Source organism: Pelobates fuscus, chromosome 12, assembly GCF_036172605.1.
Source record: "Pelobates fuscus isolate aPelFus1 chromosome 12, aPelFus1.pri, whole genome shotgun sequence".
NCBI classification, from domain to species: domain Eukaryota; kingdom Metazoa; phylum Chordata; class Amphibia; order Anura; family Pelobatidae; genus Pelobates; species Pelobates fuscus.
Genome location: NC_086328.1, coordinates 120,345,602 through 120,489,780, shown reverse-complemented (window position 1 = coordinate 120,489,780; position 144,179 = coordinate 120,345,602). Strand labels below are relative to the sequence as shown.

Below are 144,179 nucleotides of genomic sequence, written 5' to 3'. Positions count from 1 at the left end.
TACGGCCTCTGCCCCCACCATACTCCCCCTGCCCCCACCATACTCCCCCTGCCCCACCATACTCCCCTGCCACCTCTATAGCCCCTGCCCCCACCATACTACCCCTTCCCCCTCTATATCCCCTGCCCCCTCTACAGCCCCTGCCCCTCCAAACTGCCCCACCATACTACCCCTGCCCCCTTTATAGCCCCTCTATAGCCCCTGCCCCACCATAGTGCCTCTGCCCCCTCTACTGCCCCATGTGCCCCTTTACAGCACTTCTATTTCCCTCTATAGACCCTGCCCCCACCATACTGCCCCCTTTACAGCCCCTGCCCCCACTATACTCCCCCTGCCCCCACTATACTCCCCCTGCCCCCACCATACTCCCCCTGCCCCCACCATACTCCCCCTGCCCCCACCATACTGACCCTGTCCTCATCTACTGCCCCTGTGCCACTCTACAGCACCTCTATTTCCCTCCATAACCCCTGCCCCACCATACTGCCCCTCTACAGCTCCTCTATTTCCCTCTACAGCCCCTGCCCTGTCTACTGCACCTCTTTCCCTCTAAAGCCTCTGCCGCACCATACTGCCCATGTGCCCCCTATACAGCCCATGTGCCCCCTATACAGCCCATGTGCCCCCTGTCCCCACTATACTGCCCATGCCCCCCCTATTGCTTTTGTGCCCCCCTCTTTATCCCCTGTGCCTCCTCTATATACCTCTACAGCCCCTGCCTCTGCCCCCCTTTCACACGCCTCTACTGCCCCTGTCTCCCCCCTCTACTTCCTCTACCCGCCTCAACAGCCCCTGTCCCCCCCTCTACTTCCCATTTACCCCCTACCATACCCGTCCCTGTGACACCACTTTATTGCCTCAATGTCCCTCGTTACAGCCTGTGCCCACACCATATTGCCCCTGTGTCCCCCTGTACTGCCCCTGTTTCCCACCATACTGCCCGTTTCCAACCACATTGCCCCTTTGTTCCCACCACAGCCCCTATACGCCCTTCTACAGTCTCTAACTCCTTTACTTCACATCCCTTCCACTCCCTTTTACCCCATAACTCCAGTACAGCCCCTATTCCCTTACTACAGTCCTTACCCCCACTACAGCCCCTCTCCCCAATTGCTGCCCATATCCCCCACACTACAGCCCCTGTTCCCACTTGCAGCCATCAACCTACTTCAGTCCCTAACCCCCTACTACAGCCCCAATTCCCCACTACATTTCCTAAGACCCTAATTACAGTCCCTAACTCCCTACTACAGCCCTTAACTCCTTAATTAGAGCCCCTATTACCCCACTAAAACTCACTACCACCCCCCCCTGCCTGTGTAAGTATGTCTCTGCATGCCTGTATGCCTTGTTCTGTATGTCTCTGTATGCCTGCATCTTCATGTCTCTGTATGTCTGTGTTTGTATAACTGTGTCTTTATTTATCTATATGCCAGTGTCTGCATGTCTGTGTGTGTGTGTGTCTGTATGTCTGTGTACGGCGCGTCCATAAGGCGGCACAGGCGGCCGCCTTAGGGCGCCAGAGGAGGGGGGCGCAAAAATCCGAATCCCCTGCCTCTGGCTGGAGACTCGGATTTTTAATCTCACCTCTCTCCCTGCAGCCAGCACACAGGAGCCTGGCAGTGAAGTCAGCCGTCCTCCTCTGATGATGTCAGAAGGGGGCGGGACTTCTACTGCTCCCAGACTCCCCAGCGGTCCTGACTGCAGCTCCAGCCTCCAGTGCAGCCTGTCCCAGCCGACCACCATTGGTAAGGCTATCCCTCCTGGCCCAAGGAAAGTCTCTGGGAGGGGAAGGGGGTGGGGGAACAACTTGTAGCATTTTTTTTTTTAAATCAAAACGGTTTTTTTTCAGCCCCTTTCTACAGCCCCTGCCCTTCACCATACTCCCCCTAACCCCACTATACTCCACCTGCCCCACCATACTATCCCTGCCCCCACCATACTATCCCTGCACCCACCATACACCCCCTGCCCCCACTATACGGCCCCTGCCCCCACTATACGGCCCCTGCCCCCACTATACGGCCCCTGCCCCCACTATACGGCCCCTGCCCCCACTATACGGCCCCTGCCCCCACTACACGGCCCCTGCCCCCACCACACTCCCCCTGCCCCCACCACACTCCCCCTGCCCCCACCACACTCCCCCTGCCCCCACCATACTATCCCCGCCCCCACTATATGGCCCCTGCCCCCACTATACGGCCCCTGCCCCCACTATACGGCCCCTGCCCCCACTATACTCCCCCTTCCCCCACCATACTATCCCTGCCCCCACCATACTATCCCTGCCCCCACCATACTATCCCTGCCCCCACTATACTCCACCAGCCCCCACTATACTCCACCAGCCCCCACTATACTCCCCCTGCCCCCACTATACGGCCCCTGCCCCCACTATACGGCCCCTGCCCCCACTATACTCCCCCTTCCCCCACTATATGGCACCTGCCCCCACTATACTATCCCTGCCCCCACTATACTCCACCAGCCCCCACCATACTCCACCAGCCCCCACTATACTCCCCCTGCCCCCACTATACTCCCCCTGCCCCCACTATACGGCCCCTGCCCCCACTATACGGCCCCTGCCCCCACTATACGGCCCCTGCCCCCACTATACGGCCCCTGCCCCCACTATACGGCCCCTGCCCCCACCATATGGCCCCTGCCCCCACCATATGGCCCCTGCCCCCACCATACTCCACCTGCCCCCACCATACTCCCGATGCCCCCACCATACGGCCCCTGCCCCCACCATACGGCCCCTGCCACCACTATACGGCCTCTGCCCCCACCATACTCCCCCTGCCCCCACCATACTCCCCCTGCCCCACCATACTCCCCTGCCACCTCTATAGCCCCTGCCCCCACCATACTACCCCTTCCCCCTCTATATCCCCTGCCCCCTCTACAGCCCCTGCCCCTCCAAACTGCCCCACCATACTACCCCTGCCCCCTTTATAGCCCCTCTATAGCCCCTGCCCCACCATAGTGCCTCTGCCCCCTCTACTGCCCCATGTGCCCCTTTACAGCACTTCTATTTCCCTCTATAGACCCTGCCCCCACCATACTGCCCCCTTTACAGCCCCTGCCCCCACTATACTCCCCCTGCCCCCACTATACTCCCCCTGCCCCCACCATACTCCCCCTGCCCCCACCATACTCCCCCTGCCCCCACCATACTGACCCTGTCCTCATCTACTGCCCCTGTGCCACTCTACAGCACCTCTATTTCCCTCCATAACCCCTGCCCCACCATACTGCCCCTCTACAGCTCCTCTATTTCCCTCTACAGCCCCTGCCCTGTCTACTGCACCTCTTTCCCTCTAAAGCCTCTGCCGCACCATACTGCCCATGTGCCCCCTATACAGCCCATGTGCCCCCTATACAGCCCATGTGCCCCCTGTCCCCACTATACTGCCCATGCCCCCCCTATTGCTTTTGTGCCCCCCTCTTTATCCCCTGTGCCTCCTCTATATACCTCTACAGCCCCTGCCTCTGCCCCCCTTTCACACGCCTCTACTGCCCCTGTCTCCCCCCTCTACTTCCTCTACCCGCCTCAACAGCCCCTGTCCCCCCCTCTACTTCCCATTTACCCCCTACCATACCCGTCCCTGTGACACCACTTTATTGCCTCAATGTCCCTCGTTACAGCCTGTGCCCACACCATACTGCCCCTGTGTCCCCCTCTACTGCCCCTGTTTCCCACCATACTGCCCGTTTCCAACCACATTGCCCCTTTGTTCCCACCACAGCCCCTATACGCCCTTCTACAGTCTCTAACTCCTTTACTTCACATCCCTTCCACTCCCTTTTACCCCATAACTCCAGTACAGCCCCTATTCCCTTACTACAGTCCTTACCCCCACTACAGCCCCTCTCCCCAATTGCTGCCCATATCCCCCACACTACAGCCCCTGTTCCCACTTGCAGCCATCAACCTACTTCAGTCCCTAACCCCCTACTACAGCCCCAATTCCCCACTACATTTCCTAAGACCCTAATTACAGTCCCTAACTCCCTACTACAGCCCTTAACTCCTTAATTAGAGCCCCTATTACCCCACTAAAACTCACTACCACCCCCCCCTGCCTGTGTAAGTATGTCTCTGCATGCCTGTATGCCTTGTTCTGTATGTCTCTGTATGCCTGCATCTTCATGTCTCTGTATGTCTGTGTTTGTATAACTGTGTCTTTATTTATCTATATGCCAGTGTCTGCATGTCTGTGTGTGTGTGTGTCTGTATGTCTGTGTACCTGTATGTGTTGATTGTATGACTGTGTGCCTGTATGGCTGTGTTTGTTTGATTGTGTGCCTGCATATTTCTGTGACTATGTGCCTGTATGTGTGTGTAGCTATATATCTATGTCTATATGGCTTGGGAGGGAAAAGTTACACAAAGGAGCCTGAGGGGAAGAGGGACACACAAAAAACAGGCTGAGGGGAGAGACCCACAGAAAAGGGCTGTGGGAAAGAAAGACACACAAAGGGGCTGGGGGGGGAAAGGAGATACACATGGGGGTTGTAAGAGACACACAAGGGGGTGTAAGACACACTAAAGGGGGGTACAATACACTACATGGGGATTTCAAAAGGCTGGATATGAGACACCGCTAAAGATACATCTTATTCGTGTGGGGGGGGGGGGGGGGGGGGGGGGGGCGGCAAAATTCATCTTCGCCTGTGTAGCCAAAAATCCTTGCACCGGCCCTGCATACATACACACACACACACATGATATTGGTGAGTCCTGACATCCAATTTTACATTTTAACAAGGGAATAATATATCATGATATCTGCATCACATGAATCATTTTATTGTAGACTGCAGTAATGAATATGGTTAAGGCCCAAGATTATTATACGGCCAAGTTCCATAGCCTCACTTTGTATCATAAACAAACAACTCTCGACCTGATCCTCCAGGTTGGCAAACCATGATTGGAATACAGTAGCCGACAAAAGCCTCTCTGAAAGGTGGACCCTGGAAGTTCAAATGCCTTTGTTTATTTTCATCCATTAAATAATTATTATAATTACTTGCAGTTTGAATTTGGTTCAGATAAAAACCAAAACAAAACAAACAACAACTAAGGACTACAAGTCTCTCTACATTCATCCAGCTTTGCGAGTGTATTGGGGGAACTGTAATATATTAACACTGAGAGTCTGAAATATATATAGTGTGTCTAACAGGCTCCGTTTGTAGTGGGACTTCATCTCCCATGATTCTTTTTGAACAATAGATTAGAGCAGGCTTCCCCAAACTCCGGCCTTCCAGATGTTGCTGAACTACAACCCCCATGATTCTCAGCCTATCTATTTCATTCATAGAATCATGGGAGTTGTAGTTCAGCAACATCTGGAGGGCCGGAGTTTGAGGAAGCCTGGATTAGAGAGATAATTCCCCAAGACATGGTAGGCAGGAGGGACCTGGGTGTTAGGTGTGTGGAGGTGTAGAACTGCAGAGAAGTCAGTATAGATGCTCTTTACTACCACCAACTGGCCAAAAAAGGGAAGTACTGCAAGTCTTTTGAGTATTCAAACACCCCAGGGACGGATATAAATTAAAAGACCATTTTTATTTGACAATTTAATTGCCATTTTTTTAGGGTATCTAACATGCGATATTAAAAGGGTGCAGCTAATGAAACAATTCATCATCACACAACTTCCGCCAATAATCAGTATCTAAGAGTTTGAGTGGCACATTAAAGGGTTCACATAAATGAAATTGCATATACTGTATATTTTATATTTATGCTCTCATACATAAACATACATAGAAACATAGAATGTGACGGCAGATAAGAACCATTCGGCCCATCTAGTCTGCCCAATTTTCTAAATACTTTCATTAGTCCCTGGCCTTATCTTATAGTTAGGATAGCCTTATGTCTATCCCACGCATGCTTAAACTCCCTCACTGTGTTAACCTCTACCACTTCAGCTGGAAGGCTATTCCATGCATCCACTACCCTCACAGTAAAGTAATACTTCCTGATATTATTTTTAAACCTTTGTCCCTCTAATTTAAGACTATGTCCTCTTGTTGTGGTAGTTTTTCTTCTTTACATTGACAGTAAGCAGCTACTGACCCATTTGCATCAACTGGTGGTGATTGCAGATGGATACGTACAATGACTTGGAGGGACTAGATAACCAGGAAGTATTTATTTGGATAATTTATTTACATGTAATTATTGAAGTCATAAGCTTCCTTTCTCTCTGGTGCCAGATGCAATTAGCGTATGCAAATCTGTTCTCTGTATTTGACCTACAGCAGGAAGCTGTGAATAAGTATTTCCTGAATTTTGTCTGTCTTTCCACGTTCATGGAATACATTCTCAGTCATTATATATGTATCTGCAGTGGAAAGCTAGACGGTATAAGGTTCATTGTTTACTCAGGGTTGCAGTGGGCAAGACATTAAGTGCGGCGGTAGTGTTACTCAATTTACTGTATGTATAGCTCTGACGCATTCAGTTTCGGAAGTGCCAATTTTGGCATCACGTTGACACTTTGTAACTCCACCCATAACGATGCACAAGAGACAGCAAGTCAACATTGGGTCTGTTCCAAATAAACTGGGACTGTTGGCACCAATACTAAATGTACAGCTGCATCAGCCTTACATTTATGGTCACAACGATACAACCATACGGTTACTTAATGTTCCACGTTCTGTTATTTTAGTCAGTACATACTTTTTGTACCTTATAGTCAGGCTGGACTGTCCGCTCTTGAGTGCCATGTTATGTTGTATAGATATAGATATATATATATAGAGAGAGGTAGGTAGGTTCTGGAGGCTGTGATTGTGAATAAAACTATCCTCAATATATATTCCCCATTGGCAAGGATTTAACTCAGACCTGTATTTCTTATTTAAATTGGCTCCATTGCTGCGTCTCAGCACCCAGTGCAATATGTGCTAGAGAATTGGAAAAAAGGCATGGATAGATAACATGGCAGTGATGAAATAACCCTACGGCTGGGTGGCCAAGATAGCATTAAAAGTAGTGGGTAGAATATGGTAGTGAGTACTAGTGATAAAATATGGCACAATATTGCAGTGAGGATAAAATACAGCTGAATATGGCAGTGAGTATTGGGGATAAGATATGGCAGTGCGTAGTGGGGGCTCAGATATGGAAGGATATGGCAGTAAATAATGGAGATAAGATATGACTGGATATGGCAATGAGTAGTGGAGATAATAAACGTCTGCATATGGCAGTAAGTAATGGAGATAAGATATGACTGGATATGGCAGTGAGTAGTGGGGATAGGATATGGCTGCATATGGCAGTGAGTAGTGGAGATAAGAAACGGCTGCATACGACAGTGAATAATGGGGATAAGATATGGCTGGATATGGTAGTGAATAGTGGGTTTACGATATGGCTGAATATGACAGTGAGTAGTGGGGATAAGATATGGCTGAATATGGCAGTGAATAGGCTGGATATGGCAGTGAGTAGTAGGGATAATATATGGCTAGTAGGGATAAGATGAGGCTGAAGATGGCAGTAAGTAGTGGGGATACGATATGGCTGGATATGGCAGTGAGAAGTGGGAATGCAATGAGGCTGGATATGGCAGTGAGTAGTAGGGATAATATATGGCTGAATATGGCAGTGAGTAGTAAGGATAATATATGGCTGAATATGGCAGTGAGCAGTAGGGATAATATATGGCTGGATATGGCAGTAAGTAGTGAGGATAAGATATGGCTGGATATGGCAGTAAGTAGTGGGGATAAGATATGGTTGGATATGGCAGTGAGTAGTAGGGATAATATATGACAGTAAGTAGTGGGGATAAGATATGGCAGTAAGTAGTGGGGATAAGATATGGCTGGTTATGGCAGTAAGTAGTGGGGATAAGATATGGCTGGATATGGCAGTGAGTAGTAGGGATAATATATGACAGTAAGTAGTGGGGATAAGATATGGCAGTAAGTAGTGGGGATAAGATATGGCTGGATATGGCAGTGAGTAGTAGGGATAATATATGACAGTAAGTAGTGGGGATAAGATATGGCAGTAAGTAGTGGGGATAAGATATGGCTGGATATGGTAGTGAGTAGTAGGGATAAGATGAGGCTGAAGATGGCAGGCTGGAGGCCTTGAGAGGTGGTCTAAGGCTGAATGTGATGGTGAAAGATGAGACAGAAGCTGGCATAGAATGTGGGTAACATGAACATTATTAGGGTGGAGGGGAGAAGAGTCTTGAAAATAAGGTGCAGTTGAAGATTCTAAAAGAGCTGCAATAAGATAAGGCTAAAAGTGGAAGAGAGTGAGGGAGATAAGGTTGAAGGTGGTGGGATGTAGGAGAATAAGACATGGCTAAAAGTGATGGAGTATGGGGGTATAAGTGAACATCGACAGTGGCTGGCACGCGATGGGAGGTTGTTGGTGAATTTTAAGATATGGCTGAAGGCGTTTAGATGTTGGAGAAAAAGATAAAGATGAAGGTGTTGAGGCACGGGAGAATAATACGATGCTGAAGCTGTCATGGTGAGGACTAGTGATGTCCCGAACGGTTCACTGGCAAATAGTTCCTGGCGAACATCGCATGTTCGCGTTCGCCACAGATGGCGAACATATGCGATGTTCGGTCCACCCCCTATTCGTCATCATTGAGTAAACTTTGACCCTGTACCTCACAGTCAACAGACACATTCCAGCCAATCAGCAGCAGATCCTCCCTCCCAGACCCTCCCATCTCCTAGACAGCATACAATTTAGATTAATTCTGAAGCTGCATTCTTTTTTTTGTGTTTGTGTTTATTATACATTATCCTCCATAGCCACTAACCTGTGTTTATTATACATTATCCCCCCATTGCCAGTAACCTGTGTTTATTATACATTATCCTCCCATAGCCAGTAACCTGTGTTTATTATACATTATCCCCCCATAGCCAGTAACCTGTGTTTATTATACATTATCCTCCCATAGCCAGTAACCTGTGTTTATTATACATTATCCCCCCATAGCCAGTAACCTGTGTTTATTATACATTATCCCCCCATAGCCAGTAACCTGTGTTTATTATACATTATCCCCCCCATAGCCAGTAACCTGTGCTTATTATACATTATACTCCCATAGCCAGTAACCTGTGTTTATTATACATTATCCCTCCCATAGCAAGTAACCTGTGTTTATTATACATTATCCCCCCATAGCCAGTAACCTGTGTTTATTATACATTATCCTCCCATAGCCAGTAACCTGTGCTTATTATACATTATCCCCCCATAGCCAATAACCTGTGCTTATTATATATTATCCTCCCATAGCCAGTAACCTGTGTTTATTATACCTTATCCTCCCATAGCCAGTAACCTGTGTTTATTATACATTATCCCTCCACAACCAGTAACCTGTGTTTATGATACATTATCCCCCCATAGCCAGTAACCTGTGTTTATTATACATTATCCTCCTCATAGCCAGTAACCTGTGTTTATTATACATTATCCCCCCACAGCCAGTAACCTGTGTTTATTATACATTATCCTCCCCATAGCCAGTAACCTGTGTTTATTATACATTATCCCCCATAGTTATTTATTGTTGGACCTAGGCAGCATGATGTCTTTGGCCGGCCCAGAGAGTGAGTGAGTGAGTAATAGAATATATATGTTCAGAAACATATTAGTAATATATGTAAATCAGGTTCATGCAAAGAGGGTGAAAAGGTATTAAAGAAAAACACACTTATTGAATCAAATTTACAAAGCCAAACTTTTTAAAGCTTTCCTCATTTCTTTCTCGGGATGAGGAATATATCGGTTGTAGACTGAGGATTTCCATCTGCCCAATCTTTTAATAATATGCACTGGAGTGTCAGTGTTGAAGGAGACCGGAGCTGCCCCTATTCTAAATTAAAGACCTGAGACATGGATACAACCCAATCTTAGGAGTAGTGTTCTGATGTAGAAGATGAATTTAGCCGTAGTCAGAGGGATTCAGTGAGAGTAGTGGTGAAATGTGTGTGGCATGACTGAGTGTGAGTCAAGTATTTTAACTGGGCACTAGTTCTAGGTGGGATAAAGTGGTATAGCGGATGGATGAGTAGTTTGGTTCGTTTTAGAGGTTTGTAGAGAAAGTATATAGTGATCATGATTTTTAGCGATATCCAATATTTTTTAAGGTGGCCCTGGCCACCACTCATATCTGGTGTCACAATAGCTTGCATTTAAAAAAAAACAAAACTTTTTTGACTGTAAAATAATAGCAGTCAGTTTCCTTCACTCGTGTGCGTTTCAGGGCCTGCCAGGGCACAGTGTCACACCAGTGCAACTCATATCTTGTGTAACAGTAGTGTACATTTAAAAAAAATAAAAATACCTCACCTTTCGGAAGAGGCCTTTAATGACATCAGTGAGGACAAGGAACGGGACATGGCTAGCTTGGTATCCAACCTTGTGCAAATGGGGAGTTTGCGGTTGTGCAAATGGACTGTTTGCGGTTGTTTGCGGTGCGTTAAACGGGGAGTTTGGTCTGTCACTGTGAAGCAGGCGTAACCCTTACACTACCTGATCGATACAACATCATACCTGATGTTTTAAAGCACGTTATTCCAAACAATTTAGGAATGTTAGGTGATTTATGCCCTTTATGGATTAAAACCAGACTCTGCATCAACTATGTAATTTTCCATGGGAGTTTTGCCATGGATCCCCCTCCGGCATGCCACAATCCAGGTGTTAGTCCCCTTGAAACAACTTTTCCATCACTATTGTGGCCAGAAAAAGTCCCTGTGGGTTTTAAAATTCGCCTGCCTATTGAAGTCTATGGCGGTTCGCCGGGTTCGCCATTTGCGGAAGTTCGCGTTCGCTGTTCGCGAACGGAAACATTTTTGGTCGCGACATCACTAGTGAGGACGAATGAGATTGAATGCAGGAGAATAAGATAGGAAAGAAGGTGTCAGAGGGTGAGACTATCAGGCAAGGATGGAGTGTTGAGAATGCATTAAAGCTAAAGGGGGAACATAAATATAGATGATAAAAGAAATAAAGCAGGACTAAATCCTGGGCAACTCAAATGCTTATTTTATTGCTTCTGAATCCTTAACATCATTTAATAATTTTAACTGCTCACCCATATTGACACATTATATAAGACCACATTGCCCGAGAGGATAGAGGGGGACAGTGCTGCTTTAAAAACTATACAAATGTTGTTTAATAACTGCTGCAGTTTGTACTCCACTTATCCCATTTTGCAGCGCTGCAAAATATGTTGGCGGTTTATAAATGAAAGTAATAAATAAAATAAATAAAATAAACAGCTGGACAGGGGTTTACGTACTAAGATCACAAGCGATAGATCAGAACTAGAAGCTTGTGATTGGTGGAGTCTCTTTCTGGCAAGTCATTATTTCCCTTTACTTTACTGCAATTTTACACCCCACTTTTTCTACTACACCCCACTTGGTCCTTTTTTTTTTTTTTTGCCTTAATGCAAATTTGAATTTTTGTGTGGCCTTAGTGTACAAATAAGTGACTACATGACTGCTTTACTGGAGGACAAGTCGACGGCATAACCTGTGGTGGTTCTTTGCTACTTAAAACACTATTCACGTTATTTACGGACCTTGATATAAGAACGCCATCCACTGGATGATATTACTACAGGCATCTAGGTGGCTGCTCATCCAAGATCCATCAGAACCTCCTTGTGTACATATAACCAGCTTGACAACATGTTGACATTTTGAAATCCAGTACCTCATCACCTGCCTCTGAGTTTGTCTAGCGAGGTGGAGTTGACAGTAGGCAAATGATTTGCACGATCGCAGCCAGAGGCTGTGCCTGTGCCAATCCTTGTAAGTAGACAGGACATGAATCATTTGAAAACAGGACCTCAAAAACAGACCTGGGGGGATAATTTAGGACGCAGCAAACAGAATACAGTTTTTTTTTTTATTATTAATTAAAAGTCCAGTATAAGGGAATCACAGATCAGTATTGATGGAGTTTTTAAACAATAATGAAAATTATTATTGTTATTATTTTTTTATAATATATATATTTTTTTTTTTGTCTTTATTTTTGTCATGCATATCAAGAATAAGATAACATACACACGTGAGGTATCCCGACGGCAATCCTCAAACATATTTATAACATTTGTGACAATGTGGTAGTCTACAATACATGCACAGTTTCAAATTTTTGCTTTTTAACAATGTTATATTCCAGTAACTCTTTTCTTTATACGTGATTACATGCAATTGTTGAAACATGAATACTGTAAGGGGTGTACTATTGTATTAACATTCAAATACAATGTTCCCGGCACGGTATCGGTGTTAGGGGAGAGACATGGTGTCTCCAGGTATAAAATAATTAGATTTACCTTTGGGGATATATCATTTACGTTTTGCATTAACAAAAAGTTTGACATGGCTACCATTTAGCCATACGTAACAGTAATAATTGAAACATTTATAACATTTATAACCACTGCTTGTCGTAATCATAACATGTGTAGGTGTGGTATGTGTGTGTGTCTGGTGCGTTATAGTGAGGGTAGACCCTCTCTTTTATTTAGTTAGTTGTGCACTAGTACGTCTGTTGTGTGGCCGAGGTACAGCACTGTTCCCAGTGCCAGTTATATTTATCCCTATTACCCTTCTGTGGGAATTATTCAGGTATTGTGTCTGTGGGGGTGTACCCTGCATCCGGGTCATTGCAGGCCCGCCCTATCCCCTCCTGTTCTGTCTTAGCCTAGGTTGCGGCCAGAGCAGTTTGAGCTCTATAATGATGGGATCCCTGGATCCATGGGTGCCATATGTCTGGGTATCTGGTTGTGTGACTGGAGAGGGAGCAACCGATCTCCTCCATAGCTCTGATACGCTCTACTCTACCAAACCATTCCTCTGTCGGGGGTGGGGTCTGTTGTTTCCAGTACTTGGTAATAAGGGCTTTGGCTGTTGTCCACAGATAGAATTCTAGAGAGTTGCGGTAAGCCTTGATAGGTCTTGAGGACAGGTGTAGTAATATTTCCGAAAAGGAGTGTAGTTTCGGTATTGTGGCCAAGGTGGTTATCACTGTTATTATGGTGTCCCAGTATGGACGCAGTAGCGCACATTCCCACCATATATGCAAGTAGGTGCCTCTGTTCCCTCCACAACTCCAACAAACATCTGGAACCTGCTGATAGATACGGTGTAACCACGTGGGTGTCCCATACCATCTGCCATAGGCGTGCGCCCGGGGCACAGTATCTCCCCTGTCGGCTCATGCAGAGCCGGCACTATCCGAGCGCCGGCTCTGCTCTAAGCCTCCCTCCCCACCGGTCTACTGCAGCATGGAGGGAGGCAGGAGAGGACCCGGGGAGCTCTAACCAGCAGCTCCGCCGGGTTTCTCTCGTAAAAACTGAGCGTGGCAACGCTCAGATCTCGCGAGAGTGAACTCTAGCCCCGCAGGCTAGAGTTCACTCTCCACTGGACCACCATGGATGGCAGCAGGAACAAGGATCCCCCTCCCAATCCCTACATAAGGTAAGAAGGGAGGGGGGATATTAAGTAATCTGCCCCCCCCTCCACTGGAACACCAGGGATGGCAGCAGAAACAAGGATCCCCCCTCCCTACATAAGGTAAGAAGGGAGGGGAGATATTAAGTAATCTACCCCCACAATCACCCAAACATACAGCACCTACACACATACAGCACCCACACACATACATCACCCTCTCACACACAGTACACTAACAGCACCCTCACAATCAGCACACTACCAGCACCCTCACAAACACACACACAGCACACTCACACACAAACAGCACACTAACATCACCCTCACACACAAACAGCACACTAACATCACCCTCACAAACACACGACAGCCACACACATCACACAAACAGCACACACACAGCACACTAACAGGACCCTAACACACACACACACACAAACAGCACCCTCACACACACACAGCACTCTCACAAACACACACACTACCATCACCCTCACACACACATCACACTAACAGCACCCTCACACAGCACACTAGCAGCACACAAACACACAGCAGTGTATGTGTGTGTGTATATATATTCACATATGTACATACATACATATATATATATATACACGCGGCGTGTGTGTTTTAGGGTGCACACCCTCATGCAATAGGCTGTGCACGCCTATGCCATCTGCTAAGTAATTTGTAGTTGGCCTCAATTAGTGGAATGTTTAGTGTGTTCCTGTATGTGATGATAAATGTTTTGTGCCAGTCAGAGGTTGTAAATGTTATTTCCAGCTCATGGGACCAGTCCTCCGTGTATTTGGGCATGGTTTTGCAAGCAGCACCTTGAATGAGTGAGTGGAGCGTGGAGAGCGGTCTCTTTATGATTCGGGATTCCGAGCACAGGGCCTCGAATGTGGTAGGTGGCAACGATATAGGTTTGTTCTGTGTCGTGGAGATGAATTGTGTGAGTTGGTGGTACCAGAACATGTCCATGAATGTAGGCTGCTCTCGGGGGCATAGCTTCACGAGTGGTATAAGTTTCCCCCTATCGGTCACATCCACTATGGGTACATAGGGGAGTAGCGTGGGTTTGGGCCATATTGCCCCACGCATGCCAGACGGGAATGCTGTATTATGGGAAATGGGCAGTAGCAGAGAGTTTGAGCCTATTAGGTAATGCTTTTGGGAAAATTTCCTCCAAAGTTGTATCAGAGGGCTTATTGTGGGGTGTGGTCTATGGCAGATAGTAGATATCGCCCCCATCTGCCACGGTATGGAGGCCAGCGGGACCTCCACCCATTCTTGTTCCAGTGTTTTCCACTGCTTGCAGCTATCCCCATGGCACCACTCCCATATTCTAGTGAACTTAGGCCTGGTCATGATACTGAATGACAACCTGTGTCTGTGACCAAACCATATGAAGTCAGTGAATATCTTCAGCATGGAGGCGAAGAACGAGGGGGGCACCCCTATGAGCAGTGGTACAGGTAAAGTAGGCGGCAAGGGCGTTCATTTTTATAATGTTTATCCTGCCCACCCAGGAGAAATGTGGTTTGTTCATTCTTGCGGTCTGTTAGTGCTATCGGGAGTATCTCACTTTTATCGTAGTTCACCTTAAAGTTGGATATGTTTGAATAATTTGATAATTCGGGTAGAAGGTGGGGCATGGAGGTCATTGGGTCAGTTATGGTGAATAGGAGGTCATCGGCATAAGCTGAGATCTTGTAATGGTTGTGGGTGCCTCGAACGCCGTATATGTTGTCATTGGATCTAACTGCATTAAGGAACGGTTCTAGGGCCAGGACAAACAAAAGAGGGGAGAGGGGACATCCCTGCCTCGTGCCGTTAAGAATGGGCAGGGGGTCAGAGTAAGTGCCGTTGACCTGCACCCTAGCCTGTGGTTGAGAATATAATGTCCTGACCCACGTCACCCACTGGTCACTAAACCCTATTTCCTTCAGCACTTGAAAGAGTAGGGTCCAGTCCACCCGGTCGAATCCCTTTTCGGCGTCTATGCTGATTAGTAGTGTTGGGGTTTTTTGGGTCGTTGATTTATGTATGATAATTATTAATTTGATGGTGTTGTCCTTTGCTTCCCTACTGGGTGTGAAGCCTGCTTGCTCTGTGTGTTTTAACCTTGGTAGTAGGGGTTTTAGTCTGTTGGGTAGCATGCGGGAGAAGATTTTGACGTCGTTGATGAGGGAAATTGGTCTATAATTGCTGCATCTGGTGTGGTCCTTGTCTGGTTTCGGGATCAGGGTGATTGTGGCTTCAAAAGCCTAGGGGCGAAATGTGGTTCCTGACTTCAGTGAGTTAAATATTGTCAGCATGTGTGGGGTGAATATTTTATAATATTTGTTTGAGTATATAAATATTTGTTTGAGCATAAAACGAGTGCTGTGTGAGCGTCAGGGCTCTCTTGGCCTTGTGATGAAGGAGCATAGAGAGCTTTTCTCTCATACGTGTGAGCTCCTTTAGTGTGTCGGTATCCCCATCGACCTTGTGTGCACTCTCGAGTGCATGTATTTTTGCTACAAGGGCTTGGATTTTGGACTCTCTTTTTTAATTCTAGTCCCTATTTGAATGAAATGTCCTCTCATTACACTTTTGTGTGCCTCCCAGGTATTCTGTGGTGTGGTGTCTGTGGAGGGGTTCTCATGGAAGTAGCTTAGGATCAGTTCCTGTAATTGGATTTTAGTCTGTTGGTTGTCTAGTAGAGAGTCATTTAGTCTCCAGTTCCATGTGTGGGGGGCCAATTTAGGTAGTTTCATAACGACATGAACCGGAGTGTGATCAGTCCAATGTATTAATCATCGATCAAAGGTAGGAATCTATGGGGTATGTACCTCGAATCTATGCGTGCATATGTTCTGTTGGGATGGGAGTAGAAGGTAAAGTCATTAATGGAGGGGTTAGCGTATCTCCAACAGTCCATGAGTTGATTCGAATGGAAGGATTGTAGACATATTTTTCTGTGTACAGAATTGCGGTCGGGTCGCTGTAGGGGGGTGTCTAGTGGGATGTTAAAGTCCCCTCCGCATACAAGGATTCCAGTCTTAAAGCTTGTTAGCTTAGCTAGGGTACGTTTTAAGAATGTGCCCTGTTTGGTGTTAGTGCGAAGGTGTATGCCTGTGAGCCTATAGTCCCCTTAACAAATAGGTACCTTCCCTGTGGATCTGACATTTAGTCCCCTGGGACGAAGGGTACGTGAGCTGTGAACAGAATGGCTATCCCCCTTGCCCTGCCCCCTTCATAGTCCCCAAAAAAGCCCATCGGGTACCTGCGATCCCGGAGAGACGGCACCTTGCCTTTCAAGAAGTGAGTTTCCTTTAACACCATGACGTCTATCATGTCCGCCAGCAGGAGGCGCCGCCTCTACAGTATGTTCAGACCCCTCACATTCAATGACACTACATAGGAAGACATATCGTACACAGAGTGGTTTAAAGGGACTCTATAGTCACCATATAAAAGCAAGAAAGACAGGTCCCCCAGCCTTCCTTCTTGCTTTTATATGAACTTTCATTAATTAAAAAAAAAAAATTCGGTGGTTTTATATTAAAAACTTACCTCCGTTCCAGCGCCGAGCTGCCCGCTAGGCCGCGCCCCCTTTTTCGTCAAAATGACGAAATCGCGGGGCCCAATGGGACGGCTTCGCGCTGGACCAATCGCGTTCTTCATAGAGCGGCATTGAATGCCGCCCTATGAAGAACCTGAGCGCTTTACCGCGCATGTGCGCGGAATGCGCGTTCGCGAGCTGAGCTGTCTGACTGACAGCTCAGCTCGCTTTCTAAAATTATCAATAAGGGGGGGGGACCTACTGCCCCCCCCGGCCCCCACCCCTGAGCGGCGGGTGGGGGCCCTAAAATTATCAATAAGGGGGGGGGACCTACTGTCCCCCCCCCGGCCCCCACCCCTGAGCGGCGGGTGGGGGCCCTAAAATTATCAATAAGGGGGGGGGACCTACTGTCCCCCCCCCGGCCCCCACCCCTGTGCGGCGGGTGGGGGCCCTAAAATTATCAATGAGGGGGGGACCTACTGTCCCCCCCCGGCCCCCACCCCTGTGCGGCGGGTGGGAGCCCTAAAATTATCAATGAGGGGGGGGACCTACTGTCCCCCCCCCCCCCGGCCCCCACCCCTGAGCGGCGGGTGGGGGCCCTACAATTATCAATAAGGGGGGGACCTACTGTCCCCCCCCGGCCCCCACCCCTGTGCGGCGGGTGGGGGCCCTAAAATTATCAATGAGGGGGGGGACCTACTGTCCCCCCCCCGGCCCCCACCCCTGAGCGGTGGGTGGGGGCCCTAAAATGATCAATAAGGGGGGGACCTACTGTCCCCCCCGGCCCCCACCCCTGAGCGGTGGGTGGGGGCCCTAAATACAAAGGGGGGGGGGGGACCCTAGTTAACCCTCCCCCCCCCCCCAAAAAAAAAATTATCTCCCTACCTACCCCCCTCACCCTAAAAATAATGAGGGGGGGAACATTAACTAAAAACCTGTAAAAAAAAAAAGAGATAAAAAAAACTTACCATTCGATGTTTTCTTTCTTCTAAAATCTTCTTTCTTCAGCCCAAAAAAGGCCAAATAAAAATCCATAATAACCGACGCAATTAAAAAAAAAAAAAAAAAAAAAAAAAAAAAAAAAACCGAGCGCAAAAAAAATAATCCATCTTCACCCATGGAGGGCTCCGCGCAGACTGAGCTCCGCAGGGTGGGGAAGGCTTATAAAGCCTTGCCCCGCCCTGCAATTAGGCTAAGAACACTCTGATTGGTGGGTTTAAACCAATCAGAGTGCTCTTTGTCATTTTACAAGCGTGGGAAAGTTCTTTGGAATTTCCCCACGCTTGTAAAATGACACAGAGCACTGTGATTGGATGGGTTTCAAGCCATCCAATCACAGTGCTCTGTGTCATTTTACAAGCGTGGGAAAATTCCAAAGAACTTTCCCACGCTTGTAAAATGACACAGAGCACTGTGATTGGATGGCTTGAAATCCATCCAATCACAGTGCTCTGTGTCATTTTACAAGCGTGGGAAAATTCCAAAGAACTTTCCACGCTTGTAAAATGACAAAGAGCACTCTGATTGGTTTAAACCCACCAATCAGAGTGTTCTTAGCCTAATTGCAGGGCGGGGCAAGGCTTTATAAGCCTTCCCCACCCTGCGGAGCTCAGTCTGCGCGGAGCCCTCCATGGGTGAAGATGGATTATTTTTTTTGCGCTCGGTTTTTTTTTTTTTTTTTTTTTTTTTTTTTTTTAATTGCGTCGGTTATTATGGATTTTTATTTGGCCTTTTTTGGGCTGAAGAAAGAAGATTTTAGAAGAAAGAAAACATCGAATGGTAAGTTTTTTTTATCTCTTTTTTTTTTTTTTTACAGGTTTTTAGTTAATGTTCCCCCCCTCATTATTTTTAGGGTGAGGGGGGTAGGTAGGGAGATAATTTTTTTTTGGGGGGGGGGGGGAGGGTTAACTAGGGTCCCCCCCCCCCCCCCCTTTGTATTTAGGGCCCCCACCCACCGCTCAGGGGTGGGGGCCGGGGGGGACAGTAGGTCCCCCCCTTATTGATCATTTTAGGGCCCCCACCCACCGCTCAGGGGTGGGGGCCGGGGGGGACAGTAGGTCCCCCCCTTATTGATCATTTTAGGGCCCCCACCCGCCGCACAGGGGTGGGGGCCGGGGGGGGACAGTAGGTCCCCCCCTTATCGATAATTTTAGGGCCCCCACCCACCGCTCAGGGGTGGGGGCCGGGGATAATTTTAGGGCCCCCACCCGCCGCACAGGGGTGGGGGCCGGGGGGGGGGGACAGTAGGTCCCCCCCCTTATTGATAATTTTAGGGCCCCCACCCACCGCTCAGGGGTGGGGGCGGTTGATAATTTTAGGGCCCCCACCCGCCGCACAGGGGTGGGGGCCGGGGGGGGGGGGACAATAGGTCCCCCCCTTATTGATAATTTTAGGGCCCCCACCCGCCGCACAGGGGTGGGGGCCGGGGGGGGGGACAGTAGGTCCCCCCCCTTATTGATAATTTTAGGGCCCCCACCCGCCGCACAGCGGTGGGGGCCGGGGGGGGGGGAAGGAGAGTAGGTCTCCCCCCCCCCCCCCCCTTCAACCACTATTGTGGACAGTAATCGTCCCTGTGGGTTCGGGCTTCAGCTGTCAGCTGAAGCTGAAGCTGTCAGCTGAAGCCACGCCCACAGCAGTGCTGACAGGCTGTCAGCACACAAAGCGCTTTGTGTGCTGATAGCCCGTCTGATGCATTCACCCAGAATGCATCGGACGGGAGGCCTTTTTAGGGCCTCTGAACTCGGAAGTCCCTCTGGTGGCCGTCTGATTGACTGCAACAAGAGGTGTTCCAAGCTTCCAATGTAAACACTGCATTTTCTCAGAAAATACAGTGCTTACAAGAAAAAGGCTCCGGGTAGCTGTAGCACTCACCTGAACAACCTCATTAAGCTGAAGTTGTTCAGGTGACTATAGTGTCCCTTTAACAATCAGTGATATATGCCTCAATGAGATCAACGTGTGAGGTGAAGTATCTCAAGATTATTTACAGCACGGTTGGGCCCAAGTCGTGGGTCCCGCCATGTGGTAGGTTTCTTTTATAACCTGTACTTAGAGGTATACAATAAACAAAATTAAACAAACAATAGTTAGTATGGTATGCAAAATAACAGAATGTGATATTAGATATGCAATCACTGTGCACGTTCCGCTGCGCACCTGTTGGGTGGACAGGTAAAGTGTCAACGTGACACGGGTTGGAGATTCATGTCTACCTCTGGGGTATAGGATATGAATCCTGGTCCCTAGGTGTAATGAATTTGGCACGGCTCCTAGGAACGTAAAGTCCGGCGGCCACCGGTGTTAGGGTCAAGTAGTCGGGAGGATCGGTCATCACTAGAGCTCGTATGACCTGCAGAGCTTAGTATATTTTTAGTATCACAGCTTTGTGTACCATTAGTATATCAGTGGTGGTGGGGGGGGGGGGGGTTTAAAGTTGCAACTTAAAAGGTATATTACAATTAATTAATTTATTTTTTTGAGCATGTCGGTCCCTTAAAAACTGAAACCCAAGATATAAAGGATACTTCGTGAGTTCAGGCAAGCAGTTGGTAGTAAGTACTATTAAATACAACGTGCGCTGCGATGTTGCAGCAGTGTTATGGAGATCTGATTGTCCTTGCCGCTTGGCTTGTGAAGTGTGGGATGCAGTTTTCGTTGGAGTTACATGTCTACTGTGTCCGGTCAGTTCTCTTCTACGTTGTAGTTGGGGAGCTGTCATGGGGTCCTCCATCTCACTGTTGTATAGGGACATCTTGTAGATCCAGTGCATCTTCTGCGGTGGTGATGGTGGCTGTCACTCCATTGTGGTGTGCGGTGAGGGCAAAGGGAAAACCCCATCTATATCTGATCTGTCTTTCTCTCAGCTGGCTGGTAATCGGTTGCAGGGTCCTGCGGCCTTGTATAGTGATCCAGGAGAGATCTTGAAAGATTGTGTCCCTGAGAGCATAAGGCAGGTGAATTCCTTGCATGTTTTATGGAGACAACATATAATGTCACGGGGTGAGTCATCTGGTCCGCCCCATGGCCTGAGTGCTCTGTATGCTCTATCAAATTTGATGGGTGCTGCTGTAGGGCGCTCAAGGATGGAGTTAAACAGGTTGGTCAGTAGTTGTGGTACATTTTCCTGGTTTGTGTTAGATTCAGGGAGCCCCCTTACCCTAATGTTATTCCTCCGTCCCCTGTTGTCAATATCCTCCACGCTTAGGCGTCTGCTCTCATGGCCGTCCGGACACGCCCCCCGAAAATTATTATTTTAAATTGTGCATAAACATTTCTTCTATTAATTGTGACAGCAAAATTGCAAGCAAATGTATAGCCAAGTGTATTCCATATTTAAAAGTCAAGTTTATACCAACTGTATAAGGCAATGTGTACATATGTACGATGTGTTAATATAGGTAAATATTCTAAAAGCAAAATAAATAAACAAAAGAGAAAAATGTAGATGAATGCATTAAGCAGTAATGTAACTAACCCACTGCGTATACTTATTTATAAATTAGGTTAGGGTCCATTGCTATTGGGGTGCAGAGCAAAGTGTGAACACATAGCAAATTTGGTCATATGGTGGGACATACTCTTAGTTGTTTTATCAAAACTGGTGTTTCTAAGTAGCTTTGAAAGATTTGAAACCACATGTTTTACAAGACCAAGAATTTCTTTCTCTGTGCTTTGTATACATTGAGGTTATTTCAGGAGCATCGCTACAATGCATTCTCTGTGAAGTCCTCTTCCTTCAAACACTTCCCACTGCACAGTGGACTGACACCTTATCGGCTCAAACCAGGAAAATAAAAAAATTTTTTAAATACTTACCGTAATTTTTTTTTCCCAGGCTATCATCCATATCAGCATCACCTATAGAAGATTGTCTTCCTTATTGCCATAGCATTGGCCTGCAGGGCTTGAGAACTTCCTGCTTTTTCCTCTGAGGTGTAGCTCCACACTCTCATCTGATAAGAATGGGAATATTCAAATTGCAATTAAGAAAAGTGTAAAAGTAATCACCGCCCTCTTCAAAACAATAGGGGTGGGGATCCTATGATAATGGCATGGATGATGTTTTAAATCCTAGTTTCCTGGCTAAACTATGTCAGCAGAACCCATGGGGAAAAACAAAAACAATATATTGAAAAAGCCCCGACAAAGACCCTCATAATCTTGAGTCAGCCCTTGTGGACTGAGCTTTGATGCCTTCTGGAATAGACTTCCCGCAGCTTTGTAGGCATTTAACCCCTTAAGGACCAAACTTCTGGAATAAAAGGGAATCATGACGTGTCAGACATGTCATGTGTCCTTAAGGGGTTAAAAGAGTAGACATAATCCATCTTGTAATGGTGGAAACAGAGGCAGTTACCCCCTTATTATGACCAAAAGGGATGATGAATAGTCAGATTTTCCTAATTCCTTATCCCGATATATTTTAAAAGATCTCACCACATCCAGATTATACACATCTCGTCTTTTGATGTTGGATCAAGGTAAAAGGAAGACAGGACAATATCGTGGTCAATGTGAAATCTACAGACTATTTTTGAAGGAATTCTGGGCGAACTACGATGTGAATAGAGCTTCAGAGGATAAAGTATTAAAGGGAAACTATAAGCAGCCAGACCAATTCATCTCATTGGTCTGGGTGGAGTGTAAAACATTGCAGTTCTAAGACTGCCTCTAGTGGCTGCCTACCAAACAGCCACCAGACGTGATTCCTGGAGTTTCACAAAGTTTGACTCTGCATGAGGACATCCAACATCAAGGAAAATCCCGTAGGAGAGCATTGAGGTTCACATGTGTATTTATATACAGAGTGTCCTTGACTATTTTTATATATCCAATAAAAGCTACATTTTATTAGTGTCATTAAACATTTGTCCCATAAGTCCTTCGGTGCCTTTCAGTGGTCTGGCGTAGGTTGTTTTTTTTTTTTTTCGTTCTTAGGTGCACAGCCCAGCATTGAGGGATACTGGCGCTGGAATCGAGAAAGTGAAGAAAAGGTTACTTAACCCTTTACAAAGCTTAGGGGGGATGTGGGGGCAGAGGAACACAGTGTTAGGAATACATCTTTATATTCCCAACACTAAAGTGTTTCTTTAAGTCATGGAGTTCTGTGGCCTGAAATTATGAGGAAGATATCTGTCTATATGTTATGCGAAGATTGATTAGTTAGCAAATATTTGTTTCTGGTTGGACTGTGGCCCTTTCTCCCCCCCCAACAGTAGCAGCCATGGAAGGTTGAAAAGTGTTAGAATTTCAAAAGGAAACAATGAAATGTAAATTTACTATAGCTAGGCAACAGAAAAACATTAGATTCCAACAAAAATTGTAAAAGTGCATCTCTTGGTGTTTGGGAGCTTTTATTCAGTATAACTTCATGTTTTACTATTGAATGTACTATCTGCAAGTTTCTGATACACATTGTCTACCTTGCTATATTAAGCAAGAGACACACACACACACACACACACACACACACTTCCTACTTATTTCGAAACAAGTAGTGGTTTCTACGTATACAGAGGTTTTAATTATACTATTTGTGATATTGCTCAATCAAGTGTTTTACAAACACATCAAGGCTTTCTGGAAGTTGTATTTTAACGGTCAGCTTTTTTTACTGTAAAAAAACCAACAAGCACTACAAACTGCAGATTGAGAGTTAATAGTAAACAGGGTGCGTACATAAAGCTAAAAAAATATTTGTGTAATAATAATAAACCCACCCGCCTAACCTACACATTGCATTCAAAGTGGATCTGTCACTTTTAAGGTCTTTGCATATCTTGCAAAGACAACCCCCCCGATGGCGATATTTCTGCTAGGGGTGTGTTAGTTTGACGCGGTCCTTTGCAGTGGCTGCCATCTTTCTCCCAGAGATCTTTCTTCATCTTCTGGAGCTTCATCTGCCAGGAGCCTCGCTAGTTCTGTACTCTCGCACAATTACAATGATTCATATAGCGCCAACACAGCATTCAACAGTGCTGTACGATAGGGGAACAAGACAAACGTTTAATTCTAAGAAAACACGCGTGACACACGGGAACAGTTGGTGAAGTGAAACAAACTTACCATCTAAAGATTGCACAAGAGATGTTTGGAGCATGAGACAATGCCCAATTCCTTCAGCTGACAACAGTGACAATGACTGGAATCTGACAATCGTTGACAGCGCACCCATGCCTTTTGTCAACCTCAGACTTGCCCACAAGACAAATAATTTCACTGAAATTCCAATGTCGTGAATGTAAGTATTTTATAAAAATATAGCTTTATGAAATACTCAGAAGTGACAGACCTGCTTTCACATGTGCCTGGGGTGCCTCATTTAACCGTATCAAGATGCAAAAACACTAGAAGACAAGAGGTAGTGATTTGTGATGTTTTGTTTAATAACAATAGGAGACAACAGATAATTATATATTAAGAGAATTCAACCCATCATGCATTCAACAACATCACACTGCTAAAAAGTGTACAACACCAATGATTATTCCAAGACAACAGGGCAGTAAATCGATCACCAGCTTCGTCAATATATATCTTAAATGCTCAGCATTAGTCATATTGTGCTTAATTTTGCTGCTCGAAACCCTAGTGGTTGGCATGTTTTTGGCCAATAGGGCATTTGTATTTTTATGCAGAAAAGACAAATGTTCATATGAAAATCTAAAAGTGTCAAACACTACAGTTCTGTTTAACTGCGCGTTCTGATTTCGCCACGTCATGCCATATTCCAACTCATTAAGTTGCTAAAACTGTTGCAGACATACGAGTCTAGCATAATCCTCAAACAAGGGGTGCACTGTGCTATGTACTTCACTTAAATATGTGCTGAATTTAAAGAACACTGTAAGAATCCCCCAGCTTGAGGTAGATCATGTTATAGGAAGCTGAGCAACGGATAATGCGGCACGGGTATGTTTTCCCCATACTGCCTTAGATAGCTATTGTAAAAGTCTACCCAAGGAAACGTATCACAGCATTTATGACAATCTGATCTCTACTTACAAATAATAATTAAAAAAAATGTAAAAAAATTATAATTATAAGCATTTGAGGGACTCAACTATGTGCGCATAGTTTGTTAATAACCGACCACTAGTGCTACACCAACGGGTCTGTACGTGTTTAGATCATTAATACGGAGAGCATAAAACCAATGAGGATATCACCGATGGATGAATGAGGAGAGACGGCTAACAAATATGCAGAGAGTGAAATTTTTCTCACTCCACTGTACAAAAGTTCTGTTAGCTCAAGGACTACGTATCATGGTAAAATTGCTTTGATCAAGGTTGAAGGCATTAAACTATTCCTTTTTCTTCACCAGGGAGAGCTGAAGGGTCCAGGCCGTGTTGTTTCATTTCCACAGCGATATCAAACAGGTAGTCATAGCACTCACACCTTGAAGAGAGAAAGGGGAGATTGAGATTACAGGAAATGGCAGCATAACCATTTCTTTACAGGCTGATCGATGTGATGCGAGGAAGTTTATTCATATACATTGCACATGCCGTCACCAAAAGAGGATCGGACGACAGTGATGAGACTATGCCACCAACTTTACATGGTCAATTTACAGTAACATCGCACACAAACATACAGTTTTAAATAGTGCAGGGCTACATCACCTATCTCAGCAAACAAATGTGGATTCAATTCCACCATATAGCCATTTCGTGTTCAGCCCAACACTACGCCACAGTACCCCAATATTGGTGGATCCTACACGAATTTTAACATAGGAATCAAATTAAATAATGCTGGTGCTAAATGAACTAAACCTGTTGTAAGAGCTCTTGCCACTGGTGTTTGCTTACATTGCTAATTTTAAAGAGGGACACTGCACCCAGAGCACCTCTTTGAGATAGTTAACTGGATGTCTTTAGTGTCGCTTTAAGGTTCATCTTTGGATCCATTTTTCTTCATAAAAAAGTCCTTGTTTTTGGAATTACTTTGCAGTAAGCCTCTTTGTTATTTTTTTTTTTATACATAATCTTTAAAAAAAAAAAAAAAAGAAAAAAATATAAAAAAAAAAAAATCAATAAACTAGAATTCAAAACAAACACACAGGTTTTGATGGTAAATTACAATCTAATAACAGAAACTTTTTACAGTGAATCAAAGTGTATCATCCATGCACAAAAGGTGAGCTCATCATAAACACCAATTTTGCAGAGTAATTCAGCTTCCATAGGTACCTTTAATTTATATATCTTGGAGGTGATAATCATCTTATTTTACTCTATGTAAACATTAAGACCAAGTGTAGGACCCACTAGGAAAACGCTTACATTGTTTTTGCTTTTTCCCAGGTGTCTCCCCAGACATAGACCCCGTGGCGGCGTACAAGAACAGCACTGGAGTCGGGATATTCGATCATTGCTCGTGCCATACGATCTTTCAGGTCTTTCTCTTCTGGAGTGTTCTCCACAATGGGCACCACTAACAAATCATCATATCTGGCAGAAATCATTTAAAATCAGGATTATTAGAATGTTCTTCATATGTCCACAAAAATAGAAACAAGCATACATATACCCAAAATTATAAACATAAAACAAACAGATACAATTTCACTCAGAACTCAATGTGAATAAAGAGATCACAAGGAAGTCAGGACCATTATGTGGTATGAAGAGGTCAATTTTTGGGGAGATGTGAGAAAGCAGAGGATCAAGTATCTTCCACCTGCTGCATCTTGCCATTTCCCCTCAGTTGTCCCTCCAGACAACTAACGGGTACATGTGTCTAACTGATCAAAGAGCCATAGAATCGATCACCGTTTTTGCCTTCTCCCACATCTGAGAGAGTACAACAGTGATGTAGCTTCTAGCAAATAAAGCCACCCGGAGACAAATAGACAGCAGAACCAAAAGGTGGCGGAGCAGAGGATATAAAATTTCAATTATGAACATTTTGGAAACGTACACAGCTAGAAAGAGATTGGGTTGTACCTGTAATAGCCCCCAGAAGTGGATTTCTTAATCCCTTTAATCATTTCCTGGTGTGTAATCCGGAATTCCTTTCCTGGGAAAAGCAATGTAGCCATAACCGCTGCCTTCGAGTGAGTGTGTATCACAGCGCCAGCCCCTGGAAAGATGAGAACTATTATATTGTGCAGATTGTTTGCAGCTGCAAACACTCACATAACATGTCAAAAATAGGCAGCACTGACCCAAGAAGCACCTCTAGTGGCCATCTGCTGCCTAGGGACACCGCCTGTGGAAGTCTCTCAAACTAAACACTGCCTTTTCTCTGACTATGCAGTGTTTATATTAAAGGGAAACTCCAGTGCCAGAAAAACGATCAGTTTTTCTGGCACTGGAGGGTCCCTCTCCCTCCCACCCACCAATCCCCGGTTACTGAAGGGGATTACGTCTCCTATGGGGAGACGTAATGCGCATGCGCGGAATTTCCGCACATGCGCATTAGGTCTCCGCCTCCGCGACGCTCCTCCTAGTGATTACGTCGGCCGGTGGGCGACACTAATCTCGCTCACCGGCCGTGGAGACCTAATGCGCATGCGCGGAAATTCCGCGCATGCGCATTATGTCTCCCCATAGGAAAGCATTGAAAAATCATTTCAATGCTTTCCTATGGGGTTTTGAGCAACGCTGGAGGTCCTCACACAGCGTGAGGACGTCCAGCGACGCTCTAGCACAGGAAACCTGTGCTAGAACCCAGGAAGTGACCTCTAGTGGCTGTCTAATAGACAGCCACTAGAGGTGGAGTTAACCCTGCAATGTAAATATTGCAGTTTATGAAAAACTGCAATAATTACACTTGCAGGGTTAAGGGTAGTGGGAGTTGGCACCCAGACCACTCCAATGAGCAGAAGTGGTCTGGGTGCCTGGAGTGTCCCTTTAAAAATCATGCAGGGCCAGGCAGTAGGCACCAGAACAATTACATTTAGCTGCAGTTGTTCTGGTGACTAGTGTCCCTTTAAATAAAATGTGCAGACCAAAAAAAATGTCAAAATGCTAACGGCATGTATAATGTGATGTATAGCGCTCAAAATTTCCACTTGCCTCCAGCCACTGGTAAGTACAAATTTAGCCCTGGTGGGTATTATGTGCATGCTTGCAGTACACTGCATAAGCAGTAAAGTAGTACAAAAATATAGATATGTATTTATTTAAATACAAATAAACATTTTTACCATATATACAAAGCTTGTACGTATAAGGATCAATCAGTATCACAACGCTTGGTAGATGGATAGTTCCAAAAAACTGTTAAATGTTCATTAATTACAAATGTGCATATTATTTCTACATTGGTTGCATGTTCAGTAATGCAGTCTCAGTGATTAGAAAGGACATGTACCTCTCATGGTATAAGCATTCATGAAAAGCGGTGTGCACTGGCTTTTCTTCAGATTTTTATATGGCGGAGGACAGCTGATGTCTCTTTCATCAATGTCACAAATAAACAAATCATCAGGCTGTGGGAAAAACAAAATATTTAGCATAAAAAATATTTATAGTTTCTAACAAGATATGATCACTGGCAAAAGTAGGACATAATATGTATTTAATTATTCAATCATGGAGAGGAATTGGATGAGCAGAGCATGGCAATAGCTGAGAGAGATAGCTTAGAGAGATGAGGGTAAACAGAGTGGTGGTGGTGGTGGGGGCAGTTGTGGGAGTCCGGTCAGGGTCTCCCACAAATATTGGTTTTAATACTTAAATAACAGTCTTTAATCTTGACTCCCACAAAACCTTAAAGGGACACTCACTATAGTCACCAAAACAACTTTAGCTGAATTAGGCAGTTTTGGTTTATAGATCATGCCACTGCAGTCCTACTGCTCAATTATCTGCCATTTAGGAGTTAAATCAGTTTGTTTATACAGCCCTGGTCACACCTCTTTGCATGCGACTTGCACAGCCTTCCTAAACACTTCCTGTAAAGAAAGATCTAATGTTTACACTTCCTTTATTGCAAATTCTGTTTAACTGAAATTTGAATCTCCTGCGCTGTTAATAGCTTGCTAGAACCTGCAGAGCAGGATATAAACACTTTTTTAAAAAAATTTTGCTGTGCATATGAATGGTACAAATGCACTTTAGTTACCCCGACGGCAATCCTCCAGCGTAACAACATATAAGACAAGTGGGGTAGTGGATTAGACAGGCACAATTTTATAATAGGAAGAAGGTGACTGGTCGGGACCACCCAGCCACTGTTCAGGATACAGGCTAGCTGCAAACAAATAATGGTGAGTGAGTGGCTAGGAGACAGGCAGTTTGGATAGGTTAACAGGCTAAGCTGCAAACATGCAAGAAACAAAAAATTGCTAGCTACGGAAACAGGATAATATCAAGCATGTCTATATAGGCAGGGGTCTCAGCTATAGCTTATGAGCCCGGGGATCGGCTGCTTCCCCGTGACTCAGCCTTGTGAAGGCCGCAAGCCTTCGGTTTAGCAAACCAGCGTTTTAGACTCCCAAGAAAGGTACAGTTCGGTGCAGCACCCTCTCACGGTTTTTAGCAGTGGGAACAGCAGTCTGTGTGTGTGGATTGATAGGTAAGGCACCCTGATTTTTTTATATAAAAACTTTTAAAGTAAGTGACATCTGATTGAAATCACTTTTTTTTCATTCAGGCTGAGTCACAGTAAGGGGAGGTTAGGGAAGTGTCGCTATGCTGGACGGACAGAAACAAAAGTGATTTACCTCCTAAATGGCAGAGAATGGAGTATGATGTATACACCAAAAGCAGCTTCATTACGTAAAACTTGTTTTGGTGACTATCGTGTCCCTTTAAGAAGTAATATCTTGAAACCATTAATTCCGTACCTGAATTCTTTCTTTTTGGACCCCAGAAGGTGCAATATAAATCTCGTCCCTGGAAAACATGGGTGGGGAAAAAGAAAAGATAACCAAACAAATTAGAATAATCAGAAATATAAATTCACTAAACTATGAATAGAGGAGAACGGACAAGGAAACCGCTAACTGCAGACCAGAAGAGAGAGCTCAAAAACAGTTTTGGTGGAGATTCCATTTAATCCAACTTGGTGGCAAGTTTGACTTTCCATCTGTAATTCTCCTGTGAAATCTCCACATTTCCCATTTTAGTGACTAAACGGTCTAGATCTATGGTAATGAACATCCAAATGAAAACCCTTTGAGTAAGAAACATAGTATACACTTATCCCATAGAATGCAACCATTATTATCTTTAGAACTCCTATTCAAAAAGTTACTATTAGACTGTAAACTATTGTGATTGTAGTAACATTCCACATTCTGTTCCTGAATGGCTCTACTTTGGATCAGGGGTACAAATTCAGATTAATGACATTATAGATCAGAAGTAGTCAACATGTTAGCATTTACTTGTTGCAAAACTACAAAAATCACAAGATGCCCAGTCAACCCATATATTTAGCTCATAAAACACTGTCACATATTAAATAAAATACTTATATGAATGCCAATGAATAACTGCTCAGTTCAAAGAATGTTTTAAACTTAATGTGTAGTGACCTCTAGTGAAACAGTTACAGAATGCACATACAAACTGCTCCAGAGCTGGACCTCAATAGCTTCCTGCCTAAAGGGTCCACAAATCTGTGCAGAATGCAAGTCAAACATAAATAGGCGCTAACCTAATTTGACGTGAATAAGGCCTTGATTTAATATTGTTGGTATATGCTATTTAAATTATATTCATATATATTTCAAAATAAAAAAAATGTAAACCTGAAATAAAAATTTTATATATATATATATATATATATATATATATATATATATATATATATATAAATAAATATCAAAATATGACATTAAAATATTTTGCTGAATATTAAATCATTTCAAAAGCTTATCCAATATATAATGAACCAGAAATGCTTTTCAAACAATATTAAATTGAGACCTAAGTTGGCAGAGATGATACACTTTAATATGGAGTTTATAACATTATCAATTTTACTTTGAGCAAACATGGTGCAATGCCAAAACTCCGGGTAAATAATGGGAGCTGTAGAGCGGATTATATACAGGGAGTGCAGAATTATTAGGCAAGTTGTATTTTTGAGGATTAATTTTATTATTGAACAACAACCATGTTCTCAATGAACCCAAACAACTCATTAATATCAAAGCTGAATATTTTTGGAAGTAGTTTTTAGTTTGTTTTTAGTTATAGCTATTTTAGGGGGATATCTGTGTGTGCAGGTGACTATTACTGTGCATAATTATTAGGCAACCTAACAAAAAACAAATATATACCCATTTCAATTATTTATTTTTACCAGTGAAACCAATATAACATCTCAACATTCACAAATATACATTTCTGACATTCAAAAACATAACAAAAACAAATCAGTGACCAATATAGCCACCTTTCTTTGCAAGGACACTCAAAAGCCTGCCATCCATGGATTCTGTCAGTGTTTTGATCTGTTCACCATCAACATTGCGTGCAGCAGCAACCACAGCCTCCCAGACACTGCTCAGAGAGGTGTACTGTTTTCGCTCCTTGTAAATCTCACATTTGATGATGGACCACAGGTTCTCAATGGGGTTCAGATCAGGTGAACAAGGAGGCCATGTCATTAGATTTTCTTCTTTTATACCCTTTCTTGCCAGCCACGCTGTGGAGTACTTGGACGCGTGTGATGGAGCATTGTCCTGCATGAAAATTATGTTTTTCTTGAAGGATGCAGACTTCTTCCTGTACCACTGCTTGAAGAAGGTGTCTTCCAGAAACTGGGAGTTGAGCTTGACTCCATCCTCAACCCGAAAAGGCCCCACAAGCTCATCTTTGATGATACCAGCCCAAACCAGTACTCCACCTCCACCTTGCTGGCGTCTGAGTCGGACTGGAGCTCTCTGCCCTTTACCAATCCATCCATCTGGCCCATCAAGACTCACTCTCATTTCATCAGTCCATAAAACCTTAGAAAAATCAGTCTTGAGATATTTCTTGGCCCAGTCTTGACGTTTCAGCTTGTGTGTCTTGTTCAGTAGTGGTCGTCTTTCAGCCTTTCTTACCTTGGCCATGTCTCTGAGTATTGCACACCTTGTGCTTTCGGGCACTCCAGTGATGTTGCAGCTCTGAAATATGGCCAAACTGGTGGCAAGTGGCATCTTGGCAGCTGCACGCTTGACTTTTCTCAGTTCATGGGCAGTTATTTCGCGCCTTGGTTTCTCCACACGCTTCTTGCGACCCTGTTGACTATTTTGAATGAAACGCTTGATTGTTCGATGATCACGCTTCAGAAGCTTTGCAATTTTAAGAGTGCTGCATCCCTCTGCAAGATATCTCACTATTTTTAACTTTTCTGAGCCTGTCAAGTCCTTCTTTTGACCCATTTTGCCAAAGGAAAGGAGGTTGCCTAATAATTATGCACACCTGATATAGGGTGTTGATGTCATTAGACCACACCCCTTCTCATTACAGAGATGCACATCACCTAATATGCTTAATTGGTAGTAGGCTTTCGAGCCTATACAGCTTGGAGTAAGACAACATGCATAAAGAGGATGATGTGGTCAAAATACTCATTTGCCTAATAATTCTGCACGCAGTGTATAAGAAATGTACAATAAAGATCAGGAAGCAAATAGTGGTCCCTGTATATATTTGTTTTATATGCCAGTCACGAATAGAAACCAGAATAGTTTCCCTATTATGAGGCCAGAGGAATACTGATAGTCGTTTGCCTGGTTTCACTGAGAAATTCGAGGTTCCACAGAAAGTGTGCCAGAGGTTGCCTGTAGCCTGTAAGGCTGTCCCGATCTGTTTTGTCACATTCTCCTTACACATCTGGGACTGCTACTTTGAACATTACCGAAATGACAAAGTATGTCCAGCCCACTCTCTGAACTGACTGGGGAGCAAAACAAGCAATTCTAGTTTGACACCTTCAGGCTCCAACACATCCACCTCTCGACACATTGAAAAAGCCCTTAATAGTTTAAATGGATCTTTCATTCTCCTTTGTACATTATAATTTTTTGTTGCTTGCATATTTACCTTTGTAATACTTCTTTGATGGAAAATTAAAAATGTGGTTAGCCCCAAAACTTTAATGTCATGTAATATGTATTTATGAAGATGCCATGATACACAGAGGGGGGTTATAATTTAAATTATGCAATTCTTTTGGTGTTTTCGGGTCAAGATATATGACTGTCACATTGCATTTACCCAAGTTATAATTTATTACAGTAAAAAAAACAAAAAAATAGTATTTAAGAAAACATCTATCCAATAGCAAATTATTTTACACAGCTTGAACCACATGTATTGTTTAATCTGTGTACCTACAAGAAGTTTTGTCAAGACAAACAGATCATTTGGAAAACTACCCGAAGAAACACTTGAGAAACACAAAACCAAATAAAAACTCCCTAAAATGATAAATAATACAAATACAAAAAAACTATATGCAGAAAATAGAACATTATATGCAGAAAAAGAAACAGTAACACTGTGCAACATGTTTTGTACACCAGCATGTCTCTAACATACTTGAAAACGAGAGAAATCTCAATGTATCTTTCCTGGTAAAATATTTTATAAATAAATAAATAAATAAATAATAACTATTTACAGACAGAGCAACCTGTAAATGAGGTTAGATTTCCTCAACTAAAATGGCATGAATAGGCAAACTTGGAGCCTCAACGGTACTATAAGGACAGAGAGGAAAGTAGATAGATATCGCCATCTAAACAGAGCCTAGTTGTGACCAAGTGATCAGCTGACCTCAAACACTTAAATCTGTAATCACTGCTTGTGCAGTCCCAAATAAACGGAGATAATGGACAGTTACGATCACAGTTAATCTGTAACAGAAGAGTACTTGACAAACACATGTCAGGACTTCTCTTACCTTAATAAATAAAATAAAAAAGTCAGTAATCCAATTTCGACACTCTGCTTATTTATTGAAAGATTTATATAGATACAATAGATAACTCACCCATACTTCAGACTGATACCTCCTCCAGTTCCTGTCACCCAACCCAAATTGTAGAACTGTCTGCATAACTCTGGGATCAAGTTCCTTGGATGCCCTTTATCCTATAATCAAAATGTCAAATTACTGTCACTTTTCAAGCACAATTTTAAGACTACAATAAAGAGTTGTGGGATACTGCACAAATTTGGTTTAGGGAAAAAAGGCTGAATGTGGAGACAAGACCTCTGTTCGTTGTAACTTTTTGCCCTCACCAATCGGTTACTTGTAAGTTACAAAGTCACAAGGACGTTTTCCCGAACACATGGTTCATCATGGTACTATCAATAATGTGAGCAGGGATCTGAAGATTTTTTTCATCATACTGTCATGTTAACCATTCACTTGAGAATACCACATAAAACAGCCTTGAAGCTAGTGGGAATATCACTAATAAGCATCACCAGTGGAGCGATTATCTAAGCCAGGAGTGCCCAAAAGGTAGATCCCCAATGTTTTAAAACTACGGCTTCCGTTATGCTTTGTCATTCTAAAGGCATGCAAAGCATCATAGGAGTTCTAGTTCTTCAACATCTGAGGATCGACATCTTTTGGGCACCCCTGCTCTAAGCTTTCAATCGTGGATAATGGAAAAAGAATCTGCACGTTTTATACCAGAGCTCCATAATTGTAGAGAAAACTTGCAATTCACTTTTAAAATCAGCAATTCCTTATGAATTGAGCAAGATAGTATAGATAGAATTCTCATTTTATGAGTGTGGATGAAAGAATGGTTTCTATATTCTGAACTTTGCATCTGAACCCTGATTTGGTAAACTTGAATTACAAGTAACAGAAGATTAGCTTTGGATAGATATATATATATATATATATATATATATATATATATATGCAGTGTAAGCTTCTACTTTGATCAAAGTGCAGAATTCTGCGAATGCTGACGATTTTAAATTTTATAGCTTTTATTTCTTTAAAATAAAAAGTAAAATAATCTGTTCAAAATAAAACAATTTAACCCCAAAGTTGTGTATCCAACACAATGACCCTGACCTCCTTCTTCTCTCTGATTCTTTAAACAGGAAGACTTGTATAGGGATGCACTGCAAATTGTCTGAGAACACCAAGCCAATCAGTAGCTCGTTATTCACAAAACGGCTTGAGTATTGTACAATATTTTCTCAAGTCGTTTTTATAAATGAGGAGACGACACTTCCTATTAAAATAAGTAGAACGAGAGGAGCAGAGCTAAAAGCTGGTGTGTTAAAGACTTTGGGGTTAACCGCTAAAGGAAAGCACATACCAGTGACCTCCTGGCACCATAACAACTTCATACAGATTAAGTTGCTACGGTGCCCGAATGTTCCCTTTAAACATCGTGAAACAGATTATCAGACTTATTCACTAAAGTGCAAATTGCTTGGAATTTAAAATGAATTTTGCATTTTAGCCCATGCAGCGATTTATTAAAAACACTGAACTGTCGTGAACGCAAAACTGAGGCCACAAAAGCAGACCAGGAAAAATTCCCAGCTTGCTTGTTTTAGCCTTAACCGCGCAATTCATTATATAACTACGGTAACTACAATCCGCTCTTTAGTGAATTAGCCCCTGAATATGTTTCACCCCTAATTTTGGCATTAGAATTAGAAAATTCTAAAAGTCCTGACAGTTCACACTGTATAATAACCCAGTATATGTGCTTGGTACATTATTATACATTATATTGGTGCTGTCTAAGGCTGCTATAGAATATAATAAATCACAGTGTATTGCAGGAAGTATTATAAATAGACTGTGAATACCTTGGCATTGTCAGTCTGGTTGCAGTTATCTCCATTGCAGTAATACATGCTGGCAGATTGCTGGGGCTGCTGCCTGGGTCCCTCTGAGCCTGGTTCTGTGTGTGGTTGTGGTTGTGGTTGTGCTGCTGCCTGGGTCCCTCTGAGCCTGGTTCTGTGTGTGGTTGTGGTTGTGGTTGTGCTGCTGCCTGGGTCCCTCTGAGCCTGGTTCTGTTTGTGGTTCTGTGTGTGTTTGTGGTTCTGTGTGTGTTTCTGGTTCTGTTTGGGGTTGTGCTGCTGCCTGGTTCTGAGCCTGGTTCTGTATGTGTGGTTCTGGTTTCAGGTGTAGTGTCTGGTTACAGTGTATATGTTACATGTTAATGCTCTGGCAGCTGGGTTGGGTCTGGTAATGTTGCTCCCAGGTCTCTGCTTCTCCTGAAGCTGCAGTCAGAGCTGTGCTGATGCTGAAGGGGCGGGGCCAGTCAGTGACGCGCAAATATGGCGACACCACTCCTGGCTAGACACTGGCGCGTTATGATGACGTACTGAGCATGTCAGCTGTCAAGCACAGCTAGGGCAGCCTCCCCCCGGGGTCCTATTCACAGCCCAGCTGTCAGGCATAGCTAGGGCAGCCTCCCCCCGGGGTCCTAGTCACAGCCCATCTGTCAGGCACAGCTAGGGCAGCCTCTTCCTGGGGTCCTAGTCACAGCCCAGCTGTCAGGCATAGCTAGGGCAGCCTCCCCCTGGGGTCCTAGTCACAGCCCAACTGTCAGGCACAGTTAGGGCACCCACTTCCTGGGGTCCTAGTCACAGCCAAACTGTCAGGCACAGTTAGGGCACCCTCTTCCTGGGGTCCTAGTCACAGCCCAGCTGTCAGGCACAGTTAGGGCAGCCTCTCTCTGGGGTCCTAGTCACAGCCCAGCTGTCAGGCACAGTTAGGGCAGCCTCTCCGGGGTCCTGTGAAGGCTGCGGGAAGATGGCGGCCTCCTTGAGACTGGGCTGTCAGGGGATCGTCAGGACATTGGTTGCCGGTCTCCGGGTCCGGGGTCCTGACTGCGGCCTGAGAGCTCTACACCGGAGCGGGATATGGAGGGGTGAGCCTGGGGCCGAATTATATCCATCCCCCATAATACACCCAGAGAGCCAGAGCCCCCCCCCCAGCAAATACAGCCAGAGCTCCCCCCCCAGCAAATACAGCCAGAGCTCCCCCCCCAGCAAATACAGCCAGAGCTCCCCCCCCAGCAAATACAGCCAGAGCTCCCCCCCAGCAAATACAGCCAGAGCTCCCCCCCCAGCAAATACAGCCAGAGCTCCCCCCCCGCAAATACAGCCAGAGCCCCCCCCAGCAAATACAGCCAGACCCCCCCCCCCAGCAAATACAGCCAGACCCCCCCCCCAGCAAATACAGCCAGACCCCCCCCCAGCAAATACAGCCAGACCCCCCCCCAGCAAATACAGCCAGAGCCCCCCCCCAGTAAATGCAGCCAGAGCCCCCCCCCAGTAAATACAGCCAGAGCCCCCCCCCAGTAAATACAGCCAGAGCCCCCCCCCAGTAAATACAGCCAGAGCCCCCCCCAGTAAATACAGCCAGAGCCCCCCCCCAGTAAATACAGCCAGAGCCCCCCCCAGTAAATACAGCCAGAGCCCCCCCCAGTAAATACAGCCAGAGCCCCCCCCAGTAAATACAGCCAGAGCCCCCCCCAGTAAATACAGCCAGAGCCCCCCCCAGTAAATACAGCCAGAGCCCCCCCCAGTAAATACAGCCAGAGCCCCCCCCAGTAAATACAGCCAGAGCCCCCCCCAGTAAATACAGCCAGAGCCCCCCCCAGTAAATACAGCCAGAGCCCCCCCCAGTAAATACAGCCAGAGCCCCCCCCAGTAAATACAGCCAGAGCCCCCCCCAGTAAATACAGCCAGAGCCCCCCCCAGTAAATACAGCCAGAGCCCCCCCCAGTAAATACAGCCAGAGCCCCCCCCAGTAAATACAGCCAGAGCCCCCCCCAGTAAATACAGCCAGAGCCCCCCCCAGTAAATACAGCCAGAGCCCCCCCCAGTAAATACAGCCAGAGCCCCCCCCAGTAAATACAGCCAGAGCCCCCCCCAGTAAATACAGCCAGAGCCCCCCCCAGTAAATACAGCCAGAGCCCCCCCCAGTAAATACAGCCAGAGCCCCCCCCAGTAAATACAGCCAGAGCCCCCCCAGTAAATACAGCCAGAGCCCCCCCCCCAGTAAATACAGCCAGAGCCCCCCCCAGCAAATACAGCCAGAGCCCCCCCCAGCAAATACAGCCAGAGCCCCCCCCAGCAGATACACCCAGAGAGCCCCCCCCCAGCAGATACACCCAGAGAGCCCCCCCCAGCAGATACACCCAGAGAGCCCCCCCCCAGCAGATACACCCAGAGAGCCCCCCCCCAGCAGATACACCCAGAGAGCCCCCCCCCAGCAGATACACCCAGAGAGCCCCCCCCCAGCAGATATACCCAGAGAGCCCCCCCCAGCAGATACACCCAGAGAGAGCCCCCCAGCAGATACACCCAGAGAGAGCCCCCCCCAGCAGATACACCCAGAGAGAGCCCCCCCCAGCAGATACACCCAGAGAGCCCCCCCCAGCAGATACACCCAGAGAGAGCCCCCCCCAGCAGATACACCCAGAGAGAGCCCCCCCCAGCAGATACACCCAGAGAGCCCCCCCCAGCAGATACACCCAGAGAGCCCCCCCCAGCAGATACACCCAGAGAGCCCCCCCCCAGCAGATACACCCAGAGAGCCCCCCCCCAGCAGATACACCCAGAGAGCCCCCCCCCAGCAGATACACCCAGAGAGCCCCCCCCCAGCAGATACACCCAGAGAGCCCCCCCCCAGCAGATACACCCAGAGAGCCCCCCCCAGCAGATACACCCAGAGAGCCCCCCCCCAGCAGATACACCCAGAGAGCCCCCCCCAGCAGATACACCCAGAGAGCCCCCCCCAGCAGATACACCCAGAGAGCCCCCCCCCCAGCAGATACACCCAGAGAGCCCCCCCCCCAGCAGATACACCCAGAGAGCCCCCCCCCAGCAGATACACCCAGAGAGCCCCCCCCCTAGCAGATACACCCAGAGAGCCCCCCCCCTAGCAGATACACCCAGAGAGCCCCCCCCCAGCAGATACACCCAGAGAGCCCCCCCCCAGCAGATACACCCAGAGAGCCCCCCCCCAGCAGATACACCCAGAGAGCCCCCCCCAGCAGATACACCCAGAGAGCCCCCCCCAGCAGATACACCCAGAGAGCCCCCCCCAGCAGATACACCCAGAGAGCCCCCCCCAGCAGATACACCCAGAGAGCCCCCCCCCAGCAGATACACCCAGAGAGCCCCCCCCCAGCAGATACACCCAGAGAGCCCCCCCCCAGCAGATACACCCAGAGAGCCCCCCCCCAGCAGATACACCCAGAGAGCCCCCCCCCAGCAGATACACCCAGAGAGCCCCCCCCCAGCAGATACACCCAGAGAGCCCCCCCCCAGCAGATACACCCAGAGAGCCCCCCCCCAGCAGATACACCCAGAGAGCCCCCCCCAGCAGATACACCCAGAGAGCCCCCCCCAGCAGATACACCCAGAGAGCCCCCCCCCAGCAGATACACCCAGAGAGCCCCCCCCCAGCAGATACACCCAGAGAGCCCCCCCCCAGCAGATACACCCAGAGAGCCCCCCCCCAGCAGATACACCCAGAGAGCCCCCCCCAGCAGATACACCCAGAGAGCCCCCCCCCAGCAGATACACCCAGAGAGCCCCCCCCCAGCAGATACACCCAGAGAGCCCCCCCCCAGCAGATACACCCAGAGAGCCCCCCCCCAGCAGATACACCCAGAGAGCCCCCCCCCAGCAGATACACCCAGAGAGCCCCCCCCCAGCAGATACACCCAGAGAGCCCCCCCCCAGCAGATACACCCAGAGAGCCCCCCCCCAGCAGATACACCCAGAGAGCCCCCCCCCAGCAGATACACCCAGAGAGCCCCCCCCCAGCAGATACACCCAGAGAGCCCCCCCCCCAGCAGATACACCCAGAGAGCCCCCCCCCAGCAGATACACCCAGAGAGCCCCCCCCCAGCAGATACACCCAGAGAGCCCCCCCCCAGCAGATACACCCAGAGAGCCCCCCCCCAGCAGATACACCCAGAGAGCCCCCCCCCAGCAGATACACCCAGAGAGCCCCCCCCCAGCAGATACACCCAGAGAGCCCCCCCCCAGCAGATACACCCAGAGAGCCCCCCCCCAGCAGATACACCCAGAGAGCCCCCCCCCAGCAGATACACCCAGAGAGCCCCCCCCCAGCAGATACACCCAGAGAGCCCCCCCCCAGCAGATACACCCAGAGAGCCCCCCCCCAGCAGATACACCCAGAGAGCCCCCCCCAGCAGATACACCCAGAGAGCCCCCCCCCAGCAGATACACCCAGAGAGCCCCCCCCAGCAGATACACCCAGAGAGCCCCCCCCCAGCAGATACACCCAGAGAGCCCCCCCCCAGCAGATACACCCAGAGAGCCCCCCCCCAGCAGATACACCCAGAGAGCCCCCCCCCAGCAGATACACCCAGAGAGCCCCCCCCCAGCAGATACACCCAGAGAGCCCCCCCCCAGCAGATACACCCAGAGAGCCCCCCCCCAGCAGATACACCCAGAGAGCCCCCCCCCAGCAGATACACCCAGAGAGCCCCCCCCCAGCAGATACACCCAGAGAGCCCCCCCCCAGCAGATACACCCAGAGAGCCCCCCCCCAGCAGATACACCCAGAGAGCCCCCCCCCAGCAGATACACCCAGAGAGCCCCCCCCCAGCAGATACACCCAGAGAGCCCCCCCCCAGCAGATACACCCAGAGAGCCCCCCCCCAGCAGATACACCCAGAGAGCCCCCCCCCAGCAGATACACCCAGAGAGCCCCCCCCCAGCAGATACACCCAGAGAGCCCCCCCCCAGCAGATACACCCAGAGAGCCCCCCCCCAGCAGATACACCCAGAGAGCCCCCCCCCAGCAGATACACCCAGAGAGCCCCCCCCAGCAGATACACCCAGAGAGCCCCCCCCCAGCAGATACACCCAGAGAGCCCCCCCCCAGCAGATACACCCAGAGAGCCCCCCCCCCAGCAGATACACCCAGAGAGCCCCCCCCCAGCAGATACACCCAGAGAGCCCCCCCCCAGCAGATACACCCAGAGAGCCCCCCCCCAGCAGATACACCCAGAGAGCCCCCCCCAAGCAGATACACCCAGAGAGCCCCCCCCCAGCAGATACACCCAGAGAGCCCCCCCCCAGCAGATACACCCAGAGAGCCCCCCCCCAGCAGATACACCCAGAGAGCCCCCCCCCAGCAGATACACCCAGAGAGCCCCCCCCCAGCAGATACACCCAGAGAGCCCCCCCCCAGCAGATACACCCAGAGAGCCCCCCCCAGCAGATACACCCAGAGAGCCCCCCCCAGCAGATACACCCAGAGAGCCCCCCCCAGCAGATACACCCAGAGAGCCGAGCCCCCCCCAGCAGATACACCCAGAGAGCCGCCCCCCCCCCCCAGCAGATACACCCAGAGAGCCGCCCCCCCCCCCCAGCAGATACACCCAGAGAGCCGCCCCCCCCCCCCAGCAGATACACCCAGAGAGCCGCCCCCCCCCCCCCAGCAGATACACCCAGAGAGCCGCCCCCCCCCCCCAGCAGATACACCCAGAGAGCCGCCCCCCCCCCCAGCAGATACACCCAGAGAGCCGCCCCCCCCCCCAGCAGATACACCCAGAGAGCCGCCCCCCCCCCAGCAGATACACCCAGAGAGCCGCCCCCCCCCCAGCAGATACACCCAGAGAGCCGCCGCCCCCCCCAGCAGATACACCCAGAGAGCCGCCGCCCCCCCCCCAGCAGATACACCCAGAGAGCCGCCGCCCCCCCCCAGCAGATACACCCAGAGAGCCGCCCCCCCCCCCCCAGCAGATACACCCAGAGAGGAGCCGCCCCCCCCCCCCCAGCAGATACACCCAGAGAGCCGCCGCCCCCCCCCCAGCAGATACACCCAGAGAGCCGCCCCCCCCCCCAGCAGATACACCCAGAGAGCCGCCCCCCCCCCCCCCAGCAGATACACCCAGAGAGCCTTGGGAGTGGGCATGTTCCAACATAACTTATTAGATCACGCTATTACACACATTACAGGATTTCTCACTAATTTGTCAAACTGGTTACAATAACATGTTTGTTAGTCCACCCATTGTAAAGCACCATGGAATTGTTGGCGCTATATAATAAAAATTATTTGTGAATTGTCAGGATTTCAAAGTGCATTCCAAGTTTTTTGTCAAAATACCTAAATTGGATAAAAACACAAACAACAAAGCCAACTATATTTCCATGTTCAGAGTATTCTGCCTAAAATATGAAATTCACTTTGATTTCCATACTATTTACATTTTAGTACATAAGCCAGTAAGTGGCTCCTCTGTCTGAATTAAATAAAGGCTGTATACAACTTCTCTCCTTTTGGTATACTATGGTTAAAATGGCCCTGTCACTGTCTGGACTCTTTGCATATCTTACTGCTGGGGTCTGGTGGCAACAGGGAAAGGAGATTTACTTGCCTGTCCTTGTTAGGCGCCGACACTTTGATTCTCCTGCATCTTTTTCTGCTCTTGGCACTTCACAACTACAATAGAGCTGTGGTCAGAGCTGTACTCTCGCTCACATGTGTGAATACAGCACTGGGATCTATTCTATCTTTATTAATTACTTATAAGCTGAGGGGGTGGGGGGGGGGGGGGCAAAGCAGCTTTAAAGGAATCGTTCCAGCAGCAGTGCTCTGGCACCTCCCAGTGTGAGTGAATAGATTATGCCAGGCAGTCTCCTTACTACATTTTCTGTTATTTAGAAGTAAAACACTTTTTTCCCCAGCAATAGCCACACATCCACTGGCTGAGATGCACACAACCACTCTACACACTTCCTTGAAAAGAAGTCTATGTTTAAAAAAAAAAAAAAAAAATCCTTTTTGCACAGTGTGTTTTTAATGTAGAACTCATCTCATGTAGTGTTACTTACCTGCTAGAGCCTGCAGCAGTTTCATGTGTGTGATTAAAGAGCAGGAGAAATTGTGCCGTAAAAATAAACTTTTTTTTTTTCTGGAGGATGTATGAGTCAAAGCCAGGAGATGTGTGGTTAGAGGTATATAAACGTTGCTAGTAAATGGCGGCCACTTGAGCATTGACACTGCAGAGCCTTTGATTAGGATATCTAACTAAGTCAATGTAGTATTTTGCTTTCTGCACCCTTCTTTTGTGAATGTTATTTAACATCAGTGTGTATTCTGTAGTGTTTATCATTTTAAAGCACAAACAAGCTTGTTTAAAGTGACAATCTAACCCGCTTTAGTGGTGATCGTGTCCACTGGCATGGAGTCTAAACTACACCCAGAAGTATTGAGCTCAGCGTTTTGGTGGTGCATTGAGACGCTCATTGGCTGAGAACTCTCACCTGACGCTCTCAGCCCATTAGATGACCCTGCAAAACAGGGCTTAGCTCAGTGGAGTTGATGGAAGCTCCTTGCAGAAGGTGATGGGCACTTGGTGGACCCAAGATAAGTTGTCAAACAATTCTTAAATCGTTTGATTACTGACTTGGGGAGAGTGCATTCCTGGCATTAAAACCACTACAGCTTAATGTGGTTTTGGTTCGAAGAGGCTGTTTCTGACGTTTATTTGTAAATGCTACCTTTCCTATGAAAAGGCAATGCTTACATTTGTCCCTAAGAAATCTACTAGTGGCTGCCATTTAAACAGCTAATCGATACTTTCTAGTGCATGACTGAATTTGTCATTTTCATGCTCTGCATGAGGACACTAAATGATCCCTGTATTCTAATTTGTAGTGGTAGACTCCCAGTGCTACTTTATGAAGAAACCTTGTGTTGACTAAGCTTATCAGAGATGAGGAGCTTAGCCAAGGCAGAAACGGTAGCCCCAGTGAGACTGGCACAGCATGGGTTTGAAGGTTGAAATGAAAGTATCTACTTATTCTTTATATTATGATTACCAGGGGGACCCTGAATCTAAGAATGCAGAAGTAAACTCTGCAGTTAGAAATAAGTTTCTAACATTTCTAACATTACCATACTCAAAGTTCTTCAGTGAATATTCAAGGAATTCAACCAAAGAGTAAAGTGCATTAAAGGGACACTTCACTGCCCAATTATAAAATACTTAAAGGAACAATCAAAACATTTAAAGAACGTTCGCTTACTGAAGTGCCTTATGTGGATAGAGTTAGTCCTCTTTGTTTCATTGTTTAAAAGTGTTGCTTTCAATAGAAATTGGCAATTTTATAAATGTGTTCTAAAACACCTTCCTGGTAATTCAACGCAGAGCACCTGCCTTTCAAAGACTTTTTTAATGAGCTGTAATAAATGCGCGGCATGGTGATACCCCAATGATTCTCTTGTTATAAAGAATCATTACATGCAATAAATAAAATAAATATATGTATTAGACCGTAACCAGGTGTAAGGGGAAGGGGAGAGGAGGGGGAAGGTTGGGTAAGGGTATCTGTACACAGGAAGGTGGGTGTAGTCAGGAATTACATGGAAATACCAATACCCAATTAAGGCTGTATATCGCCCCCACACACTTGTATCTCGAAAAAGTACAGAGAAAAGCTCCTACCCACAAAAATAAATCCTCCCCAGGATGAGAAGGTTCAAAAATATAGGATGCCAATAGGTACTCGAGCCTAGGCTAAAATAGCATCACTTAAAAGTAAGGATAACTAGCCCTAATGGTACTCTGCTGTGGTTGCATGCTACGAGTGCCATGGTGCCTCCATTGTAAGTATGAAACCGTTTTAGAACGTTTTGAGTTGTTTTGCGTTCTTACCTGGTGTCCACAGAGTGCGCTGTCGCATGTTCACTACAAACACCCAAAAGTTTGAAGCTGGGAAGCAGGAACTAAAGTGACTGAGTGTGGCTATGGTGCTTGTTGTGGTAGTTATGATGGTTGGAGTGTCTCTATAATAATGTTTTCAAATGTGGTCAAAACTATTAATGGGTGCATTGGTAAGTTTCAGTTAATATGTGTGTGTGTGTGTCTCTAGTAAGTGTTTATGAATCTGATATGAAGTAGATTGTTTTCTAGTTTTGAAATTCAATGAAGTGATCGTGGTACTTAAAAGAAAATAGTGTTATCTACGCAATGCAGTAGTAAATGTATAGTTACAATTTAGCTGAAGATGTACATTAATGTTCGTGTTGGAATATATCCATTATCTACCTCTTTCTCTGTGCAGTGATTGATTCACATGCATGCAACTCCCACAATACACTCAGACTAAGAATCCTGTGTGTGCCATCATTCACATAACTGCATAAACTAGGAAGCATTTTACCTTGTGTTTTTGGCATTTTTGCTAGTTCATTGCACAAGCTATTTGATTTGCTATATGATAACAGTTTAACAGTGCAGTGGAATTTGTTACACTTTACAAATAATAATATTATTATTAAAGGAACACCATAGGGTCAGAAATAAAAACGTGTATTCCTGACTCTATAGTATAATTCTAGTGCCGCACAGCCCCTCTTCCGATCCACTTCCCTGGCTGAGATAATCGCAATTGATGATCTCAGCTAATCCAATTGGGAGAATCTTGCCCATGGCAAAATGCTGCGCTTGCCAATCAGCATCTACTCATAGAGATGCATTGACTCAATGAATCTCTGTGCGGAAAGTTCATAGAATGTGATGGCAGATAAGAACCATTCGGCCCATCTAGTCTGCTTAATTTTCTAAATACTTTCATTAGTCCCTGGCCTTATCTTATAGCTGGGATAGCCTTATGCCTAGCCCACGCATTCTTAAACTCCTTCACTGCGTTAACCACTTGAGCAGGAAAACCGCTTTGCTTTCCTGATCCTTTAACCTTTCCTAGTATGTTTTATCCTGCAATCCATGAACCAGTTTAGTAGCCCTTCTCTGAACTCTCTCTAAGGTATCAATATCCTTCTGAAGATACGGTCTCCAGTACTGTGTACAGTACTCGAAGTGAGGTCTCACCAGTGTTCTGTACAATGGCATAAGCACTTATCTCTTTCTACTGCTAATACCTCTCGCTATAAAACCAAGCATTCTGCTAGCATTTCCTGCTGCTCAGTTCCGGGCCTTCTTGCAGAGCGTGGAGATGCAGAAAAAGTCTGTGCTGCACTGAACCAGAATGCACCTCTAGTGGCCGTCTGAGTGATTGTTACTCTTAGTGTTCCTATTGAGCAATGTAAACACTGCCTTTTTTTGTGAACATTAAGCTGTAAATCAAGCATGTCAAACTCCAAGTCTAGCATTGGCCACATAAACAAGGTTTATGTAGGCATCAAAAAAAAACAAACCTTAAATTTTCATAGAAACATAGTAAAAATAAAAAAAAACAGCATTGCCCTTTACTAAATCCCAGTACCCCCCTCTAGCCAACAAGCAGACTCCACTCACATTGCCGCTGCCAGTATGCGACTCCGAAGTCTGTCTTGTATACCCCAAATGGCGCCGTCCGCACTCTGATCCTCTCACTAACTCTTGATACCCTGTGAAGGTGGAACACGTCAATGCCATGTTGGAATGTGACGTGGCGTTGCGTGCCTCCAGGTACTCCAGGTACTCCACTGTCCAGTCGCAGCCAATGCAACACTGACCAACACACACTCACTCACTGACAGGCACACACACACAGCCATTTACACATTTTTGCACTCACATCCTTTTATTTATTACTCCCTACCTTTGGGAGCTGGTGTGGGCCCTCTTCTATCCGGAGCTCAGCCTTCCTGCTCTTCACTGCTCCCTGGCGTGCAAGTTTAGTGATGCCGGTTGCCAGAAAATGACGTCATATTCCGGCGCCCGGCTTTACTACAGACAGCGCACGCGAGGAGCATGAAGGCTGAGCTCCCTCGCTGCTGCCAGGAACCTCTCCTCCCCAACATGGTAACTTTTAGCAGAGTAGGCACCTGCAATGTGGAGAAAGCAGGTGCCTACTCTGCTTTAACACTAAGCATGCACTCGCGGCTCGCTGGGTCGCAAAGATGTCCATTGTGGGCCGCATGCGGTCCCGTGGGTCGCGAGTTTGACATGCTTGCTGTAGATGTTCAGGTGACAATAGTGAAACTTTAACGTCTGCTTTGATGTGCAGTGCAAGAGTCGTGTCCTTGACAGAGACAGGTCAGGCATTCTTTTTATTTCGTCCATTTTTAAGTTCTGCACTGTCAGTCTGGTATTGAAAGTGGACAAGGGGTTGGGGGGAGAATAGTGTGTAGATTCTCAAGGGCTGAAAGAGCAGGGCATGAACCCAGATAAGTAATAGAAAAGGAGAGAGGACAAGCTCTTGACACTGGGATATGAATGGTAGTTTAAAACGTAACTTTTAATAAGAATTATATAAGGAATATATATATAATGGCCACTAGATGGAGACAAAGTATGGCCACACTGAGAGATGTAGATGGTCAGACAAAGAGATACTTATAGTCAATTAACAATGTATAAACGATAACAATAAAGAAACCGTCAAACTATATACAATAGATAGATACAAATACTGAGGTTTACTCTAGGCCTGTGTGTGTATAGGAGGATAGTAGCAAAATAGAGGACTGGTTGAAAATCAGAGCGATTTGTAGCAAACGTCACCAGAATGCAACATAGTATTATAACGTAATGGTTGCTATACTATGCCAGGGGGGACTCTCGGCAAGTAGAAGCTCAGAACACAGTACAGCGGCTACTAGAGCTTGTGAGGAGTGAAGTCCTAAAGAGGACTGTTAGTAGAGTGTAAACAGGTAGTGGTTATGGTATTGGTGATATCGGTATGCTGCTTGTCACAATGCTAGTGTGTGCCTTCATGGGCACCTATGCTTGAATCTGGAAACTACTGTCAGTAGTAAGCAATGCCGATAAAAAAAACACCATACCAAAGTACATAAAAAGAATTAAAAAGACAGACAAGTAATTCTTCTAGAGTGAAATGCTAGTCTGTGCCTTCAAGGGCAGACTTCAATAAGCAGGCGAATTTTAAAACCCACAGGGACTCTTTCTGGCCACAATAGTGATGGAAAAGTTGTTTCAAGGGGACTAACACCTGGACTGCGGCATGCCGGAGGGGGATCCATGGCAAAACTCCCATGGAAAATTACATAGCTGATGCAGAGTCTGGTTTTAATCCATAAAGGGCATAAATCACCTATCATTCCTAAATTGTTTGGAATAACTTGCTTTAAAGCACGTAAAATAAGGGGGGGGGGACCTACTCTCCTCCCCCCTGGCCCCCACCACTGAGCGGTGGGGGCCCTAGATAAGAATGGTGGGGGGGGGGGACCTACTGTCCTCCCCCCCGGCCACTCCTGAGCGCTGGGTGGGGGCCCTACATAATAAGGGTGGGCGGGGACCTACCGTCCTCCCCCTCCCGGCCCCCACCCCTGAGCCGTGGGTGGGGGCCCTAAAAAAACAATAAGGGGGGGACCTACTGTCCCCCTCGGCCCCCACCCCTGAGCGGTGGGTGGGGGCCCTAAATGAAAATCCATCCAATTTCAAGCCATCCAATCACAGTGCTCTGTGTCATTTTACACAGCGTGGGAAAATTCCAAAGAACTTTCCCACGCTGTGTAAAATGACAAAGAGCACTCTGATTGGCTTAAACCCACCAATCAGAGTGTTCTTAGCCTAATTGCAGGGCGGGGCAAGGCTTTATAAGCCTTCCCCCGCTCTGCGCGGAGCCCTCCATGGGTGAAGATGGATTATTTTTTTGCGCTCGGGTTTTTTCTTTTTCGTCAGGTTTTTTTTGCGCTCGAGTTTTTTATTCTATTTTAAGTTCGTCGGGTATGATGGCTTTTTATTTGGCCTTTTTTGGGGCTGAAAATTAAGATTTTAGAAAAAAGAAGACGTCAAATGGTGAGTTTAATTTTTTTTTTACAGGTTAGTTATTTTATTCCCCCCTCACTATTGTTAGGGTGAGGGGGGTAGGTAGGGGATAGCTTGATTTGGGGGGGGGGGGGGGTGACTAGGGGCTTGGGACCGGGGGGGAGGATGGTAGGTCCCCCCCACCATTATTATCTAGGGCCCCCACCCACTGCTCAGGGGTGGGGGCCGGGGGGAGGACAGTAGGTCCCCCCCTCTCTTTATTTAGGGCCCCCACCCACCGCTTAGGGGTGGGGTCCGGGGGGAGGACGATAGGTCCCCCCACCACCATTATTATCTAGGGCCCCCACCCACTGCTCAGGGGTGGGGGCTGGGGGGAGGACAGTAGGTGCCCCCCCCCCCCCCGCCAAACACAGGTTACTGGTTATGGGGGGATAATGTATAATAAACACAGGTTACTGGCTATGGGGGGATAATGTATAATAAACACAGGTTACTGGCTATGGGGGATAATGTATAATAAACACAAAAAAAAAGAATGCAGCTTCAGAATTAATCTAAATTGTATGCTGTCTAGGAGGTGGGAGGGTCTGGGAGGGAGGGTCTGCTGCTGATTGGCTGGAATGTGTCTGCTGACTGTAGGTACAGGGTCAAAGTTTACTCAATGATGACGAATAGGGGGCGGACCGAACATTGCATATGTTCGCCGTCCGTGGCAAAGGCGAACAAGCTATGTTCGCCGGGAACTATTTGCCGGCGAACCGTTCGGGACATCACTTGTGTTAAATGGTTAAGAAAAAAAAATATTCACTTATATTCTTCCAAAGTGCCTCAACGCTTGCGCTGTCTTCGAAGTCAGCAATGGCGGGGGTGAATTACAGTACATAAAATTAATTATCTTTTAATACATGTTCTTCGTGTTACGTTGAATTCTCCATTTACTTCTGTTTATATTCTTACACGAGCTGTTAGAAGGGGTGTCTGGGTTACCGGTGGATGCCAGAACCCAGAGTCTGCATCCTGGAAGCACAACTCTGAACAAGCGCAGTGTTTAAGGGTGCAACTGCTATGTGACCGTATAGTAGTACAGCATATCTTTATATAACCGGATGAATAATAAATATTAGCTGGATATTTTATGTTATTTCTACCATTTTCATTTTCCATGGATGAAAAGCGTTATATGAGGGGCTCTAGCTGATTTAATTTGTATTTCATATCTCATGCAATTATGTCCCTTTACCTGTGGGTATGTTTTACTGTGGCTTCATATTGAGAATAAAATGACTTTATGGTTTTGCTCCATGAGCCTTCTTGGTCAATTTTTACACGTTGTTAAGGAATTAGGAAAGCTGAGCTATGTTTCGGCTGTACCTCTTTTTGGCCAGCACTCTAAAATTGCAATTTGATATATATTGTATTTAGCGATCTTTATATAAACTTTAAATTGTTAACAGTTAAAACATATTGTTTAGATGCAACACATGGTGATTTTGTTTCCCCCCACATGTATCTATAATGTATACTATATTCTAATTCAAGCTTTTCAACCTAATTCCCCCTTCCACCACAATTCATATACCCATCTTGCCACTGTGGATTCCTGCTTGCTCTACTGCATTCTCTTATTGCTGCCTTCTGTGCAAGTCAGGAATACCTGACCCAAATCCTTCTTGTGTTATCCCTTTTACCACTTTATTCTCTGTGCTAATGCATGTTGAATGACTCTCTATACGTTTGTCACGGCCTTCTTCAGTCAACCATAATGCATGCCCACTTATTCTTGTTCTCGAGTACCCTGGCTTGTTCACACTTTCAATTCCTCTATGTCCCTTGGATCGATGCAGATTTATTTCCTTTGCACAACACACAGAGATACAGCTCTTGGAAGATCCATTTTTCCATGTTGTTGTTTTTTTTTCTCTGTTATGCACATTTCTTGCTTAATTTATGCATAACAGTTACAAACCATGCAGGCTTTACTATAATGTTGGCTAAACTATACACATAGGTTAAAAAAGAAACGGATATGATTTAAGTGTTGTGCAAGTGCGACAATGTCAGGCTTATTTAATAAACTATGCCTTGTTGGGAATTCAAAGTGAATTCCAGATTTTAGGCAGTAGAAGTTGACTTCATAACGCAGCTGACTTGAACAATAGTCACCCGGACCACTTCATCGCAATAAAATAATCTAGGTGTAGTGTTTCAGCTCAACACTAGTAGCGGTCAGTGTGACCACTGCTAGAGTTGCTTCTGGTCCCTTTATTTTCCTCATCCACATTTGGCTATATTGTTGGGGGACCTCAACAGATAACGTTTCCTTTATTCTCCAATTATGCAGAACATATTATTCCAATTCAATGATGTCACACATTCTGATTGGTCCAGTTTTCTAATGTGCAAATTTGAATTTAACCTATCAGATGGAAGATCTCTAATACTGGCTACTTATTGAAATCTGTTGCCCTCTGATTAACCTGTTGGCAAAACGCGCACATCTGGAGTATTAGCATTATAACTAATTTGGTTCTTGAGAGTAATTGACTATTTAGGGGACAGACCCCCTTTCCCTTACTCTTGATTTTAGTATTTAGTTATTAGTTTTTAGTTTCATTATTTTCTATTCTCAATGTTTCTAGGAGTGTTTCTGTATAATATTGGGATGTTGTACTCACATTTTATAAACTCGGAATTACGTTTTTGAATTTAGAAAAGCATTCTTTCTTATCTTAACTCAAATAAGTGAATGTCTGTCTGTCTGTCTGTCTGTCTGTCTGTCTGTCTGTCTGTCTGTCTGTCTGTCTGTCTGTCTGTCTGTAAACAAGTCTTACACTTGACATCCTGCTTGCTAAATATATCATATTATATTATTAGGTAAAAGCCCTCAGATTAATGTGGACGTAATGGGTTTTAATCCTGGCTTTTACAATGCACTCGTGTCCACTAGGTGTCAGAAGTAGATCACACTTTGTGCCTTCTGCCTGTGGGAATGTGTTGAAATTATTCACTCATTGTAGACTGCCAGAATAGGGTAGCAGTACACAAATGAAGAGATAATCACAGCAGATTGACAGTTTACCAGACCTTCTCATGTGAATGTATCAAGGGTGCAGTCTCAGGGCGGTCCTTTTTAAACTGTATGAACATCTTCCTTAACCTGCCTTCAGGATCCTTTTATGTCAGCAATAATAACATTAATAATAATAATAGCTGCTTCTTTTAATTGATTAATTGTTAAGTTCTCTTATATAAACGTAGATGCATATGTAATTAACTTTTTTTTTTTGTAGTTGAATTTTATTTACAATTATGTTTTTCCAGTTCAGATGATTAAAAATGAATGTGAGCTTTTTACACATTAAACCTTTGGGTAATCTGCAAAAGGTGTCTGCCAGGACAGAGTGTGGAAGGGTGATAGGCAAGAATGGGTGCAGAGGATTTAGTTTTATATACATACATGGTCTTTCATTCAATGCACACAGGGCTGGTTTTAGATAAAGAATTATTATTATTTTTTATTTTTTTTATGGACATTTACAGTTCTTCATAAAAGAACAAGCCGTGTCTCTCTTTCTCCTAAGGATGCTGTCCAGTGGTATTCATAATCCATAAAGCATCTGTATTTGGGTTCTTTACTAGGCTTATATTTATTTATTTTGAATTTTTTTTTTTATTGTGAATGTAAAATACAACACACAGTCTCTGCCACAGGAAATTTGTCATGGAATAGATACAGCATCAAGATTGTTTTAAATATGTTTATTAGAGTCGCCATAGAGCGTGGGCAGGTATTGTTTGAATCAGTAAAAGTAACATAAGGGTGCCTGCGCAGAGGCATATTTGTCAAAGCAAACGAGTAATACAAAAAACTGAATATACATTGATTATCAAGATGCGGTACATCAAAGGCATTCAGTCGGCTTGTTAACTCATTTTGCAGGCTGTTTAACAGTGCCTGGAGATGTACTTGCTAACTGGCACAATAAAAAAGAATCCTTCTTATGCAGGATTTTCAGGAGGATAAGCACAGGTAAGCAAACAAACTATAGATATATTGCATAAGGGCTCCCACATTTACGAGAAGTGGCAAGGTTGGCCCCATGTGGAACGTATCGGAATAGCCCGGCTCAATATATAATAAAGGTATATGGTTGTCAGGTAAGTAATGAGAGGCTACTTCATATCTTGACATGTAGCTGGCAGCAATTATATACGCAACTATAAACAGCATCTATATTTTGACCCCTTTGGGTATAATAGCATATACTATGAATTCCTGTCGCATTTTGAGCTAACTTGATAACAACCAACTAGTGCCAAATAATCAAAGCAAGTAAAAACTAAAAACTAAAATTGCAGAAAGAACGGTTTCACAAACGGAGTATCTTGGAACAGTCCCCTTAGCCTTGTCTGTCCTTCGTTGTTTTGTTTATCCTTTGCTTAGGACAGTGCTCAGGCCAAGTGGAGCTGTATAGCGGCATTAGGTGAGCCTCTCCGCTGGAGGTGGCTGAGCAGTGCCTGGCAAGATAGGTTGTAGCTGTGCAGGCTGCTCTCTACTGTGGCCTCTGGTATGCTGATGCCAAGTGTGCCCCCATTTGTCTGGTTGGTCGGTCGGTGCAAGGTCTCCCTAGCACCCCCGGTGCACCTGTCCCCTTCTTTTCTCCTCCAGGCCTGCTCCGGCCGTGCAACTGGGAACACTGCAGTGCTGTGGGCACTCAGGGATGTCGGTAGTCCGGCAGACTCCCACCCCTGAAAAGTCCTCGGCCCCTTATCCCCTGCACCTCCCCAACTCCCACAGTTCCCCGTCGGAGCTCCAGCCCCTTGGTGCCTCACCCTTCTCCGGTCTCACACTTGTCGCCAGTGCTCGCCTCCCCGGTCACCGGTCCGCCGGGGATCCAGCTCGCCCCGGCAACACAGGGCTCGCAAAGTTGGGGGCATCCTTCCCTGGACCACCACCAAATCCTGGGATAAGGGCCGGCTCCGCGCCGTCCCATCTGCCGCCTGGGGGGGTCCATCCGTGGGATCCGTCGCACCGAGGGCCCAGGCGACCCCGCATGCCTCCCTGCGGCTTGCGCTTTCGGCGGCCATCTTGGCGTGGGGATGGGCTCCCCAATATGTGGCCCTTCTGCCTCCAGTCTCCGGAGATTTGGCTCGTGGGCCGGGATCACCCCCGCCGGCCCAAGGGGGGGGAGCGGGGCGGGTCCGGTTCCCCTCTCTCCCTCAGCCTTCTTGTCTCGTGGCTCCAGCCGTTGCCGTGTGTGTGTAGGCCTCATGGGCTCAATTTGCTCCGGTTAAGCGGGTTGCGCGGCGATGGCTTAGCAGGTGTCCCTGTGTTTTGCTCCCGTGCCTCTCCCCTGCTCCAGGTGGGCTTTTGGTGCCTTATATTAGTGTGTGTTGGCTTGTTTTAGCCACCCAGAGCCGGAGCCGGCATGGATGGCTGCCGCTCAGCTCGGCGGCCCGGCCCCGCCCCCCAGCATCAAGATTGTACATAAATCATTCACATTAACTTTTTTGCAAACCCCTTCAGCCACTTACCTTAATCCAGTGCCGGGCTCTTTCGGCCCTGGTGACCTCTCCTCCCCCTCCGACATCAGCTCCATAGTGGAGCCGAATGCGCATGTGTGGCCAGAGCATAAAAAACGGCCACAGGAAAGCATTTCTCAATGCTTTCCGATGGACGTTCTGCGTGCTTAATGCAATTTTCGGTATTGAGCGTGGGGGAAGCGGCTGTCAGGAAGACAGCCACTAGAGGCTGGGATAACCCTGCAATTTAAACATAGCAGTTTCTCTATGGAACCTGGCACCCAGACCACTTCATTGAGATGAAGTGGTCTGAGTGACTATAGTGGTCATTTAATTAGAAAATCAATGATAAGGAGAGGGGTATGTCCACAGCTGTAGAACAGTGCATTTAATGTGCCAGCCATTATGATAAGAGGAAATAGCTTGGAAATCTTGTGACCAGATACAGTGACATCCAAAGTGTGAGTTACAATTCCCTGTGCTGGGAAATTGTTTGGGCACTTAGTATTGAGATGCAGCCCATTGACTTTGGACAGACCCGGCTTAGTTCTAGTACAAAATCAATGTAGGTTTAACCTGAAATTTTTTCAATGTCAATAACTATATACAAGCACCGGTCCATTGACCCCCACCGCTCCAAAATAACAACAAACACATTTATGGTTGAGTAGCATTGGATAGAGTACCCAAAGGATCCCACCCCGCAACCATCTCGGCTGAGAGCCAAGCTGTGTACTCCAGCGTTGCTCTTATTTTAGATTGAAGGGAGGAATCCAGGGTGGGAACATACCACTACCATGTGAGAAATTTTTTCGCCAAAATGTCCTTGTTGGTTAAGATATGAAGCCAATCCATTTTAAAAAGGAATTTGAGTTTAAGGATCAATTGAGTGGTGGAGTACCCAGTTGGTTCCAGACCTGAAGAATGGTCTTTTGGTCCACTGTTGCTATAATCATGGAGAAACGTTTGAGGTACAGGGTTGCCAGGAATGGGTCCCAACAAAAGGAAACTGGCATTTAGTGGCAAGGGTGTCATTTTGTTGTTATACAGGTTTGCGTTGGTCTGGGTGCATTTGAAACAGGCGGAGATGTCTTTCCTTGCCATCAGATGAAGTCTATGCTGTATATTTTTAATATAAAACTAATGCCACTTCAGTTACAGTAAAGTACAACTCTCGTCATGCGCAGGCAGCCGAAGGGCTGTCTAAACCGCTGATCTTGTAGCAAGTTTGCTATACCTGATACGTTGTCATGTGTTTACAAGAAGACTAGGAATCTTCTTATACATGATACAAAGATACTGCTTGTTGCTATAAATACTTTATAATGAATTGCTATAAAACCATTGTTATGGTTAATGGGTCCGTTTACTATATTTCATACTTTATCCTCTTGGTTATTGCATCCTCTATGGTCTACGTGCATACATCATATTCCTGAAAAGATTGATATACAGTATAGTAAAGATTGACAACATAATGCAGAATTAATCTGTCAGGCTGTACAGCTCTATATCCATAGAGTTCTGTTTAAAGGCCCAAAATAGGTGCCTGACCTAAACGTCCTGTGCTAATGGAATAATTATTCTTTGCTGGGGTGGGTGGGGAGACTGTGTTTTAAAGGGACACTATAGTCACAAAAACAACTTTAGCCTGATCAGTTTTTGTGTATGGATCATGCCTCTGAAGTTTCACTGCTCAGTTCTGTCATTTGGGAATGAAACCACCATGGTTTATGTTTATGCAGCCCTAGCCTGCATGAAAAAAACAATGGTTTTACATTCAATCTAACTTACTTTAAACGTTTTCATCTCCTGCTCTGTAATTTAAACTTTAATCACACACAGTAGGTTCCTGCAGGATCAGGCAAGCTATTAACAGTACAGGGGATAATAAATTCTAAATTAAACAAAATATGCAATAAAAGAAGTTTAAATATTATATGACTCCTTGCAGGAAGTGTTTAGGAAGGCCGTGTAAGTCCCATGCAGGGAGGTGTGACTAGGCTGCATAAACAAACTGATTTAACTCCTAAATAACAGAGAATTGAGTAGTGAGACTGCAGGAGCATGAACTCTACACCAAAACTGCCCCACTAAGCTAAAGTTGTTTTGGTGTACTAAAAAGAATTGCAAGAAAGGGTCAGCGCTGAATAAAGTTACAAAATTAAAAATTGGTTAAGGGCAGCACACCTTGAGATAGAAAGGGGTTCCCTCCTAATACCCCAACGTAAACAGCAAGAAAGGAGAATAAGGTTGCGCCCAAAATATAAGAATATATGAAAATTGTATAATAATGTGCTAGAAATAAAATGTCCAGTGAATATGTAAAATACAAATAAAAATGATGGGTAGGGCGCTGGTGGTATATTCCCCACCTAGGATTCTTTTTGTCCTTGCTTGAAAAAGTCGAGTCAGGATGCCAGGATTTAAAAGATATTAAAGTAGTTATATATAACAAAGCCGTTTTCCTGACACTATAGTGCCCTGAGGGTGCCCCCACCCTCCGAGTTCCCCTCCCGTGACGCTGAAGGGGTTAAAACCATGTCAGAATCTTACCTTTTTCCGGCGCTGGTGACCTCTTCTCCCCCGCCGACGTCAGCTCCCTCTGCCGACGTCAGCGGAGCCGAATGCGCAATGCGGCTGTGCCGTGCGCGCATTCAAAGTGTCCATTGGTAAGCATTTCTCAGTGCTTTCCTATGGACGCTCTGCGTGATAAAGGCATAATATGCCTCCAGCGTCGCAGCTGCGCCTCTAGTGGCTGTCCGGAAGACAGCCACTAGAGGCTGTCTTAACCCCAAATATAAACATAGCAGTTTCTCTGAAACTGCTATGTTTGTATCTGAAGGATTAAAACCTGAGGGACATTGCACCCAGACCACTTCATTGAGCTGAAGTGGTCTGGGTGACTATAGTGTCCCTTTAAAACAAAAATCCTTTATTGATTACAAGTTAAAAAAAAAATAATATATATATATATATAATATATATATATATATATATATATATCTACCATATTCAGAATTCCAAGTGATGGTCCGCACTCACAGTCTCCGTTTAACCCCTTAAGGGGACAGACACATGACATTTGTGACATGTCATGATTCCCTTTTATTCCAGAAGTTTGGTCCTTAAGGGGTTAAAACATAACCTTTATTATTCACATCGAGGATAAAAAATAGATGCCATATATAGTCGACGTTTTAGTCCCAAATTGGGACTTTCCTCAGGACAGCATCATAGATATACCACCTATATCCTAGAAGTGAGGATTATTTCACTTCGCACGATACACACCAGAGCTGGATTAAGCTCTGGTAAATGTGAGTAGTACTATCTGCCATCTACTTTCATATTTATTTTTTGTATTACTTACTACACCATTGGAGTTCCCCTGTTTTTTCCATTGTGTCTTCCATATACCTCTGGAACGAGAAGAAATCTCTCAAGAACGCTCCTATTATATCAAGATTGGCTGTTCCCTGCAAAGACTTTTCTAAGACTTTTTTATCATTTTTATTTGTATTTTACATATTCACTGGACATTTTATTTCTAACACATTATCTATTATACAATTTTCATATATTCTTATATTTTGGGCGCAACCTTATTCTCCTTCCCATTTCTTAAAGTTGTTTTGGTGACTATAGTGTCTCTTTAAATGTATGTGAAACTAATCCATTTGCTGCTCGGGTTTTCTACGATTATGTTTATTTAATCCCCTGCTTTAACAAAGTGAAATTTGCAGAGCAGCAGGGGGCACTAGAGAAAAAGGTAGAAGTTGCTGTGGTTTCTGTGGCAAATTAAGATACGTTTACTGGTTCTTTTTGTCAGTTAAATGTAATACTGCATTTGTTTGGTTTTCTACAAGAAAATGTTTGTTTTTTTTTCTAGCCATTACTGTTGCTTCCTGATTAATCATGTACTCGAAGTAAACTATCTTACTAGCCTGATAGAGCATGAAGCATGCTCTCTCTTATCACGCGAAGTGACGCGATACTCTGTAAAATGAATGGGAGATGACCGTGGGTACTGGTTTACTTCAATGGTTATATTACAGAGCTTGAGCGATTGAATGAGCAAGCTGACGTTATCTTGTTGGGTGATTTTCATTAGAAAAATTCCTTTTTTTTTTTACAATTTATTTATGTAAAATTCATGTTTTCAATGCATCCTGTATCGAATGCCTCACAATACTTGCAGAGTTACAGGTGTAACTATAGAAGAATTGTTAAAAAAAAAAATATATATATATATCTCTGCAAATATTTCTTGGGGGAAAAATATTTGCAGAATATTTTTTTGAAAATAATCATATATCCTATCACCATTAATGAAAGTGGCATATGTATAAAAGGTTTTGTCTTGTAGCGTATGTTGTATATACAGTGACAGCCATTGTGTAAGGATGTACAGGTGGCGATTATAAAGGCTTGAAGTGGCATGTTGTATAAACAAGTCTTACACTTGACATCCTGCTTGGCGATTAGATCATGCACACACAACCCATAGTGTGTAATGCCTGTGTAGTTCTTTGGAGGTCCTGTGCTTTGACCTACTAAGACTGGTTCCATGTAAATCCTCCTTATCCAATTACATAGTTTTGTCTAAGCAGGTGTAACACTTGGCACAGTTCTCCCAGGACTGCAGAGTCCACTTGGCTTCTGTCGAGGATGGGGAGGGCCAGTGTGCCAGGGACAGTCTGAGAAAGTACACACTCTGTATTAAAGGAAACAAATCTCTAGGCTTCACGTGCAGGCAGCTGCTAATACTGATCACTTAGTGATGGACGAAAATAGACCCACCAGGTCTAGCTATGATTAAAGTCAAACACACAGCAATGTGTGGAGCTTCGCCCTCACAGCTATTTCAAATAAGCATTTAAAGTGAGCCCGTCATTCAAAATTGTGCGGAACCACGGCATCACTTCTAGGAAGTTTTAACTTCTAATCGATACGCTGAGTTAGCAAACCATTGGCCTCGGTTTAGTGAACTTTACAAATCATTCAATTCTGTTAGAAAAGCCTTCCAAAGGATTTATATGCTGAAGCCCTCGTTACAATCTATGGGAATTTCTGTAGATAATCATTTGGAAACTTGTGCTAACCGTATTGAATCATAAAATTGAGGCTGTTATTCCTAACTCAGTTTATATCCGGTTATGTGCGCATGGGTGTAATATGTAAAACTAACATCCGCTCTGCATAGGTGAAATTTGATAGAAAATATATCTATAAATATACACAAATCACACGTGTTATGTTCTATAATTAGCACTGCGTCTTGTTTACATGACAGGTGCATATAGAACATTATCTCTGTCTATATATAGCTAGCTAATAGACATCGTAATGAAGCTACAAAAATAGCCTGGAAATGTCATATTTTAAACCCATAAGGCAGCGTTTCCCAATTGGTGTCCCGCGGAATCCTAGGGGGAACAAAACTGGGGTTCTGCGTCATTTTGCCACACCCAAGATGACCGCCGCTATCTGCTGTTCCTGGAAGGTCGGAAACAGCAGAGGTTGCACGATCTCAGAGCCTGCCCAGCCGTCAGCCATTTTCTATTACTCGTGGTAGAGGAGTGATTGAGAGTGGAGCTGATGGTTAAAGCTCTGTTATTGCCATAGAAATCTCTGCTAGGTAGGGAAATGGAAAGCTCTGTTAGGCAGGGACATTGAAAGGCTCTGTGAGGGGCAAAAAACTGTTAACTCCATTTTTCAAAGTGTTCGAAACTTTTTCCTCCAAGTCTAACTCAAAAATCCTGCTTAAAGGACCACCTCACGCCCCCCCCTCCCGCTGGGCTGAACGGGTTAAAACCCCTTCAGCCACTTACCTTAATCCAGCCCTGGCTCCCTCGGTGACCTCTCCTCCCCCTCCAGCATCAGCTCCCGAGTGGAGCCGAATGCGCATGCGCAGCCAGAGCCACGCGCACATTCAAACCGCCCATAGGAAAACATTACTCAATGCTTTTCTATGGACGTTCTGAGGGCTCAATTCGATTTTCGCATTGAGTGTCGCTGAAGCACCTCTAGCGGCTGTCAGGAAGACAGTCACTAGAGGCCAGATTAACCCTGCAATGTAAACATAGCAGTTTCTCTGAAACTGCTATTTGTACAGCTGCAGGGTTAAAACCTGAGGGACCTGGCACCTAGACCACTTCATTGAGCTGAAGTGGTCTGGGTGACTATAGTGGTCCTTTAAGTTCAGTTCTTTCTATGAGTGTTATCAAAATCAGCATCCTTTTCAGTCAGGTTGTGAGATCTGTATTTTTCAAAGTGTTTGAAAAAAATCTAGAAAACATGCCCTGAAATAGTTGTATTCGCTGTTCCTCAAATAGCAGAGATAAGTGACAAGTAAAAAAAAGAAAAGCACACAATGCTGGCCAATCTTATTCTCAAACAAAGAAAAGAAAATGTGAATCCAAATGACAAGTAGCTATCATCATAAGTGTCAGAAATGAAGATTGTCCTGAAGCACAATGCGTACTTTGCAATAAAATATTGCCAAACCGTTCATTAGCACCGGCTAAATTATGTTGTCATGTTGAGCAAAACCACGCAGAGTACAAAGATAAAGACATTGACTTTTTTAAGCGAAAGCTAAAGGAGTATCAGAAGAGTAAACCATTTATGAGCAAAAAATTTCAACATGCTAATGAAAAAGCCACAGAGGCTTCTTACAGAGCGAGTTACCGCATAGCACTTGTAGGAGAAGCACACACAACTGGGGAATCACTAATAAAACCATGTGCAAAAAAAATATTGTCATGTATTTTAAGTGAGATGGTGAGTAAAAAAATTTAAGCTGTGCCACTTTCCAACAACAGTTTTGCGCCGTATTCATGATCTTGCTGATGACATCCATACTGAACTAATTTCTCGACTGCATCAATGTGATGGATACTCACTGCAATTAGACGAGTCCACAGATGTTGCAGGACTTTACATTTTGTTGGTTTTTGTTAGATATAATTTTGACAAATAGATTAAAGAAGACTTGCTTCTGTGTGAAACTTTGAAAACTCATACCACTGGTGAGAACATCTTTAACTGTATCCAGAAGTTCATGAACACACACAGTATAAATTGGGACAAATGTGTAGATGTGTGCAGTGATGGTGCCAAAGCAAGGGTTGGGAAAGTGGCAGGCGCTGTGACACGAATAAGAAATGTAGCAAAAAACAGCACCTGTTCTCACTGTGCTCTTCACAGACGAGAACTGGTAGCTAAAAATATTTCAATCTCCATTAAAACTGTGCTAGACGAATCGGTCCAGATGATTCATTTTATAAAAAGTCGACCATTACAGTCACGATTATTTAAAATTATATGGGTAGTCACCACTCTGCTTTTGCATTCAGAAGTCCATTGGCTATCACGAGGTAAAGTCCTTGTTAAAATGTTTGAATTGCGTCAAGAGTTGTTTGCATATTTCCAGGATCATAAATTTGGATTATCTGATCAATTAACAAACACTCTAAGGTTATCCAAAGTCGCATATCCTACAGATATATTCACAAAATTAAATGACGTATGTTTATCACTCCAAGGAAAAAACACTAATATTTTTAATGCAAGAGATGAAATATTTTCACTGTCTCGTAAGCTGCAATTTTGGACCTCATCTGTTGAGCAAAATAATTTGAACTCTTTGCCAACACTTAAGGATTTTCTTGAAGAATCAGAAATTGAACTTGAAGATGAAATTTGCAATGACATTGTACATCATCTTCACCATTAAATCACATCTATTAATCAGTATTTTCCATTCTTGAATGAAAACAATGAGTGGATTCGAAATCCATTCATAAAAGACAAGGCAGCCAATTTTTCTGATGTAGATTTTGAGAATCTGATCGCTATAACTTCTAACCGTCAACAAAGCCAAAAATGTAAATAAGTTTCTCTTATTGCTTTGTGGGGTGATTTACGCGAAGAATACCCAGAATTGTCCAAGCGGATTCTCGCTTTACTCTGCAACAAAAACAAAGTGTCGAAATCGACTTGACGCAAATGCAGACATGCGAATACAATTGTCAACAATTAAACCAGATATAAAAAGAATTTGCCAGCAAAAGAGAACATTGCACTCTGCTCATTGAAAGGTTTGCTCTGCGCTACCCTACGGCACACTTTTTTTTTGGGGGGGGGGGGGTTCTAAAGTTTTGCTATACCATGTCAAAAGGTTCCAAGGGAAAAAATAATTGGGAAACCCTGCCTTAAGGGATACTTTCTTTTTTATCATCCATTTTTATATGCATTGTATATGTGTATATATATATATATATATATATATATATATATATATATATATATATATATATATATATATATATATTGTGCTTTTTTTTTTTTTTTAAAGGCAATCTTTTATTATCACACTTTTGCTGGTGTTCCCAGTGTGCATGATATCACACTAACACACAGATCTCTGAAGAAGGTAATTAAAATCCTCAGAGTAAAGAATGCATTTTAATAAATATAATATTGGAACAAAGGGGGTTAAAGAATGCTTGGGATGTGAATAAGGCTATGATGCCGAATACATGTATGAATTTATTTTCAGTAGAGTTGATGGACCAATAAATCCTTTATTTCTCTTGCAGACTGTTTTCCTCCTTCCATGTAATGTAGTTGTAGGTAATCATTGCGTTTGAAACCTGTTTTGTGCTCACAGGAGCATCCTTGTTAACTTTAGTTGTGTAGTGTGAGAACATTCTTGTGTATCAGTATGTCTTGGTCTATGGGATGTTCTCTTTAGGTTTTGTAGTGTTTTTGTACCAGAATGAGTTCAAATTTGCTTATGGAGTCCATTTGTCTTTCAGGAGCTCCGTCTGTCCAGGTGTTCATGCCGGCACTGTCGCCCACCATGGAAGAGGGAAATATTGTGAAATGGCTGAAGAAAGAAGGTGAGCTTTCAGTTGACTGTGTTCTTGTAATATTGTCACCAGGACCTAGTCCTGGGATGGAATTGCCAACTTTCTAGCCTACCGGCTCTTAAATTGGCTCTGTAACCTCAAAATTACCTTCCTTCCATTGTCTCCTCTTCTCTTCCTCTCTCGAAATCTGTTCATCCTTTCTTCATTTCTGATCTATTTCTCTTTAAAACACAAGACAACGTAGGGACTGATTTGTCTTTTGTTTTAAAGAGAACTAGCTCAGAAATGAAAAAGAAAAGAATAGGTTGTGAAAGAGCAAGAGAAGAGGAAACCATAAAAGGAAGGTAAGTTAATTAATTTAAATGGCTTTTGAAAACCAGATCACATTCAGCCAGGCTTTAGCATTTACATATGGAAAGATTTACGTGCACATTTTTAATGCAGCCTCTTTACTTGTGGTCATGGGGTTGTGGTCCGTTTCTAGTGGCCATATATAAAGTATAAATTTATTGAGAATTGTGTTTTCCATGCATGTAGACTTTCCCATTCAGTAATGTCTGGCGCGGACCTGTTTGTTTTCTGGCAGAGTAAAAATTCTAATACTCTTTACGAAGTAGATCTGATATGTACATTTTAAGCTATTATTTAACTGCATGGGATGTTTTTATCTCATGTAAATCTCATCTTGGTGTCAGTCTTAGAATATTCTCCCTGTGACGAATGCTCCTTACCCTGGAGGAGTGTGGAAGCTAGCCTCCTGCCCACGGACTATGGGCCATATACTTCGTGCCGAAATTAATACTTTGCCTTTTATTCACAAGACATTTCCCTGGTTTATTTGTAGGGTTCCTATAGGGGTGGCATGTATATTTAATAGTTTGTCTTATGATCTGTAACTCACGTGCCTGGGGGATAATTAGGTTAAGCAAATGTCTCTTTTGGGATATGATATTGAAACACAAGGGTTTCTTTTTCTTCTTGAAAGCTAATGATCATTACCATATCAAAGAACTTCCTATCTGAGAGGCAACCAAAACATATGGCAGATGTGAGAGTTGGTTTGTACAGAGCCCAGACTTCCAGGCCACTTCTCACACCTTACAGAATAGCTCTGTTGGAGTCCCAGCTTCAAAGTGGAACTTGGGTTGTAAGATCGGACCTTCCATGCAATCAAATTAACCCTTTTTGAAATTGGAAATGTACTTTTGAGGTGTTTTAAAGGGACACTATAGTTACCTGAACAACTTCAGCTTAATGAGGTTGTTCAGGTGAGAACTATAGCTCCTTGCAGCCTTTCTCATGTAAACACTGTATTTTCTGAGAAAATACAGTGTTTACATTGAAAGCTAGGAACACCTCCAGTTTTACTCACTCAGAGTGAACCAGAGGGACTTCTGAGTGGATGGAGGCATAATATGCCTCCATCCACTCAGATCTGCTATGCACGAGCATCCTGTGATTCAGTATCTCCTCCCACTGCATGCAGACACTGAACTTTCCTCATAGAGATTCATTGATTCAATTCATCTCTGTGATGAGATACTGATTGGCCAGGGCTCTGTTTAAATCATGCTGGCTCTGCCCCTGATCTGCCTCTTTGTCGGTCTCAGCCAATCCTGTGGGGAAGCTTTGTGATTGGATCAGGCTACAACTTCTGATGATGTCTGTAGACTGTTTTATTTAAGGTGTGAGAAGTCACACATAAGTGACCTGGAAGTCTTGATAGGTTGAAATCTATTACAAAACCAAATAGACAGAAGTAGGTAAAGAAATGTGTACACAAAAATGTACCTAAGCTATTAGAAATTAATTTAATCCAATGTAGTAGACAGAGCACGGATAGTAGCAGGAATCATTTCAAAATTGTTTGTGCTTTCATTCGAAATGTTACATAAAAGTTTACGAGAATTCTTTTCCAGAACGTCTTGACATTCCCAAGGGGAGCAATAGTCGGCAGATGTTTTTCCATATAAAATGTTTATTTTTACTTGTTTTGCATTTAATCTCTCACAACCCAACTTAATATTCTTATTGTCCATGTGCCCCTTTATCGTAATATCTTCACCAAAAGATATTGCCAATAAATCACTTCTTATTCTTACTTTAGCATTGTAGTCTAGTTTACTGACCCAGATTTCTGAGATCCTGCACAGTAGGCGTCTGCTCCCATTTACCCGAATGATAGTGTGACTCACTTTATAAATGTATTCTGTTAACTCCTAAAATCTGATAGGCTGGGCCTAAATGTGATAGATTTTGGAGAGTGGAAATGTTTAGTCCATAGCAGTTACTTTCAGCAAGGTAAGTGCCCGGGTCTCACACATTCATTCATTCATTCATTCATTCATTAAAGAGAAAAGTAATCGCGATTTGCTGGATTCAAACTCACTCTTACATTTGGCAGATCCTCTTTAGATGTCTGGTTTTTGAGTGCAGGGGTCAAGTAAATTGACTGAAGAATTGAACTTTTACTTTTATTTGTACTTTAGCTTTACAATAATTTAAAAGGCTGCAGGCTCGAACTAACTTGGAAGTATATATTTATAAGTATTTTCACCAGCAGAGGTCACTGTTAGATTATGTTATCACTTTGCTAGTGTTACAATTTTCTTTTAAAGGGATATTCGTAAGCACCAAAGCAATCTTTGCTTAATGAGGCAGTTTTGGTGTAGAAATCTCTCCCCTGCAGTGGCACGGCTAAATTCTCTGCCATTTAGAAACTAAAGGAATACTCCAGCATGAAAAAAAAATAAAAAAAAAATTTTTCAAACATATTTCTTTAACTATATGCACGGCAGGTTCTCCCTGATTGTTGCGCGCCCTGGAGACTGTGAGTGACACTAGTCTACCATTCCTCACTGTACGAAATTGGCGCATGAGCAGTAATTGCTGCAAATGCTTCAAACAAATGCAGTGTTTGCCAAGCAGAATGCATCTCATAGGGAAGCATTGGGCTAATGCTTCCCCTATGAAAGCTCTCACCAGCCCCTCATGACTGACAGGGTTGTGTTCTTAAATAAATTCATATAAAAGCGGTTTTCTCTTGATGTCACACTTTTATGATTTGGGACCAGAGGGTCATGGAGTTAATTGGAGTGTCCCTTTAAATCTCTCTCTTTACACATACATGGCTCGCACAGCTATCATGAAACAAAGGTTTACATTTTAAACTGATCTTCCAGCACAGTGTACACACAGCACAGGCATTCCTCTGCACGGTTTATTTTACTTAAATCACATTCACAACAGGGTTCTTCGGGCTCTAGCAGGCAATTAACAGTGCAGTAGATAACCTCTTAATTTTACAGGGTGTAATAAGAACTTTCAGAAAGTGTGTAAGAGTAGTCACAACCTGAGGTATTGGGCTATGTATGCATAAAAAAAGTGATTTAACACAGAACTGGCACGTCTCTGGAATTTATAGCATTGAATATGACACAAAATATAATAATTATAATTTATAAAGCGCCAACAAATTCCATAGTCCTGTACAATAGGTGGACTAACAGACCTGTATTTTAAACAACACGTGCTTGACGCACAGGATTAGAGGGGGCTTACATTCTGGAGGGAGTAAAATCATCTGTAATTTTGTGTTTATATTTTTTTTTTATTTTTTATTAACCCCTTAAGGACCAAACTTCTGGAATAAAAGGGAATCATGACATGTCACACACGTCATGTGTCCTTAAGGGGTTAAAGGACCACCTAAGTCACCCAGTGATCTAGGTGCAGTGGCCCTGTCCTTTTACACATTACAGGGTTAAATCCACCTCTAGTGGCTGTCTTCCTGAATAAAGGGGTGTTTTCCTGGCACTGCAGGTCCCCTCCCCCCATCCCAAGTTGCCCCTCGGCGCTGGTTCAGGGTCCGCCCACGCTCCTCCCGCACCGACGTCATCCGGCGGGGGAGACCTATTGCGCATGCACGGCCGGCGGCGGGGAGAGACCTAATTAGACCTCCCCATAGGAAAGCATTGAAACATGCTTTCAAAGCTTTCCTATGGGAATTTCAGCGACGCTGGAGGTCCTCACATAGCGTTAGGACGTCCAGCGACGCTATAGCACACGAAATGTGTGCTATAAACCCGGAAGTGCCCTCTTGTGGCTGTCTAGTAGACAGCCACTAGAGGAGGAGTTAACCCTGCAAGGTAAATATTGCAGTTTATGAAAACTGCAATATTTAGAGTTGCAGGGTTAAGGTTAGTGGGAGTTGGCACCCAGACCACTCCAATGGGCAGAAGTGGTCTGGGTACCTGGAGTGTCCCTTTAGGTTCTTTCCTATGAGGAAACTTGCATGCACTCATAGCGCTTGCTGGACAGCAGGTCCCCAATGCTCCTCATTGAAAAGCATTTGATTGGACGTACTCCGGAGGAGGCCATGCCTCCTCGATGATGCAGTTGGAGAAGGACAGGTGAGCAGCGCTGAGGGAGAACAAAAGCTTAAAAATAAAACATTTAATTTCATAATAAAACATTTAGTTTCTTCTCCTCTCTGTATGCTTTCTTTATTTGACTGTGTAGTGCATGGTTCGTCAACCTTCCTATTGGGCATTGCTATAAGGAAGGTTAAAAAATAGAAAAAAGGGGAAAAAAAGGTGGGGAGGGGAATTGAGGAGGGAGAGGAGATGAGCTGACGCACAAATGAGAAATCATATTATGCGCAAACAGAGAAGTCGTCTGAATATCACTGAAAGAGACCTTCGTTTGTTCCTTACGAAAATCGAACCAGATATTTAGTCTCGCAGCATCAACCTCAAGGATCTCATTAATCACTAGTAAAGGTAATTTCAATTTACTTTATTGTTTTCTCATTAAACTTTATAAAGTTAAAAACCTTATAAACCTGCATTAAGTAGAAATAAAAAGATAAATGTACGTACATTTATTTTTATTTTTTTTTAAAAACCCTCCTTTCTTAAAAATATTCCGCATTTGCGCGAAAACTGGTGGGCGGTAAGGAAATTTTTTTCAACCAAAAAGATGCATTAGTGGGCGGTAGGTAGAAAAAGGTTGACTACCACTGGTGTAGTGCAAAGAACAGAGCGTATAACAATTATTGACAGTAAGCTGGGATGGAAGTGCCCAGCTGGAAGATATAGAGGTGTAGATTTCCAAATGTAATTTTATTTTTCACACCTCCCAAGAACGCATTTATTAAATAAAGCAAACAAATTGTAAGTGCCAGTTGCCCTTTAAGTCTAAAATGGAGAATTGAGCATTGAGATTGCAGGGGCAGAATCTAGGCACCAAAACCACTTAATTATTTATATTATTATTGACATTTATGTAGCGCCAACTGATTCCGCAGCGCTTAACAATATTATAAAGAGTGAAATTAAATAACCCTGCCCACTTAAAGCACGGAACACATGAGCGCATAATACACCCCCACCAGGCGGACCCGCAAGCAAAACAGCCGAGTTAATTATCCAATAAGGGTCATACAGGAGACAGGCATATTATGCCTAGACACAACGAGAAACGCAGAAACTAAAGCAAAAAAGGGAGGTATACAGAAACTCCACTAGGATTAGAAAGAGGGGAAATGTGTATTGCTAGAGGGGATAAACCCCAACAAAATCAGATTGCCACAACATGCCCCCAAATCAAGAATGTGCTTGTCTGACGATGTAAACTGCTGTGATAACAAAACACAATGTGAGATCTGCGTATCTCAAGTCAATGAGCTCTGAATGCCAAAATTTGAAACCTGCGTGTTTCTCTGGACTAACCACCTGTCTTTCTTCTTTCTGTAATAACACAAAATCTTGAATAAAAAGTAATTCCACCCCCCCAAAAAGAGTGACATTAAACATAAATAAGACAATTAGAAAATATAACAAACAATAGGTTGAGGACCAGTTCATTAAATTAATAAAAAATTAAATTAAAGTTAACGCTATCAAAGTTATTCACTAAAGTGTGAATTCAAATTGAATTTTAAAAGTAAGGGCAAAGTAGCCAAACTGGAAAACTGGAAGTGTAGCGGCTTAGAGAATTTCAGTATGCATATAATGGTCTTAAATTCGAAATTCACTTTGAATTCTCGCGTTTGTGCATAGCACTGGGAGTTCACACGTTTTGTGTTTAGTAAAGCCAATCAATGATTGTCTGTTTCCTTTTCTTTAATGTGATGAAACAGAGGGACATCCTCTCCTAGGAGTAGATTGTTACTTGTGCTTGAAGTACAATTTAGTACAATGTGTAACAATTTATATTAAATTGTATTTCATGATAATAGCAGAATTAACTGTTGCCATGATCTTTTATGTGGATTTTCTTTTTCAACTCAGGTTTTGTATTGAATATTATATTATCAGAAGAAACCTATAGCTTTATTTCACATATGGTTTAAGAACGAATTAGGGGTTTAAATACTAAATGCTGATTTGAATGAAATCGAAGCAGACTGTAAAACTAAGGTTAACTTAGCTGATTTGCAAAAAAATCATAGACTGGCTTTTTAAGCTTTTTTTTTTTAACCTGAATTTTGAATCCTATTTTCAATTCACCACAATTAAGTGTTTATTGTATAAATCTTAAACGTTTGCCTATTGGCCTTTATTTTCAGGTCCGCTGGTAATTTACCAAAGTTTTCTGTTCTGTAATTATTTTCCTAGGCACAATTACTTATTTTTTTTATACTACAAACCAACTTTTAAATACAATAGAATGATACCCTTTTTGTGTTCTTACCCTCACTGTATTGTACCATCCCTCGTGTTGTAATGTGACCTGTACACCTAAGTTCACCTGTTAGTTCTGTAAAGCAGTAAGTATACCTGTCAGCACCATATAAATACAAATATACAAACGCTGTATATCTTCCTTACCTCCCTCTATTGAAATTTAACCTGTAAAGTGCTAAGTACACCGTATATCACTATATATAAATAAAATATACATACACTGTATACCTACTGCACTTACTGTATTTCCCTCCACTGTAATGTACACCTGTTAGTGCTATTTAAATAAAATATACACTGTATACCTACCGCACTTACTGTACTTTCCTCTGCTGTAATGTAACCTGTAAAGTGCTGAGTACGAGATTAGCTTACTCGAGAATGGAATATTGCATATCTATGTTCGGGGAAACTTCCCCGAACATAGGCTTACTCGCGAATGGAATGTTGCATATCTATGTTCAGTGAAACTTCCCCGAACATAGGCTTACTCGCCGTGGAATTCCACGAATCCATGTATGGGGATGTCTTATTTTCAGGAAAACATGGTACTGCACTTACTGTACCCAGGGCCGGCCTTAGGGGTGTGCGAGCTGTGCGGCCGCACAGGGCGCCATGGACCAGGGGGCGCCCTGTGGCTGACACAGCTCGCACTTTCTCCTAGTGACAGCCTGTGAAGGAGAGCTCAGAGCTCTCCCCTAATACAGGCTGCGCTGTGTAGCGTGGCCGCGCTCCGCCCCCCTGCCTCTTAATGCTGCCCTCACTGAGAGTCCCCAGACTCCCCACTCGGATCTCAGTGAGAGAAAGGGGGCGGGGTTAAACGCTGATTGGAGGCGGAGCTACATGGGAAGCAGGGCGGAGCTACAGGCAGGCGAACCCTCTGGTAAGTTAGGGGAAGCAGGAAGGAGTTCCTGTTCCCCCATCTACCACCACACTGCCCCCTGCTCCCCCCTACCCTAACTGTGCCCCCTGCTCCCTACCTACTCTAACTGTGCCCCCTGCTCCTCCCTACCCTAACTTTGCCCCCTGATCCCCACCTACTCTAACTGTGCCCCCTGCTCCCCACCTACTCTAACTGTGCCCCCTGCTCCCCCCTACCCTAACTGTGCCCCCTGCTCCCCACCTACTCTAACTGTGCCCCCTGCTCCCCACCTACTCTAACTGTGCTCCCTGCTCCCCCTACCCTAACTGTGCCCCATGCTCCCCACCTACTCTAACTGTGCCCCCTGCTCCCCCTACCCTAACTGTGCTCCCTGCTCCCCCCTACCCTAACTGTGCCCCCTGCTCCCCACCTACTCTAACTGTGCCCCCTGCTTCCCCACCTACCCTAACTGTGCCCCCTGCCCACCACCTACCCTAACTGTGCTCCCTGCTCCCCCCTACCCTAACTGTGCCCCCTGCTCCCCACCTACTCTAACTGTGCCCCCTGCTTCCCCACCTACCCTAACTGTGCCCCCTTCCCACCACCTACCCTAACTGTGCCTCCTGCTCCCCACCTACCCTAACTGTGCCTCCTGCTCCCCACCTACCCTAACTGCGCCCCCTGCCCACCACCTACCCTAACTGTGCCTCCTGCTCCCCACCTACCCTAACTGTGCCCCCTGCTTCCCCACCTACCCTAACTGTGCCCATTGCTCCCCCACCTATCCACTGTGCCCTAGCTACCATAACTGTGCCCCTTGCTCTTCCACCTACCCACTGTGCCCCTTGCTTCCCCACCTACCCGCTGTGCCCCCTGCTCCGCCAGCTACCCACTGTGCCCCCTGCTTCCCCACCTAGCCTAACTGTGCCCCTGCTCCCCCCCGCTGCACACAGTGCCCCTCCTCCCCACCTATCCTAACTGTGCCCCCTGCCCCCCACCTAGCCTATCAGTGCCCCTGCTCCCCCAGCTACCTACAGTTCCCCTTGCTCCCCCAGCTACCACCACTGTGCCCCCTCTCCCCCAGCTACTACCACTGTGCCCTTTCTCCCCCAGCTACTACCACTGTGCCCCCTCTCCCCCAGCTACCCTCTGTGCCCCTGCTCCTCCACCTTCCTACTGTGCCTCTGCTCCCCCAGTTACCCACTGTGACCCTGCTCTCCAACCTACAACTACACTACCCCTGCTCCCCCAGTTACCCACTGTGCCCCTGCTCTCCTACCTATCACTACACTACCCCTTCTCCCCCACTGTGCCCCATGTTCCCCCACCCACCACTACTTTACCTCTGCTCCCCCACCTACCAATACACTACCCTTGCTCCCACAGCTACCACCACTGTGCCACCTGGTCCCCCACCTACCACCACTGTGCCCCCTGATCCCCCACCTACCACCACTGTGCCCCCTGATCCCCTACCTACCACTACACTGCCCCTGCTCCCCTAGCTACCACTACACTACACACCTATTGACACACACCGTACATGGATAAAGGGGTATGATGGGGGGGGGGGGGGCGCTGTGAAGATTTTTTGCACAGGGCGCCTTAGGGCCTAAGGCCGGCCCTGACTGTACCTTCCCTCTACTGTAAAGTGCTGTTAGTGCTATATAAATAAAATATACACTGAATACCTACTGTATTTGTAAAGTGCTAAGGATGCCTGTTTCTGAAAAATAAATGAAGGTATGTTTGTGATCTATTAAAACAAATATATATTCGTGTGTGTCTTTAGTAGACATTTGTTAAACCACTACAGTATTTTGTCACAGAATAAATACACCATGCAGTGCTTATGCCTGCAATCGATGTGTCTTATTACTCCTGCTCAGTGCCGCCATTTTGATTTGAACCCCATCTCTTCCAGGTGAAGTTGTGAATGCCGGTGATGCTTTGTGCGAAATCGAAACAGACAAAGCTGTGGTTACCATGGATTCCAGCGACGACGGCATCCTGGCAAAAATAATGGTAATGTTTTCTATCACACACTTTAAGCCATCAGCTCTGATAACATTGCTGAGCATCACACTGTCAGTCACGACTTCCAGGAGCGTGCTGGCCTCTGACCTCTTCCTCTGTGTTCCCTCCGAGCCTTTTGCACGTACATACATTGAGGCATTGCAATACCCCTTAGCGCTTTTCAGGAGCCTCCTTGTTAGGAATGCCTTTTTCAGCCACTGCCAAGCTCTGTTCTTCTATGTACACAGCCCAGTGAATCTGACACAGCTTGAAGCACCTTTTATATAGGACATGGCTGGCTAAACATTCTGAATTAACATCGCTCTAGTACGTGTGTTAGGTCTATGTGTTAGTACGCAAAGAGGCTTCATTGATGCTTTGTTCAGAATCAAATGAGTAACATATAGAAGAACTGGCATGCAGGGATCTGGATTACATAGCCGGTAATATCTGCTTGCATTATCTGTTCTTTCATTGGATTTAAGGAGCTCTTTAACATAGCTTTTATCCCTATTTAGTGTTTACATGCTATATCCAGATAATGCTTACACTGTCTAAGCCAACCCCTGTCCCTCCCTCCCCCCATGCCTGGATTATTAACTTCATATTTGGTGACACGGGAAGGAAAATTGAAAACTAGTACTATTGACAAGTCTCATTGACCTCCGATCTTGAAAGGCTATTCTGCATTTTAGTATTCCCTCTCCCCCTCCCCCCCCCCCCCCCCCCCCTGGCAGTAATGATTGACATTTTACCTGCTGTTTGCAATATTGCATCTGACTAAAAGTCTTGGGAAACTGGCTTTAACTCCTTAAGGACCAAACTTCTGGAATAAAAGGGAATCATGACATGTCACACATGTCATGTGTCCTTAACCCCTTAAGGACCAAACTTTTGGAATAAAAGGGATTCATAACATGTCACACATGTCATGTGTCCTTAAGGGGTTAAGGGGTTAAGAAGATTGACCATCACTATTGTTTTTTTTTTTGTTTTTTTTACAGTGTGAGCTAATTGTAATAAAATAATATACGACATGTTATGATGAACATTCAGATATTTGTAGTACTGTACTGGCTTGTAAAGCAGTTATTGCTATTTAGGTGACCGGTTTAAAGCAAAACTGGTATTGAAAAATAAAAGAATAGATGTAATATAACCTTTTATATAACTCTATAGTTGTCTGATTTTTAGTTGACTCTGATGGGCAAGAGATGGGACACATTATTGGTAACCACTGAAGAATTCTACTCTGAATGAATTCCAAGACTTATTGTTCACTGTATTATTCCAAGAGTTGGTCAAAAGATGGCACTGTGGTTTACCTGTATAAGCTTAATACAGCAAAAAGACAAAAAAAAAGAGGGACACAAACAAATATCATGATTATGCTGAGTTTTTTGGCTCCATTCTGAATCTGTCTCACTTAGAGCATCACTAGGATATACATTTCAAGCCTGCCCAGGAGTAATGGGAGTTACAGTCCTGGGCAGCAGCTATTATTTGCAGATGCATTTATTATGCCACACTCCTTTGAACTCGCTGGAAACAGCCTGGGTAGATAGGCTCTGTGTGTGTCTCTCCCCATCATCTCTATCTGATCACGTACGTGAATGGAACAGAATTAATAGCCGCAGCCATGACAATCCGCTGCTTAATGAGAGTGTGACTCCCATATATATATATATATATATATATATATATATATATATATATATATATCAGGCAGACCGAATCTTGTATGTCCTGGAGCTGCACTAAGAAAGACCCAAGTATGCCTGACTGTGTGTGTTGTTCTAGTCCACGGCAGCTGCAATGATAGGAAACAATCTTTGGCAGTCGTGTAACAAAAGTCAATATAAATATCTATTTTAGTATTCTGTAATGGAGAGCCAGATAATATAGTAAAAGGTGAAAGCTATCAAGTGGTCATAAATATTTTTATATTTTCACGTTTGTAAATAAAGTAAAAAAAATAAGCCATACAGAAGCACAGAGCACAACTTTAATATAATTAATGCATAATTGAACATTTTTGCTTCTGAGCATTAAGAGTTAAGGTATCTATATTTCATAGGTTGTCTTTGATCTCTCAAGAATAGTTGTACAGGTCTGGGAACAAGAAAGTAAATGGCAATTGATTTCCTCTAATGAATTGCAAAATTTAGGACAAAACCGCAAAACCAAAAAAATTGCAAATCGGCTTCGACTCTGGCCTAAATATTACAAATCTCTCACAGATTCGCTGCTGTTCTATGTATATTGAACACCGCCTTCCCAAGACATGGTGTTTTATTATTCCTGTAGTGTAGTAGTTCAAGAACCTTTCACAGATGATCACAGATGATCAGCACATTTTACAGATGCTTGTCATAGCCGCAGCGTGGTCAAAGTGCCAGAATGCCTGAAATTGAATAAACCTGTTCATATTGATTGTGTCCTGCCTACTTATTGAGCACTTTGTGTGATTGTCACACATGTCAGTCATCCATGTCAACTTGTATAGGTTTAACTAATGAGCCTACTTTATATATAGCCTTTAACTTCATAACCCTTTGGCGTGCCAAGTAATTCCCAAGCATCGCTGCGATCAGCATTTAATGACGGTCACATAACCAGCGCAGAAACACTAGAGGTGCAATTAAAATATTTCCATATCTATAAAACAGCAATGTTTTACATTGCAGGACTAACATTACAGGTCAATTACACACAGACACTTCATTGAGAACCTGGGTTGTTCTTTTGTGTGTGTTTTATTTTTTATTTTTTTTTATATATTATCATTAATCATTGTGATACCAAGCATCATTATAAAGGACTACCTATTTCTGCTAAACAACCTGGGTAATTCCCTGTGATTTCTTGTGGAATGGGACACACGAGGTTAACTTGGTTTTTCTTTTTGCTTTTTTTTTTTACCCCCAGCAAATTGCAAAATCATGAGAATTCATGAGCAAATAGTATGGAATTTATCCTATTAATTTGCAGAAAATTAAACCAATCATAATTTTTCCAACTATAAAGCAATTGCTTATAAAGAGTCATTGGTATCTTTAATATAAATCACCGATACATATTTGAATTTTATGTATAACAATTTTTTCTTAGCTGTAGATTTAGGTTTACTGACAAGTTAAAGATTAAGATTTTTTTGAATACGTGTTATCTGGGATACCGCTGACATGAATTATTGTATATTCTATCAGAGGGCGCAGAAGGAGTAAAAAAAAGTTCTCGATCAGGTTTTCTCACTGTTAATAAATAATGAAGCAGTTGTTATAAGCATTGTATGTAATGTTTCTGGCATCCACTTCGAAGGAAATCCAATCTCACACTGTGCGTTGTTTGCAGGATTCATTTTAGGCATGTGACCTCGATATCCTTGCCGTAGGAATGCCATTGACATCTTAGGCCCTCTGGGACGGGGAATTCTCTCTGTGGCCTCTTACTTTTTGACACGTCATAAAATATTTAGCACACAGACTGACCCTAAGTAAAATGAACTGAGAGTAGAATGCTTAAGTATGCATAGAAGGGATTTTTTTTTTTTTTTTTTTTTAGCCACAAAGGAGATAACTTTAAAAAAAAAAACAAAAAAAAAACTTTTTTGCTAAAACTGGTGGAAAATTGTGGCTATGAGACACGTCATTTTAGTATTCTTTATTTCAGAGTTTTGGTAATCACCTCTCCTTTTTTTTTTATTACTGGTATTTATAAAGCGCCAACATATTCCGCAGCGCTGTACAATTGGGAAAAACAATAAGAAAAGACCGGTACAACACGTAGAGGGCCCTGCCCGTGAGCTTACAATCTAAAGGTTCAACTGAGGAGATGAGACAAGAGGTAGCAGAGGGATTTGTATGTGCTGGCAGAGAGAGTTAATAGTATAACTGCAGCAGCTGATAACATGTGAAGGTAATAAGGAGGTGATTGGCTGTGGTTCCAAACAGCTGGAAGAGCATGCTATACGGTTAGAAGGAACCAGGGTGGGTGGGTCGAGCCGAGTAAAATGAATACTATGAAATTGGTTGATACTCTAGTTTAAACTCCATGGTTGGTGATTAGTATTTAGATCAAGTTCTCCCTTAGAGCAGTTATACCCCTTGGGTCCATACCAACAATTGGTTATCCATGCTATTTCTCTGGGTTTCTATTGGTTGGGGCAAACTCATGATATTGGTTAACAGCATTCAGAGTCGTCATGCTGTGCGTGATGACCCTGAGCGTAAAGACCTTTGATTTTTGAAGGTCTTCATAGAGAAGTGCCTCTAGTGTCTAGCAACCTCTAAAGGCATGGTCTCTGGCAACTGAAAACATTGCAATTTCTCTGAATTTAGATGAATTGTTTATTTTTTTACCATAGTGTGTTCCTTTAAGCCAATGCCGTCTCAATAATTTGGTTCACTGTTGAAAAATGCCTTAGAACAATAACTAACCTTGACACTATAGAGGTTTGTGGACTAAATTCCCCATGATGCTTAGCTGGTATAAAGAATTGCCATTCCTGCACAGTTGTATATAGTTTCCTGCACGTAGCCCTTGTTTTGTATGATGTCTGGTGATTTAAACCCATTACATTTGTTTTTCAGACTTTGGATGTTGATAAACACTTTTGGCATGAAAATATTTTTTTTATTTTAATTTTTTTTTAAAGGGACGCCCCAGGAATTTGTGGTTATGGTAGAGAAGTGATATCACAAATGTGGTCTGAGTTTGATTAGTTTATTTATGTAACACAAAAAAATAACATAGCAATAAATACTTCTCCCGTTCCAGGGTAAGGATCTATGGGATTTCAACACGTAAGGATTATTTAAACAATTATAATACGCTCAATGAGGATTACATAAATACATAAACTAAATGCTGCTTAATGCTATTGTCTGTGTCAATCAGTGTGCCACAAATATTTTTCTTAGGCACATAGTTTATTTATTTAAATTAAATCCATCTCTTTAAATTTGAGTAGTGTGCTTTCATTTGCTGCTTCTTAGATAAACAATTTTAAGTTTTGTATTTATTATACAGTTTTTTTGGCATTTTTTTTTGTTGTTGCAATTTTAGAAAACAAATCCTCTGTTTCATGGTTTAGATGCCCCAGCTCTCTGAATTAAATCAGTATTGGGGATATTTATTAAAATTGCATAGAATAGACAAGTGAAACATGCTTTTTAATGCGAAACGGTCAGTGGAAATATTCTTCAACCTTTTTTTTTTGGTTGGTTAAAATATATAATTCCTTTTGCTAATTTTATTCCATTCAAAGGCTGGTGCATACATGATCTTCCTAAGTTGCTAAATCTTCCTGAATTGCTTGATGGATCTCGATAGATTGTTCTGGCAATGCATTGTGGGAGTTTTCGGTCCAAACAGCTGGGGGACCACTACTACTTTTTTGCCTCCAGTGGTATATAGTGCCCTTTTGGCCTCCACTGGTATATAGTGCTTTCTTTTAGTCTTTAATGTTAAAGATCACTCTAAAAACTCAGTATGCCTCCAAATCAAGACTGGATTTGTGTTTTCCACTATAGCCGTTTGAACTGCAAGGAGTTAAAGTGAATATATATTTTTCTAGCTCTCTGATCTTCTCCTGTTCATCACTGTGCACTCCGAGATAATGCTGACGTCAAACATAGTGTGTGAGATTGAAATGTGTTGCACATTTTGCATTCATTTAAATTTATAATGAGCCTGTCGTCGCCTCTTGTTTGCCACATACCTGCTCTTTGCTTTATTTATTTTTTTCTCTCTGCTTCTTTGCTAGCTCCGTATATCTCTGTCTCACGTTTAATGGAGTGCGTTCTTTTGGAAAAGCAATTCAATAGTCTGCGTTCACTCTTACTGCAATACTCCAGTTGGAGCTCGAATATCTCAAATTAAGATTTTTTGATTCTGCAGTAAAAATAGAACATTTTGCCATTTTGAAGTCCGTGTTTATTCCTCAGTATTTGCATCCTGTGCAGTGAGTTCACTTCGTACCAGAAAGTAGCTTTATATCTTCAGGCCAGTCCTTCGTGGAAATTTATGAATGAGACTGCATCTGCTGTCTGTGTACGTGTTGCTCTATTCATGGTATTCCATGGATGAAGCCATAGACACTGTCACATGTGCATGGCTACAGCGTGGTCTCCTTCATAGAACTAAGGAACCTTGCATGGGCCTTTACAGTCGTGTAATATTTAACTGAGGTTGGGTGGGCTTATCTATTTTAAAATACCTACAATTTGACATCCTTTGCTCCTTAAAATGAAACTGCTGACACTTGACTATTTCAGATTATTTTACATATGACTTCAAGGATATAATCCTTCCTGACTACAAAATCTGGTTTACTCCTGAACCCGTGTGTCTGGCTCAGTAACTCTGTACGCATTTGTCAGTCTTGTGTCTAGGAATCCCTTCCAGTTGGCGATTCAGTGGAGTGTATTAAAGATAGCATATGGACAATGTAGAATTGGATAGTTCACGTCACAAGAATTCTGTTTAAATGCCTTTCCAAATGCAGAGCATCTAGCTGGGGTGTCTCGTTTGGGCTGTTACCGCTGTCTCCCTCTTGGTGTTTTCCAAACTCCTTGGGTCAGCTGCTGGTGCGAAGCTGAGTTGACGGAGTGTCTTGGCTGTGCTGGATAATGTATCATGAATCTTACTTGGGGTCAGTAAGTCAATAGCAGCTATTCATCAGAATTCTGATACAAGGCAGGCCTCAAAGCAATCAATATTCTCATTTTAGTAGCCAAGGGGAAAAAAAAAACAAAAAACCTTGTCTTCTCTCTTTGTGTAGCTGGATCTCTCCAGTTTTCACAGAGACAAATGGAGTCCTGAATATTACCTTGAATGTCACAAGTGTCTATAATGTCATTAACTCCTTGAGGGATGTGTGAAATGCTGGTGTCCTGACGTTAATGGGACATGATTGGAACCACCAGATTAGTGCAGAGCAGATAATTGTTAATAATAATTAATATTATAATTGTGGGTATTTATATAGCATAAGCATATTCCACAGCATTTTTCCATTTTATTCAAGGGTATAATGGAAAATAGTAAATTCTTAATTCATAAGAAATAGGACACATGCTATTGTAAGTGTTGAGAAACAAGAGGCTACAATATAGCGCCAAATTACGCAGCAAAGTTTACTAACTGACAGTGGGGAGATATCACAGCAAGTACTTGACAGACAAAATAATGTTGACAAAAAAGGCGACGACAGCTCTACTCAAACCAACTTTTTGTAAGGATTGCCTTGGAGATTGTAGGGTTTGTGCATCGCAACAGCAAGTTTTAGAATTTCATCTTGCCGGTCAAATGGACCATAGCAGTTGGGAGTGCTAAGATGTGAAGGCAAATATATTCAGGAAAAGAAATGGTTACAGTGTTAACATGTCAAATGCGCAGTTACAGATGAACAGAAGTGTCGTTACCCCATGGGGTTTGTGTCAAATTAGAGATTTTCCAACAACCTATAATTTCATTTAGACAAGCTTTGCATTTAAGGCGTTTAGGGACCAAAATAGTTCTCTCTTTTAGCATTCCCACACAATTCAGTTTTTTCCCACATCGTTTTTGTTGCTTAATATTTCCAGTTCATCACTTTCGTTTAAATTCATATTCTTGTAAAATAAATATATTTATATATTTTGTCTATGTACCACATTTATAGGATGCATGCGCCTCCATGTTTATTATAAATCATTTGATGTATATTTATTTAAAACACTTTTGTGTGTGTAGCATATATGTTGTCAACATTTGAAAGCTTACACAAAATACTGCTAACCAACCAACCTGGCAAGAATGTCCGAGTTGGACTGGGAGTAGATGTGCACAAGTTTCTCATAACGTGGTTAAAAAAAATAAAATTGTGCTTTCTGATTAGGGATCTTATGTGTACGTTCCTTGTATCTAAAATGGAAGCCAAGGATAATGGCCAAGATGTTTTTTCAGAGCCTGTAAATCTTAAGCAGTATTCTCTGTCTTCAGGTGGAGGAAGGAAGCAAGAACATACGACTGGGATCCCTGATTGCACTTATGGTAGATGAAGGTGAGGACTGGAAACAGGTGGAGATTCCCAAGCCTACAGTTACTCCTCTTCCAACTACCCCACCTTCTGCTGCACCTGTCGAGGTGCCCAGGCCAACAATTCAACCTCCTCCAGCAAAACTTGGGTATGTCTGCCTTTCAAGGTTTTATCAGATTTAAACTCCTGAGAATGTATTTTGTTTTAAGTTAGTCAGTTCAACACATAAATTTGTAAAGAACTGAAAACCAAATAGCAGGTTGGTTATTTTAGTATGGATTTAGCTACTTGGTTTTCTGTTCAATGCAATTTGGTGTTTACTGAGTAAATCTTTTTTAAAGCACATTATGTTACCATAATGAGTACATTATTCGCCAGTGTGTAGGTCGCATCATGTCATGTGTCCATTTCTGTTCTAGCAGTGCTCTATTTGTGATCCAACAAAGTGTTGAAGGATGATCAATGGTGAATGTGCAACTTGGCCAAGTGCGGGGGAAAGAAAATTTAGTTATTCGTGTTAAACATTTTTAAACCAAATACGTAGCACTGCCATAAGAAACCATTTTACCTTTTGATAACCGTAACTTCGTGCAAAAAACAAAAAAGCCAATTCCATCTTTTAGGGATCGACCGATTATCATTCTGGCTGATATTATCGCCCGATTTTCAGAATTTTCAGCAGTATCTGCCTATAAAGTTACCAATATTGCCAATAATGCAGACAGGGCAATGGGGGAGGAGCTTAGCGTGTGGCTGGACAGAGCTAAGTGTGCAGCGGGGCTTAGCGTGCAGCAGGACTACATGTAAGGTAAGGTAAGCTAGGAGGAGTCCATGCTCCCCATCTATCTACCCCAGTGCCCCTACCGCCCCAGTGCCCCTACTACCTGTGTCCTTACAACCCCATCTACCCCAGTGCCTCTACTACCCCATCTACCCCAGTGCCCTTACTACCCCATCTACCCCAGTGCCCTTACAACCCCATCTACCCCAGTGCCCTTACAAGCCCATCTACCCCAGTGCCCTTACAAGCCCATCTACCCCAGTGCCCTTACAAGCCCATCTGCCCCAGTGCCCTTACAAGCCCATCTGCCCCAGTGCCCTTACAAGCCCATCGGCCCCAGTGCCCTTACAAGCCCCCATCGGCCCCAGTGCCCTTACAAGCCCCCATCGGCCCCAGTGCCCTTACAAGCCCCCATCGGCCCCAGTGCCCTTACAAGCCCCCATCGGCCCCAGTGCCCTTACAAGCCCCCATCGGCCCCATCGGCCCCATCGGCCCCAGTGCCCTTACAAGCCCCCATCGGCCCCAGTGCCCTTACAAGCCCCCATCGGCCCCAGTGCCCTTACAAGCCCCCATCGGCCCCAGTGCCCTTACAAGCCCCAGTGCCCTTACAAGCCCTCATCGGCCCCAGTGCCCTTACAAGCCCCCATCGGCCCCAGTGCCCTTACAAGCCCCCATCGGCCCCAGTGCCCTTACAAGCCCCCATCGGCCCCAGTGCCCTTACAAGCCCCCATCGGCCCCAGTGCCCTTACAAGCCCCCATCGGCCCCAGTGCCCTTACAAGCCCCCATCGGCCCCAGTGCCCTTACAAGCCCCCATCGGCCCCAGTGCCCTTACAAGCCCCCATCGGCCCCAGTGCCCTTACAAGCCCCCATCGGCCCCAGTGCCCTTACAAGCCCCCATCGGCCCCAGTGCCCTTACAAGCCCCCATCGGCCCCAGTGCCCTTACAAGCCCCCATCGGCCCCAGTGCCCTTACAAGCCCCCATCGGCCCCAGTGCCCTTACAAGCCCCCATCGGCCCCAGTGCCCTTACAAGCCCCCATCGGCCCCAGTGCCCTTACAAGCCCCCATCGGCCCCAGTGCCCTTACAAGCCCCCATCGGCCCCAGTGCCCCTGCTCGCCTATCTACCCCAGATTCCTACCCCACATATTTACACACAAACACACTGCATCCACCACACAAACACACACTGCATTCACTAATGAAATACTCTCACTGTATCCACTACACACACATATATTCTTGAAAACATAAACATTTCTGACTGGCATGTATATTTTGAGCATTTACCTTAATAAAAAAAAATTTGCTAAAAATAATAATAAACCTGTTCAGTTAACAGTAGATTTGTGTAGAAATTGTTTATTTTTTGAAAACGGTAAATGTACAGAATATTGGTATCGGTAAGTTATCGGCTATTGGCCTGAAAGTTCACAGATTATCGGTATCTGCTCTAAAAAATCAATATCGGTCGATCCCTACTATCTTTCATCCCAGTTCTGCGCAGTAATAGGAACTGAAATGGCATTTTCCATGTTTCATTACAATCAGCTGAAGAACACGTCCTTTTTATTTCCCCATCTGTTTTCTAAGACACATTTCCTTCTAATCAATACATGGCTTCGAAGTGCACAATGGCAAGTAAACAGGGGATTTCTCTTCTTCAATAACAAACTAAGCACACCATCTGTTTCAGTCTGACACATGTGGATGCACTGTTTGCAACTGTACAGCTCTATGGAATATAAATTTTTCATTGTTAAAGGAACACTATAGTCCCCTAAATAACTTTAGCTAAATAAAGCAGTTTTAGTGTATAGATCATTCCCCTGCAATTTCACTGCTCAATTCACTGTCATTTAGGAGTTAAATCACGTTGTTTCTGTTTATGCAGCCCTAGCCACACCTCCCCTGGCTATGATTGACAGAGCCTGCATGAAAAAAAAAACTGGTTTCACTTTCGAACAGATGTAATTTACCTTAAATAATTGTATCTCAATCTCTAAATTGAACTTTAATCACATACAGGAGGCTCTTGCAGGGTCTAGCAAGCTATTAACATAGCAGGGGATAAGAAAATCTTAATTAAACAGAACTTGCAATAAAGAAAGCCTAAATAGGGCTCTCTTTACAGGAAGTGTTTATGGAAGGCTGTGCAAGTCACATGCAGGGAGGTGTGACTAGAGTTCATAAACAAAGGGATTTAACTCCTAAATGGCAGAGGATTGAGCAGTGAGCCTGCAGGGGCATGTTCTATACACCAAAACCGCTTCATTAAGCTAAAGTTGTTCAGGTGACTATAGTGTCCCTTTAATAAAATAGTCTGGTTTGGGCCTAAGGAAGAAGTCAAAATATGTTTTACAAATCCTAGGCTTTATGGTATAGAGAGACTTGGAGCTTATGGTACAATAAAATCCACTGCACACAAGTGTTTATCATTGCAGCCATTTGAAATAATCACTGTTACTCTATGCCCACCTTATCACGAAGAGATTTCACAGATTGAAGTTAATGCCTTCCTCTGACCATCTAAGTATGTGGATAGTGTGTACACCACATACACGTTTCCACCTGCAAACACTCATTGTAGGTTACAGGGCTGCGTCAGAATTCATTTTAGGCAGCATTTTATTGAATCTTATGTAATGAAAGTAACTGCTGGCAAGTGAATGTCCCACATGCCTGCTGAAATGCTCACATTTAGTTTAAGAATATTGGGAGATTAAAGAATTGCTGAGCCACGTTCTCACTTGGTTCACTGCAGAATCTCCAAGACCTGGAGAGTTGCAGCAAAATTATGGAACTTCAATGGTGAGTGCTTTGTTTTTTTTTTTTTTAATGATTTATTTCCCATTAATTTCAGGGTTGAAAACTATAATATTTTCATAACCAGTGGGCACTTAACTGTTTCTTACACCCGAAGGGTTAAACAGGCTCATATGTTTGTCATTTACTCCTCCACATTGGGCATGTGTCACTGCGGTATATCCATGGTTTAACGACATACAAAGATGTTATTTATACTCACAAGATTGTCTTAGAGGAACAGGAGAGACCATTCTCAAACGAGCGTATAATTTTAAAAGGGTAAAAGTAAACCGTTTTTTTTTTTTTCCCAACGCATCATGGGGCACTAATGGAAGTTTTAAAGTGCTTTTCCCACCCATTCACGTTAAACTAGGCATCTGGTCTGCTTTGTCTCATGTTCATGTACACCAAGAAATGTGTGAGACCTATATATCTTCATATTCCAGTGGGAGTATTACCGAGTTTGCACCCATGTATGGCACCACGCTCCCCACAAGTCTATCTCCAGCTTTAACAGCATGTCAGTTTATAGAATTGAATAGCATCTCCTTTATTGGGAGAGTGAGACGTGCTTTTGCTAGTACAATAGAGCTGGAGTTGGTTTACCTTTATTTGTGCTTGTGTTTTTTAATTATTTTGTCTTCTTCATTTAAAGGACCACTATAGGCACCCAGACCACTTCAGCTTAATGAAGTGGTCTGGGTGCCAGGTCCAGCTAGGATTAACCCATTCTTCTATAAACATAGCAGTTTCAGAGAAACTACTATGTTTATATTAGGGTTAATCCAGCCTCTAGTGGCTGTCTCATTGACAGCCGCTAAGGGCTCTTCCGCGCTTCTCACTGTGAAAATCACAGTGAGAAGACGCCAGCGTCCATAGGAAAGCATTGACAATGCTTTCCTATGGACTGGCTGAATGCGCGCGCGGCTCTTGCTGTGCATTCAGCCGAGGAGGAGGAAAGGAGGAGGAGAGTTCCCCGCCCGGCGCTGTAGAAAGAGGGAAGTTTAACCTCTTCCTCACCCTAGAGCCCGGTGGGTGGGGGCACCCTCAGGGCACTATAGTGCCAGGAAAACGAGTGTTTACCTGGCACTATAGTGGTCCTTTAATGGAATGAGCAGTCTTTCCCTGTTGCTTTGTGATTAAACAGTTGGCCTATTTCCCTCTAAAAGGACTAGGAGAATAGAGTTTGGCATTTATTGTGAATGCACGCTGGCATGTAAATTAAAGTCCGGTAAGTTGTTTCACTCTGAGGATTTAATATGCATCAAGAGTTGTCCAAGTACCCAGAGTAAACACCTGACCGCCTCATGCCTCTGCCATCGCCAAACGCATCCCAAACAATAGGAGCAAACGTTATTCTGAACTCAGAACGGTGTAAAACTATCTTGTTTCACTTGAAAGTACACTATAAGAACTGAATCAACTTTAGCTTAATGAAGCATTTTTGGTAGACAGATCATGTCCGTGGACTCTCACTGCTCAATTCTCTGCCATTTAGGCATTAAATCACTTTGTTTCTGTTTATACAGCTCTAGCTACGCCTCCCCTGGCTATGGCTCACACCGCCTATATAAATAAAGGAGTTCCTATCCCTTGTTTATTGAGCTTGAATCACACAGAGGCTTCTGCAGACTCTAACCGCCAATTAAAAGAGTAGGAAATACGAAAGTCTAGATTAAAGGGACAGCACATGCATCCAGACCACTTCATCCCATTAAAGTAGTCAGGATTCAGTGTTCATTTACCCTGCTTCCCTTAGTGACTTTCTCACACTTAATATGAGGACACCCAGCCTCTTGCAAATCCCCATTGAAAGCATTGAAATGAATAAGGAAAGTGTTTAAAGAGTTTTTAACTATTTGATTGCTGTAGTGGGGGCAAAGTGCAGGGACAGAGGGACACAATAGTGTTAGGAATACAGTTTTGTATTCCAAACACAATTGTGTTCCTTAAAGCACACTGTTAAGTAAACAAAGCAACAAAATTTAGACTCCTTTTCAGGAAAGCAACATTTCGGCCCACAACAGGGCCTGCCTTTGTCAAACTTGACAAAGGCCCTGTTGTGGGCTGAAACATTGCATTGTATCTGCTTCTATAAATCTGCTCACTGGATTTAACTTGATTGCCTGGACCATCATTACTTTTCTGCAAATTAGTATGTGTCTCTAAGCCATCAGCAGAGAGTGTCCAATCCATATTCTCCAACTTCTAATAAGTAAGTATGAGTATGGTTTATACTATGACTGTACAAGTTGCAGCTTTCATACAAACTGCTGTCGCAAATGCAGTTGTCATTATCCTCAGACAGTCTGGAGTCCTTGTTTTCTCCATCTTACAGCCATAGTTCTATGTATACACACACCAAGGTGCCAGCAGATGTTTTTCTTTAATCCTCGGTGAGAGACTCTGAAAACTGTTTATTTTAATTGGGACCCTAAGCCAAATTCTTCAAACTTCGTCTCTAATGACGCACATTGAGCTGTCTAGTACTTCATTATGCACATTGTAGGATCGTACGCAGAGATGGCCCAGAGCTGATCTGACGCAGAACTTGTTGGGCAAGTTAGAAAAATAAAAATAGAAAAAACCCAATCTTATTGGGAAAGTCAACAGAATAATGTTGTACTCTGTCCTATATAAGGTTAGGAGTCTTGATCAGTTTTCAGATTCTGGAGATGTTGGGAATGCCGCTACAACAATAAAATATACTGCTAATGTTTTTTTTATAATTTTTTGAGTTCAGTTTCCTGGGGTGCCTTGCTTGAGTATCTTGAGGTTATAGTTTTGAACTAATCATGCAGTGTTTACTGTCCGTATTCTTGCATTTTAACCAAGGTTGGTCAATATCTTTCATGTACGCCCTTTTTGAACATTTCAGCCTATTACTGTGTTCTTTATTATTCTGTTATTAATAAACTGTTGGTATATTTTGGTTCGGTGCTGGATAGTGCATTTACCATCCACCATTAAATATTCTGTATGCTTAGTCTGCAATAATTATCTCAAACATTAATATTCATTATTAACAGTGAATCCTGCCTAATATGAGGCCTGACTTTTTGCCTTTTCTCATTGATCTCTCTCTAAACAGACTTCGCATGAGCCCAGCTGCTCGACATATTGTGGAAACCCATGGGCTCGACCCAAAGGTCATTGTGCCTTCTGGCCCTAGAGGGATCATCACAAAAGAGTAAGTTCTAAACTTTCTTTCGATTGCTAGCACATTAAAGGACCACTATAGGTACCCAGATCACTTAAGCTCAATGAAGTGGTCTGGATGCCAGGCCCCCCTAGTTTTAACCCTGAAGCTGAAAACATAGCAGTTTCTCTGATACTGCTATGTTTTTATTGAGGGTTAATCCAACCTCTAGTGGCTGTCTCCCTGACAGCCACTAGAGGCCGCTTCCGCGATTTACATGGAGTAAACTCACTGTTGCTGGACGTCCTCACTAAGTCCAGCGTCAAAAAAGATCCCCATAGGAAAGCATTGAGCAATGCTTTCCTATGGCTGGTTTGAAGGCAGGCGCACCTCTGGCCGCGCAGGCGCAATTTGCTCCACACTGAAGCTGACGTCGATGGAGGGAGAGGTCACCAGTGCCGAGGGATCCCGGCGCTGGATTTAGGTAAGCACATAAATGGTTAACCATTTATTCGCCGTGGAACGGGGCCTTAGTCACCCAAACGGTGAATAGGTCTCTATAGCGTTAGGAATACATATTTGTATACCTAACGCTATAGTGTTCCTTTAAGCACTATAATAAGGCTGTACTTCCTATCTGATGCCCTATATGCAGCACTGGCTTTAAATAGTTTGTGGGGGATTCTTTTTGTTAAATTTCAAACATTAACATGTATGAAGAGTGACACAGTGATTGATGCACAAAATGTGGGCCCTGACACGTTCCTATATGAACCCACCAGTCTGGGAGTTTGGAACTCCGAGTTAACAAGTCCCTGGCATTAAAAACTTTACTGCAGTTACTTGGTTTTTTTTTTTTTTTTCTTCAAAACTTGACTCCTTCTGGCCGACATGTATTTTTAGAATTCCTCCTTTCAGTCTTGGTTATTATTCTCTGGTGTTAATGAAGTGTCCTTAGGAACGTAGTGAGAGAAGTGATACATTATGAAACACTCCTTAAAATATCTCGCAATTATGCAGTTTTTGGATCTTCATTACACTTTTTTTTTTTCTTTTTTCATGCACATTAAAAATCTAGCACTTTGAATAGCAAACCTTCCCTGTCGATATAATTATATGACATAACGAGATATAATTACACGTCTTCATCTATGTATATCTGACCCTGGCCTCTTGAGATCAGATTACAAACCAAAAAGGAAATCGCAGTTGTAAAGATTATGCTTTTTGGCTGGGGGCCAGCAAGAGGGGGGATTAAAGTAGTGGTTAGTGTGGAACGTGACTCCATAGCGATAATGTGAGTGCTCTCATCTGGGATCAGACACACATGACAGCCCAGTTGCTTCTTGTTGGATCACAGTCGGGTCCATTACTTATTAACCCATATGTTCTCCTAAGGGAGATGTGATATGTTTATACATAGTTGCCTTTATGTCCACTGGGCCCTGTTGTTTAACCCTTACTATAGAAGGGGGTCACCATCCAGGAGCGCTTCTTTCTTAATTCCTTTCCTGCTGTATTACATTGCAGAGGATCGAAGTATGAATGTTTGCAGACTGACCACTCTGAGTCAGTTCTTGCAGATAATAGAAGTGCATGATATTCAGAAAACCATTGCGAAATTAAAGCAAAAAAAAGAAGTTAAACAGCATCCATGTAAAAAATTTTTTTAACATGGTGCTGACAATTATAATGGGACTAATTACATAATCTTATCGACAGAAAACACTAAAACAGTCATACCTCCAGAGCGTCATGTATCTAATGGAGATGGTGCTGGAGTCATACCTCCCAAGTGTTGATAGAGATGGTGTTGAAGGGAAACTCATAGGATGCAGCTATAAGAAAACATATACCAGGGACGTTTTAACCGCGAGTAAAACAAGGCATTTGCCTTGGGCGGCATTTTCCAGGGGGCGGCAAAAAACGCCCCCCCAAAAGCCCAGGGCAAATGCCTTGTTAGCCTTGTGGCTAACAGACATGCTGGGCGGGCTGGTTGCAGGGCGGGCTGCTGGGCTGGCGGGCGGTGCTGACGAGGGAGCACTTCCTCTGAGCTCTCTGCTCTGCTCCCTCGCGCGCCGCCCGCAGAGTGAGGCTTGGGAGCCAGAAGATGACGTCATCTTCCGGCTCCCAGCCTCATTCTGCGGGCGGCGCGCGAGGGAGCTGAGCAGACCGCTCAGGGGAAGTGCTCCCTCGTCAGCACCGCCCAGCAGCCCGCCCTGCAACCAGCCCGCCCAGCATGTCTGTTAGCCACAAGGCCCAGCAGGGCGAATGAGTTTTGTCCTGCTTAGGGCAGCACAAAACCAGGATACACCACTGACATATACCCTATACTAATCTCTCTCTAATTTATGCTTTAATCTTTCAAGTAAATCCATACCCCCTAATAGCAGTGTCCAGTGAAGCAGGAGGTCAATGGGCAGGTTACAAGGGTGTGTCACTGACACAAATAATGTAACCAGAAATGCTGAAAGGGCTAAACGTGCCCAAACGCCCTGTCTGCCCAAAGAATTGAAAGACCAGCCTGGCATGAATGCATTTCTGGCTGCCTGTCAATCATGCAGGCTGGCTAACTAAGGGCATGCTATGCAGACAGCACCTTGAGCTTGGCATAAATGTGTCTAATGATGTGCTCGCTCCACGCTTTCTAAAGAATGTCCCTTAGCACTCACAAGTCTCCTTACCTTCTTACTAGCTGGCAGAAGCTCCTGGTATGTAGTCTGGCACAGAGAACATGTGTATACATAGTGAGTGTACAAGAAAGGGGACATGCCACAGTGTTGGAGAGACCAAAGTCAGCATTACCTTAACTAATTTCATTGTCAGCAAGTCCACACACATTTTGTTACCATACATCCCTCTTAAGTTTTATACTTAAACAAGAGTATATGAAGAGCAGTGTGTGTAAATAAAACACATAGATTTTTTTTTTAATCAATGGGCCAATCCCTCGGGCATAGGCCTGGAGCTGCAGCTCCATCAGCCCCTATGTTAATCTGGCCCTGACTGTGCCACTGTGTAGGGAATGTGTTGTCTCTGTAAAATGTACTAGCAAATGCATTTCCCTAAGTTGGTGAAATTGCATTACATTTGGGTTTATTTTTCTGAATTAACAGCAGATACAGAAACGTGTGAAAAGTCGAACTTGGTGGACATAATACACACACACATAACATGGGGGCTGCTGTGTATTAGCCCACAATGCTTTGTAAGTAGACTCTTTCGTTTTATACATTTGCTGGTGATTTTGCAACACTGTGTATGCATTACAGGTATACCTCACTACATTATTATTATTATTATTATTATTGGTATTTATATAGCGCCAGCATGTTCCGTAGCCCTTTACAATATTACCAGAAAGGGAGATTTTACAATAAATGAGACAATTACCAAAACCTAACAGGAACAATAGGTTGAAGAGGACCCTGCTCAAACGAACTTATTGTATACATGCAGACAATGTGTTTGTGTTAAGAACAATAAACCTTTCCATGCTGGTGGGCAGTAGCGCTACGTAGTTTATAGACCATAAAGAGTTTTCAGGGTTAAACCCTTCTCCAGTCCTGGCAGTTTAGGACTAAGTGTTGCGTGAATGTCCTTAATTGATTTGCTACTTAGGTAGCAATAGGTGTCATTTGTTATAAGATTTTTTTTTGTGTGTGTGTCTCCCTCTATATCTAAGTACTTCTGTAAACAAGGCCTGTGTTTCATTAAGAATACTCAATGCCTCTAAGCAAATGCTTCTGAACAAACAGTTATTGTGTTCTGCCATGCCCTGAGGATGGTGACCAAACTGTTGAATCACATGTTGGTGGCATAAAAAGGCATCATTGTGTGGGCAGCCAATGGATTTTATCCAGTTTCACAAACAGACAACTTGTTTTATCTTTCTGACCCTTATTTTATTTATTTGTCCTTCCCATTGGCTCCTTCCTAATTTCCTTCCCCTTTTATTATCCTTTCTAAGGGGCTCCCACTGTAGATGGGTAAAGCTACTAAAATGTTCAGTTTTCACATAGAAAAACTGCATTCATTTAAAGCAAGTTTTTCCGATGTAGCCTGCGGTACTTGTCGGTTTCTGCATTTGCAGTATCAAGCAAACCATGCCATAACCACTAAAAAATAATGGATGTTTAACTGGCCATAGAAAACTCCCAGTACTGTCTGATTTAAAGTTTACTTTAATTTACTCAAGTTTAAGCGTTACTTTTTTTTTTTTTGTTGATTTCAACTATCCGACTATGAAACACATTTTGCCGAAACTCATATGAATTAACTTGCGAATGTAAAACGGCTACAGAGGTTAGAAAATGATTACTTCCGACATGAAACGAACATGCAAACGTGTTCTTAAAGATACAGATTTGTGTTTTAAAATAGTTGAACACATTGTGGGTTTCTTTTTTAAAACAACAGTAACAACATAAATACTCCATTTGACCTCCCGTGTCTAAATATGTAGCCTTTTGCATTCCCAATCAGTCATATAAAGTATTTAATTTTCCTTAATGCTAAAAGAAAATTAAATAGATTTTGTTAAAATACATACAGGATGCATCTTAAAGGAGCACTATAGCAAATACATAGCGAATATGTATTCCTAACATTATAGAGCCCTAGTCACCCACTCTGCGGTGAATAAATAGTTAACCATTTATTTGCTTACCTTAATCCAGCACCGGGCTCCCTCGTCACTGGTGACCTGTCCTCCTCCATCGACGTCAGCTTCCGAGTGGAGCTGAATGCTCATGTGCGACCAGAGGCGTGCATTCAAACACGCCTATAGGATATCATCACTCAATGCTTTCGTATGCGGATCTTTTTTGACGCTGGACTACGCGAGGACGTCCAACGTCAGATAAGTGTGATTTACTCAGTGCAAATCGCGGAAGCGGCCTCTAGTGGGTGTCAGGGAGACAGCCACTAGAGGCTGGATCAACCCTGTAGTGTAAACCTAGCAGTTTCCCCCTAGAGTTAGAACTAGGGGGACCTGGCACCCAGACCACTTCATTGAGCTGAAGTGGTCTGGGTGCCTATAGTGGTCCTTTTAAGCCTTGTTATAACTTCCCATCTCCATCAATGGAAACATTTCACAAATATTTGCAAATAAAATTTTTGACTTCCTATTGAACCCACAGTGCCTGTTTCTGTTGTATTTTCTTTGCCTAACTGAACATGAAACAATTGGAGCATAATGATTGATAACCTACCTCTTCTTCTGGACCTACTAGCTGGGACAGGTACTCAGAACACATAGTGCCTTTACATTAATAATTGTTCCACCTGCAATTGCTCTTTGGATCTATGATATAATCGTATTGCCTACCTGCCAGCAGGGCTTCCACCAGTCTAGAATTTTGAAGGATGATTTATCCATGACAAACTTTAGAATGTATTCTCTGAACTTACACCCTTTTCATATGTCGGTGTTAAAAGAGACATTTGGAGTTTTTAGTTATTGCGCCAATGTTGTTCCCCTTGCTGTAACTTGTGTTTCAGTGTTCTTCATTGAATAAAGAAGTGCTATAAAAAAAAAAGGACATACCTTTGTTAGTTGTACTGAGGTTAAAGGAGCACTATAGGGTCAGGAACACAATCATGTATTCCTGACCCTATAGGGTTAAAACAACCATCTAGCCCCCATGGTCCCCCCTTGCCTCCCTAAATATAGTAAAATCTTACTGGTATCCAAGTCTGGAGCTGCTTGCTTGTCCCTGTTTCCTTTTGACCTGCCCACTGCCTGGTGACATCAGCAGAAGTGGTAGCCTGATCCAGTCACAATGCTTTTCCATAGGATTGGTTGAGACTGACAAGGAGACAGATCAGGGGCAGAGCCAGCACAATTCAAACAGCCCTGGCCAATCAGCATCTCCTCATAGAGATACATTGAATCAGTGAATCTCTATGAGGAAAGTTCAGTGTCTGCATGCAGAGGAAGGAGACACTGAATGTTTGGATGCATTTTAGGCATCTATGACCCAGGAAGGATCTCTAACAGACATCTGAGGAGTTGCCAGTGAAGTTATCTAGGCTGTAATGTAAACACTGCATTTTCTCTGAAAATACAGTGTTTACAGCAAAAAGCCTCAAGGTAATGATTCTACTCACCAGAACAAATTCAATAAGCTGTAGTTGTTCTGGTGACTATAGTGTCCCTTTAAAGCTTCTTCTACACCATTGTAAAGTGTTCTATAAAGTGATATGCATCTTGAAGACCTAATACATTCCAAGCATTTAATACAAGAAGTCCCTGAACAGCTTGGGTAAAGATTGAGATGTGGTATCCTGCAGTGCAGGATTTGACAAACACTTGTAAAACGTAGGCTCTGTTTTTATTTGTTTAAAGGCGAGAGTAGTGACATCAATCTAAGTCAATAGACACATGCTAATATCAGCGGCCACATTGTTCTGGGAACTTCTCAAACCCTGTGTTTGTCCACTATAAAATTACATCTCACCTTCCACCAACACTCCACCCCTCATCCTCAACAGCACATACAGAACATGGCCTGATGGATCTAAGCCATTAACGTTGCAAATCCTATAGCTCTACAACTACTTAAGATTACAAAATGACGTCACGTTACATTAATTCATACTTGGTTGCTACCAAGAAGCTGTCAGGATCACCTTCCCCCAACTTTACCCAAGGGACGTAGCACAATGTAATTGAGGATTTTTTTTTTTTTTTGTTTCCGTGGAAACCTAAGGTAACCTTCTCCATCGACAATGATCTAGTTTGAGCAGCTAGTTAATTAAAAATGCAAAAATTTTATTGAATTAATTAAATCTCCGTTATTGCTACGTGTAAGTGACATTTTTATCTTCTACATACCTTTTTTTTTTTTTTATTATTTTTTTTTATTTTTTATTTTTTGCCAATGTACTAAAGAAAATCTTTCTATATTTTTTAATATCCAACTCAGGAAATACATATTATTGGAGGGTTTCTCATCCTTTTGTCTGGCAGGGGAACAGTTAAAAACCAAGTGCTCGGCTATTTTATTCCAGCACACTCTATTCACCAGCATTTGCCTTGCAGATGGGTGCGAGCTTCTACCAGAGTGAAAGCTTTCTAAATTGAGAGCCTCAGGGGTACGATGTTACTTATGGATGAATTGCTAATGAGCGCAGACATGTATTTTTAGATGCTGTTTAACGCATACTTTCTCATCTTATTTATTTTATTGTTCTTTAAGCCAACACCGTTCTGGAACTCACAAAGAGAAAACATTACTTCTAGCTGACATTGTTTTTGGAGTTCTCTAAATAGTAAATTAACAATTAGAATAATACAATCTGTTCTGTAAGGGGCATCTTTTTATAGAACAGAGGTACATGCTTATTTATAATTGTAATTTGCATTTTGTAAAATACAGGGGCAAATAAACAAAGTTGTAGCTGTATGGCTGTAATTATAATGTGTGTGTGTGTGTATACAAAAGGTTACAAATCAAACATAATTTATAAATCTACTCTTTTCAGACAATTAATATTTGTTTTGAGTGGTATGTTACCCAGGCACTTGGGCAGTTATATATACATTATGGCACAAGAAGGTTGACCAATTATTATTACCTTTCCCATATGTAAAGATGTCTAGCTGGGCTCCATAACATACCTCCTGACATTTCAAAGGGACAAAGAGGGAAACTTTTATTTTAAGGGTGTCACATACATTTTAGGTGATTTTAGTAATAACGGTTTATACAACAAAATTGTGATTTAGAACAAGACCAGTGTACCTTATTTACACAGACTGATTTCTAAACCTATATATTGAAGTTTAAAGACATATATTCCTGTGAGTATTTTTGCTGTGGAGCTCTGTTATACACGTCAATACCAACATGGAGCTCCTAGAATAGAGTAACGTTATATAGAGAAGAAGTATGGAGGTATGTTAGACCAAAATAGTGACTGTCCCCCGAAATAGGGACACTTAGGAGGTATGCTTTATATTCTCACATGTGTGACTTGTTACAGTGCCCATTGTTCAAAATGTAGAATGGTTGAGAACTGTAGTTCAATAATGTAGTCTAACAATTATGCATTTTTGTGCCTATTTATACCTAATTTGTGACAATAATTGAATTACATCTCTATTTTGCTGTAACTGGCACACACCGGTAAATATTACTTGTGGGAAACGTTTTATACATAATCAGACATTGTCCCTAATTTCCTTACAGAAACACTTCTACATACGCCCCTATTAAATGTAATGGGGGGAAAAAAGGCGACAATTAATCTTTACTTAATTGTACTCTGAAGTATTGAGGTAATGAGGGATAGTCAGGAATTTGGGATAGGGATAGATGAGATTTCCAATCTTTCTATACTGAAACTGCACAAGGCGATTCCCTAGTGACACATTGAACCACTGAGGTTTTGTGACGGGTTTTGCAAAGGTTTTAATTATTTATGTTCTATTTCCCTGACAGAATTTGCAACCTGTATTAGTTTTAAAAATGTATTTGACAAAACATTCCATTAGCCATTACAGTATAGAAAATGCATTGCAAGAAATGAACTATATGTCATATAAAATAGATATTTTGCATATTTTTTTTGAAGATAGATAGATATCTATCTATCTATCTCAGAAGACCTGGTATTGTGGGAGGGGTTTGAAACCCACCCACCTCTCCTTTTTTTTTTATTCTCGTTCAATAGGTGGGCCCTCTTTTTCAGGCCTCTCCCTTTCGTCGGTTTCGGCACACCACAACCAACTTGCTACCACTGGTATAACTAAATCTTTATTGTATGCCTCAGCAGATGATCACAGATTGTATGTATGTGTGTGTATATTATAAATGCAATAAAACAGAAGATATATCTTCTGTTGTATGACATTTATAATTGTATCTCTGTATATATCTGCTAGTAAGAGGAACAGCAGATCTAATATTGGCGTTTCGATGCTTATTTTGGCGCTTCCTTTGCAAAGCTGATAATCGTGCATCCCACAAAGCCTGCGACTCAAACACTGCTTGCATTTATTTGTGGCAGTCCTCTTGGACCAGGCAAATGTGATTATTGGCTAAGTATTCCTTTTAAAGTGAACCTGTTATGACGCATAAAGATAATTGCTACATGAATTTTCTATAGGAGCTTATAACTACAGTGAGGGAAATAAGTATTTGATCCCCTGCTGATTTTGAACGTTTGCCCATTGACAAATGATCAGTCTAATTTTAATAGTAGGTGTATTTTAACAGTGAGAGACAGAATAACAAAAAAAATGTAAAAATCCAGAAAAACGCATGTCAAAAAAGTTATACCGTAAACTGAATTTACAATAAAGGAAGTGTAAACATTAGATCTCACTTTACAGGAAGTGTGTAGAAAGGCTGTATATGTTACTTGCAACTAGGGCTGTATAAACTCCTCAATGGCAGGTAATTTAGCAGTAAGACTGCAGTGGCATGAGCTATACACCAAGACTACTAAAATTGTTTTGGTGTCGATAGTGTCCCTGTAAATAAAAGCCTGCCACACAATCTAAGATAAATGTAACAGCTAGTCTACAGTTGAATGAAACATGTCAAAATGTACTTTATTTAAAAAAACAAACAAAAAAAACCCCCCACAAAATAACTATGGAGAAATGATTGGGGGTTCACATTTTTGTCGTATATAATCTAGTACAATGCATAGGTATAGGGTATCCGAGGAAACCCTATCTGTCCTTATATGTATAATATGTATGGGAGCACTTAATTGGATAGCTGCGGAGGTTCAATGGAACAAACATTGTTTCGAGAAGTCTTTGTTACTGAATGGTTAAATATTGTAGACAATATTTTTTGCAGTTTTTATACGTACTTCCATTATCTCAAGTATTAGTTGGTTTGTCAGAATGCTTCCACCAAGAAACTGCAGGGGGCAATCTAAACTTGCTACAGCTCCAAAGGCATTAATGATTTTTTTTTGTTTGTGTGTGTGTCATGAGCTTCCTGACAAATTAATAGTGTTTTTACTGCTACACATCCGGGGCCTTTTGTTCACGACAAATGTCTGTACATAGCTAAGTAAATTAATGTATTGGCTAAAGAACTCATAGATTAAAAGGCTGTCCATCCAAGGGACACTAAGGTTAGCAACAGCAAGATGTTCGTTATATTGATTAAGAATGCACGAGTGATCTTTCTTAATTAATCTAAACAAGGTTTTCATAATCCCAAAGCATAAAAAAAGTAAAGCAACAAAGACAGACAATCAGTGGCCAAGAGATATTTAGCTAATCAGTAGAAATGTGGCATTGCACATGACTGACTGCTCATCTAGTGGGTACTCCACAATCTGGTATCAGGTTGTTGATTAAAAGAGAAGTCTGATTGACATTATGGAGTCAGGAAGGGATTTTTTTGCTTTTTGTGGCATACCTGGGAAATCGCTACATTCGGGGGTTTTGCCTTCTTTGAATCAACAGCATAAACAAATAGGTTTTAACAGTTGAACATGATCAACTTTAGTCTTTTTAAAACCTAGATTACTATGTAACTATATATGGGAACCCTGAATATTTCATGGACTCTGTTCTGAACCTTCTTTCCCCAAACATTCTCTCTCCTCTTATCATTTTCATCGGCTAGACGCCCTTCCCTTATTTTCTCGGCCCTTACTTTCATCTTGTCCTCCGTACGTTAATGTAATTGTTTTTATAATTCAATGCCCTTTTCTAGATGTTATGTTGGTTCGCGGTGTCTGTATTCATTCTTACAGTATGAGATTTAACAGAATTTTGGAAGAGCATTCCTAACTGGAAGCATTGGTAAGTTAGAGAATGTTTGCAGTTTAGTATTTTTTATTACCTTAAATCTTGAATTCACATTGCATTTTCACTTAAGTAAATAACCCAGAGAGTGATGGTATGCATATCTAACCTTGCCCCTTGCAGTTACAGAGAAGGTTGTTTTTTTTTCTTTTCTTTTTAAGCTTCTGAATGCCAGACGATTGAGCAAGGAAATGAAATATGTCGCTCAATTGTCTGGCATGCTAAGGGTCAATGTGACATTGAACATGAATTACTGGAGGGTTTCCGCTGCCTGGCATCCATTGTTGCGCTTTTCTTGGCAACATCCCAGCATCCCCTGCTGCAATGCCAGCTAATCTTTTTACTGCCAAAAAGGAGACTGCATTTTAGTCCCTCCCATTAGAAGACTGGCTGACCCTTCCTTCAAAGCGACAACCTGTAATACTTCACCTTCTGACGGTATAGATCACGCATTGATTCATCACCGTAGGCTTCCCAATATGATTTGATGAGAGGCTTGAACTAGGGAACCTGAAGGTTGAACCTTAAAAAGGGCATTGTGCCATTAATACAATAACAAGCAAGGGATTTAACCAATTGAGAGGAAGATAGATGATTGACACTTAGAAACATAGAATGTGACAGCAGATAGGAGCCATAAGGCCCCTCTAGTCTGCCCAGTTTTCTAATTACTTTCATTCGTCTCTTATAGCTAGGATAGCCTTATGCCTATCCCACGCATGCTTAAACCCCTTTACTGTGTTAACCTCTACCACTTCAGCTGGAAGGCTATTCCATGCATCCACTACCCTCTGAGTAAAGTAATACTTCATTAGACACTATCATTTAAAACGATGTCCTCTTTTCCCTATCTATTTCACAAAGTGTGTTGATAGATCTGTACTTTGCTATGATGACTTAGGAGAGTCTCTCTATTTTATTTGGATATAATTTACTGTGAACATACTCTGCAAGGATTACCATTATTCATTAATGGAATTCACAGCAAGAACTGTACAAGGAGCACAACATGGGGACGAATGCTCATTTGAGCAAGTCAGCAGCTAATGTTGCTTTATCTTCCAGTGTAGTGATTTGGGGACAGAGAATAAATACACATGGAAGACTGGCAATGGCATAATCATGGGGCATTGAACCACACTCAAGTGGCTCAAGATAATTTAATACATCGTATGTTGCGTTACCTTGCTCTTCACAACTCCTCCACAGTTCGGTTTCCAGCATATCCCAGTGTAATTACACATGTATGACCTGCCTATGGCAGATAATTCAGACCACATTTCTCATTGGTACAGATATGAGAAGCAATTAAGAGATGTATAAATGTAATTTAAGTTGTCAGATGTCAGGCATTGAGTCTGCTACACTGCTGTTTCTATTTTTGGGATGTCCGTTACAGTCGGTTATTTTTAACTGTCGTATATATCTAATTCTGTAAGATTCTACTGAACACCCACATGAGGACATGCCATGCTTCCTGTTTAAATGCTTTTGAAAACCATATACTGCATGTCTTGTTCTATTCCCCAGTGGTCCCTCAATCTCCCACACCCATATCCACATCATTTCTTACACTCCTTTGTACTGAATGGAGAATTTAAAGTTTTATTCCCAACTGGCTTGAAACTTGTGTTTGACAGTGTACTGTATTGGTGCCTTTATTACCAAGTCTTTGATATAATGTAGCTTTTTAACAATGTGACTCCAGAATCAGTATTACGTTTTTACTTTCACTGCTCTCAATGTCAATGTTCTAAAACAAAAGAAACTAGACAGATCCGGTGCAGGAAGGCTGTCTTAGAGACAGTGTTTTTAAAGATGTTTGGACCTCACCGGCTTCCATTACAGTTCCATATTTTCGATTTAATGTAGCCTTAATTGAACACCATATGTTGGTGAACAATTATGCTATACACCAATTTACAATATGAGGTTTATTTTCGGATTGAAAACAAACATACCCATCATTATGAATATTACTGCATTAGTGCTACCATCTAAAATATCTCCTGGTTCTCTTGTCCTGACTCTACGATATCCATTTAAGATACAGCTATGTTGTTGATATGATGTATTGAAAATATTCCTGTTATGCACAGTGGTCACTGCTTTTGTTTGCTTTTAGGGACGTCCTCAGAGTCCTGGCAGAGAAGAAGGAAATTGCACACACTCCGGTGCAGATTACTCCAATTTCAAAGCCAGAGAAAATCCCACCCACACCTCAAGCAGCAGTTCCGTCAATTGGAAGTCAGCGGCCATCCATCCCACCCGTGTCCATTCCTGGGAAACCCAATGCTGCGGTATGGACCTTACATGAACAGTTTCTCTATTCTTGATAAATTTATAGGGGTCAAAAGCAATTCTCGGGCAAAATCCTAAAAGAGAAATAACCAGAAACATGCCATTGGTTTGCCAAATGTTCACGTTTCGAATTTGCTCCAGATCTGCTGTTCATGGATAACCCTACAGGAGATCTAACTCTGCTTTAGCTCTTCATGGAGATCACCGTAATACACCAGGAGTTGCATGATGAAATCAATATTACCACTTTATGATGAGGCCATTTAAAGGGACACTCTAGTCACCCAGACCACTTCAGCTCATTGAAGTGGTTTGGGTGCAGTGTCCCAGTTCCCTTATTCATGCAAAGGTAATTATTGCAATTTTTAATAAACTGGGGTTAACTTCACCTCTAGTGGCTGTCTACCAGACATCCAGTAGACGGACTTTGGGTCGTTTCATCTAACTGAAACTGGACATCCTCACACTATGCATGTCAAACCACGTAGGATAGCATTATACATGCCCTTCTCTGGGGGGAAATAGTAATGCGAGCACAGCCGTTGCCCTGCATGCGCATTGGGTCTCCCTCACTGGCTGATGTTGGGGGTGGGGAGGAGAAACTGAGGCCGGGTGTGTGAAGGGTCGGGGGGGAAGGGGGGGGGCAGGGTGGGGGGCATAATACTGGGAGCTGTAGTGAGTTGTTTTCCTGGCACTGTAGTTTTTCTTTAACCCCTTAAGGACACATGACATGTGTGACATGTCATTATTCCCTTTTATTCCAGAAGTTTGGTCCTTAAGGGGTTAAGGGCAGATTTTTAGCTTTTTTGATATTTGTAGCTATAATCACTCTTGCAGAACTCTATTCAGAATAAATGCTTCTGTGCCATAAGATATTAAACATTTTAATTATTTAAATGCATTCAGAGTGGGAAGTACAGTGCGGCTATATGGTGTTTTTGGCACACCCTGACAATATACACTGTATATCCCTTGCCACCAAATGTTTCATTTTTTTTCCCTCTTCTATAAATACATTACATCAGTAATTTTACTCAGTAGTTTTATTTCATTTTTTGCATGTAATTTCTGATCCGTGACCACCTTAAATCCCTTTATTTATCAGCGCCGTAAACCACTGCCATATTTGTTGAATTGAGTCAATGTGCCACATTTTCCAAGCTGCTAGCTGACATTGTGTCGTGTTGTGTAATATGCTGCAAACTTCTCACTTTGCAAGCCTAGAAACCAGCCGTTGAAAGATGGCAACTACTCCCACCGAGGTGTCGGGCGTAAATTGTGTGACGTGCTATTCACATTTAAACGTGTGTGTGTTTGTGCATTTATTACAAGCTGTACTTTGAAATGTCTTCCCAGGGGACATTTTCTGAAATACCAACCAGCAACATTCGAAAGGTCATCGCCAAGAGACTAACAGAATCTAAATCCACCATCCCTCATTCCTATGCCAGCACAGACTGTGACCTCGGAGCGGTGCTCAGACTCAGGAAAGAGTTGGCCAAAGGTCAGTGAGCAGGCTCTATATGGGGGGTCACACGAAGCCTGGATACAGGTCAGGCCATGCCCAAGGACTCATAATAGCAGCTCTGTGCCATGCTGAATATCACAACATAGTGAGACTGTTCTCAAATGCCGAGGGCACTGCAGTGCATATAAAATGCCACATGTTTTATATTATTAATTTTCAGTAATCACCATTATCTTAAAATTACTTTACAGATTATGAGAACCAATTGACCTCTGGAGAAACCACACTGTGAGGCTGTGTCTATCCTTGTTGACACTGTGCTACCTCCTACTACCTCGCACTGAGGCTGTTCATTGTATTAACACCCCTTTTTATTTGAATGTTTTCTAAATCCGTTTTGTCTCTAGATCCAAGGAAAATCTCCTGTTGTATACTCGTCTTTTATAGAAAATGTGACCCTGATATATTTTATTGGAACACTCCTATGATTTTTTTTATTTTTTTTTTAACAGTTTAGTAGATATTCCTGCAATGAGAACATGCATGCATTTGTTTATAGATACAGGAACATTTATATATATATAGCACAAGACACATCCTACACAAAAAAGTGCGTTTATTTATTTCTGTTTCCTTTTAGAAGTATAAATAAAACAGCTTACAAAAGCTGCAGGTCTCCTGTCTGCACTCTTTGCAATCCCTGCTTTTTTTTTTTACCCTAAGCCCGACGTTCAGTCTGTGCTGGGGAATACTCCAACCAGAGGTTCCTTGCGGAGAAGCCTCTGTGTTGGAGTCTCGATTACATGTGTGCATACTATCGTGCCTTTCCAATGCTTCCAAGGTGAGGAATGCAGCCACACGCAGCACAGCACGCCTGTCACTTCCATTCGCTCTGTGGAACTAACAGAACTCTTCGGCCCTAAGTTATAAAGGTACTGATTTCTATTGAAATTGGCACTTTAGAAATGTGACAATCTGCAGATGCAAACTGAAGTGCACTATGTGTGTGGTGTGCCCTTTTTAACGCCTTTAAGTTATAGCATGGTACACTAATACAGGGCAACACAAGCCAGGATTTTGTATTATCTTCTGCTTAGCCACGGTGGTCCATTTGGGACTGTGCCTTAATCGAGTTCCTTTGTGCTGCAGATTCGTTTTATAGGTAGGAGAGTCGAAAAAAACTTGCCGTGTGGATCTTCTTAAAATTAGGTTTTTAGAACTGGAAGCATTATTATGACTGTTCAGATGTATTCAGCGAAAATCCATCAGATTAAGAAAAATAGGTTAGAGGTTTTTTTTGTGTGTATTTTTTATTTATTTATTTTGTGGTGTCTGTAATCCTGTGTGTTTTCCTGCATGCTCTGGTCTCTGCTAATGGAGGGTTTATCTGCTGACGCACCATCTATATTCCGAGAGGAAAAATCTTGGCGTCAGAGTTCAGTTTGAAGCCAGATTTACGGGTCAGAGCCTGCTGGCATGGTAAGGTATAATTTTAGATAAATATGACAACTATGATGGAAGTCATTCCACCCATATAATGAAGGAGTAATATCTATTTATTCCCTTAAATAAATGGGTAGTTTATTTTATATATATATATATATATATATATATATATATATTTATTTACCTTTTCAGGATGTTCTTGCCTGTATTTATCAGACCAGAATATGCTCTTTGTGCATTATTGGTATCTGGGCGTTCTATCCATTGCATAATAAAAATGTAGTTGTTTATCATAAAGTTGCACAATGTCTCATTGAAACATGTTCATGCATATGAGGGTAACGTCTGGGCCCCAAACATTGGTAAACCCTCTAGTTCTTTCACATGTGAAAAGTAGCAGAAAGGACTATATAAACTCTAACGACATGCATAAATTATCTGCTCGGTTCTTTAAGAAGGAGAAAAAAAAACAAACTTTAGTGTTCCCTCTTTTAAAAGCTGATGTTTTGTTTTCTCAGAGAGATCCAGAAAAAAATATCTGCCAGTGCTGTTGTGATTTAGAGATATATTTATTGAGAGGTGAAAGGTTGAAGAGTTAAAACCCTTATTTCAGTCTCTGCAGACTATACACCAGCATTCATTTGTTCCATACATAGGATATCTTTGGGGATGATCTGTGCGTGAATTTCTTATACTCCTGTCTCTGCGATCCATAGAAACCATAGATAGCTCAGCCTATTGTATCTAAATCTTCGCTTCTGTCTTGTAGGGTAGAATCTGGAGTCTGTTGTGTCTGTAAGTTCCGATTTGAATTCTGTGGATGTTAGCAATGTTCCAGCTGTATCATTTTAGATGTGCTGTTTAGACGTATATGGTGGTAGTTCAGATTAATTCCTTAAGCTCTTTAAATTGGGGGCTAAATTATTTGTAATAGGAGGTGGGTGACTTCCTGTGTAGCCTAAACTGTAGCAGCTGCAATGGTTGCTATGTTGTTTTCTGTTTACAGTTCTGGATGAGATGATGTCAGAAGGTCTTTATTTGCCTTAAAGGAACATTATAGGGTCAGGAACACAAACGTATATTCCTGACCCTATGATATTAAAAACATGCTCTCCCCCCCCCCCCCCATAGAACTAGACAACTCTGACTCCACCCCAATCCGCCTCCTTGGCTGACATAATCAGAATGGGGAAAATTCAGCATCTCAATGCAGGGCGTGGAGACGTTGAACATCAGTGCACCCAGGGAGCACCTCTAGACTGTAATCTAAACACCTAGCAGGCCGGCTATTGGCCAGGGACGCCCAATTCCTGAGTGGGGAACTGTTGTCCTAATCCAGCAGGGCCTAGGCGAATGTAAAATAAAGAGCTTGCGTGCCTTAATGGAGGGAAAGAAGACCATCACAGTGAACAGATTCAGATACCTACAAATTCATAGCTTTTATCCCAACATCCCCAACTAAGAGGCACTACATAGCACCTGACATGGTTTGAGGGCCTGTGCGTGGAAGGTGCCAAGATTAGGAGAGCCAAATTGAGCTTGTATCAATTCTTCTTGTTAGAAGGGGTGGGGGAGCATACTAGGTTTAAATGGGAATGTATTAGGCACAAATTAGGCACATATTAGGCACAAATGTTACAGAGGCTCAATGGAGTAAGCCCCTGATCCAACAGCATAAGAACTCTATTAGCTCAAGGTATCAAGAACTTAACTATAAACTGTTCACACAATGGTATCGCACACCTGAATATTTGCACAAGGTATTCCCTTCAATCTCATTGGAATGTTGGAGATGTGGGAGGGGGTGGGCTTAATTAGACATATTTGGTGGGACTGCCCAATAATACAACCATATTGGTAGATGGTTAAGAACACACTCACAGAGATATTTGAAGAGCCCTCTCTCTCTCTTTACATGCCACACCATTACCAATATCCAAATCTAAACGTTCAATAGTGAGGCACCTCCAGAACTCTGCTAAGGTGCTGCCTCTGGAAGAGTTTGGATGCACCTTCTAAAAAATTCTGGTGTGATAGCGTTGAGGAAATTAGAGCAGCCAAATCCCTGATGACATCGTTTAGGGGAACAGCAGCAAAACATGCAGTGGTACCCCTTGAATGCATATATGTCTCATCATGAGATGCTCCTGAGAAGGGCTGAGGAGATGGGAATTTAATGACCGGTGACCATGAGATCATCTAGTGGGGTGGAGATAGGCGAGGCGTACACTTGGAGGCTGGGTTCTTTTTTTTTTTTTTTTTCCTATTTTACTTTTATCTTCTTTTCTGCCACAACTCTATTTCACTGACAAACATTGCTGAACTGATCAACGTGCATAAGGATAGTGACTAGGTTATCCCTACTAGGGATAACTACTAGAGTGAATTTGAGAGTAACCATATAGATTCAACTGAGGATAACTGCAACAAGCACTGATCACTCAATCTGGCGATATAAACGTATAGGTCTGTTTCATTGCTTTTTGTATTTCTTGACTATTTGTTATTAACACTCTTGAAAAATAAAATAAAGATTGTCAAAAAACCAAAACACTTGCCAATAAGCACACAGGCATGATTCAGACTTCCTCCTGTAGGCAGCCTTTCCAACAGAGTACTGTTTGAAACACAGCTTTTTAACCTAAAGTATCAGTAACCAGAAACCGAGATTCCAAGCACTTAAATTCAGCCCTATGCAGGTCAGCCAATGAGCTTCTAGTCTAAAAGGATATAATGTATCCCAAACAAAATGTAAAACTGGAGAAATACAGTCCGCAGAACAATTTACTTTATTACATATTATATTCTGATTTATAATGAGCGATAACATTTAAAGGAACTCTTAGAAGACAGACCATAACATTTGTTACAAGGTATAGAGTGAGCATTGTCGTTTAGAAGGTGATGTTACAAACATTGAACAGCCTGATAGGAAGAGACAATGTTTTAAATCAAGCATGTCAAACTCAGGCTAACACGGGCCAAATAAACAAAAACTTCAATTTAAATTTTTACTTTGAAAAGTACAGTATAAAAAAAGTTGCCTAACTGACACTGGATGTCCTCATGTTTGTAGGGCTTCAAAGTAAATAACAGAGCGGGTTTATTTCAAGGAGACGTGCATTGGCATATAACGTTTCAGTCCAACTACCTTGACATATTAAGAAAAGTTTAGTAATGGGACTGAAATGGTGAATGTATGCTGTTGCACAGCTGTAAAAAAATGAATTATGTAATCTTGTTGCTTTTGAACTCCTATGAGTGTGTTCTTTACTTTGGCTGAGATTATCAAACTTAATGATCTCGGCCAATCCAATGCTTTCCCATAGATATGGCAAAAATCTGCGTGGCCAATCAGCATCTCCATTGGGAGCATACAGCGCCTCCATTCAGATCAAATCTAATACACTGCCCCCTCCCCCCATTCTAATTGAATAAACTTCCCCCACTCTAATTTAATACATTGCCCTCACTCCCCCCCAGTTTAATACACCGCACCCATCCCTTCCTTATTTTAATACACTGCCCTCCCCCAATTTAACATACTGCCCCCCTCACACCACTCTAATACACTGCTCCCCCTCCCCCCCATCTCCACTCTAAAACACTGCCTGATGCCCCCCTCACACCACTGTAATACACTGCTCCCCCTCCCCCCCATCTCCACTCTAAAACACTGCCTGATGCCTCCCCAAATTTAGAAACTGGCCCCCTCCCTTCCCAAAATTAATACACTGCCCCCTCCTTCCCTCAATTTAATCCACTGCTTCCTTCCTTTCTCCCTCAATTTAGTATACTGCCCCCTCCCTCCCTCAAATTAATACACTGCCCCCTTCCTTTCTCCCTCAATTTAGTATACTGCCCCCTCCCTCCCTCAAATTAATACACTGCCCCCTTCCCCCATTCTAATTGAATAAACTTCCCCCACTCTAATTTAATACATTGCCCTCACTCCCCCCAATTTAATACACCGCACCCATCCCTTCCCTATTTTAATACACTGCCCTCCCCCAATTTAACATACTGCCCCCCTCACACCACTCTAATACACTGCTCCCCCCCCCCCATCTCCACTCTCACACTGCCTGATGCCTCCCCAAATTTAGAAACTGGCCCCCTCCCTTCCCAAAATTAATACACTGCCCCCTTCTTCCCTCAATTTAATCCACTGCTTCCTTCCTTTCTCCCTCAATTTAGTATACTGCCCCCTCCCTCCCTCAAATTAATACACTGCCCCCTTCCTTTCTCCCTCAATTTAGTATACTGCCCCCTCCCTCCCTCAAATTAATACACTGCCCCCTTCCCCCATTCTAATTGAATAAACTTCCCCCACTCTAATTTAATACATTGCCTTCACTCCCCCCAGTTTAATACACCGCACCCATCCCTTCCCTATTTTAATACACTGCCCTCCCCCAATTTAACATACTGCCCCCCTCACACCACTCTAATACACTGCTCCCCCCCCCCCCCATCTCCACTCTAACACACTGCCTGATGCCTCCCCAAATTTAGAAACTGGCCCCCTCCCTTCCCAAAATTAATACACTGCCCCCTCCTTCCCTCAATTTAATACACTGCTTCCTTCCTTTATCCCTCAATTTAGTATACTGCCCCCTCCCTCAAATTATTACACAGCCTCCCTTCCTAACTTAACACCCTACACAGGTAGGTCTCCCAAGCCCCTCTTCCCATACCTTAAGATGAGCCGCCCGTCCTCCAATTCCAGCACTGCTCAAGCAGGCCAGACGCTCCTCTGGCACTGCGAGCAGGAGGGAAGGGGGAGTGGCTGGCACTGCGAGCAGGAGGGAAGGGGGAGTGGCTGGCACTGCGAGCAGGAGGGAAGGGGGAGTGGCTGGCACTGCGAGCAGGAGGGAAGGGGGAGTGGCTGGCTCTGCGAGCAAGGGGGGGTGGCTGGCTCTGCGAGCAAGGGGGAGTGGCTGGCTCTGCGAGCAGGAGGGAAGGGGGAGTGGCTGGCTCTGCGAGCAGGAGGGAAGGGGGAGTGGCTGGATCTGCGAGCAGGAGGGAAGGGGGAGTGGCTGGCTCTGCGAGCAGGAGGGAAGGGGGAGTGGCTGGCTCTGCGAGCAGGAGGGAAGGGGGAGTGGCTGGCGCTGCGAGCAGGAGGGAAGGGGGAGTGGCTGGCTCTGCAGACAGACAGACAGCCACTCCGCCTCTTGTGGCCTTCGGAGGGTAAACAAGAGCACAAAGCGTCCCCAGGGCAGGCGGGCCGCATATATATTCATTGTGGGCCGCACGTTTGACATGCTTGTTTTCAAACTTTTTTTTCTTACAGTTTTTAGTTTGTTTGCATTCCTTCAAATTTGGTTCAAACTAGTAAACCTTTAGCAATGCTATTTTTTACTTTTTTACATTTGTGAGAGCAAAGGTTAACCAGTTCTAGCTGTCCAAATAGAGGATTAAACCCCACTTAAGGCTAGTTTGCAATGCTCTGATGAACTCTCTCCTATAAATTCTGTTCATTATTGCTGCTTTGGTATAAGTTCACCAGGAGGTCGCTACCTTCCCCTGTATGCTGCCCCGTAGGGTCAAAGGCTTCTCATTCACTCTCCAGCAGCAATCTTGCCTCTTTAACCTTCCCATGATTTCCGCACTTCCTTAGCTTGAATTCTAAAGAATGGGAAGGCAAATTAGAAAATCAGCATTGTTTAACACTTACGCACTAAGCTAAACGCTGAAATCGCTTTTATGTTTGTTTGTTTTTTTGCTTTTTTTTTTTTATTATTATCTATTTTGTATTCTTTGGTAAGGAGGGACATTGCTGTTTCACATTAAAACATATAAAACAATCATTGGTGTGCCATGGTATATCTTGCTTGAAGTGTTCTCACACCTCGCCCCTGCCAATCAGGAGATATTGGAAACATTAATGAATCCATCTCTTGTATGCACTTCTTGTGTGCTTCTCCGTGTTGCAGTAGCTCTTTTGGCTGGTAAAACCTGCTTGGAGCACACAGGGTCGATATGAGGAGACCCTTGTAGAGTAAACCTAGTTCCTAGAACACTCCCTAACCCTATTGCTTAATCAGCATGCCTTGAATCTAACCTTTCACCCGGACCCATACCAAAAGCTAATCTCTCACCTGTAGCTTTGTATAACTTAATTGTACGATATGTGTGTGGTATAATATGTCAAGTGTATGGTTATCAATTACTAGATCAATATGCTAATGATTTTAGGAGACCTCTCTAACCATCACTACAGTTCTAAAGCTTACTTCCCATATTACCTACCCCTGCTCCGCAATTCTGCATTGCTTATTCTCGAAGGCATAAGAATGTTGGTCAATAAATCTTGCACTCTCCATTTCTCTAATACATGTGAGCTGAATACATTAATAAGTCTTGATTGTGAAGTCCACTTTTCTGCTATTTATACCCACATGAAGCATCCAATGTGGCCTTCTGCTTTTAGCATTGTGACATTTTTCTCAAGAATTGAACGCATTTCTGTACCATGCTTGTACATGATGTTGTGAATTACTTCGCTTTTTTTGTTACATGGAATGTGCCAATGTCAGCCCATTGTGGAACTAAAATTAATTTGATGCTCTGCCAACCTCCTGTTGTGCTTCTGAAACCTTCTTTAACAAATTACCCGGAATTAGTAGCTAATCATGACTAACCCTGGATATGTAAACTACTTTTCTTATATTGTTAGGTTAACTGGGCGTCATGGGAAATGTAGTTAAAACACATATGGGTTACCATTGTATGACTAGCCATAGGGACAGGACTCCAGTACTGAGGAGTGTGCCTTTGCAAGGTTTTTTAATAAAAATATTTTTGAAATAAGGCAGATTTACTGCTGCCCATTTTATTTGGAATTTTTCTATTATTGCACATCAAAAATCAGAAATTTTGTAAAAAATAAGGGTTAATTTTAAAGTCTACTTTGTTATAATGAATGTATAAACGTATTCTTCATTTTTATTGTTGGATGTTCTGAGCTAATGATTCTCTTCATAGTCTCCAAAGATATGAATTCTAGCGTGTTAATACCAAATAAACATGTACAATGGCCCATAAAGGCCCATGCACACTTGGTTATGTGTAGCGTTTGTTGTTTATCATTCACTTAAAGGGAAAATGTTTTGTGGAATTCTTTCCAGGTTTGTACAGATGAGCCACTGAATAGATGTTTCATTTTGGCCAGTGAAAAATACTCTAGTTCTGTGATTCTTGCCCTATTTTCTTGGTTTTGTGGATTTATGTTTTTTTTTTTAATTATTAGTTTTTATTTATTTTTACTTTTTATTATTATCTATCAATCATTGACCTAAAATGTTGTTGTTTTGTTTCCCTCCATAGAGAATATTAAAGTTTCAGTGAATGACTTTATCATCAAAGCCACTGCCATGACACTGAAAGTAAGTACCTTCCTTCTTAATGTGTTTGTTTCTGAATGAAACCTATACAGAGGTATCTACTAAAGTGAACGTTGTCAAGAATTCAAGTGAATTTCCAGTTCAAAGGGTCACTACAGGCACTAGGACCACTTCATCTCATTGGACTTCAGTCTCAGTGTTAAGTCCACCTCTAGTGGATGTCATAGTGACAGCCACTAGAGATCTTCCTGCTCCCTAACAGAGTTTAGGGACACTAGAGTCACCAAAACAACTTTAGCTGAATGTAGAAGTTTTGGCATATTTATAATGTCCCTGTAGTCTCACTGCTCAATTCTCTGTCATTTATGAGTCTAATAACTTTGTTTTTGCCCTAGCCACACCTCCTTGCTTGCAACTTTTAAACCTTCTTAAATACTTCCTGTATTGCACAGTCTGTTTATTCTAGAATGTCTTATCTCCTGCTCTGTTAATAGCATCCTAGACCCTTCAGAAGCCTCCTGTATGTAAATAAAGTTCAATTCACAAAGAAAGAGCAGATAAAAACTTCTAAAGTAAGTTACTGTCAGATTCAAAATAAAACAATTTTCTTTCAGACAGGCTGTATCAATCACAGACAGTGGAGGTGTGGATAGGGCTCTATAAACCGAAACAAAAGTGATTCAACTCTTAACTGACAGAGAATAAAGCAATGAGACTGCAGAGGAACGATCTGTACACCAAAGCTGCTTCAATAAGTTGTTTTGATATTTAACCCTTTTTTTCACCAAGGGGATAGTTGGGCCTAAAGAAATAAGGACAAGGACACTTATCCGTAGAGGTTTGTATACGTAACGGCATAGTGTTCCTTTAAAACCAAAATAGCCAAACTGCAAGCATTGCTTGCTTGGATATTTTTTTTCCATTGCAGCCATTTGGGTCATTGATTGGAAATTAACTATGCATTTAATAATACTATCCGTTCCTCACACATTAACTCTTATGAGTCCACACACACTGGCCCTACACAAATTAACTGTGTGTTTCCTAATAGACACCGCATCCCTCTTCTCACAGCCCCCTGTGTAACTTACACATTCCACACTCTACACACCCCCTTTCATACATCCACACTTGCACAGTGGGCAAAACATGAATCAAAGCCAAAATACTGCTTACATTATCCTTGCAGTAAGTATTGTGTTTAGGCCTGGCAGCAAGTTTGGGACCCTTTCAATGTGCCTCTTTTTCCTATTTTTTCATAGTGTTCTTTTTGTGGTCTTTCCAGGATAGAGTAAGGTTGAGTGTAGTTGTGAAGTGCTGAAATAGATAGACTTTCTGCTGCGTGTATGGCAGTGTTGCTAGAATGTATCAATGACCCCCTCCCTCAACAACCCAGCCAACAATGTCACTTGGCATGAGTCCCCTCTGATAGATAGGGTTACAGCAGGTGCACACAACATGATCTACCTTCGGTGGAATTTGCCAGTGCACGTTCCAGCTGACTTTCTGGATGTCTGACAGGACGGGCTGTGACACCTCGGCAGTAGCCGAGCTATTAGATTGCATTGGGTTTCAGTGAAACATTGCGTGACTGTTAACCCATCCCTTGATCTTCGTGGTAGAACTTGGAAAGTATGGCATGGAAGATATGATATTCCTACCACAAAATGTGCTGTAATGTGTGCAGGGGATTGAATAGCACTAGCTTATCTACTGAGCTCTTGTTGTGCTGTTACTTGTACTATAGTCTAGCGAACTCCTACAAAAGTTAGATTCCCCTCTCTCCCCCCTCCCCCCCAAAATGGAAAGTGAAATGAAATGAAGAGTTCTACTACCGAAGTGCCCATGCATCCATGGCTCTCCTGGCTGAGATCCTGCCCATAAGGAAGCAGTGGAGGGACTTGTGTGCATGTGTGGCAATAGCCGAATTAGCATTCTTTGATAGAGTGCATTTATTCAATACATCTGTATGGGGAGCATTTCCTCATCTCCATGCAGATTGTCCAGGAAGCCCCTCTAGTGGCTGTGTGATAGGAAGCCACTAGTGGTTGGATTAGGAAGCAGAGAGTGTCCCCTTAATATTAATCCATTGTTTCCAAGCAGTGTCACAAATATCTTAGAGATACATTACAAAGTCCAGCGATTTTTGCTAAATTTCAGTTCAATGCTCATATATTTTTATACATTTATTCAATAGACATACAGTGAAAAAAAACTCCCAAAAAATTGCAGTGGCAGCAGTCACAAATACCTTGGCAGTCCTGGTAATCAAAGTCCAACCGTTCCGCAGCCAATCAATGTAGGACAGTAATGACAAACAGCAAGCACTGGGTTAAACCCTCCAGAAATGGCCGGACCCTATCATTACTGTGCAAGGCTGAATGGGCTTGAACGGATAGTGCGCTAGTGAAACCTCCCTTTCTTATTTTTCTTTATATATTTATATATATATATATATATATATATATATATATATATATATATTTCAGACGTGTACCTGCCTTGTATAGTTTTACTAATATTTCTGTGTTTATGGGCTTGGTACTCTTGTCATCATAAATATTTTGTGCTATCCTATTAAACTCCCTGTAACCCTTCACGCGAATCCCCATTCTCTCTCCCCCCTCCCCCCCCCCCTTTACCAAATGAGACAATAACAAAATGTAACCGGAACAATAGGTAGTTGAGGACCCTGCTCAAACGAGCACACAGAGCTTACAGTATATGTGCTGGGAACTTTTTGTCACACCACTCTAAAATGGTTCAACACCCATTCCTTTCACCTTAACTGTAATAAAGTGTAATAGTTAAAAGGAGCGCTATAGTGTTCGGAATACAAATGTTATCCTAACACTACAGTGCCTTAGTCGTTTAGGTGACTGAGTGACTGAGCCAGCGCTGCTAGGGTTTAAAAAGGTGATTTACTTGCCTTTCATCCCTGGCCGTGCTGGTCTCTCCTTCCTTGGGGAAGCTTGGCCTCTTTAGTTGAGATCATCAATGTTGATAATGTCAGCCAATCCAATGTTTTCCTATATATTAGGGGCTAGTGTGCATGCGTGGCAAAATGCCGTGCTACACCCATCAAAATCTTTCTTTTACACCCTCTGATTAAAATAGCAGCGTTTACTCTACTTTACGGAACCAGGTTAACCCAGCTTTAAAAAAAAAAATCATGTTTTCAGTTGCAGGGTTAGAATTGGGGGCACAGGACAACTAGACCACTTCATTGAGTGTTCTTTTTATGTGATAAGAGTGCCCATTTAAAGTCCAAATGCAGTGAATGTATGTGCAAGAATAGCATCATAACAAAAAATGTCCCAACTGCTAAATTATTTATTTTTCTAAAACATTTTGTGTAACTAACAGCAACAACCACTTGCACCATATGTCACTCCTAGAACTGTATAATCTAAACATGTGGTTTGTGTTACATATACACATTATCATGATAAGATCACAAGTTGTAGTTCCTTTTAAACTATCTTTAAAATAGGCTTGTTAGGCTTGTGTTTAAAATGTTCAGTGAATGTCTGTATATGTGTCTTTGGATGTGCATGCCTGTGAAATATGGCTGTTTCTCTCGCTATGTGTAGTTGATAGGAGAATGTAATTTTTCTGACATAGGGCATTTCACAGTCTAAGGGAAATAAATGTATTTCTTCTGCCTTTGTTTTATATTCTAAAACCTAATCTTTAGAGGGTTCCAGTTCATTTAGTCTTTTGTTAGAGTCATTAGGCTCTGTGTAAGCAGGATTGTATTCCTCTTCTGTTACAGTATCACAGCCGACCTGGCTAGGGATCTGCCCATATGCCGTAATTTGTGTCGGAGGAAATGAAGTACGCTCCCACACACAGTGCTGACTTCTGCGGAACATTTCTTAAATTTTTAGGGTTTAGATGTGGTTTTTAATTTATACTTTGATTTGCCTTGCCTCTTTATTAAGTCAGCAATGTTATTTTTGTTATGCCTCTAATTGTGATGTTTCTGGATACCAAAGAGTTAATCACAAATAATTATTTAAATGCCCCTGAGATTTGCATATGAGCTAATGAATCAAAGTTCATTCCCTTTCCTGCTCAGTGCTATTAAGCTTCTGGTGAGCTTAAAAATTTTTACATTCTTAATTGATTTCAAGTAAATTTTCAGTGATCTGTTGTACAATGCCTGCGTGTTATAGGACCAAAGTAGATCTAGTAATCACAAAAGGCGGAGAATGCAGATCCCAATAAACAAAACAAAAAAAACAATAAAAGGTGTGCAAGGTGCTTATGTACATAACAATTCGATAATAGTAATTGAAAATAATTAAAGTATAACTGCATGCACATAAACACCACACATGTATATATCACAATAAACTTCCCACGAAAGACTGCTGTACTTAAGTGATTCAGGAAATCTTAATATTTAAACATTACTTGTATCCATATGAACCTGATAAAAATAAATGCACTGCTTAAGACAAACCACCCCGTTGAAATTCACTCACATATACGAGAGCCTTTCCATCCTGGCTCTGGATGAAAGGCACAAATGGAGAGGGGAGACCCCACTTAGGATAACTTCTTCAATGTATATCACACAACAAAAATACGAGAGAGGCAGGTAGGGAGCTAATAGGTGATACCGTCACAAAACTTTATTATAAAGTAAGGTTAAAAACTCTTACTTTAAAAAATAGTGTGATGTCTTTCAGAACAGGGTTGATGTTCCAGGAGGGATAAGCCAAACTGCAAAAGATTTAGGTAAATTGGAAAAATGGTCAGCGCTGTGGCAACTGACATTGAATGCGCAAGATAATGTATCTTGAACGTAAAAACCCAAGGACAGAGTATAGACTATTTGATACAGTACTAACCTCAACATCTGAGGAAAGGGATTTAGGGGTGATTATTTCTGATGACTTAAAGGTAGACAGACAATGTAATAGAGCAGCAGAAATGCTAGCAGAATGCTGGGTTGTATAGGGAGAGGTATTAGCAGTAGAAAGAGGGAAGTGCTCATGCCATTGTACAGAACACTGGTGAGACCTCACTTGGAGTACTGTACACAGTACTGGAGACCATATCTTCAGAAGGATATTGATACCTTAGAGAGAGTTCAGAGAAAGGGCTACAGTGTCCCTTTAAAGAAAGAGACCAGCTCCACAAAGTCCATAGAGTCTTTGCTTAATGCAGTCTGCTACTTATGCATCTTGCATATGCCCCCTCACTGTGATGCCCGAACCACAAATGCTTCCTCTGACCCAATTTTGCTTTCTTTTTAAATTATGCTAGCGTTTGCACTGTGTTCATTAGTTGTCATTCAATCCATTCAAATTCTTATTGGGGGAAAAGTCTTTGTGTGTCCATGTGTTGATTATAGAGTCAATTAAAAACCAAAGAGGCTCTCAACAAGTATATACATTTTATCAATCCATTACATAAGCAAACATCTGACTATATGGGAAAAAATAATTGATGGAAGTAAAGAGGGGTACATAAGGATATGCAAAGTTATAAAACATAATGTATATCATATAAAAAATGTACATATAAATGTAAAAATACACCAAAATATACTATGCAAAACTATATTAAAAATGCTTTCTCACAGTGTGAACCACAAAATACATATAAACCATTAGATGTGCAGTTGTAAATAGACCTAGTAATCCTTTCAAAATCTAAAAAAAAAAAAAAAACATAAAGAGGTTAAAAAATTGTAAAGAAACATTTGCCAATGGAGAAAGAGATTAAAAAACAAAAAGACAAATCTTAAAAATCTACATTTAGGCGCAGAGACTGTGTCTCGTGTCTTGCTGGCCCAGTCTTTTCAACAAATGTCTGCCTTTCCAGTCCCCAGAAACTTTATTTTCTTGGGAATTTTAGTCCCACTCTTTTATGCAACTATCTCATAGTTCGGCCCACATATTGCATGCTACATGAACAAGTTAAAACATAAATACTAATGTTTATGTAGCTTGTAATAGGCTGCATAATTCTGCATTTCTTTCCTGGCTTACTCCTAAACTCCTTACAATTGGCTTTTTCAGAACTTGTTTCTGTATAATCGGATCTTCCAATAAAATGAACAAGGACTTCTTGATGATAATTTTTTTTTTTCCCTGAATAGTTTAAAACTGATAGATATTCCATTGTATTTCCTATGTTACACTCTCTTGCTGTTGTTCATATTGATTTCAATATCTTCTCTTTTAATATTACTTCCTCATAGGCTCTCTTAAGGGTGTATATATTATATATTTTTTCTCTGAGAATTCCCCAGAATTTGTTGTGTGTGTATATATATATATATATATATGTGTGTGTGTGTATATATATATATATATATATATATATATATTTATGTATATATATATGTGTGTGTATGTGTTCCCCATAGAAAACCATTGAGAAATTTGGAAAAGTATCCAGTTATTCTTTCATTCATATTCAGTTCCAAAATAGGTTGTCAAATGTCTACACCCAGCGATGCTCACCAAAACTTTAAAACATTTCTCAATATGCCTTAAAAAGATGTGCATAGCTGGGTGCAAACTTAGTTCCCATTGCTGTACTGAGGACCTGTAAAAAGAAATGTCCATCAAACCAAAACAGTTGTTTTACAATAAAAAATTAATACCCTTTATATGGGATTTAGCCTGACACTCTGGGAGTTTTGATTTAGTTGAAAAAATTAGATAACCGTTTGGGATCATAAAGAATTTCTACTTTTTCAAAAGACCTTGAGTGCTGACTACCTCCTACACTTTCGGTATATACAGTGCAGTCGAGCACCGGGCGATGAGACAGGGAAGCAGGAGTGCTAAGCCTACAAACTGTATGTATGTGTATATATATTTATATATATATATATGTGTGTGTGTGTGTGTGTGTGTGTGTACACACACACACACATATATATACAGTTTGTATATGTGTGTGTGTGTATATATATATATATACACCGTGTGTGTGTATGTATGTATGTGTATATATATATATATATATATATATATATATACACCGTGTGTGTGTGTATATATATATATATATATATATATATATATGTGTATATACTCGAGTATAAGTCGAGTTTTTCAGCACAATTTTTGTGCTGAAAAACCCCAACTCGACTTATACTCGAGTCACTGTCTGTATTATGGCAACTAACATTGCCATAATACAGACCAGGACCGTCTGGCTCATTACAAGCCCGGCGGTCCTGTTGGGGGCTGGCAGAGAGCTGTTACTTACCTTCACAGCAGCTCCTGTCAGCTCCCTTCTCTCTCCTGCGTTCCGGTCAGGTCCCTTCTCCTCCACTGTAAATCTTGCGAGAGCCGCGGGTCAGAGCGCGGACGCGAGACTTACAGTGGGAGCTGACCGGAACGCAGGAGACAGAAGGGAGCTGACAGGAGCTGCTGTGAAGGTAAGTTACAGCTCTCTGCCAGCCCCCTCCTACACAGCCCATCCACTGGACCACCAGGGAATAAATACAAATGTAAATAATAAAATAAAATAATAATATTAAAAAAAATAATATATATATTAATAATATAACAAAAAAATGTATATTAAAATACTAATAATAAAAAATAAAAAAAAAATGCCCCCCCCCCCCCACCAAGGCTCTGCATCACATACACACACACTTTGCATTCATTCATACTCATACACACACACTGCACACACACACACACACACTGCATTCATACACACACACACACTGCGTTATATACACACACTGTGAATAAATATTCAATTAATATAATTTTTTGGGATATAATATTATTTAGAAATTTACCAGTAGCTGCTGCATTTCCCACCCTAGTCTTCTACTCGAGTCAATACGTTTTCCCAGTTTTGGGGGGTAAAATTAGGGGTCTTGACTTATATTCGGGTCGACTTATACTCGAGTATATACGGTATATGTGTGTGTATATATATTTAAATTCTACAAATATATTTTATATAATATTTTTACATAATCAAGTCACTTTATTAATTACAATCTAAGGGACCTGCCCAAAAACAACCCGGCAGAGAATGTGGCTTGCACGCCCTATATTTAACCCTGTAACTATCTAAAACACCATAAAAACTGTACATGGAGGGTACTGTTTTACTCAGGAGACTTCGCTGAACAGAAATATTAGTGTTTACAAATACAGTGAGCGCAGGACTTATCTTTCTGTATTTGTATTCACTTTTGGTATCACACAGCTTTGTTACAATGCTGCCGCCCATCCCATGTGTTCCCTATTAAGGGTTAATAAGTATATAGGGGTGTATATAAAAATACCCCTCTCTGTCTCATTAGAGATATCTTTGCCAGAAGCTCAAGGAAGCAAGGTGAAGGGTCAGTGTAGGACCCGCTTAGGGGGGGGTCTGCCTTGACGTTGGCAGGCGGGCATTCCCTCCAATGGTCATTTGTTTAAATATACATAGGGATTAAGGAAATATTAGCGTTTAAAAACCATAAAACATATCACAACAATGAAATCATCAATTTTTTTGCGTTTTTACACACAAACGATATAATTCAAGGTTTTGTTTACGTTTTGTTTTGATCACAACTTGTACAGTTGGCTCAGTCCTTAAGGGGTTAAAGAGTTGTTTGTGATTGTCTTGAAGGTGTTCTCACTATTTTATTAAGTAAGAGTTTTTAACCATACTGTATAATAACGTTTTGTGGTGCTATCTATTGAATTTCTGCTTGCCTTTCTCTTTTATGTGTTATCGGATAAACTTTGAGGAAGCAATCTTTAGTGGGGTCTCCCCTCTCCATTTGTACCTTTTCACCCAGAGTCGGCATTGGAAGACTCTAGTATATGTGAGTGGATTTCCACAGGGTGGTGTGTCTTAAAACACTTTGGGCTCTAAAACAAATTTGGTGTATAGAACATGCTCCTGCAGTTTCACTGCTCAATTTTCTGCCAGTTAGGATTAAATCACTTTGTTTATACAGCCCTAGTCACACCTTCCTGCACGTGACTTGAACAGCCTTCCTAAACACTTCCTGTAAGGAGAGATCAAATGTTTAAACTTTCTTTATTGCTCATTTTGTTTAAATTAGAATTTCTTATTTCCAGTTCAGTTAATGGCATTCTGCAGGAGACTCCTTTGTGTGATTAAATTCAATTTACACAGAAGGAGATTAAAAAAAAAAAAAAAAAAACTCTAAAGGAAGTTAAGATCTGATTGAACATTTAAAAAACATTTTCATGCTGGCTTGTGAGTCACAGCCATGGGAGGTATGGTTGGGCTGCATAAACAGAAACAAAAGTGATTTAACTCCTGAATTGAGCAGTGACATTAAAACTGTGTCATTATGCTAAAGTCGTGTTAATGCCTATAGTATCTCTTAAAGGTGTGTATTTATTTTGTTAAGAGTTTCTCCGCACTATGTGACTTTGATTATTATTTTTTTTTTTTGGGGTCCTCCAAGGATCTATACTTTACTAATCGGTTTGATTAATGATGCCTCAAATCGGGCTGCCTTTCAAGCTTTGGTCCTGACTATGGGTCCCACTCTGTTTTTAACAAATTTGAAACAAGGCACAAGAGAATACTGACAATGGACAACAACTCAAATAGCTTGCCCTTCAGTTCTCAAGCTTGTGTAAAACTCATCTTGTGCTATTACAGAAAGAACCTAAGCCATTTACATATCAAAACAGATCCTGCCCACAAGGTCAGTTCAGATCCATAATGCAGGCCGGCTCTCTCTGCAATTACCCTGAATGATCGTTTCAGCCTTGTTGGACCTTGTCAGTGAGGTATTTCTGATACCCCTGCAGTGAGCAAGGGGTCCACATCTGGATTACCCTTTAACTCCTGTGTTTTTTTGTTTTTTTTTACCTACAGTCGATAACGTGTACTTGGATTTTCAGTTAAAACATACAGTTTATTGTCCCCTATTTCTCATTATTTTCTAGCAAATGCCTGATGTAAATGTTACTTGGAATGGTGAAGGCTCCAGCCCTTTGGAGTCCATTGATATTTCCATTGCTGTAGCAACCAACCGTGGCCTTATCACGCCAATCATAAAGCAGGCAGCCAATAAGGGGATCCAGCAAATCGCAGAATCTGCCAAGGTAAGAGCTTGTTCCAACGGGGCTATATGATGAGTATTTAAAGTTTTTGTCCTACATATATATCAACATGTGGCTTGGCCACGGTAGCTCTGCTTTTAGTCAAGCTTAGTCAACTTGAGAATTTACCATAAGACAATGCAGACTTACACATCGGTCTTATATTTTTTGATTGTGTTAGAATTTCAGTAAATTTCCAACACAGTCTTTATGAGCATTCCATAAAGATTATATCTTAATGAAAGACTCATGTTTTTGGAAAGGGGGGGGGGGGGGAGAGAGATGACAGAGCCACTTTAAGTATACATGCCATATTCTGTTCCTTGATGCACCACTTCTGTTTAGACTTTAACATGCAACATGTACTAGGAAAAGCAATGCTTCCCTAACTGACTTCATAACAAGGAATGGTGGTAAAAGGGATGGTATATATTGACATGCATCTTAGGAAGAATTTTCCCCTAAAAAGGTTTGTTAAAATCAAATGCATAAATGAAAAACTGTGACTCTTAAAGCACCTCATGACCATATGAAATGCATTTCTCTCTTATGTATGTTTTAAAATGCATACAATTGTGCAATCAGTTGTAGTCTGGTCAATAAAAATGTCACGGTATTTAGCAAAGCAATCCTATGCATGCTGCTGCATTTTAATAAAGCAACGTAGATTTTTCTCCAGCTGTGAGAATCTGACATTTTGCATTTTGCCACGCAGCTGTAAATTAATTGGAACGCTTTGCCTTTTTTTTTTTTTTTTTTTCTTTAAATAGAAATATTTGGAGACACGCAAAGCAGGGGAGAGATGCAAAAACAGAAATATATTGAGATGAAAGAGCAGTACAAATGACTCAAGGAAAACAATTGCACACTCAATTCTGATTTGTTTCTTGTGTGTTAAAATTCTATTGCAACATTTTATAGCCACACTGTGACTATAGCTGTCAATGCAAGCAGTTGTGATGTCATCAGGAAGTGCAGCTTTAGACCTGATCCCTTGTCTTGCTGCAGCATAACATTGATGCGATAATTTGTTAAAATAACACAGATGGAATAATGTAAGGTATATTGTTATGATGGCTGAAGCCAGTTTGTAATGTCACAGTTATGGATTTACCATACTGGAATGTTGTTTTGACTTTGGAGAGATAAAAACGATTTGCAGATTCAGACATATGAAAGATTTTAAGGAGATTAGTGAACATGGAGCTTATACAGGAACTGCCACTTGCCTGGGTTTTTAATATCATGTTTACTTATTCCTTATATTTAACATTAAATATAGAAATCAATGCCACTTTATTGACCTCTCTCTTGGGACTGAGTGCCTCTGATTTCATTCCTTTTCAATCATTTTCATTCCTTTTCAATCATTTTCATAAGCTCTGCAAGTGGAGATCATTCACGATATATTTCGACCACATCCAAACGATTTTGCCTATGACCAATAAATGTAAAATTTATTTTTAACCAGCCTAACCATCCAAGTCTATCAGCTGGTCAAAATTCAAATAATATTAAGTCAAGTGGAAAATATTCAATGCCAAAGCTAGTTGTTTTTTTTAATTGGGGTTTTCAAATGATAGTAAATCGACCCCATAGTATGTAGAAGAAAAGAAACCGTTTCTATTCTTCCAGTGCATTTTATGCCAAGGCTGTGCCAGGACTGGACTGAATTGTATCGTCAATTGATGGATCTTTAATATACATTTAAAAAAAACACAAAGCATCATATAAAAAAAGGTTTACACAAATTATAATGCAATTTACATTTTTACTTAAAATTTGTGAAATTTACATTCAAATGGTTTCCCTTTAAAAGTGCTTATAGTCATTAAACTCAATATGCAATTGAAAATGGAGTTTGAGCATTGACCTCTTCCACTTGTGATCACATGACATGCAAAAAAACTCATTCAATGGAGACTAAATTCTATATGGGGCTGCCCTTTGAGAAAACATATTTTTTATTATTTATATAGCGCCAGCAAATTCCGTAGCGCTGTACAATGGGTGGGCTAACAGACACGTAATTGTAACCAGACAAATGGACGCACAGGAGCAGAGTGGTTGAGGGCCCTGCTCAATGAGCTTACATGCTAGAGGGAGTGGGGTATAGGGACACAAAGGGTATAAGTAGGGGTGATGAAATAGGTTGCTAGAAAAGTAATCACTGAGAACTTAGTAGGTTATTTTTGACAGTTGCTGGAAAGAAGTCATGGGGGGATGAAAACCCGCTAACCGTTTAAATGATATGCTTTCCTGAAGAAGTGTGTTTTCAAAGATTTTTTGAAGGAGTGGAGACTGGGTGAAAGTCTAACGGAGAAGAGAAGGGAGTTACACAGAATAGGTGCAGCCCTGGAGAAGTCTTGGAGGCGAGCATCAGATGTGGGAGTACTGTCGAGCACAGGGGCCTCGACAGGACATACTGTGTATTAGGGAGGATAGATAGGTGGGAGCAGCATTATGTAGAGATTTGAAAGCAAGCACCAAAATCTTAAATTGAGCCCTATAACTAACTGGAAGCCAATGTAGGGACTGACAGAGCGGGGAGGCGTGGGAGGTGCGAGCGGACAGGAAAATGAGCCTTGCCGCCGCATTCATTATAGATTGCAGCGGTGCAATCTTGGAACATGTAAGACCACTGAGAAGGGTCATGGACCAGCACCTTAGCTGCGTCTGGTGTTAAATAAGGGCGGATGCAAACTAGGTTTTTGAGATGGAAGCGGCAGGATTTGGCGATCGACTGGACATGAGGGGTTAAGGAAAGGTCTGAGTCAAAGAGAACACCTAGGCAGTGAGCCTGCGAGGAAGAGGTGATGGTGGCGCCGTTGACTTGGAGGGAGACAGACAGACCAGAAGTTCTGTTTTGGACAGGTTGCTTTGAAGAAAGTGAGCAGCCATCCAGTTAGAATTCGCAGAAAGGCAGTCAGAGACACTTGTCAAGATAGGCAGAGAGAGATCAGAAGAGGACAGGTAGATTTGTGTATCATCTGCATATAAATGATAATGGAAGCCAAAGGAGAGGAGTTTACCAAGGAAGGCAGTATAGATAGAGAACAGTAAGGGACCAAGGACAGAACCTTGGGGGACACCAACAGAGAGGGGTTGGGCAGAAGAGGCAGAGCCAGAGAAAGAAACACTGAAAGAGCGCTGGGAGAGGTAGGAGGAACACCAGTATTCCGTAGACCGAGATTATGGAGAATGAGAAGAAGCTGTTGTTGACCAACAGTGTCAAAGGTAGCAGAAAGATCAAGGAGAATTAGGATAGAGTAATGGCTGCGAGATTTAGCAGCAATAAATTGTTGGATACTTTGGTCACAGCTGTTTCAACAGAGTGACAAGCGCGGAATCCAGACTGAAGCGGGTCAAGCAGAGAGTTGGGTTCGAGGAAGTCTGTCAATCTCGCATACACAACTCTCTCAAGGATCTTGAAGGCAAATGGCAGTAGCGCCAATATAGGGCGCTAGTTGGATGGAGAGTTGGGGTCAAGGTTAGGCTTTTTCAAAATAGGCAATATGGTTGCATGCTTGAAGGTTGAGGGAAATGTGCCGGAGGAAAGGAAGAGATTGAAAATTTTAGTGAGAGGAAGATCAAGAGAGGGAGACAGAGTGCGGATGAGATATGAGGGAACAGGTGGTGGGGCGGGAGGACCGGAGCAGATATTCTTACACGATCTATGAATTTGGTTTTTTTTCATGACATGTTCACTTTAAATCCCCCAGGTGCACTGAATACAATATTTAATCACAGAGATAAATTGTTTTCAGTGTAAGATATTTAGATACAATCTCACCTCTAGTACAGTGCCACCATGTGCTCAGGTTTGTGTACTTTTCGTGGTGGTTTGCTTTAATTTACCTTGCTTGGGGACAGTTTGCCAAACTGAACAACCACCTTAATGACGCCAACATGCTGACGGCATAGCTAGCAAGCTGGTGTCTGAGTGGCAGTATTCACTAATTTTCTATACTCGATAGCTAGGGCTAACGGCATTGGCCAGGGAGTTACCATAGAAACCACATTGCATGCGCTGTGGCTGCTAAGCTTGAAAAGCAGTAGGACCCCCCTGGGTTTTTCTCCCCACCTATTTATTGGTAGCAGTTCTGCTAGCACAATATGCAGATAGTTTTATGGTCTTTGAAAAGACTTGAGATTGGCAATCCACAACAGGTACTTTACACACTGCATATCTGCCGCAAACAATGGTGGGTATGGTAAGCAATGCCTAGAATGCATCCCGTTGGTGTATATTTTCCATATGGATCCATATAAAAAGTTGAGAAGTTGATTTAATTTTAGTCATGGATGTATTTACCACAAGGCATTTGCCTAGGGCGGCACTTTCAGGGGGGAGCCAAAAAATGCCACCCCAAGCGACCAGACAAATGCCTTGTTTGCCTCGTGTTCTGGGGCTGTCCACCTTACTGTGAGTGAGTGAGTGAGTGAGTGTAGCTGTCAGTGTGTGTCTGTGAGTGAGAATGGGTGTGCCTGTGAGTGTGTGTATGTCATTTTATGTGTATCTGAGAGTGTGTGCCTGTCAGTGAGTGGGTGTGTCAGTGTGTGTCTGTCAGTGAAAGTGTGTGTTGGTTAAACAGTGTGTGCCAATGACTGTGTATCTGTCAGTGAGTGTATAACAGTGCATGTATCAATGAGGGCATGTGTCGGTTAGTCAAAAAAATGGCCTTGACACGTGGAGGGGGGGGGAGCAGGGGGGGCAAATTTAGATTTTGGGGGTGCCCGAATTTAGTTGTGCCTAGGGCAGCACAAATCCAAAATACACCACTGATTTTACTAATTATATTCACTTTCTAACCAACAAGGAATAGATCATGACATGATACAACCCAGCTTTGCCTCAATGTCTATTAAGTTGTAATTTTGGGATACGTTTCAAGAATGAGCTATATAGGAAACTAGATGTATACACTATTTCCTTAATGTAATTTTGTAATTCTCCGCAGGCCCAAGTGTGAAAAGGGTGTGGGTTCGTTTTAAGCTTAGATATGTCTCCAGATATAAGAAAAAAAAAATCCCAGCCCCTCCTATAATAAAAATGGGCTTTGTTAATAGGGCAAGCAGTGAGCCTGGAGGTAGGGAGGGGGTTAAAGGATTTCTGGACATGCAATCTAGCCTCGTGACATCAAATTTAATCATTACTCTTTGCCCATGCCTGTCCATTAGTGCACACCCTACTATTTTGAAAGGATACTACAGATGCATGGAATGCATACTACTAAAATGACATACTACAGATGCAAGGAAGTGCCCCATTTCGATATGGGCTTCTGCCTTCTGTAGATCATTGCCTTCTTCTATTTGCTCATATTTATATAATCGCATTAAGCAATTTAACCTGTAACAGGATGTTGTCCGTGATTATTAGCTTTGACGGCTTCACATTTAGCAACGACAGAGTTACCAGAACATAAAACACTGTGGATGTAGTTCTTCCTGATCCATAATAAATGTAGGACAATATTGTGTACCTAACGAAAGAGAATCTTTGTAATGTTGAACTTTATATAGAGAACAGCGTCATTCAGATTTTGCAACAATTTATTTACAAAATGGAAGGGGGGCATCTGTGTCACTTTTTAAGTGGGTCTGTTTCATACGTAATGACTTGTTTTGCACACTGCAAATTAAAAAGAGTTTACTTATATGTTACGTTTCAGTGTTTTATATATTTGGATTAATGTAATTTTACTATCAGGGCATTCTATAAAATGCAGAGCTTTGGTAACTACTGCCAATTAATTTGATTTTCCCATCATTCCTCCCTCATGTTAGGCAGACTCACAAGAGGGTTTTTTTTTTCTGCTGAATGTGGTTGTTATTAAAGGGACAGTCCAGACCCTGAAAGCACACTTCAGAGAAATTAGCACTTATATTAATATATTTAGGAATGCCCCAGTATTGTTAAACTGAAAATAAAATATTTGTAGTACAAGCTTTGTATTACAAAACAGAATCAGGCCCTGCACTTTGGCTTTACGGATGTTAAAGGAAGACAACGATCTGATGATGTCTGACAGTGCTGGTTGTTAATTGGAATTTTGATATTATTTCTTAATGATTGTGTGTAAGTTGTTAAGTCTATTCAGTACATTTCCTTGCCAACACTTACTCTGGGTGCATTTAGTTTTACAGCCCCATTTGGTCCGAAGCAGCATTTATGGCTAAAAGCACAAAAATGCACAATTTAAAGATTAAATATGTGAAACTATGCCAGATTGCACTTTCGGGATTCCTTACACGTGTGTATCTGTATTTGTCACTTTACAGAGCAGGGGATAAAAACTTCTAAATTATGTTAACATCTGATTGAAAATGAAACAATTTTTCCATGTAGGCTGTGTCAGTCACAGCCAGGGGAGGTATGGCTACGGCTGCAAAAACTCCTAAATGGCAGGGAACTGAGCAGCGAGTATGCCAGGGCATGATCTATACACCACAACTGCTTCATTAAGCTATTGTGCCTGTAGTGTCCCATTACTTTCAGCTGCTCTTAGACCACTGCTGATCACATCCTGGCATCTTCTTCTGCTTGAAGCCAATCAGAACTGGATGTTTCCTTAACTGATTAGCTCCAGGCAGTTGCATTGGAGTGAAAACACAGTGTTCCAAACGCCTTGATGATGCAGTATTGCCCTGGTGAGAATTCTTTTATTCAGTTGCAATAACCATAGACATTTTACAGTTATTGACATAAGAAATGTCTTATAAAATGCCTACATCTTAAGTGGCAAAGGAAACCGTATAATGACCAAGCAACCTTAACTCTTGAAGTGCCAGCGTGACATGCTTATAAAAATTTGATACAGTTACACAATCTTCTTAGACTAAACAGGCTAAACGGTACATCACGCCTCCACCCACAATTGGCGTTTCTGCCCAGTGAGTGTATAGTTAGGCTCTTTCATACTGTGCAACAACTGTCTGTAGAAATGGGTGTTATCTCTGTTCAAGCAAAGTCTCCATGTAGAGACATGTACAGACGCAAAAGGTTGTTTCATGTAGATCTCCGTTCACGCCCCGTGAACTCACCCAGAACACATTGTGTGCGGTTACTTTTTCTTTAGCATTTATTCCATGGGATAAAAGGATTATGCTATTGTTTTTTTGTTTTTTTTTATTTTTTTTATTATTATTTCTTTCCTGGGACTTTTGTTTTTTTTTTTCTTCTACTACATGTGTGCAAAAACGTCTAAAAATGATCAATCTGCTTTATTGCTGTGACTGAACAGTCTTTCACCTAAATTATATACATACTTACATACATAAGATGAAGCTCCTAAATAACTGTTCAATAAATATTCTGTAAAATAAAAAATATACAACAATAGTGCAATACAGTATAGACAAGTCAAATGTATGGTATAAACAAGAGTGGTGTTACTCACAAGCCTGGAGCCATAATTACATATACCATTCGAGTGACACCACTCTTGTTTATAACATACATTTGACTTGTCTATACTGTATTGCACTTTTGTTGTATATTTCTATTTTACAGAATATTTATTGAACCGTTATTTAGGAGCTCCATCTTATGTATGTATGTATATTTGTTTATTTTTAAAGTGGTGTAGGGGATACCACTTTTAGGTGTTTGATCTTCTCATCTTTACTCACTCTTATCCATATTGTGCACGTATTTGTTATTTCACCTGAATTAATCTAAAGAAAATGTTAATGTAAAGTTATTTAAAGGGACACTATAGTCACCATAACAACTACAGCTTATTGAACTTGTTCTGGTGAGTAGAATCATTACCTTCAGGCTTTTTGCTGTTAACACTGTCTTTTCAGAGAAAATGCAGTGTTTACATTACTCCCTAGTGATAACTTCACTGGCCACTCCTCAGATAGCTGTTAGAGATCCTTCCTGGGTCATGGCTACCTAAAATGCATCCAAACATGCATGCAGACATTCAATGTATCTCTATGAGGAGATGCTGATTGGCCAGGGCTGTATTTGAATTGTGCTGGCTCTGCCCCTGATCTGCCTCTTTGTCAGTCTCAGCCAATCCTATGGGGAAGCATTGTGATTGGATCAGGCTACCACTTCTGATGATGTCAGCAGACTGCTTGTTTTTCTAAAGGGCAGACATCATGCAGATCTACAGCTTCAGTCTTGAATACAGTAAGATTTTGCTATATTTGTGGAGGCATGTGGGGCCCGGGGGGGCTAGATGGTGGTTTTAACACTGTAGGGTTAGGAATATATGTTTGTGTTCCTGACCCTATAATGATCCTTTAATGTGCTTATTCAGTGTTGCTTGGGCTCATTCTGTTCATAGTGATACTCAAAAAAAAAAGCTACTTTGATGTGATGCCTACATGCACATGTGCTACACAAATAAAAACAAATGTTGCAACAAAATCTTAATATTCAAATTAAGTACGAAGACCTTTCTAAAATGTAAATAAAAAATGCTTCGCTTCTGCAGTTCTTTAGGTTTAATTTTTTTTCAATTCTTTATTTTTGTTGTGCAAGTTAAAAACAAGGTGTGAAACAATTTAAACTTTTGAGATATCGATTTCTCATAAGATTAAGTGCATAGCAGTGTGTATAGCATAAATCGGCACATTTTTATATATAAGGAATAGTGACAGGATTAAGTATAGAACATCAGAGGGGATGCAATATTACAGGAGTATCTAGATATGATTAACAGTGGTTATGACATCGAATTCTGTTGACTAGTCATGTATGTCTGTACTCAGATGCAGAAAAATCGACGTGCATATATAGCCTCTCGTGTAAAAGGGTGGGTGACTAAGTATAGTAACACAGGATTATCAAACATATTAAATTAAACGTTGGTGCCGCTGGCCATTAAGAGATGCAATCAAACAGTGAGGCCTGCTTCATGACCAGGGTGGTAGCCTAAGTAGAGGCTTAATCTGCCCTTCACCCAATACCACAAGTGAGCTTTAAGAGACAGTTCATCTCAATGCTCGGCAGGATGTCTCCCTGTCCCCATACTGTAGCAGCCGGCTCCCACATTGAGGGGTCATGGAGAGTGTGCTGAGGTACGGTGTGTCGTCCACCTGTACTAGTAGAGGGCGCAGTGTGGACCTTCTCCTTCTCTCTTTGATGGAGACACGTGCTCTGATGCGCACCAGCCGTCGGAGAGCCCTCCATTTGTGAATGTTTTGAGTGGGACATACCGTCACATAGGCCCCTGGCCTAGAGCATGGTCGGTGGACCGCAGCAGCGCCCTCACTCTTCGATTCGACAGGGAGGTCTGTGCTGTATGCGTTTCCAGAACGCTTGACAGATCTGTTCAAATTGTGCCTTAACCCCTTAGGGACACATGACATGACATGTGTGACATGTCATGATTCCCTTTTATTCCAGAAGCTTGGTCCTTAAGGGGTTAAAGTGCTCCCTCCATTGCTGGATTTCTGGGCCTCCTGAGGCTGCATGACCTCTCCCGGCTACCAAGTCGCCTCTCACGCTAGGCCTCATGTGCAGATTGCGGTATTTCGCTGTAGTTTCGTGTGGGCGAATCCACCTGCATACAGAGCTGTGAATATCTTGAATTTGGCAGTAAGACTTGAAATTTAGCTCTGTGGAGTCAGAGCTCTCTAGATGCACGTCTGGCCGTCTTGGCTGCCCGGCCCCGCCCCCCAGTTCTTTAGATTTTAACATGGCATTTTGTATATTCTAAATATACACACATTTATTGCGACCTTAAATTATATAACTTTTTATATTTAGCAGGAAACAAATTGTATACCTTTTCCATTTAATGACCTGAAGGGCTGGGTTGAATAATCCATGAACTACAGAGTTTGGAGGAGAAGAGATGATTTTCTTGTAAATTCTGTTTGAAGTTTTCCACGTAATTCTATAGCACGTGGCAGCTCTGTACAGGTAAACTGGGCTTCTGCCAGTTATAGCTCTTCACTGGAAAACAAGTGGCTTGTCAGGGAATACAAGTAGAGTTTCTAATGTTCTCATCTTTTCCCTCGGCACTTCAGAACAGGAGGTATTCCCTTATAGGGTCTCTGAGTACCAGAGTCAAGTTTGTGATAATGCTGGTTTCATCTGTGCATAGTAAGCTGACCAAACGACTCTTTCTCAGATATATTGAAATAGTTATTTTACATTGTGTACCTATTGGTACACATCTGTTGGTCAGGTGTTAAAAAGTTCAAAAATGCCAGAGGAAATAAATTCAAGTAGCCCTCAAGTGATACATTTGCCATGCATTGTTTTGCCTATTATTTGAAGTACGTATTGTATACACACAAGTCTGTTTTGTGTTTAGAGTACAAAGCTTTTATTAAAGGGATACTATAGTGCCAGGAATACAAAGATGTATTCCTGGCACTATAGCTCCCTCTGCCTCCCCACTCTTGCTGCGTGGTTACAAATAAAAACACCTTTTATTTAAAGGTTTAAAACACCTTTTATTTACTTACCTGATCCCAGCGCCGATGTCCCTTGGCCCAGGGTCGTTGCTCTGCCTCCTCCTACGCTACTGACGAGGGGGCGCTAGTGCGCATGTGTGGCCGGTGCAGCGTTCACATTAGGCCCTCACCACAGGGAAATAGCTGACGCTGGATGCCCTCATGCTGAGCGTGAGGACGCCCAGCGTCAGCGGACCAAAGGCCCATTAAAAGCCAGGAACAGCCAGACTTGGTGTTGCAATGTGAACATTGCTGTTTCTCTGGGTGCTTATAGTGTCCATCACTATAAAATACGATGATATATAAATATTTGCTAGCATTTTACAGACAATACATTTTCATCTTTGCATTGTGGAAATCATTCTTGCGTGACTTTAAAATAAACCAGGCATTTTGATCATACCATTCTGTATTGCTTGTGTTAGGTAGGGACAACTGCATGTAGGCTACGTCTTGTACAGTGTTAGTATACCGAGGGACGTAATTATCGAAGACCATAACGAGTAATTAGAATCCTGAGTCTAAGCACTGATTACTGCCACATAAACACCAGCCTATCGTCTAAATTCGCTTAGTACGGCGCACCAACATCATACTCGTCTAATCGTCTCTTCTGTCTTTCCTGCGTGCTGGCTCGCGTTATGTTTTTGGCTTTACTGTGAGTCACTCTTTGAAAATATGTTTAAACATTTGGATGAAGGACATGTGGAAATAAACTGAATTGCAAAATATAGGCAAAGGTAAACACCTTTGCAAAGAATGATCCAACTCTGCAATAGTATTAAATAGCTTGGCTTTTTAAGCCAAAAGTTTGCCGTTTGGTATTTAGTGAATAAATTTTTTAGTGCCAATAGGGCACATGATAGAGTTGCAGAGGTAACCCCTGTGTGAATGCACTAAAATAGTTAATTGACTTGTAGTATAAAAATAGCATTTGCCTCTGGTGCATACCTAGTACAGTGCAAATAATGAGCTTGCTTAATTAACTGCCTTGCAGTCAAGCGGCTACCATAACTCTGATCGCACATTTTAATCCCAGAATGCTTTGTGTTCTCAGGTTTTGGCCCAGAAGGCAAGAGATGGGAAGCTTCTCCCGGATGAATATCAAGGAGGATCTTTCAGGTAAACGAGTGGATCCACTGAATTACCGCCTTTATATTACAGGGAGTGCAGAATTATTAGGCAAATTAGTATTTTGACCACATCATCCTCTTTATGCATGTTGTCTTACTCCAAGCTGTATAGGCTCGAAAGCCTACTACCAATTAAGCATATTAGGTGATGTGCATCTCTGTAATGAGAAGGGGTGTGGTCTAATGACATCAACACCCTATATCAGGTGTGCATAATTATTAGGCAACTTCCTTTCCTTTGGCAAAATGGGTCAAAAGAAGGACTTGACAGGCTCAGAAAAGTCAAAAATAGTGAGATATCTTGCAGAGGGATGCAGCACTCTTAAAATTGCAAAGCGTGATCATCGAACAATCAAGCGTTTCATTCAAAATAGTCAACAGGGTCGCAAAATAACTGCCCATGAACTGAGAAAAGTCAAGCGTGCAGCTGCCAAGATGCCACTTGCCTCCAGTTTGGCCATATTTCAGAGCTGCAACATCACTGGAGTGCCCAAAAGCACAAGGTGTGCAATACTCAGAGACATGGCCAAGGTAAGAAAGGCTGAAAGACGACCACCACTGAACAAGACACACAAGCTGAAACGTCAAGACTGGGCCAAGAAATATCTCAAGACTGATTTTTCTAAGGTTTTATGGACTGATGAAATGAGAGTGAGTCTTGATGGGCCAGATGGATGGGCCCGTGGCTGGATTGGTAAAGGGCAGAGAGCTCCAGTCCGACTCAGACGCCAGCAAGGTGGAGGTGGAGTACTGGTTTGGGCTGGTATCATCAAAGATGAGCTTGTGGGGCCTTTTCGGGTTGAGGATGGAGTCAAGCTCAACTCCCAGTCCTACTGCCAGTTTCTGGAAGACACCTTCTTCAAGCAGTGGTACAGGAAGAAGTCTGCACCCTTCAAGAAAAACATGATTTTCATGCAGGACAATGCTCCATCACACGCGTCCAAGTACTCCACAGCGTGGCTGGCAAGAAAGGGTATAAAAGAAGAAAATCTAATGACATGGCCTCCTTGTTCACCTGATCTGAACCCCATTGAGAACCTGTGGTCCATCATCAAATGTGAGATTTACAAGGAGGGAAAACAGTACACCTCTCTGAACAGTGTCTGGGAGGCTGTGGTTGCTTCTGCACGCAATGTTGATGGTGAACAGATCAAAACACTGACAGAATCCATGGATGGCAGGCTTTTGAGTGTCCTTGCAAAGAAAGGTGGCTATATTGGTCACTGATTTGTTTTTGTTATGTTTTTGAATGTCAGAAATGTATATTTGTGAATGTTGAGATGTTATATTGGTTTCACTGGTAAAAATAAATAATTGAAATGGGTATATATTTGTTTTTTGTTAAGTTGCCTAATAATTATGCACAGTAATAGTCACCTGCACACACAGATATCCCCCTAAAATAGCTAAAACTAAAAACAAACTAAAAACTACTTCCAAAAATATTCAGCTTTGATATTAATGAGTTTTTTGGGTTCATTGAGAACATGGTTGTTGTTCAATAATAAAATTAATCCTCAAAAATACAACTTGCCTAATAATTCTGCACTCCCTGTAGTTAGGGACCTGTTCATAGAATGTTGTAATGTTGCCCATACATTATAATTGTGTATATTTTACTGAGAGTGAAGCTGAATTCACTCATGTGAGCAGTAAGTGACCACTGTTCATTTAGTCAGGTTTTTGTTTTTGTTTTTAGCTAGACACAGATAAAGCTCTATTGGGTTTAATATGTTTTGTTTTATTTTTTTTAATGAGAACAATTAAAAAAGGGGGGGGGGGAACAGCACAGCTTGGTCCTGGAAAGACTCCAAAATTTACACCCCAAAAACCTCCAAAACGTTAAATCTTTCTGATTTACATTTGTCCAAGAAGTCATGTTTAGTTTATTTCTCCTTTTTGTTTTCTCCTTCTGCTTTCTCCAGTATCTCCAACCTTGGCATGTTTGGTATCACTGGGTTCAGTGCGGTAATAAATCCCCCGCAGTCCTGTATCCTGGCGGTAGGGAGATCTAGAACGGAGCTTGCGCTCGCTGAAGATGAAGAAGGAAACCCACAGATTCTCCAGAAGCAGCTCATGAATGTCACATTGTCCAGTGATGGTCGGCTGGTGAATGATGAACTGGCATCGCAGTTTCTGGAATGCTTCCGAACAAACCTTGAAAACCCCGTCCGTTGTGCACTGGTGTGAATTTGACTGTTATTGTGTCTGTAAAAGAGATACATTGTTACAATATATACTGTATAGTACACGCAAACAAAGATTGCCAACTGTGGAGTAATAAATAAATTAACTTATTAGAGCCCATTCTGCTGGCATGCGTTCTTTTCATTCTGTCTCATTGCTTTTTATATTTTAGAAACTGAATTTGCTTTTGCAATTTCAGCTGATTGCAGTCTGCTCGATTCTGCTGCATTTGGACGTTATAAACACTCTCTGATTCATTGTATTCACTAACAACCAAATGCTAACTGAATTAGGCAGAATTGAACCCTGCAATTAAAATGGACCTCAGGGCTGCAGTGCAATTCGTTTGGCAATAGCTCAACTGAATTACAACTAAATTGACGAATTGTAAGTGAGTTTCTCTGCAAGGAGAGAAAAAAAGCAGAAAATAAGAGTGAGATTTTGGGAGGGTCTGGGGACTTGGGGTTTAGGGGTATTATTAGGTTAAGAGAGTTTGGGGTAGCATTCGGGTAACATGGGCTTAGAAGACTCATATATTTTTGTCTAATTCTGGTCTATATTGTGGTAGCTAGAACAACCGAATGAAGCATATTTGGATGCAATTCTACTGTTTCTAAATAGCTTTATCATCTGTGTTATATGGAATTCCTACTGATTTCAACAGACAACTGAACTGAAACCCAATGAAAGTGTCAATTTGTTTGAAATATCTGAATTTGGTTTTAGTGAATAGCCAAATGGGTTAAAACAACCAGTAAGTTGGTTACTTTACGTATTGTATTTCAGTACTAGAAATAGAGACTGAGGTCCACGTTCAAGGTTGTAATATAAATATATGCTTGCAAACAGCTGTGTGTGCTTTGGAGTGGTTATGGTGGGTTATTGTGCTTTGGAGTGGTTATTGTGGGTTACACAAAACCACATATCGGCAAATAACATTCCAATACATAACATTTTACATAGTGATCCTGCGGAATCTGAAGACTCGGGCAATCGGTTTTTGTAGCATAGTGTGCATGATCCGAAATATTTTGTTTTAGGTCTTCAACTTTCTATGACCTAATTTAACCCATTATTTCATAGTGGTGGACAGCTGCGACCCCTGGCACAAACATTGGCAATAAACACATCACTTGATGTGATATAATGCATGGCCAAGAGAACGGGCTTCTTTCTCTGTGAATAAAATCCGCCTGTACAGTGTCTCCTTTTCCTTCATCCATTATATGTTCAATATACCCTTAATCTGCATAACCAGCTTTATGCCAACTCTGGTGTCTGTCTGGATCAATGGAAGTCTTGTATTGCAGGCAGCCATGCATCGCCTATGGCTCGTGGCCAATTCCTTCCTGTACTATTTGTGTGGTACCCTTGTTTGTTAAGAAATATCTTTTGTATCTGACTGCCTGCTAGTTACAGAGCAACATCCTCTCACGGTTCCTCTATCAGACTGCATCAGGAAAAGTAGGTTGTTCAATGTCAACCCTGTCTCTTGTGTGTTTATAATGTGTAAATTTAAATAAATGAATAGTTGCATTTATATCCTGAAATGGTGAAGGTTTCTCCTAAACCCAACTAAATTTCTCAAGACTGGCAAACACAGTGTTTAACACCATAAGAACCAAAGACACCGCAATATCATCACAACAAACCGGCCATTAAAGTGGAACGACTCACTCCAACAATAGTGAGGCATACGTTTGCAAATTCTAAGTAAGACTTTCAATACTACAACAGGGTCTTTTGAGGCCCGATTGATGATCAAATGTTCTTCCTTCAGGGGTAAATGCTTACAGTTTTACATAAAGGAGAGTCTGAGATAAGATTAAATAGTAATAAAACCACTCTTCCAGCTAAAGTTCTGAAATATACTCTTGTGCATCACTTCCATATCCCAAGACGAACGCTAGAAAACGAATGGACGAATCGTCTCCTGTCTTTCTTAATCTATGTATGATCCTCGAATCGATTTATCTCGTGTATTTTAATTAGTATGGACATGCTTGGGAAATTTGAGTGCATATGTAACTATATATTATTTTGTACGTATGCAGGGGTATATTTAGATTTTGTTTTGGAGATATAATGGGTGTGTGTGTTGGTTAGGTTTGCATTTGAGAGGATGTGTAATTATAGATACACCATTGTCTATTTGCAAGATGTAATAAAGTGGATTTTGTGACTCTTAAACTTACAGTGGATGCGTCTTTTTTTACATTTACCTCGGCTGACTTTGTAAATTTTTACTCATTTCCCCAGATACTTTTTGCTCGGGTTTATAGATAATTCAGGATAGCTGTAAGCATTTTCATTTGTTGAGCTACAAGTTAGTAACAAGTTAGTCATTGTTTCACTTAAAGTAACGTTCAGCGTAGCTTCCTTCTTTTTCTTTTTTCGTGAATGAAGCTACTCATGCCCATGAGTGTATACAGTACAATCAATTTCAACCACCACGACTGTAAAGACATAAATGACCTAAAGATTTATCCCCCCGAATTTAGCTAACCCTAACTTAGGAGGTCTCTGGCTGGACAATGCCCAGTGTCTGTAGCCAAGTCACTGGAAGGAAAGAGATTGCCATTACTGCATTATTCAGTGATTTTATCCAGACTACTGATGACTAATATGGATTTATAAAATAAACATTCCCCTCCACCCCCTTTCAGTTTTTGCAAAGTAATGTGCTTGTCAATCCCATGGCATGCGTTTACTACAGTGAGCTGTTCTAAATGGTGTCATTTTGGCTTCCTGTTCTTGATTCATGTCTTGTGGACGTTCCGTAGAGTCATTTTGCAGAACACACACCCTAATCCATTGGTGAATGGGTCTCTCCATGTGGAATAATGTTTGACTTAATACAGATGCTGCAGTTCTCTCATCTGCTATTTATATAATGTGGAAGACATCCTGTTCGAAATAAATTGGCTCTTTGGATTGCTGCCTTCTCTTAGCTAATGCCATTGTTTGTATTAGCATGTGAAGAATTCAAACAAAATTGTATTTTAAGTGTTCAGGTGTAAACGTTCAACAGTCCCACGGACCACAGGGAATTCTGCATTATCTGTGGGATATATATGGGCCAAAAATAACCCACCTGGAAAACTGTGCAGTGTGTGTAAAAAAAAAAAGTAAATTCATGTGTGTTTTGAGAGGCGGGTTGTGATTAAAGAAAAATCAGAAATTTCAATTTATTATGCGTTCGATATTTGAAAAACACAATGTATCTGCTGGTTCTGGCTGTTCATTATATTATATTTAATTAATAGTACTGATTACACACCAAACCACATCAGAATAGAGGACTGTCCAGGCAACTGAGTAGTAGACACAGAAGGTCAGAGTTTTTTATTTTTTAAACTATGTGCAGTCTTCATTTGTCCTTGCTCTTAATAAAAAAAATAGGAATTCCAATATATGTATAAAATGTATATTTGGTGTAACTGTCCTTTGCCTTGAAATCAACATCAATTATTCTAGGTACGTTTGCTTAGTTTTGTCAGCAGGTATTTTGTCTATCACAGAACTTTTTTGTATCTTTACACTACAGATAGTCCCTAATGACTTTAACTGTATGTTTGTGGTCGTTGTCATGCTGCAGAATAAATTTGGGGCCAATCAGATGCCTCCCTGCTGGTGTTGTATGATGGATAAGTATTTGCCTGTACTTCTCAGCATTGAAGAGCCCATTATTTCGAACAGAATCCCTGACCCCAATTGTTGAAGTGCAGCCCCAAACTTGCAGACAATTATTCTCGTATTACTCTTTTGGTGAATAAATATCCCAAATTTCGACTTATCGGTAAAGGTCATCTGCTGCCATTTATCTGCACCTCAGTTCCTGTGTTTTGTACATTGTTGATTTGCTTGGCCTAGTGTACCAATGTTCCACTGGATTCTGCCAATTCTGAGCCAGTGGCAATGCTGTCCATCTTCTGATTTCACTTTGTTTATGGTGCTTTACGCTACCCATTCCTTTGTGCTTCTTAAGACGAGCTTGGACAGCACACCTGAAAACTCCTGTCTGCTTCAAAATGTCTGATCCAGGGATACCTTGCTGAAGCACTATAACTGCCTTGTGCCTTCTTGCTGTGCTCAGTCTTGCATTGGACTATGACTTTTGACATTAAAGGGACACTCCGGGCAACAATACAGCCTAATGCATTTCATAGGTTCTGGCCATTCATTTGCTGTATTTTTTTGCATGTTAAAATCTTTATAGCCTTTGCACAAAAAAGAGGTTTTGCAGAATGCTGCAACATAAACCTGCCTCTTTGGCCTCGCTCCCTCACTCGAGAAAGACTTCCTTATCAAAGGTGTGGGAGCTGCTTTTAATTCACAACCTGGCTGCAGACAGTCAAAGAAACTATAAACGGGTAATGATATCCTCTTCTCCTAATGTAGGCTGTTTTGGAGTTCAGATCATTCAGAACTGTCAGTGGCTGAGCTGTGTTCATACATTTGATAAGTGTCACGTATTCATCCGCACATAAAAATATGGTTAATGGCATTTACTGTCCTGAAAGGAAAAGTTGGGCCGAGCAACATTATTGTCCTGACAGGAAAAGTTGGGCCGAGCAACAATCATGCTCATGGAAACCTGGTAATTACTTTTGGGGTCAAAGGCCGGTCGTGGCCAATCAAATCCACAGGAGGGTTTGTGCTGAGCAGCAATCATGCAAATGAAACCTGATAATTGCCTTTGGGGTCAAAGGCCGGTTACAGCCAATCGGATCCACAGGAGGGTTATTTAGGCCAAGTTCTCCTCTTGCTCAGTGCCCTGTCGTGGTTTCATGCCTATGGTGATCAGAGAGTGCGTTCCTGATCTTGATTTTCTGGTATTTGACTTTGGCTTTGTTTTGACTTCCCTGATATCTGGTATCCTTGACTTTTGGCTTTCCCTCATCTTTGTGTCTGATTCTGTGTCCCTGACCTCTGCTAGTATTTTGACTATTCTTGGAGACGTTAAGCCCGGCCATTCTAAGGTCCGGTTATATGTTATCCTCAAGGCTCGAGTCCTGCAGGAACGCGTGGGAACGGCGTTCCTGCACTTTTTTCACAGGAGGAACGCGTGGGAACGGCGTTCCTGCACTTTTTTCACAGGAGGAACGCCGTTCCCCCTGCAGGCACTCAGGGGGCGGCAAAAAATGCCCCCCCAAATGCCCTGTGTTCCCCCTGTCATGGGGGCACCTGATTGCCCCCCCCCCCCCCGGCGGGCTGCTCTCTCCCTGTCACACGCGGCGAGGGAGCTGTGTCCTCTCTGCTCCCTCTCGCCGTGCGCCTCTTTCTGATGCAGGGAGCCGGAATATGACGTCATATTCCGGCTCCCCGCATCAGAGGACAACCCACGCGGCGAGAGGGAGCAGAGAGGACACAGCTCCCTCGCCGCGTGTGACAGGGAGAGAGCAGCCCGCCGGGGGGGGGGGGCAAACAGGTGGCCCCCCCATGACAGGGAGAGAGCAGCCCGCCTCACTGCAGCCCCACTGGACCCTAGGGACCCATCCATGCCAGCTTTCCTAAAAGGTAGGTAGGCTGGGTGGGTGGGCAATGCTAATTTTAATAATTTGTATATGTATGTCTGTTAGTGTATGTCTGTTAGTGTATGTGTATGTATGTGTGTGTATGTCTGTTTGTCTGTTAGTTTATGTGTGTATGTCTGTTAGTGTATGTATGTGTGTGTCTGTTAGTGTATGTGTGTGTGTGTGTGTGTCTGTTAGTGTATGTATGTGTGTGTGTGTATGTGTGTGTGTGTGTGTGTGTCTGTTAGTGTATGTATGTGTGTGTTTGTGTCAGTGTGTGTGTATGTGCTTCTGTTAGTGTATGCACGTGTGTGTGCGTATGAGTGTATGTGCTTCTGTTAGTGTATGCACATGTTTGCGTGTATGTTTGTAAGTGTCTGTCAAATCAGTGAGTCTGTTTGTCATTTAGTGTTTGTGACTATTAGTGTGTGTGTGTCTCTCTGTCAATGAATGAGTGTGTGTCAGTGAATGTGTGTGTCAAATCAGTGACGTCTGTGTGTTTGTCACCGAGTGTGTGTGTTACTGTCAGTGTGTATCTGCCAGTGTGGGTGTCTGTCAGAGAGTGTGCTTAGAGGGACACTATAGGCACCCAGACAACTTCAGGTCATTGAAGTGGTCTGGGTGCAGTGTCCCAGTCCCCTTAAACCTGCAAGTGTAATTATTGCGGTTTTTCAGAAACTGCAATAATTACCTTGAGGGGTAACTCCACCTCGAGTGGCTGTAGAGGGACTTTCGGGTGGTTAGGTGACCAAAAGTCGCCTAACTGATGCTGGACGTCCTCACCCTGTGCATGAGGACATCCAGCATCTGCTAAATATCCATAGGATTTTAACCCCATCAGTGTTGAGTGGGGGAGGGGAGGACATGAGGGAGGGGGGGGGCACTATAGGGAATTATAGTGCCAGGAAAACAGCTTTGTTTTCCTGGCACTATAGTATTTCTTTAAAAGGAGCAGGAAAAGGTGGAGTCTAAAGAGGAGGGTTCTTAATCAGGAAGCGGTGCGCCCTTGACAGGAAGGGGTGGTAAATTTAGATTAGGGGGTGCTCAGGTATAGTCATGCCTAGGGCAGCACAAAATACACCACTGTGTGAGTGTCTGAGTATGTGTGTCTGTGAGTGTGTGTCTGTGAGTGTATGTGTGTGCACACGTTTATGCATACGAGTGGGTTTTTTTTTTGGGGGGGGGAGGGGGAGTTCCCACACTTTTTTCCCCTGGACTTGACCCCTGGTTATCCTTAGTCCTAGATGTGACACAGTACTGCGTGCTGGATCAACTTGTAATCCTGACCATAAGGAAGTATTTTTCTAGAGTGGGGGAGCGTGGCAGGCAGGCTTATGATGCAGGATATTAATGAGTCCAAAACATATCAAATAAATTACAGTAGCATTGGTGCCTGGAGTGTCCCTTTAAACGGTTTTCAGCAAAATTACCTTGTTAGCAGACTTTATACTCTTATTTTTTATTTATTTTTTAACTATATGCTCTTAGAGCAACTTCAAGACTAGAGTTTGCACTGTGCTGAGGAGACCCTAAGGATTCATGACTTCTGGTCACTGATCCGTTTGGATTATAGCCCATGGTCTTGTTTAACCCCTTAAGGACCAAACTTCTGGAATAAAAGGGAATCATGACATGTCACACATGTCATGTGTCCTTAAGGGGTTAAAACATTTTTTTTTCCATTGCTAAGGGTATCTGCAGAAAGGTAGAGTGATGTCTGAAATACAATGCCTGTCTGTTATCATTTGCATATCCAGCTGGGGACTTTGGAATAGTTCGTTTTTTCTCAATCTACAGCGATCAGATGGTACTCTCCCCACCAAAGGAACATGTAACTAATAAAAACAATCCAAAGTAGTAAAGCTATTTCTGGTTTACGCGTAGGTTGTACTTAATGTTCCGAAGTACAACACCAACTACTAATAACATTAACTTCATTTACACTCCGGAATGATATAAACTGGCTTAATGGCAGCTATAGTCTACAGGTCATAGTCAACAGATATAAAATATACAGTTAAAAGAAAACTCCCAATTCATCAGTAGCCCGGTGTGTGGCTTTGTGTCCCATTCAGTAAAGGCAATATAACGGTACAGCTATGTAATAACAGTGGCACTAGGAACAGTTTATAAACATAGCACGTAGACTGCTGCTTTGTGCTGGATATCACGGTCATGCTCCTGAGCGTGTCGTGGAGATTTTGTTTGAATATCCGTTGTTTTTATTTACCTATGGGGAGCAATAAACATATTGGATTTGAACGTTTTTTCACGAGAGTCCTTATCTTTGTTTATATAGTCTACAGACCTTACCTATTCTATTGGTCAGCCATAGTCCACACACGTTACCTGTTCTACAATGCAGTCATTGTTACATGTTATTTTAGGTAGTCCTACTCCACAGGTGTTACCTATTTTATTGGGTGAAGCAAGAGTCCACAGATGTTATCTGTTCTATTGGGCAACCATTGTCCTCAGTTGTTACTTGCTCTATTTTGCAGTCACAATCCACAGTTTTTTCCTGTTTCATTAGACACCCATAGTCCACAAGTGTTACCTGTACTATTGGGTAGTCCATAGGTGTTGCCTGTTGTTTTAGAGCTGCCATGGAGTTGCTTATTTCATTGTAGTGAAAATAGTCCTGGTGTGTTGCAGCAGATATAGTCCACAGTGCTTGCCTATTTTGCTATGGCATCATTGTCGAAGGTTGTCTATTATAGTGTGACAGCCAAAGAATCCAATTTTTAATTTTTTTTATTCTATGTACAGACAAGTTCACTATCCCATTTTTGTGCTGCATCCACACAAACTCAAGAGATTTTAAAAACCAGTCTCACATTTTTGGACCTTCTATTACAAGAACAATGAGCAGAACTCCAAATAAGTAGGAGTAGAACGTGGTATGATCAGACTTCCTCTGAGTAATGGAAATGTCAGATCCATTTAATTACATTGTTTATCTGTTGCAGCATTGTAGGCTTTTGTAAATTAAGAGCTTTCTTTTTTTTGTCTTAAAGAAATTCCATGTGTGGTTCATAACTTTCTCCGGCAATATAATTTAGTAAACCTTGTGAGTCATTTCTAGCTGCCCACACACGGACAAAACACCTCTCACTTTTTTGCCTTATGACTATGCTTTGCTAGGAAATGAATACATTAAATTATATATCCTTACTATATATCGAAAGGTCAGAGTTCATGCACGAGTGACATATTCATTCTAACGCCCATGCCACCTGCATAGTGTTGACTCAAAAACAATCACAGAAGCAGAGTTAGAGTGAGTGTGTGAATGTGAGTATGGGTAGGAGGTTTACTTACAGGATAACCGTTACTTTCCTTGATATACAAAATGGGATAATTTCACCTGACACCAGTGAAAATAAAATATTACGTAACTTATAGGTCTCAGTCCCAAGGTTATCTCCCAGACGATAACCTATTTAAACAAATGTGTATATGCAAAAACAATTGTAGGGACCTTGCCCTTTGACCTATACAACAAATGATAACAGTGCAATATTGCCAAATGAACACACAACGCAAATTGTCAGTTGCACTCACATGGAAGAATTCACTGACTACCGTATTTATCGGCGTATAACACGCACTTTTTCTCCCTGAAAATAGGGAGAAAATCATGGGTGCGTGTTATACGCCGATATCCCACATTTACTTACCTGTCTTGAAGCGTGGGCCGGCTTCACAGCGCGCACCGTGGAACTGGAACTTAAATTTCAGGTTCCGGTTTCCGGCGGGACTGAAAGGAAGTGTGCACACTATTGTGTGCACACTTCCTTTCAGTCCCGCCGGTACTGGAACTTAAATTTCAGGTTCCGGTTTCCGGCGGGACTGAAAGGAAGTGTGCACACTATTGTGTGCACACTTCCTTTCAGTCCCGCCGGAAACCGGAACCTGAAATTTAAGTTCCAGTTCCGCGGTGCGCGCTGTGAAGCCGGCCCACGCTTCAAGACAGGTAAGTAAATATGGGACAGAGGGAAAGTGCACTAGGGGACACTATGGGGGGTGGAGAATAGTATGGGAGGGGGGGTGGAGAATAGTATGGGAGGGGGGGGAAGAATACTATGGAAAGGGGGG

The 144,179-nt window shown here is 42.7% G+C and overlaps 2 protein-coding genes across 4 annotated transcripts; one reads left to right on the top strand and one right to left on the bottom strand.

Annotated features, from left to right (window-relative positions):
* Nucleotides 1-24,420: 24,420 nt before the first annotated feature.
* APIP (APAF1 interacting protein) lies at nt 24,421-36,306 on the bottom strand. Of its 3 annotated transcripts, none has more exons than XM_063437897.1 (8): nt 36,010-36,306; nt 35,809-35,891; nt 34,010-34,110; nt 29,862-29,910; nt 28,385-28,502; nt 27,013-27,148; nt 26,350-26,517; nt 24,421-25,459 (listed from the first exon to the last, which is right to left on the bottom strand). In XM_063437897.1, exons 2-8 carry the CDS (start codon nt 35,854-35,856, stop codon nt 25,360-25,362), a joined length of 720 nt encoding a protein of 239 aa, XP_063293967.1. In that variant the 5' UTR covers nt 35,857-35,891; nt 36,010-36,306; the 3' UTR covers nt 24,421-25,359. The 3 variants fall into 3 exon arrangements, with proteins under 3 accessions (XP_063293967.1, XP_063293968.1, XP_063293966.1); XM_063437898.1 differs by having other exon boundaries at nt 35,809-35,953; nt 35,994-36,154; XM_063437896.1 differs by having other exon boundaries at nt 35,809-36,305.
* A 339-nt stretch (nt 36,307-36,645) lies between these two features.
* PDHX (pyruvate dehydrogenase complex component X) lies at nt 36,646-134,685 on the top strand. Its single transcript, XM_063437893.1, has 11 exons — nt 36,646-36,878; nt 63,032-63,115; nt 72,561-72,661; nt 80,639-80,823; nt 87,353-87,451; nt 100,309-100,483; nt 101,841-101,988; nt 110,728-110,786; nt 120,665-120,823; nt 132,303-132,367; nt 134,304-134,685. Exons 1-11 carry the CDS (start codon nt 36,761-36,763, stop codon nt 134,566-134,568), a joined length of 1,458 nt encoding a protein of 485 aa, XP_063293963.1. The 5' UTR covers nt 36,646-36,760; the 3' UTR covers nt 134,569-134,685.
* The last annotated feature ends 9,494 nt before the right edge of the window (nt 134,686-144,179 follow it).

Excerpts from the sequence above, each read along its gene's own strand:
- APIP (XM_063437897.1), bottom strand. The coding sequence starts at position 35,856 with ATGTATTACTGCAATGGAGATAACTGCAACCAGACTGACAATGCCAAG. Across the intron at positions 29,911-34,009 it reads GGTATCAGTCTGAAGTATGG|GGACGAGATTTATATTGCAC; the intron begins GTGAGTTATCTA and ends CATGTTTTCCAG. Across the intron at positions 26,518-27,012 it reads ACTTCTGGGGGCTATTACAG|ATATGATGATTTGTTAGTGG; the intron begins GTACAACCCAAT and ends GATTTCTGCCAG.
- PDHX (XM_063437893.1), top strand. The coding sequence starts at position 36,761 with ATGGCGGCCTCCTTGAGACTGGGCTGTCAGGGGATCGTCAGGACATTG. Across the intron at positions 100,484-101,840 it reads CTGGGAAACCCAATGCTGCG|GGGACATTTTCTGAAATACC; the intron begins GTATGGACCTTA and ends ATGTCTTCCCAG. Across the intron at positions 120,824-132,302 it reads AAATCGCAGAATCTGCCAAG|GTTTTGGCCCAGAAGGCAAG; the intron begins GTAAGAGCTTGT and ends TTGTGTTCTCAG.